The following is a 126,685-nucleotide window of genomic DNA, read 5'->3' on the forward strand; positions in this document are numbered from 1 at the left end:
AAAATTTTGAAATTCTCTGAAGGAAAATTCTGATAAAAATTTTGTTTCAGTCAATGAAACATTTTGTTTCAATTTTGACTTTTTAATTTTATAATACAAAATTAAAAAAAATCAAAACAAACAATTGAAATGTTTTGTTCTGAAAATGTCAAAATGGGATGTCTTAACATTGTTGGAGCTTTCCCCCATTTTTTTTCTCTGAAACAATTTTGGTGAAATCAATACAATTTTGCAAAACGTTTAGATTTGATAGAACTGCATTTGGTTCTATCAAAACTTTATTGACCATCTCTACTAAGAACTGGTCCTGTTTAAAGCAGGCATTTCTGGCCAATGACAAGAAAGCAGCTCTCCCTCTTCCTGCTGTGTTGAAAACCATATTTGTAATGGTTAATAATTATTTGTGATGAAAGAATCCTTTCTAATCTCCTAGAATAAGATAAAAGTAGAGGAGGTTCTGAGACTACTAATCTGGATGACTAAGCATGTACTTGTGTGCTTTATAGTAATAAATCTCTTACAGCACTGATAGGGGATGTACAAAGACTATTTGTTAAACTCCAGACTTCAAAAGGGAAATTAATATATGTAGTATGAGTAAAGCATTGTCACAAAACAGCTGAAGGGTCTTTGTGAATTGTTTATGGGATTCTTGAGTTAAAAGGCATGAACTTTAGTGTCTCCAGGGTTTCATAAAAAGAAAAAAAAAGTTCAGGGAAACAAACTATTCAACAAGCATACCTATAGAGCCACAACTCCATACGACCTTATGCCAAGATTATTTCCATTGAGAGTGTTAGGCCTAAAGTCAGTATGGTGCAATCCTTCCCTGAGCTTTCCAGCTCCACATCAACCCTTATTAGAAGGCTGATTCTTAAATGCATGATTTAGTTTAAGACAAATTGCATAGCTCTCAGTGTATCCTCTTTGGAATGGTTTTGTTGACACTGCTGGGATTGGAACCTATGATTCTACAGGATTTTGATGTTTTATGCCTGAAACTTAGGTCACTCAAGCACCTTAGTTAGTTATTTCCTTCTCCTGTTACCATTTCCTCACTTGTGAGCAGTAGGAGGAGTGCAAGACAGTCTCTCCATGTCCTGTCTGAGGGTGACAGTAGTAGTCTGATCCTGTTGTCTGGATGTTTTTGCTGTAACGTATGAGATTTTTATTAAAATGTTTGTCTGGAGAGAGAGAAGTTCTAAGATTGTGATTTGTACTTCTATATAGCCTCCTCCTTGTGGGCCAGTGGGAGGCGGGAGGAGAAGGCGGGGGAAGGAGTTGGGAGAGATGGGTTTCACTTCACTCCATTCCCATGTCAGGCATACAGAATGCAGCCATATCCAGCAGCTGCTTCTCGCTCCTTCTGGGCAGCTTGACAGCATGGTGGCCTGGCACTATGCTGATAGGGAAGCAGTGCACTTTGATCACCACACAAAACTTGATCTCTGTTAATTTTATTTTTTAATTGTTAGGAAGAGAAAAATTCAGGAAACGAATGTCCTGATCAAAGTGCACTGACTGTTTCCTCCACATAGGGGAAATTCCTCTTCACTTAAACTTATTCTTGTGACAGTCATTTAAATTTTTGAATGTACATATTTAGAATATTTCACATTAGCAGGCTATTTGGGTTCCTTATATATGATACCCCAGTTTTCTTGAAGAGACAAAGGGAAAATATCCTCACTAGAGAATAGTTTTTCTAATTACCTTTTCTACCTTTAAGAATGAGTGATATACATTTCATGATAACAAAAACAATTTTTTTCTTTGGTGTGGTGGTGTTACTCTACAATATCAGCTGATTTAGTGTTGCTACGCCAAAAGGAGATTTAATGTATGAGAAGAATAGAGAGAAGATGGGGGATTAGGCCTGGAGGACTAATGTGGGGGAAAAGGCAATATGGTATTGCTAAAGGATCTAACTGGTTTACTGATAGTTTGGGGTCACATGGGTTTGAAGTAAATATAGTTCATGTGGTTTCATACTCCTTGACTCTCCTGTATATGTTAAGTTTCTCTGAATCTAACATGGTGAAGGTGAAGCTTCATATTTAATGGATGAGTTTAGTTAATGCACTGTGCATAGGTCCCTGCAGTATTGCAAAGATTTACTAGGTTTACTCCAGCTGGCAGACCTATCATGTGACCAGCTGTCACAAGTTGCATTACAAAGTCAGAATGAAAGGCTAAAGTTGGTTTAGAAATGTTTGTACTTTTTCAGAAAAAGCAGAAAATTTCACATTGAATTTTTAAGGAATGATTCAAAGGACCCAAACAAGCTTCACATGAAATGGAGTTAGTTTAGTTTCATTGTTTTAAACCCAAACGAGCTGAGTTTTACATGGTTTTAAGGGTTTGTTATGAGATGTTCATACAGCTCTTGTGGTGTTTTATATTCAAGCCACCCACTAGTCTAAATAATAATTCATAAGCCTTTATTAGATACATATTTAACATAGACAGAGCATCTTAACACAGGTCAATCTCAGTCTAACCTAAAACCAACTGCCTTCTTCCACTGTCAGCTCCCACACCCTGGAGAGTCTCTTAAAGCCACAGTACCACCTACTCTCCCTTTTCCATTTTTTAGCACAAATATATTTGTGTGTGTGTATATATATAAAAAAAGAACATCAAAATTATCTCAGACGTCTTCTATAAGTCTTTTAACAGGTCACCTTTGATGCAATGACTGTCTAAATTCTATATTTGCTGTATTATTGAAGTTCTTATTACAGTAACGCCACAGCTCTGGTGGTGACAGTATCTTGGCTTCCGTTCTGAATTTTGTTCTAAATTTAGGATTCCTCTTCGCTGCTCTCCTGGAAATTGTTAGTTCTGCCCTGCTCTGCTCTGTCTCAATATCTCTGTCTCCCTCTCACATTAGTTCTACTTTCAATGCTCTCATGAATTCCTTGTGTCCACCATCATCAATCTCAAATATGTCCTGGACATGTTATTGCCAGTCTTGCAAACAGAAGCAAACTGCATTAGCTGTTGACAGTACGGAGCAGCTTGAAACAATTGTATTACAACAGGCTCAGCTTCTGAAGCAAGGAAAAGTCTTCTCTGCCTCTACCAACAACTCCAGGTCTATTATGGGCAGGTCATCCATACTTACCAACTCCTCAGGAGTAAAATAGCTGCCAAGTGGTGTCAGCATGAGGAGAGATGAGCATGTGCTGTTGTATGACATTTTAACATATTGGGAGCAACATTTAATTTTATTCTCATCAGACCTTTCATTAGCACGCTGCTAGAGAGAGATATTTAACTGCATCCGCAGTGCTACCAGTCATGTTGTGTGAAATGGCTTGTCTGCTACATTCAGTATCTCTGGTTCTCCAGGCTTCAGGAAATGTGATACAAAGGGCTTGTCTACGTTTAAAACACTGTAGTGATGCTATTGTATTGCTTCAATGAAGACACTACCTACACTGATGGGAGGGCTTATCCTGTTGGCATAGGCACTCTACCTTCTGGGGAGGTGGTAGCTAGGTAGACAGGAGAATTCTCCATTAATCTAGCACTGTCTACACCGCGGTTAGGTTGGTTTAACTGCATTGCTCAGGAGTATGGATTTTTCACACTCCTGAGTGATAGTTATACTGACCTAATTTCCTCATATAGACCAGGTCAGAATATACTTACTTTATGTAGAGGAAAAAATAATCTACACTGAAGAGTGGGTCATGGGGACTGCAATAGAACTTCAGAGTCTTTCTTGCTATTTGACTGATTTTAAAACTAGACCAGGTCTCTAGTGGCCAAATATCCTTATTTATTTTGGCCAAAATGTGAGCTCCTAAACTTTGTTTAGGTTCTTAAATTTTTAGAAGTATCCAGTCCCTGCAACTACACTAAAGTCAGGACACTTATTTGGAAGGCTAAATTTAAGGGTGCTTTATTTATTTAGACTTCTTTATAGTACCTATTCCTAAGATCCTTAAATATGTATACATATATTTAAACTAAACAATTGAAAAAAAATCCAAAAATAATCAAATCAGATCAAAAACTATGTTAATCCAAAACCAATAACCCTCTTACATATATCTAACTACTAAACATGCCTCAACCCCCCCCCATACTCCCCCCCCCAAAAAAATCAAGCACCAATTTGGCATCCTTCATCCACAAATCTCACCAATTTGAAATGGTGTCTGTGAGAAACACTATTTATTAAGCAGGAAGTCACATTTTGTGTCAATTTGTCTCTGAATTCTCCTAAGATTTAGAGCGACACATCGCACAGCAGGGCACATTGTAGTAATGTAACCTCAAGATGGCATAGACATAGGTAATACTGGTAGCAAGGTTTGCGTTTTCTCCCCCCCCCCCCCCCAAAATAAAAAAGAAATAAAAAGGGTTGCTTGCCCCAGAATAAGAGGTTTGAGATTCAGTGGTAATTAGCAAGATCATCTGTATTAAGCATTCATTTTTTGTGGACAGCCAGACGATTGTGCGCTCCCATGTGGTTTGGAGAGGACCTTCTTTACGGGAGCTGTTGACTGTCAGCTGTAGAGCAAGGCATTCCTTGCTATCTCAGCCAGCTAGGAGGAACATGAGGCCAGGTCAGAGGCACAGATGAAGAAAAGTTCTTGGTCACAGTCGCAACATAAGCATCTAAGAACAACTGAGGAAATGAAATTAATTAGTGGCCTAAGCCTGTAATTTAGTGGACAAATGTTCAAACACGGCACCACAACTGGCATTAACTGGAGCTGTTGCTGGCAGTCTCAGTAAATAAATTACCACGGACCTCAAAATTTTTATGGACACGTTGCTGACCCCCTGCCCTGTTGTCAGCTCAGATGCCTTATTTTCTGTATCACCATAATCTGGTGTAGTATTGTGACTTGTGTGGTGAAGATTCCTTTTTCTGTAAGGTTCTTCCAAACTCTTTCCCCATTTTGGGAAGCAGGAATTGCTCAGATGCACAGATCTCTTCCAGTACCTTTTAGCATAGGCAGAATCTTGGTGTCAATGAAAAGAGCAATCAGTCAGTGAGAATACAACATAAATCCTAGATGTCTAAAAGGAACTCAAACTCCATCAATAATAAACAGTCTTGAATGTATCTGCAGTTTCAGGCCTGGTCTACACTAGGAGGTTATGTCGAATTTAGCAGCGTTAAATCGAATGAACTCTGCACCCGTCCACACAACAAAGCTATTTAGTTCGACATAGAGGTCTCTTAAATTCGACTTCTGTACTCCTCCCCAACAAGGGGAGTAGCGCTAAATTCGACATGGCCATGTCGAATTAGGCTAGTTGTGGATGGAAATCGACGGTAATAGCTCCAGGAGCTATCCCACAGTGCACCACTCTGTTGATGCTCTGGACAGCAGTCCGAGCTCGGATGCTCTGACCAGCCACATAGGAAAAGCCCCGGGAAAATTTGAATTCCTTTTCCTGTCTGGGCAGTTTGAATCTCATTTCCTGTTTGGACATCGTGGCGAGCTCAGCAGCACTGGCAACGATGCAGAGCTCTCCAGCAGAGATGGCCATGCAATCTCAGAATAGAAAGAGGGCCCCAGCATGGACTGATCGGGAAGTCTTGGATCTGATCGCTGTGTGGAGCGATGAGTCTGTGCTTTCGGAGCTGCGATCGAAAAGACAGAACGCAAAGATCAACGAGAAGATCTCAAAAGCCATGACAGAGAGAGGATACAGCCGGGATGCAACGCAGTGCTGCGTGAAAATCAAGGAGCTGAGACAAGGCTACCAGAAGACCAAAGAGGCAAACGGACGCTCCGGATCCCAGCCCCAGACATGCCGTTTCTACGAGGCACTGCATTCCATCCTAGGTGTGGCCGCCACCACTACCCCACCAGTGACCGTGGACTCTGAGGATGGGATATTGTCGACGGCCGGTTCCTCGGAGATGTTAGCGGACGGGGAAGATGAGGAAGGAGATGAGGAGGACGACGCAGTTGACAGCGCTTACAACGCTGATTTCCCCGACAGCCAGGATCTCTTCTTCACCCTCACAGAGATCCCCTACCAACCATCCCCAGGCGTTAACTCGGACCCAGAATCAGGGGAAGGATCAGTCGGTAAGTGTTTTAAACATGTAAACATTTATTTTGAACAGAACATTAATATTAACAGTGTGTTTTTCATGATTTGTTTGCCCTAGGCGCTTAACGTTTCAGTCCTTGGCAGTGCAACTACTGCAAAAAAATCTAACAATGTCCGGTTTATCATGATTGGTTTGCCCTAGGCGCTCTACTGTTTAGTCCTTGCCAGTGCAGCTACAGTAAAATTCGGTCTATATGTCCGGGGATAGAGCTGAAATTCTCATGGGACATCTCCATGAAGCTCTCCTGGAGGTAATTGGAAAGCCTTTGCATGAGGTTCCTTGGGAGAGCGGCCTTATTGTGTCCTCCGTAGTAGGAAACGTTTCCGCGCCAGGCTATCAGCAAGTACTCTGGGATCATTGCCTTGCAGAGCATGGCGGCATACGGCCCTGGTCTTTGCAGGCTTTCACGAAGCATCCGTTCTTTCTCAGTCTCTGAAATCCTCATCAGAGTGATGTCGCTCATGGTCACCTGCTTTGAATTAGGTAGGGGAATGTTAGTATTGGGAGTGCTTGCCTGTTCCTTTACAGAACTGTAACTGGCGGTTTACAGCCACGCGGTGGAGGCGGGAGAGGGGCAGCATACAGGGATCTTTCCCTGGGACAGCCGCGAGGGGGTGGGACAGGGGCAGAGTTCATGCTTGCCGGATTGCTGGCAGCAGGAACTGGCCAACGCTAGGAGCATTGCTTTGAACGTGAAAGGAGGTCAGTGCTATTATTAAAGTTTTAAGCAGCCACAAGTCTACGGCTTACCATGTCAGCCTGCTACCCAAATTCCACTGTCCTGCCCCGCTTGTCAGATCTGCACTGCAAGACCCCAGGCACTGAATGCGAAGGCCGAAAATTCGACTTTGTCCTGAGTGCACATGTGATAGGTGCTGTGCATGGTCTTGTTCACAGAGAAAGACTATGTTCTTTGTTCACAACAAAATTTATCTTTCTGAGGAATTCACTCCCTTTTTCCCATCCCACAGCTGCGACTGTCTCCCGACCTACCCTGGCATCACACTCCCAGAGGCTAGCGCAGATTAGGCGTAGAAAGAAAAGGACACGGGACGACATGTTCTCGGAACTTATGGGCTGCTCCCGAGCCGAGGCAGCCCAGCAGACCCAGTGGAGGGAGAACATGTCCCAGATCCATCGATCACACATTGAACGGGAGGAGAGGTGGCGGCAGGAAGACCAGCAGGCGACTCAAACGCTGCTTGGACTAATGAGGGAGCAAACGGACACGCTCCGGCGCCTTGTGGATGTTCTGCAGGACCGGAGGCAGGAGGACAGAGCCCCGCTGCAGTCTATCTGTAACCGCCCTCCCCCGCCACAAAGGCCCATACCCCCCTCACCCAAAGTCCCAAGAAGGAGGGGCGGCAGAGTCTGTGAAAACTCTCACTCCACCCCTGCAGACTGCTCAAATACCAGAAGGCTGTCATTCCCCAAAATTTGATAAGTCCTTTCCTTCCCGCCTCACCCAAGCCCCCATCCCAGTTTCATCCCCTAAGTGTGTAGTTGCTAATAAAAAATACGTTTGTTAATTACTGTTTCCATCATGTTCTTTTAGAGGAGAGTCTGTTTGAAGTGGGGGAAGGGGGTTGGTAATTGGACAGGACAGTCACCTTTACCAGGGTACAGACGCGGGGGCAGGTTCAGCAGCAGGTCACACACACATTGCAGTCACTAGGCACCCTGGTCAGTCTGGGAGGTGGTTTTCATGTTCTGTGTGTGGGGGGGGGGGCTATGTGACTTTGTGGTGGGGGATGGCGGTTAGAGATCTTATGCAGCGGTCCTTAACCTGGATCACAGACCCACGCAGCAGGGGATCTGTTACCGTCCTCCCCCTGCCACAAAGTCACATAGCCCCCACACACAGAGTCCCGAACAGGAGGGGTGGCAGGCTCCGTTGAAACAACCAGTCCACCAGTGCGGACCACTCTAGGAGCAGGAGCCTGTCATTCCTCGAGTTTAGAAGCGTCCTTTGCATCACTACACTACACCCACTCCCCACCACAGTCTGCGTCCCAGTTTCAACACTTTACCGCGAAAACAGTAATAAAGAAAACTGTGTTCATTAACAAATTTCCAGTGATTTTATTTTTAAATGTGTGTTGGAAGGGGGGGAACGGGGTGAACGGGGTGTGTGACTGGAGAGGATAGTGAACATTCACTGGGTAAGGAAACGTGGGCAGGTTCAGCTTCTCTGTAAACAAACTTAATAGTCACAGGTTACCCTGCTCACTGTGGAACCTAGCTTTCAAAGCCTCCCGGATGCACAGTGCGTCCCGCTGGGCTCTTCTAATCGCACGGCTGTCTGGCTGGGCGTAATCAGCAGCCAGGCTATTTGCCTCAACCTCCCACCCCGCCATAAAGGTCTCCCCCTTGCCAGGGCCGGCTTTAGGAAGTGCGGGGCCCAATTTGAACATTTTCGGCGGAGCCCCGGCAGGGATGACTAACAAAACAAACAAAAAAATGTAAAAAAAAGCCTTTCATTTCTTTCATGTATTATTTACTTTCCATAACTATATAAATAATAAAATTATATATTATGTACATTGCATCATATATGCTGTTGATCGGTTATTAATGAGCTCCGTTTCACGTGTGTGGGTCCCTGCCACTCCCTGGGGGTGTGTGCACATGTGTGGGTCCCAGCTGCTCCCTGCCCCCCTCATTGAAGCAGGTGTGCAGGGTTACTGCCCTGGGAACTGCAGGGCACCAGTGGACATGGGGCTGGCTGGAGGCAGGGCAGGGGCTGACTGGAGGTAGGGTCTGGCTGCAGGCAGGGCAAGGGGTGTGGGGCTGGCTGGAGACAGCGGGGTGTGGGGTGGGCTGGCTGGCTTCAGGCAGGGCCGCAGGGGGGTGCGGCAGGGGTTGGCAGGGCTGGAAACAGAGGAGCGCGGGACTGGCTGGCTTCAGGCAGGGGCGTGTGGCAAGGGTTGGCTGGAGACAGGGCAGGGGGTGCAGGGCTGGTGCGGGCAGGGGTGTGTGTAGGGCTGGCTGGCTTCGGGCAGGGTTGCAGGGGGGTGCGGCAGTGGTTGGCTGTGGGCAGGGGGTGCGGCAGGGGCTGGCTGTGGGCAGGGGGTGCAGGGCTGGCTGAGGGCTGGTGCGGGCAGGGCAGGGGGTGCAGGGCTGGTGCGGGCAGGGGGTGCAGCAGGGGCTGGCTGGAGACAGGGGCTGGCTGCGAGCAGGGCAGGGGGTGCAGGGCTGGTGCAGGCAGGGGGTGTAGCAGAGGCAGCTGGAAAGTTCCAGGAAAGTCCCCTTCCGCATGCGAAAGTTTCGCAGCCACTGGGATTCATCCCAGACCTGCAGCACTATGCGGTCCCACCAGTCCGTGCTTGTTTCCCGGGCCCAGAATCGCCGTTCCACAGCATCAACATGACCCATTGCCACCATGATGTCCACGGCATGGGGTCCCGTGCTTTGTGACAGGTCTGTGCCACTCTCAGACTTCATGTCCTCACCGCACTGCCGTAGCCTCCTTGCCCGATTTCTCAGCATCTGCCTCTGGAAAAGGTGGATGATAAGGTGCGAGGTGTTGACAACGGCCATAACTGCAGCGATGGTCGCAGCGGGCTCCATGCTCGCAGTGCTGTGGCGTCCGCGCTGTCACTCACCAGAAAAGTGCGCGAACTGATTGCCCGCCGGCGCTTTCAGGGAGGGAGGGCGGGAGTGACGGTTGGATGACGACAGTTACCCAAAACCACCCTCGACACATTTTTTTCCCCAGAAGGCATTGGGGGCTCGACCCAGAATTCCAATGGGCAGCGGGGACTGCGGGAACTGTGGGATAGCTGCCCACAGTGCACCGCTTCCAATGTCGACGCTTTCCCCGTTAGTGTGGACTCACAAAGTCGAATTACTGTCCTTAGTGTGGACACACACGTTCGATTTTGTAATATCGATTCCACATATTCTATTTAAGTAAAATCGAACTACTCTCATAGTGTAGACATACCCTTAGTCCTGGATTAAGGCAGGGTTTACCCCTTTGGGCAGTAGTAGATTCTTAATTACAATGCTCCATTTGGGCTTGATGTGTCTCTGCAGTGGCAGCACATACCCTTTCCTGCAGCTTGCACAGTCCCTTCTCAAATGGCAAGTGTGTAGTGTGTAATATATATGTATGTATTTGAATTCTGATGAAAACTTATCTACTTAGAGTGTTATAGTTTAGGAATCCCTTGTCCAATTCACTTCAAATTTTGCAGAGTCCCAAATCTAACCTCCAGTCTTAAAATAAACATTATTTTTAGAGGATTTTTGAGGAGAGGGTGGTAATTGGGCCTATTATGGAAACACAATTGCAATCTTAACTATGAAGTGTCTACTGAGACTCCACAATATTTGTTACTTGTTTCTTTCTCTCTCTTTTGTCTTTGGCACAAGGTAGCTGTTAAAATGACTGCTTATCTCAACATACTGCTGTTTCCTAATACTGTGCTCATTTCATTGTCCTGCAAGACCAAATAAAGAAAAGAGTTTGTAATTCTCCCTGATGCTATATTAAATTTATCTGAGCTGAATATGCTTGAAACACCTAAATTGTTTTAAAACTAAACCAAGCTCAACAAATGACTTACTCTGGTTCATGCATGAGGGAAAACTATTCATATAATTATGAATCCCTTGTTGCTGTTCTGCTCAACAGCATGCTAAGATTTAAAGCTTTAATTCATTCTCTAAACTGAGTTCTCACTATAGAGAAAGGAAGCTGCATTCAAGAGTTGTGGAAAGTTACACACACTTTTGTAAATTATTTGCAAAAATATGCGGGCTGATCCAGCACAACTTATTGAGGCAAAATTCCCAGTGCCCAGATAAGAAGTGCAGGATCAGGCACTATGTTTTTGCAGCAAACTGTGTTTCATTATGAAGCCTTCATTAATTAAGCGATAATGTTTGTGGGTGAGGAATAAACAAGGCAATAAATGGTTTCTCAAACTACCTGGTCCCCTCCTCTTGGGACAGAGTTCAGAATAAACTGCGTAGGATGGTAAGTCTTCAGAAGCCTTGTCCAAACTAACCTTTTTACTTCTTAAAAAAGTCTGACTCTTGCTACCACTAGTTCAGCTCTAGCAGGGGTAGCAGTAGTGGGAGTACTGTGCAGATAACCTGATAATACTGTGCACCTATAGCCAGGGCCATCCCTAGATCAAATGGCGTCCCAGGTGAGGAGTGTCTTCAGTGCCCCCTCCTCCATTTGTTAAATTTTTGAATTCCTTATTTTTTATTGCATTTGTAGCCCATTTCACAACTTTGATGTGTTATTTGCATGTATGATTTATCCCTGTCATACAAGAAAATAAATTTGCACACTAGGATATGTAAATATGTATTTATTCATGCCATATATAAGCAAATAAAAATTAGTTTCCTCTAAGCTTATAGAAACTTTTTTCATTTTAAGAATAACTGAAATGTACTAACATCAGGAAATTGAACTGTGCACCAACATTGTGTGGACCAGTATTAAATAGTGTTACAGTAGGTGACAGCCTTGAAATGTTAACCCTAGTCCTTTAGTTCCAAAGGCTGTTTTTCTCGCCTTTGCCCTTGCAAATTGAAGCAGGCCGTCGGATCAAAGACTGGCCAATGGCATTTTCAAGCGATAAAATAGCAAGCAATGTCAGTCTCTCATTAGCCATCATCAATTGAAGATGTGTTTTAATGAGCCTGAGCTTCAAAAAGCTGCACTCGCCACTCATGACTGTGACCGTCAGTGTGAGCAGAATTCTCAAAGCTATCCACACATTAGGAAAAGTGTCCTTTAGCTCTGCATCATGAATGATTGGGAGAACATAGAGTGGAGAGTGCATCCTGTGTTGCAAAATGTGACTGATGATGTCCAATTTGATATAGAGGTCTTTATCACTGACGTCCGAACATTCCCCATGTGTCAGCTTCTGGTGAAGGTCCGTACAATTATTCAAGAGTGTTTTCCTGTTGGCAGTTTACTAAGTTCATGCAAAAAAACAAACAAAAAACCCCAACACAACAGGTCTTTTAGTGTTTCTTCATTTGTCCAAACCATTCTTCGATGGACACTGGGGCAGTGTCAATGACCAAGCAAAAAAACTCCCTCTTAGCATCAGCTAAATTATGCCAGTAATTGTACCCAGAAAGTGCAAGCAATGATTTTGTATTCTTGTAAAATATTTTGCAACAAAAACAGTACACTTTGTCAGTTGATTTTGAGGCCAATGCAGATTCAGTTTCTCACCATCTCGAGCACTCTTTCGCAGTGTGACTTTGAGAAGTGTCGCTTCTGCTCTTTCCTGGAAATGTCATATCCTCGGTTTTCCCTGGCCTGTTCAAAATTGTACGATCAATATCGGCAGAATTTAGGATCACCAGCCATAAAGCAGGATCTGATGTATCAATTTGTGGTGTGCAAATTTTCTCACAGTCATCATGTGAGGCTGATTCTTTTTTGTTTCTCTACTTTTCATGTAAACCAGATTTTTCTTTGTCATTATTCTCCTTTTCACATGAGCCACATTCTTCTTTATCCTCACTCTCCTTTACACTGCCAGGAAAACTGGATGATTCTCTCACTTTCCTCAGATTTCCATTCTTTACCTTCAGGTAAATCTGCTAATTCCTTAATAATAGGGCTTCCATCACTTATGCTTCGCTTCTCAATTTCTTCTGCACTGGGACAATTCCTCCTGCCTAAAGCCCAACCTATGTTGTTCTGTTTCAGATATTCTCCCATCAAATTTGCCCATTGCTGCAAACTAGATTACAACTGAGCTTTTCGCTTCCTATACTGAGCCCCTGAAGGCTTCTTCAGGAGCACCTGTTATTTTCTATGGGAGAAAACGGACAGTATTAGGGAGAGCAAAAGTTTGTTCTGCAGTCTTAGAAAGTCATCAAACATTACATGTTAAGCATGGCAAAAGAACTGTGTTCCATCTTGAGATTGGCTCTATGTGAACACTCCAACAACCTTTCTTATTTCACTTATTCAAAACTCCCATTGACTTCATAGGGAGTTTGCCTGACTAAGACTAGCAGGATTTGGATGTCCTGCGTACTCTCTTAGGGCGCAGGCCTTTTCCCATTAAAGACCATGGGAAAATTCTCTCATTGGCCTTACTGGGAGCAGAATCAGTGGGATGGACTAGATTGTCTTTTGAGGTCCCTTCCAGCCCTATATTTCTATGATTCACAAAACTCACTTTTCAGGATTTATTTGGGCATAAGCTTTTGAGGGACACCATCATAGGACCTAACCACATCAGCCACACCATCAGGGGCTCGTTCACCTGCACATCTACCAATGTGATACATGCCATCATGTGCCAGCAATGCCCCTCTGCCATGTACATTGGCGAAACCAGACAGTCTGTACGCAAAAGAATAAGGACACAAATCTGACATCAAAAATTATAACATTCAAAAGCCAGTAGGAGAACACTTCAATCTCCCTGGACACTCAATAACAGACTTAAAAATGGCAATTCTTCAACAAAAAAACTGCAGTTTCTCATTGGAGTCTGTTTTTGAAGAATTGGAATTAATTTGCAAACTGGACACAATCAAATTAGGCCTGAATAAAGACTGGGAGTAGATGGGTCACTACAAAAACTAATTTCCCCCTGCTGATACTCTCACCTTCTTGTCAACTGTTTGAAATGGGCCACCTTGATTACATAGAACTCATTAGCACTACAAAAGTGATTTTTCCTCCCTTCATGTCAACTGTTGAGAATTGCCCACTTCCACCTTAATTGAATTGGCTTGTTAGCACTGCCCCCCCCCCCACTTGGTAAAGCAACTCCCATCTTTTCATATGCTGTGTATTTATACCCTACTGTATTTTCCACTCCATGCATCTGATGAAGTGGGTTTTAGCCCACAAAAGCTTATGCCCAAATAAATTTGTTAGTCTCTAAGGTGCCACAAGGACTCCTCGTTATTTTTGCTGATACAGACTAACACAGCTACACTCTGTAACCTTTTCAGGATCTGATCATCTTGGTTGGTCTGTATTATAACAGGCCAAAGCATGGAGTTGCCAATGCCCATCTGAAATTTTTCATACCAAAAATGGTTTATTCTTAAAAGCTAGACCTCTGTACATCACAATTTAAGGAAAAATAATTCTACTTTTATCCTTAAAGCTAATTTGCTGGCAAATTCTAATCATGTTTCTAATCTGCTTTGATTGAATACTCTATTTTGTCAGCTTTCCAAAACTTTTAATGGAGTTTAAAAGCAGCTGACAGTTCTGGCAGTAGGTAACAGAGATTTTGACTTAGAGGATCCGTACTGTATTCTTTGCATTTTTAACGTGCTGATTTTCAGTCAGCATTTGACAAACTTCAGACTCAGATCTTTGAAATGAGTGAATTTCTCTAATGGCAGAATTTCTATGAGTTCAGACAGTTCATATATTCAGTTGACCTCCACCTAACAAGGTATGCAAAGCTCCCTCCCCACGTAATCCATATCCTCCATGCTGCCCTTAGCTATTCCTACTACTCTATCTCCATTTCTAATTATGCCATCACTGTGGTATATAGGCACCATTCTGAGATGTTGCTCTCTTGGGGGAGGCACAGTGGTTCACTATACCCTGCTGCGTTCGTCTCCTCTTTGGGGGCTGACGGCTTGGCCAAGATATTAATGAACAGAAGAATTAAACAAGCACTAAAATCATTGCTTGATTTTACTAGTGCTGCAAGCCCTCTAGCCCTAAGTCACCCTCTTCCACCCACACGGATCCACCATGCTTTTCAAATGACCTGTGATAGAAAAAGTGAGAAAACGCACGTAGAGTTGGTAGAAAATATGGTCTCATAAACAGACACAAGGAGTTGCTGCAAAGCTATGCTACTGCAATGAGGGTGGTAAAGAGATCCTACTTCTCTTTGGCCATGCCTCACAGAATATGGCTGGACTGTCGATTGCTTCCTAAACCCTAAGTGCCTCCACCTCAAAAACCAGTACCATTTGCTGTGAGGATTTATCTGCTTATTTGACAGAGAAGATCACCCACATATGAGATGCCCTGATAGGGCACCAAGAATAATAAAGCAAACACAAGGGAGGAAACGCAATGCCTTCCTTGCAAGAATTTGGCTTATTCACGTAAGAAAGCCATGGAAGCACTGATTGCAATATCACTATCTGTGACTTTGCCCTTTCTAGATGCTAAAAGAGTAGAGCAGAGCACACACAGACTAACAGATTAATGCCTTCTTTTGACTGGAGCATCTACCACACACCCTAAAGCAAGCAGTAGTCTGACCAATGAAGCCACTGTTGTTTGATGGAGCCTTCTGAACTACTGTCTGGTGTCCAATCTCCTTTTTTCTAAGCAAGCTAATCAAGAAGGTAGCAAAATAACGGTCTGCAGTGCTACTTGTCAGTTTACAAGTAGATCCTTGTAAAACAGGCTTCAGGCCTTGGCATATGTTGCTTTGGATGACCACTACTTGTCTGTGCACAAGGGAAGTACATCCATACCCAAGCATACTTTCATGGTGAAGAGATTTCTGATCTTAGAGGGCTCTTTAATCTAGCAGACAAAGGCATAAAAACAGCCAGTGCCTGGAAGTTGAAGCTAGACAAATTTGGGCTAGAAATAAATGAACATTTTAAAGTGAGAACAATTAATGATTGGAACAGTTCACCTAGGGATGTGGTGGATTCTCCTTCACTTGAAGTCTTTAAATCAAGATTGGTTGTATTTCTAAAAGATATGCTTTAGCTCAACCAGAAGTTATTGACTTGATGCATGAATCATGTGGTGAAATTCTAATGGCTGTGCTATGCAGGAGGTCAGACTAAATGATTTTAGTGGTCCTTTCTAGCTTTAAAGTCTGTGAATGCTGCTGGGCCTCTCTGAAGTACTTGATATAGTTGATCTTTGAATATTCCTTTCCCACCTCCAAGAGGCTGCAGGGATGGAGGGAATCATCCTGGACTTACCATAGAACTAAATGCAAAACTCCTCTAATTTATTCAGTTTGCGCTCTCATGCTCTCACATGCGCAAAGCACAAATCAAGCTATTTCTCCCACAGTCAGTGAATGAAAAAAGAGAGAAATACTATGATTACTATTTTTATTCTTAAATACTTGGGAAGTGCTCAGATACTGTATTAATGGGGACTCTATTAGAACCTAGCAAAATATTCCAAGCAGTCTTACATGTTTAGGAGGCCGGGTGAGAGGCCTGCTACCAAAGAGCATTTGGATTTTTAGTTCATTTTATATTTTGATGCAACTGGCCAGCCCACTCCCCTGTTTGGGAGCAACAGTATCCAGTAATTCCTCTCTGTGCTCTCAACCCCCTGACCCTTCATAGTTTATAAAGCACTTACACCCCACTGTCCACTGCATGATTGGGAAATCCCTAATAATGGGCTACATTTTGTTGTATATCTAGCCCTGTGTCAGAGGCACTGCACATCTGTGCCTCCACACAGGCAGCCCTTGGAAGTAAATGTCTCATCCCCTTGCTCTCGGGGAGGTAGTAATATATTACTGGCCTGACCAGAAGCACATTGCTACTATCTCATGTCTGGCTCAGCTGTCCTGGTGCATTGGGGGTTGGAGTGAAGATTTCACCCATTCCCTGGCTCTCTTGACTCATCTGCATGGCCTTTAGGGGAGAAATACCAAGTGCATAGTCCTTGTTCTCCCCTCATTGCTGTGTGCATGCAACAGAGATGCAGGGATGCGGGGCACAACAATATGTCCATGTGTGGAGGTCTTACTCTCCTGTGTGGCTGCGCAAGACCAGGTCACAATCTGGCCCTATGTCAGCTACCTCTGCGATGTTTTATTTGCCATCCAGGACTGAGAGTCACCTTGTTACCCTCCAGCAAGAGGGAGACTTGCTTGTGCTTAACTGAGTGTCGGCACCCTGACACCACAAGTCTGTTAGCCACTCAAACAATCTCCTCTGGGCTATGCCAGCCCTTACTTTGCCGTGCACTCAAGCCCTGTTGTAGTGGTCCCCTGCAGTGTCCAGCCCTTAACAATTGGACACTCACAGAAAATACCAGGTAAGCTGTCCCTTAAGGAACAGTACATATACCAACTTGTTTGGTTGAGCTGAGGATCAGCTCCAACATAACATCACAGCACTGAGATAAATTTATAATGAAAACAATTACAAGTTTATCACAGAATAAATTTTGAGAGAGTGAATAAGGATAATGATGGAAACAAATGTCTACATATAAAACAAAGCATGGGTGACGGGTATCAAAGGCTGGGGGAGGCTGAGCCGACCCAAACATCCCTGCGTGGCTCTGCACATGCTCTGCCCCGAGGTTCCCTCCTGTTCCCGCCAGCGTGCTGCGGTTCTTCTCCCGTGGCTGGGTCTAGTGGGCACCAGCCTGTGGCAGGGACTCCAGGTGGCTGGAGCCTGCCTCACAGAATTCAATAAGGATACTGGAGGCATTGGGGGCTGCGCTGCCCACCCCCGGTGCTCCAGGGCTGAGGGCTCTGGGGGCCTTGCCGCCTGCCTGGCGCTCCAGGGATGAGGGAGGTGCTGGCGGCTATGGTGTTGGGGGCCTCTAGGCTCCAGCACGGAAAGGGGCGAGGCGGGGTCTCAGACAGAAGGGCCAGGCCAGGGTCTAGCCTCCCTGAGCCCATGGTTCACCCACCACCGATGAAACACAGTATATCACCCTTCCTGGTGTCTAAACTTAACTTTAACAGGCTAAAATCCTTGTCTTAAATAGTTTATTTTACCTAAAGCAATCTTCCAGCATCTCCAAAAAAAGTAGCTGGGATCCCCTTTCATGAATGCAAAAATCACTGTCTTTTTTGCTTCCTCAGTGAAGGATGAAGGGGTGTCTTTTTGCCTTTATATTCCCCAAAGTAATTGTTTTAGCCTAGGAGTCAGGATGATCTTTGTGGTGTATCCCCTGGTGTGCTGGCTTCATGTTGACTTTGTATGCAAATGAGTTTCTATTGTGTTGTCTTACAATGCTTATTTTACATGTGAACCAAGGCAGATAGGTGACTATACATTCCTTTGTCTGGCAAAACCGGCTTGTCGACCCTGCCTGGGACACAGACCCAAAAACACCTTTTCAGTATGTACACACAACTCCTTAAATCTCATCTGTACATACATCTCACAATGACTATGAGGATCAGAATCTCATAAACCTATATTAGGGATGCCACATGACACTTTTTGGATAAATACCACGAAAGCAATATGTTTGGTGTAGTGAGTTTGTCTGGCCTGGTAAGAGTTAGTACAGTGAACCCTTTGCCAGTTGGCATTGAGGGCCTCTTACAGTAACAATGTCCCTCCTTCATTGTCTTGATAAAGATAATTGATTCTCTTTCATTAACAGTTCCTGCTCTCCAGACACTGACCTCTGGTTCAGTGCACTTGGCTTGTGACACCAGTAATCATCGCTGTAAGGATATGTGTGTCTCTGTCAGTGAAGATAAGGTAAGCATGCTTTTTTCAATTCTAATCCATATATTATGATAGAATAAAAATATTTATAATATATAGTTTAGTAATCAGGTCAAGGTTGAAGAAACAGAGTTACCTGCTCTTCACAAAGCAGACTTTCTTCGCCTAACAGTGTGAATCAAAGGTGATTCTGATGTCACCGGTCCACTGAATTCTGGAATGCCTTGAGCTACTGAAAAGGGAAATAATAATACAGTATCAAAGTGTGCTGTAGTGCCTGCTTAATCTGCTAATGGCAATGTCGGTTCATTGTCTTTAAAAAAAAAAAAAAAAGTATGTGTAGCATTACAGGAAATTGTGTGGATGCAGTAAAAGGAGACAATCTGCTAGATTTTGAAAAGTTACCTCTAATGCTGTGTCTGCAATTTTGTGCTGGAAATAATTGTGGGAGTATTTTATAGCACTTAGGCATCTAACTGCCTGGTTGCACCTGCAATAGTGATGTGCTGCCAATGTTTTAACAAAGGACTCTCTGAATAATTGTTTCCCTGGGAGAGAGTGGGGAATCTTTACATCTGAGTTCCCATATAAACAAAAACCCTTTGTTCTGACTGTATCCAAGTGAGAAGCCAAGAAAATTTGGCAAACAAACTTTTTTTTAAGTTGCCCACTGCTAGAAATGATTATATTTTATTCCTGAAATGTACAAAAAGCATATTAATAACACAGCCCAGTCTCTAGCTTTTGTAGTTTGAATTTGGGGGTTGCAGTGAAGACCTTGTAAGAGGGAGGGGCAGCAGAGGATCTTCTGGAAAATTTTTTTCAAAATATCTGCTACTGTATTTGGAACAATCCAGTTCATTCCAAAGACAAACATTATTTTTGTAAATTCCAGGATCTGCAGAAACTGTTTGGCCATCTCTGATCATGTCACTTTCTTCCTTAGATCCCTCTTCTGGCTCCCTGCTTTCTACCAGATCAAATTAAGGTTTCTCAAGTTTTCCTTTTCATAACTCTGCCCCTCCCTACTTGACTGCTCTTGTCTCTTATTATATAACTCCCTTTTCCTATGACACCTACAAGAAATTGGCGAGCTAATAAAAGCTAGAATGAAAAAAGTATTTTCAAAATATATCAATTCTATTCTAGAGAGGTTCTTATACTACACTCATCACCATAGTATCTGAGCACCTTCCTGTAGTACATTAAGTGACATGACTAACATCTGTCACGTTTATTCTCTTATCCTCCCCACCCAGGAGAAGACGTGTGCAGTGTAGTGTTTTTGTTTTGGAATTTTTTTTATATATTAAACATGTTGCTATTTATATGTTAGCGAAGGTGCAAAGTCAAAGGACGGTGCCTTACACTTAAAGTAGAAAATGGTGAGGTTTGTGATCGTCCTTAGTTCCTGTGGGAGTTCATTCCATAGACTTGGACCAGCTCTAGAGAAAGTTCAGTCTCCCACATAGATAAGTATAGATAAGTTTGTTAGGACTTATTGTAGAAAGTTCCATTATGCATGAGGAGCAAAGATGTCAACCGCAGTCTTTATTCAGGACCCTCAGGTGTTCGTTATCCTGGGCCTGGGCCATGGAGTTCTTTGAAGATAAGGAGAAAGACCTTGATCTTGATTCAGAATTCTATGGGAAGCCAGTGCATGGAGCAGAGGGCAGGTCTGATGTTGTGACAGGGTGGTCTGCTCCTTTAAGGTCCAGGGGGGAACCGCTGTTCACTTAGTCTCACATATTCCAGAATTAGCTGCCTTCCAGCCTAAGGGGGCAGGACTAATTGGGGTCAAATGCCAGCCTGAAACACATGGGCTTCATAAAAGGGCTGAGAAATCTTAGTTTGGGGAGGAACCACAAGAAACCAGTTGGGCTTCTATGGAAGGCCCTGAAGGAGGGTCTGGAAGGATGCTAGGGAAGGAGCCTGGAAGTCAGGGCCCTATTCCAGAGCAGGGATGGTATAAAGGTAACATAGTGGGGCTGAGACTATGAGACAGGCTCCAGGGAAGCAGGCTGGGAGTCAGGACTCTATCCCAGAGCCAGAGAGACTTAAAGGTACCCCAGAGGGACTGGGGGAACTGAGCCCAGAGGGTGGCCCGAAGAGGGCAGAAAAACCTTTTGTTTGTGACTTGTGTTACCCTGGAAGTGGTCTGAACTGAGACATGACTTAGCCCAGGGGTTCTCAAACTGGGGGTTGGGACCCCTCAGGGGGTCACGAGGTTATTGCATGGGGGGGTCGCAAGCTGTCAGCTTCCACCCCAAACCCTGCTTTGCCTCCAGCATTTATAATGGCGTTAAATATATAAAAAGTGTTTTTAATTTATAAGGGGGGTCACACTCAGAGGCTTGCTATGTGAAAGGGGTCACCAGTACAAAAGCTTGAGAACCACTGACTTAGCCAGAGGGCTGAGCCCCGTGAATTCCCAGGAGGTATAGAAAACCCCGGTGATGAAAAGCTGAGGCTGAGAGAACTTGAAGCACCATGCTCAGCCTGCAGGGGGCATGCTGGGGCAGACACCATTAACACAGGTGTGTTCATGGTAGCTAGTATTGCTGAGGAGATGTGCTGCAGTGTTCAGTACCAGTTGGAGTTTCGTAAGTGCTGAAGGCTTCATGCCCAGGTATATTGCACTGTTGTAGTCCATCCAGGAAGTGAGAAAGGCGGGAGTGACTGAGGCCAAGTCATCATTTGTCTGGATGGGAAGTCTCATAGTCCAGCAGAACCAACCTAAACCATCAAGCTGTGCAATAGCTAACCTATGTAACCATGTGGTCCTATATTCACCCTGTCTTCTCTTCCCCATCCTTTCTCATTGCCTGAAACATATTTTGCATCTTATTTTAAATTAGATTGTAAGCTGTTCGGAGTAGAGACTGCATCTTTCTGTTATATGTATAGCATTAGTACAATGGGGTATTGACCCTGACTGAAGCTAATGGTGCTACTATACTATAAATGAATAATAAATTTTAAATCGTTATGCCCACCATACAAGTATACCAATACGGATGCAATTGTCTAGAACATAAATATGTTTATCATTCTGTTTTGCTAATTCAGTTTAATTTCAGGGGGAAATTTTCAAAATACATCACCCCATATTCCTATTCAAAATTAAATAAAAAAAACTTTTAAAGAGGTAGATGCTAAAACTGTTGTTCATTTGGACAACTAACATACAAATATGTTTTTAATCCTCTAGCTACACACAGGGGTAATAGGATAAAAGCAAAGTAGGCTTCCCTGTGTTGCCTGCTCTATGCTGGAAACACCACCCATTAGCATGAGGAAATATCTCATTCCCCATGCCCATTCAGTCTTTAGCCAGTTGGAATAGTGACTTTCATGACATTTGCACACTAGGAATTAGACTAAGATCACCAGCGCAGTTCACATAGGCCATCAAACAAGTGTCAGAGGGTGAGAACATTTGGTCACTACTGTGGGATCACTTTCCCATATGCTGAGGACAGTGGAGGACTATGACCTTGAGAGGCTAGTACATTTCATTCCTTCTGTGTCTCATCCATACTACCAACTGCACTCCTAATGTCAGTGCTTCTTGACCACTACCCCTCTGCTTCCCTCCTCAGTCCCACATTGTGACTTGGCCCAACTTGCTGCAATTTGAGTGGCTGGACTGATGAATAATATCTCAGATGATCTCAGTGGCCTCAGTACTTGTGTCTGGATGCTCTAAGTACCTGTAAGGCATATGCTTCTAATCAGAATGCAGTTAGCTTGGACACTGCAACATCTTGGCTTCTGTGTAAATGTTACAATTGTACCAAAATGTGATTTTTATAAAATACATCTTAAATCTTTCCAGACGTTTAAAAATGAGCTATTATCTGTAATAGAGAAAAAACGGTTACTAACCTTTTGTAATTGTTGTTCTTTGAGATGTGTTGTACGTGTCCATTCCAATGTAGGTGTGTGCATGCCCCAAGTACAGTTGCCGGAATTTTTTCCCTTAGTGATATTCGTCGGGTCGGCTCTAGCACCTCCTGGTGCCGCACGCTCATACTGCTGGTATAAGGGGCCCTGCTGACCCCGCACCCTCTCAGTTTCTTCTTACCAACCACTCCGAGAGAGGGGATCGCAGGCAGGTCTTAAAATGGACATGTGTAACACATCTCCAAGAACAACAGTTACAAAAGGTCAATAACCATTTTTTCTTCAAGTGCTTGCACGTGTCCATTCTAATGGAGGTGACTTGCAAACAGTTGCACAGGAGGTGGGCTTGTAGTTTAAGGACAAGCTGACTGCAACACTGTGTGGCCAAAGTAGACGTCGTCCCTAGCTTGTAGGGTGATGGCATGTGCACTGAGGGCATGTGTACCGAGGACAAAGTTGCTGCCCTGCAGATATCTTGAATAGAAACTTGAGCTAGGAAAGCCACTGAAGAGGCCTGAGACCTTGTGGAATGGGCAGTCAGGTTCGGCGGAGAGGGGACCCCTGTGAGGTTATAACACGCCCAGATATACGATGTGATCCAAGACGAAATCCTCAGAGTGGATATGGGGAGCCCTTTCATTTTCTCAGCAATCGCATTGAACAGCTGCGGTGATCTGCAGAACGGCTTGGTCCTCTGAATGTAAAATTCCAGGGTCCATCTGACATCCAAGGAGGGTAGTCATCGTTGTTCTCTCCTGTCTGTGGCTTGGGATAGAATACTGATAAAAAACCCGATTGGTTGCAGTGGAATTGAGAAGCCACTTTTGGGAGGAACTTTGGATGCAGGCGTAGCTATGCTTTACCTTTTGAAGAAATTGTATAGGAGGGTTCTGAGGTAAGTGCCCAAATCACTAAAACTCTTCTCACTGACGTAATGGCCACCAAAAAGGCCACCTTCCCGGAGAGGTGCAATAGTGAGCATGTTTCTAGTGGCTCAAAGGGTGGACTCGTCAGTTTCAACAGGACAAGGTTTAGGTCCCGGGGGGGAATTGGTTCCTTTATCTGAGGGAATACCCTCTCCAAGCCTTTGAGAAAACGAATTATCATTTCATGTGAGAAAAGTGACTTATTGTCAACCTTGGGACGAAAAGCTGAAATGGCCGACAGATGGACCTTGATTGAAGAAAGGGCCGGGCCTGTCTGTTTCAAGAGTAGAAGATATTTCAAAACAAGATGCAATGAGGACTGCGTATGTGGAACTCTGCATTCAGAAGACCAGATGGAGAATTGTTTCCACTTCGCCAGGTTTGTTGCCCTAGTAGAGGGTTTTCTACTGCCCAGTAGGACTCTACAAACCTGCTCTGAGCAAGCTTGCTCTGCAGGGTTCAGCCATGAAGGTTCCAGGCCGTCATGTGAAGAGAGCTGAGCAGATGGCCGTGGTCCTATGTGATCAGGTCCATGTGCAGTGGGAGCCCAACTGGGGGATCCACCAAAAGGTTTACGAGGGTGGTGAACCGTTGCTGTCTGGGACACACTGGGGCTGTAAGGATGATCCTGGCATGGTCCTGCTTGATCTTCGACAGAACTTTGTGAATTAATGGGCTGGGGGGAAAAGGCATAGAAGAGGTAAGTCATCCATGCTAACAGGAAGGAGGAGCAGTGCTGAGGGTCTCTACTGGCGGGAGGCACGCTCTGTACTGAAGCCGAGATGCTCAGTGCCGAGTCCGATCACGGCTCCTATGCTGGTCTCAGGGCCACCTCCATCAGGAGGACCTTCAGCCTTGCTGTGGGCTTGAATACCTGTAAATCTGACAACGATCCTTCCTGTGAGATTCCCCTACTTGAGACAACTTGAATGTGAGTCGCTCAATGGTATTGACTTGCTACAGGAAGAGCAGAGCTTAAAATCCCAGTAACCAAAGCATACCCCCGTCAATAACTATAGAGATGTCTAAAATACACTCACTACAATATTTACCAAAACTACTTCCAAACGACGAGAACTATATATACAAAAATAAAGAAGGAAACCACCGGAAAAGATTGCCTGAGCAATGAGGGAAGTTCCACCAACTGTCAGAAGCAGTAAGAAGGAACTGAAAAGGTGCAGACTCGGCAGGGACCTTTATACCGGCGCTCTGAGCACGCGGCACCAGGGCATGTTTGAACCGACCTGACGGATATCACTAAGGGAAAAAATTCCAGCAACTGTGCAGGGCACGCACACACCTACATTGGAATGGACATGTGCAAGCACTCGAACAGGAACAAAATAGTGCATTGCATTACAGAACAGATGAACTTCACTTCTGCTGGTGGGGGTATTTTTAATTGCTGTTGACTCTGGCACAAAGATGATGCGTCATGAAGGAAGAGCTCTTTTTTTTTGCGTAGAGTTGCCAGTGCCTAACGTACTGATCTGGGTGAGGTAGGTTTGTAGGTTTTCACCCAACTCCTTGGCTGCCTTTCAAGGAATTTAGCAGTGGGCTTTGAAAACAGTTGTGTATAAAGCATGTCTAAAAATAATCTACTTTCCAGTGTTGGAATAGAGTAAGTGAAATGAGTGGCAATTGCTGTATTGTACATGACAGATTACAAGCAAGTCGTCCCACACTAGTTTATATGCAGGTCTATTCACATAGGCTTCATCTGCTTTGGTTAAAAATTGCAAGACATTTACCAGAGTACACGGTTGTTTTGTTTGTTTGTACTCTGGAGAGCTTGTATGTGTTTATGAAAGACCATTGTACATGTTCTATTTCCTGACAATCAAAGAAAGCTTTCCCCAATGAAACAAACAGCTGAGTTAAAGACTGTCACTGACACACGAGAGTCGCTGATGTGACAGTACCGCGGCTGCTAATGACAGGTTTACTGCTGTTCTTGCTGCCCTGAAGGATTTTTTGCTGAAGGTGGGAATATATTGCAGGCAGTGAGAACTAGAGTGCTGCTGGTTCAGATTGCTGGCTTTGCTTGTAATATTGGTTGGCATGGCTTGCAAGATCTTCTGTATAACCTGAAGTTTGTCACTGTCAGCTTAGCTGCAGACAGCTCCCTTATCTCCTACTGCTGTTCTGCGTTGTGTGTGAAGACTGTAGATTTGCGTCACCTGGAGTGTTTTTGTTTGGGCAGAACTTCACAGTGCTGGCAGCAAGGAATTCTATATCCTTGCTTAATAATTTGAAATAGTAGGATAAATGCTCACAGCACGACGTTATTTTCTAGCAAGAAAGTAACTTTGGCCCAAGATAATTTGGAACCCCCGGACAGGGGATGACCTTGCTTTCATGCTATTCTTAAACCTTGACTCTAGTGTTCATCTGCATTAGAATCTGAAATGTGGTTTTAGAGGTGACTCACATAAATAAATCCTTATCATTAAGCAGTGCCTTTTTGGGGCTCCAATTTTTTTTGAAAAGTAAATCACTGTGGGATTGCCAATGGGCCGCTTCTTCAAACTCCTTGAGCAGGAGCTTTAGATGAATTGTAGAAAGGAGGAAGCCTTTTGGTGCTGAAAGAAGTTTGTCAATGCATCAAATTTTCATATGAATCTCATGTTGCATGATCTTGTCATAACATAGAGCTACACGGTGCTGGCTTAGGACTTCATATAAACCTGCTCTCTGCCTTTCCTGGGATTTTCTTAATCCTGTCCTTTATATTATGTCAGGGGGGAGGGGGGAGAGAATTAATTCACATAAATATAATGTATTTGCACCCTTCCCCTCCCCCCTTCCCCCCCCCCCAAAAAAGAACTTGGATAACTCAGATCTTTTCAGGTTGATGCCAGGTCTTTGAACAGAATTGTCATATGAATAAACAGTGCATTAAAGGATAACTGAAAATACTTTTTTGTGGGGGGGTTAGAGGGGTGTGGTCTGATCTCTCAATTAGGGGTAATCCAAGATCCAAAATCGGTTGATGTAGCTATAGATAAATATGAAGCACCCTTTTTCACCACCCTCAAACAAAACCTTCCAAACCCTTCACACAGAATACATTATTGGTAAACTATGTAAAAGTTAATATAATGGACTAAATTGTCCAGCTATAGGAGTCTGAGATGCAGCTGCAAAATATGAGCATACAAATCCGACATTTGCAAGTGCAGTCACTTACACTCACAAATCTGACCCTTGTGTGTGCAGTTATCAAATTTGTGTGTACAAATACAGAATTTGTATGCATATACAACAAATGTATGTCCATATATTTTTTCAGGTGCTGATGTAAGTACAGGAAAATAAATATTAAGAAATGTAGATACTTCCTAGGGTTCCTTTCTACATTTCTTATTCCCTGCCCCCTCCTTCCCCCCACACACTGTTACCACCAACAACAACAACCAGGCCTGCAGCCTAGCTGTAATCTTTATGTCCAGCTGCTATTGCTTCTTTCAGAATGGGCCAGAACCTTTGGGAGTGGCAGTTTGGCACCCAGTGAAGTTTGAGGTGGGATGGGCTGTGAAGGTGGCTGTACTTGATCCTTGGGCTACTCAACATTTTGGCATCTGGGAAATATGTGAGGACTGTGTTCTTGAGGTACTTCTACTGCTATTGTGTGACTGACTAGTTTTAGCTGTTTTTGATTTGTTGTTGTTTTTAATTATTCAGTCTGTACTTTAAGTGGAAATCCCAATACAACCTTAACTATGGAGCTGCAAGGGGCCTCCGTAATGTAACTGCTTAGGGTCCAAAACCAGATCCAATAGGTATAAAGCTTCAAAAAAATGCTGAAATGTCTGTCACCTGAAGCTCAGTTGCTCCAATAAGAAGGCACAGAATGCTACAGAACTAAATTCATCTGCAGTTAGTGGCTGACAGATATTTTTTATAGTTAACATTATGCAGTGAAGTGTAACATCTTTTCTTTTGGTGGTTTAGTTCAGTAAGCAAATTTAGGTTAAATTCTCAGTCAATTGATCAAATGCTTGAAGTTTTTGCCACTTTGTTAAATACCCAGGTGAAATGGTCATTTAGCCAATTAATTATCAATTTAATTTCTTTGTCCAAATGATTAGTTTGACGGTAACATACAAACAGATCCTATGGAAGAAAACTGATCTTACACTGAGGTATTCTGAGGAAAATCCTTGTACACAAATGGAGCAATGCTGCTCTACACAGGCTGTGGGATCTGTCTACATTGTCATTTTGCAGACTTGAGCATAGTATAGCAACATGTTATATATTTAGGCTTACATGATATAATACAGTGTTTGCAGTGTTGTTGTAGCCATGTTGATCCCAGGATATTAGAGAGACAAGCTCTTCTGAGTAGCTCAAAAGCTTGTCTCTTTCACCAACAGAAGTTGATCCAATACAAGATATTACCTCACCCATCTTGTTTCTGGAATATCGTGTTCTACATACACTGCAAATGGCTATACTGTATGTCCTTCATAAAACTGATATAATTTCTGGGCTATGAAAGTAAAGTGAGTTAGAAATGTTTTTTTCTTCTTGTTTTGTACCTTTTTTTTTTTTTTTCAATTTCAAATTTCTATTCTCCCCTCCCCCTTTTCATTTGAAGATCTAATACTTTGCAGCAGATGGATGGAAAATCAAGGGACAGCTGTAGGGATGAGGAGTTATATAAGTAGACTATGAAATACATAGGTTAAAGATCTGGAACTTAACCTACACTCAGTAAAGCACACCCAAGGTATGAAGGCACCCAGCCAGATTTATTGTCGATGAAGCACGGGAATAGCACCTAGCAGACTCTATGAGGATACTAAGACATATATGCCCGTGACCATGGACGTAGCTCAGCCAGTGGCGGGACTTTCCACTGCCCCCTAGGTTGGTCAAAGATACCCCCTCTGAGATAAAACTTTATACCCTGATATAAACAAGTTTATGTACTGTCATCGTGACCTTATCTTTTAGGAGAGGTCAGTGTGTTTCTGTTATCCTTTGGGAATGTTTTTGTACCATCCTTGATATCGGGATGTTCTAATATCACTTGATATCGGGATGTGTTTGCATGAGTACTCTGTCTGATGGGTTTGGTCACGGAGACCCCCTTGGGACTGTCACCTGATGTGCTGAGATTACCTCTGAGCCCATTTTCCATGCCAGCCTGCGACTCCAGAACTCTGCCTTGTTGAGCCGGACAAGCTAGTCTGCTGCAACACAGACCCAGGGGTCTGGTCCATGCTCCCAAAGCTGCAGACTCAACCGAATAGGGCTCAGCAGGCTACCCAGCTCCCAATGGGATCCAAACCCCAAATAAATCCGTTTTACTCTATATAAAGCGTATACAGGTTAAACTCATAAATTATCCACCCTCTATAACACTGATAGAGAGATATGCACAGCTGTTTGCTCCCCCAGGTATTAATCACTTACTCTGGGTTCATTAATAAACAAAAGTGATTTTTTTAAGTGTAAAAAGTAGGATTTAAGTGGTTTCAAGTAATAACAGACAGAACAAAGTAAGTCACAAAGCAAAATAAAACAAAACACGCAAGTCTAAGCCTAATACATTAAGAAACTGATTATAGGTAATACCTCACTCTCAGAGGTGTTCCAATAAGCTTCTTTTACAGACTAGACTCCTTCCTAGTCTGGCCCAATCCTTTCTCCTGGTACAGTCCTTATTAGCTTCAGCAGATATCTCAGGTGGTAAGCAGGGGCTTTCTCATGACTGTCCTGCTCCACTCCCTTTTATAGCTTTGGCACAAGGCGGGAATCTTTTGTCTCTCTGGGTCCCCACTCCTCCTAAATGGAAAAGCACCAGTTTAAGATGGATTCCAGCATCATGTGACATGGTCACATGTCCTGTGAGACCCCAGCCTCCATTCTTCCGGGGCTGGCCCACAGGTAGGTTTGCAAGTAAAAAGAGTCATTTACAGTTCATTGATTCTGAAGCACCCTTAATGGCTTCCACTTAATATGTCTACATCAGTAATACAAGTTTATATCTTATCCTCCTAACTTCAGACATAGAAATAATACATGCAAACAAATAGGATGAACACACTCAGTAGATTAGAAGCTTTGTATTGATACCTTACAAGAGACCTTCTGCATAAAGCATATTCCAGTTACATCGTATTCACATTTATAAGCATATTTTCATAAAGCATATGAATGAAACATCACACTCTGTACTTAGCACTTCTTAGGAATGTGTATTTCTGCAATATTAGCCCTGTTCTTGCCAGATTCTGTGAGCAGGTCCTACCTCATACTAGGCCTCTGATACAAGGGTTTATGTCTCAGGCTCTCTTCCTACTACATATAGTGACACTCCCCAACCAGCACGACCTACTCTGTCATTCATATATATTTTGTACCCTGGTATTATGGAATTCTATTGATTATCATTCCATCAAGGTGCTATGATGCCTCTATACAGCACTTATAAAATTTGTCACTTTTTAGCTGTCTGCCATCATGTGATGTGATGAGTTCCTGCTTGGAAACGATTTTGCAGCTATCAGCACACAGGATTGGATCAGAATTCATGAGGGAGTCAAGAAGATGCTGTGTTATCTTTTACCTGGCTTAGAGTATTCTGACTTCATGCAAACACACAGAACTCCACAGTCATCCTGTTTACTCCCCTTCCTCACCAGTACATGTCTGGACAAAAATTCAAACCCCAGTTGAATTTGGGACAGATAATTTTGTCACCTATGTACAGCATGGACTACATTTAACTAAAATGGACTAGATTTGTAAATGGAAAACATTTCCACCTGCTCCCTCTGCTCACTGTTTCCATGTGGTTTGTTACACTGTTATGGGGTTACAGAGCAGTGTATTTACAGGCATGGCAATGTAGGATTGTTATTTTTAAGAAACAGAAATGCCCTAGCAAAAATCTGTGCCATTTCAGTAAAAATTCATTTTCAAGGCATTTTTACTGTTTGCATTTCCTGGTTGCCATTTTGAATTCCACGTGGTGGTGGTGGGGGAAGCCAAGCCACTGGCATGCATCTGTTACTAGCAGATGCATGCTGCTAGCTGGGGCTCCTTACATTCATTCATAGAACAGAAATCCCTCCCATTTCTATATTAATAAACATTAAAATGGAGCCAGAAGCTTACCAGGCTCTGTGATGGGCTGTTCCTCAGGGGGGCATCAAAAAGTTCCTCCATTTATGGCCCCAGGATATACTGCAGCTGCTTCTGCAGCAAGTCTCCTTTAGGACTGGTTTCAACAACAGAGTCACTTTACTGGCCTCACTCAGCACCTGTAGCTGGTTTCCATTTGTTTTCATGCTGGAGCTTGCCATCCCAGCTGACCAGGTCACCATGCCTCATTGTTAGCTCTGTGCTAGGCGCAATGCCTAGCAACCGGTCAAACGTCTCATAAAACAGGCATGATGGCAGTGAGTTGCCTGAGGTGCAGATCTGATCATTGGTTTTCCTGTACTCAGTCTTGAGCCACTTAATCTGCTCCCTGCACTGATCACTGGTCTGGTATATTTGCAACATTGCCAACTTCTTCTCTATTTGCTGGTAGACATGATCATTTCTGGTACTCTTACTAAAGTCCACTGTTTTGCTGGCCTTGCACCAGAGATTTACCAAAATCTGTCTGTGTTCCTGTGACCAAGAAGCAGCATGCTTTGCAAAAGACTTCTTCTGTTCAGTCTCCTTTGCCAACACAGAAGGGTCTCTGATAGTTTGTTTGTAGCTCAGCAGTCAAAAGACAATGGAATGGCTAATGCTAACTCACTGAGCTTCTGCACCACCCCAAGGAGGGTTGCTTCCATGGAGTTGATTGGGGACTCTTGAGATAGAGAGGACAAAGGAAGTTGGCCCATGGGATTGTAGGATACTTTTGGCAGACTCCCGGGACCCATGTCGGGAAGATTGCATCTGCACGGCAGAGTAATAGGACTCGAACCCAGGGTTCCAGCTTTACTTGGGCTCGAACCCTCCACCCCCATAGGGTCCTAGGACCCTGGTTCTGAGCCTGAGAGATTTGTGTGTAGATGGAAGGGGGTCTGGGTTCAACTTTGAGTCTGGGCTTACACTGCAGTGTAGACATACCTGTGTGTGTTTCCATTTCCTCTTCTCTCCTTCCCCTCCCCCAAATGCTTTCTTTCTGTCTGGAAGGTAAGTCATTCAGGATTCAACATTTAAAACTGTATTGGGAGGATGGTCAAAGCTGACATGTTAGGCTGGAAAATATTAATGGCTGCCATCAATGAATTCTTTAATCTATAGACAATTACAGATGTGTTTGAAGAGCTGTTGGGTCTGCAAACTAGATGCAAAGAGTCCATGTGTCCCCCATTTCCCTCTTCTCATTTTCCAATTTCCACCAAAATCAATAGGATTCTGCCCATTGATGGCCAGAATGTTCCCTGAACGTTTGGAATTGATTGTAAGCTCTATACCAAAGCTATTGTGTTACACGCAGAGAGGCACAAATAGAGAAATGCTGTTGTGTTGAGAATAAAGAATCTTTTTGCTTATCCAAAAAGAAATGTAATGTCTTCCAAGTGCAAGTCATGTTGAAAAGCAGATATCCAGTTTGGAGGAGTGAAGATCATCTGAAGTGACCAGTTCTTTTAATTGCATTTTAGTTAAGAAAACTTCCATAAAAATATTGCTCACTTAGAAGGTTAGAAAATGTACATTAATTGCAGACCAGCTGTATGCTGTCCTTGGGCATGTTTGATCATGATTGAGAAGTGTGTTTTATTGAGAAGAGATTGGAATAAGGAAAGTGACCTCATTCCACGCACTTCCAGTAGGGCACTTTTGCAACTTACACACGGGCACAAGCAACAATATGCTCTTATGATGCCAATATACCATGTCTGCCAATTTAACTGTGTTTCGAAATCTGGTAAAAGTACTTTTCTGTTTTTCTCATACATAAAAAATTGTAAACAGGTGAGTAGAAGGCTGAAAATCTGTGTATTTTAGAATGTGGGAGTGATGATTAAGATAAAAGCATCCTTTTATTTGACCACAGGATGTTCTCTTTGAGTGAAATAATAACTAAATAATGTTGCCACATTTAAGTCAGAAGTGCCTGAAAGAGAGGGAGTGTACCAATCATCACATCCTCCCAAAAGGCAAGGCGCTATTAGCTAATAGATTGCTATATATAAAATGTGAGAGAAATATGTTCATGTTAAGGGCATATACACTAATACACTAAGTTGGTATAATTTTATTTCCTGATGGTGTCTGACAAGTGAGCAGCTAATTCTGCCACAGTTTCAGTTTCTGGATAATGAAATGCTGATAGATTTAGGATTGAGCCCCATGCAGAGCACATTGTAGAAGTCTTGTCTGAGGTAACAAAGCTATGCATGACAATTGCCAGTTCCTCATCTGAAAGAAACAGTTGCACCTCCTGGCTATCAAGAAATGGGGAGAAAGCTGATCTGGCCATAGCTGGTGCCTTCTTTCCAAGTAGCAGATGGGAATCCAATCAGGCTTCTGCTTACCTGACTCCCTTTAATGAGAGGGAGTGGTAATATCTTTGCAATTTCTTCTGGTTGTTAGCCCCAGCTATCATCACCTCTCTCTTTTGTGGACTGAAGCTAAGACAGCTAGCTCTCATTTAAGTCCGTATTAGATGCTTAACTTTAGGCACTGAAGTTTTGACCTGTAGCCTTACTAAAAAGAAGACGCATACTGAAAATAATATAAATATTCTTTATACAGTATCTGTTCTGTAAAAACAATTGCTTTTATAACTATAGAGACATATGCTGGGTTCTAATCTTATACCATATGTGAGAAAACAAAATGCCTATATGCAAATCTAAGTTTCAGTATCTGTTACACAAGCTAGTAGTACAAAGAGCTGTGATGCAGTACAGAGGTGGAGATATTTCTCGCAATTTAAATTTGTCTAAATTCCAGGATTTGAAAAATCAGTGGAAATTAATTTATAGTGATTATTTCTCACAACAGGCAAGTAGTATTTTTCCCCAGCAAAGGCTGGCCAGCAGTGTGAAAATAATTCTAATTGAATATGTGGCCAGCTTTTTATGTTCTAAAATAAGCAGGTGCTAAAATAAACAGTTCTATTGTAAACACCATGTCTACAGTAAGTGTATTTACTCTTAACAGTTGAGATAGACTGGGAAAGAGCAAGTCATTTTATTGCTTTACAAGCAAACAATAAGAACATAAATCTGCTTTTAAAATGGTATGATTTCTTTTCTAGTGCCCAAGCAGATTTGCTCTGGGCCTAATCAGTTATCAGATCGTGTCTGCCATTGATGATAGCTGCAGTTTACATTCTGAGTGTGAGCATTACACTGGTGCAGGACAGACTTGTTTCAGTCAAACAGATGTCAATTTAGTCAGTAAACTTAAGGAGCTCCATTTTACAACTGGCAAAGGGACCTGAAGGAGTTCCCTTCTCTTTATGGTTTTTATATCCTTGACTAATAGAGGATACTTGATACTTTCATTCTAATTTTAGAATGCAAATATGGAGAAAAAATTGTGATGGAAAATATTTTCTTTGTTTACTACATTTTGAGATTTAACTCATGAATAAAAAGAGAGGAAACACACACACACACACACACACACCAGAAAAGAAATCATAATTTTCATTCTTCAGTCCATTTATGTGCAGTTTAGTATGTCCAGTTCATAAGAGAGCTGAGGGAGAAGACTTCACATATGGCTGAAGTTACAACATGTGCACATTTGTACATTCAGATACAGGCATCGGGACATCCCATTCTTGTTACCCTATATTTGATTCTGCATATTTTCTCAGGAGAGAGAGATTACACAATGTCTCTGTCAAAGGAAAACAGGCTCTTTGGCAGTAGGCATGAGATCTTTGCAGGGGAATGGCATGAGAAAAACCAGCTGTGACAATGGTTGACGTTGCAGTCTTTGTCTTCACTACTAAAAATGGTGAGTTTTTAGTGCAGGATAGTGAACATACATTAGCTATCCCTGCTGTAAAATCCTAGTGGAGTCAAAGCACCTATAGTTTTTACTGCGAAGTAGCAAGGTGAGGCCAGCCCTTATATCCACTTTGACCTCACCTAATTTACCTTGGGCTAGACCAGTCAGGACTATGCTATGACCATCTCTATGGTAGACACTGCCTCATTGTGGTAGGCAGAATGGGAACAAGCTGCTCCCTCTGTAAATAATTTCTTCTACATCACTGAGCCTGATGAGAGACTGCCTGGTTTTGAGTTGCCAAACTACGTCTAGTACAAGCTCAACCATTTCAGATGTGGGGTGGTGAGGCAAATGACCATGCCTCTGGAACAGCCTCTGCATAACAGGTGTGTGGTTGAGGATGCTGCATACCTACTGAATGGCTGCTCATCTTGTGATGGTCTATCAGGGGGATTTTACTGACTGCACACTGCTGACCCTGAGGCTATTGAATGGCTTAGACATGTGATACCTACCAAAGCTCTTTTGATATACTCTTTGACATTTTTATTATTGACTTATACATCTCTGTTTTATCTCCCTACTTTCTATAGTGTATTTCAAACTTTTCTTCCACCTTTATTGTACCACTTATGCATTCACTAATAATAACCCAGGCTAAAAATATAGTGCCTTGTCTCCACTACAGCAGGATAGCTAATATGCATTTATCATCTCACTGTAAAAAAAAAAACAAAAAAACCCACCACCACCCCTACCTTTTTTGGCAGTAACGGCAAAGCCATACTATTACAGTTAGTTATAGTAGCTGAAATCTGTGCAGGACAGTTACTTACTATATGCCCATTATAAAATAGATACAGTGCTTCCATAGCCAGGAGAGATCCATGTGCTTATAAAACTGTTATCCAGTTCTCCTGAAATCTTAAGACTAGTGAACAAAGTTCATTATGTTTATGAACATAAAAAGAAAATTTAAACTACCATACGTGAATTGCCAACAGGTGTCATGGTCCCACGGTAAATATATCATTAGGCTGCAAAATAGATAATTCTTGTGGTACTATGGCCTTGTGTTGAATTTACCATGAGAAGATAACACTTACTGGTGACCTTCACTGTATGTTGCTAAATATTGCCTCACTGTATCTGAATACAATGCCTATTTTCATGTAGTTAAATTCATAAAGGTAATACAAAATGCTTTACAGAGTGTCAAACAGAAGTGGAAGGTCTTAAGGAAAGATTTAAACCATATTCTATCTGCATATAAAGACATTGACATGCATGAACCAAATGAACCATCTAGAGGTCAGAATTTGGCCCTTAAAAAGGGGAAGTGACTCAATAGTGCAAAGAGAGTGGGGAAAATGTTCCAGATAAATGGGCCAACCCAGGTTTCTTTGTTTTTGTTTTTTAAAGATCTTCAACTGTGCTGTAGGAAATCTATCAGAAGAGATAAGGAGGAAGTCCAGTCTGCAGAAGAATGGGTGGAGATGAAGTCAGATGCAGAATGGAATGAAATGCAGGCAGTGTCTGGAAAACCCAGAAGTTAATTTAATTGAGATAGATATATATAGATATATATATATATAGATATATAGATATAGATATATATATATATATATATATATATAGAGAGAGAGTGTGTGTGTGTGTCTGACTTACTTACTTACTTACTTGCTGGTCTCATTCAGATCAATTGAAAAGACATCTTTAACTGAGCTGTGAGAGAGGGACAGTAACACTATGGCTAATCTATACGTGCTTTTCCATAAAGTTTTATAGGTTTAAATTCAGTTGTTGCCAAACTGAGCTCAAACAAAATTAGTGGCCAGTCTGGGTGCGTTAGGGCAATGTTCAAAAACTGTTCTTTAGAGTAGACATTGTCCTAGACTAAAACATGATTATTCTAACATGTTTTGTCCCTAGCCACAGTGGTCAACTAAAGCATCTTAGATGCCCTTATGACAGTAAAGATAGGGAGTTCCTGATTACAGCTACTACTGTATGGATGCATGAATACAATAAACTTTGTAAAAAGGGTTTTAGCCCTTGAAATACTAAGCAGCATTAATTAAAGGAGCCTGATTAATTAAAGGAGCATTAATTAATGGAGAAACTCCCAAGGGAACTGTAATGCCAGAAGGAAATGACCCTGGATATAGTTATAATATGGTAAAGAAACTGAAATTAAAGTGCACCTCTCACAAAGAAACAATTCTGTGTCCTGAGTTGCTGAATTGCAGCTCAGTGCATTATTTTCCCAAGTTTCTCAAATCTACGATTAGATCAGCAAGTGCTTTTGCAATTAAATTAAGGGCTTTCTCAGCTGAGCCATACACAAGAGCAAGAATGAATAATTTGGTCTTGGAAAGATTTGTACTTTGCAGGGAAATTCTTTGGGGATGCCCTCTCATTGCTCTTATTATAGAGCCTTGTGTTCTTTGAAGGCTTTTGTAGAGTTACATAGATGTGTATCTGGTGTAACTGTGTAAGCCATGCATTGAATGTGAGGACTTGTGGCTTCCGAAAGAAAAGGGAGTATTCACCTTGCCTAGCACTACAGTACTGGGAATCTAGAGTAGGTTTCATAGTCTTGAGGATTTGAAATGATTGTTTTTCATGATGTACCTTTTAAAAAAAAATTGAGTATAGTTTTTTTTCAAAAGGTGGCAGATTGACGTCAGAAATTTAAACCCTCTGTTTGTCCACAGAATAAGGACACACTCAACCTGGTCTAGATTCACATCAGTGACCTGAAGCCTAAAAGATCAGGAGCCCATTTTCAATCCTTTAAACCATCCAATCTTTTCTTCTAGATTAATCTTGTTTGCAAAAAGTGCCTTTCTCTTGTGCCATAGTTAAATATTCACAGAAGGGAATTGTTATAACTTGTGTGAGCTGTGTCATTTTTTGTAAGAATTTTATGTCACACTTTATGGCTGTTTTCATAATGAAGCAACTGCACAGCTGTTGGGATGTCATTTGTATTCAGTATAGTTTACTTTTCAAAGTTACAGGTGGAGTTGGGTTTTATTTCTTTCTCCTGAGTTTAGCACTTGCAGGTACTACTATACCACGCTACATCCAGCATTGTTTGTATCATTCATGATAAATAAGGCTAAGATTATGTCATGGAGGTCACGGAAGTCACGGAATCCTTGACTTCCAGAGACCTCTGTGACCTTTTCCGCTTTGGCCCCAGTGTGGCAGGGCTGGATCGATCTCCCAGCCACTGTGGGCCCCCTGCAGCTTCCAGCTGCCACAGGTGAATCCCAGAGCTCCCAGCCACAGACGCCATAGCTCTGAGCTGCCGCAGGTGATGGGGGCCCCGGAGCTGCAGCAGTGGTAGATGCTGGACACTCCTCCATCCCCATTTTGTCACAGTTATTTTAGTTAAAAGTCAGGGACAGGTCACGGGTTTCCGTGAATTTTGTTTATTGCCCATGACCTGTCCATGACTTTTCCTAAAAATAACCGTGACAAAATCTTAGACTTAATGATAAGCCTGCAGCCATATTCCCTAAGACTGTGATCTCGTTAATGTCTGTAAACTAATCAGGATTGGGTATGGTCACTACTCGGGTGGGAAACATCATAAGAAAAACCCAGGTTCTGCAGAAATGTTGTTTAGTGATTTGCTAAACAGTGCTCTTATGAGTTGGTATTCAATCAGTGGCCCAGTATAGTGTTATGAGGCACTGTCCTATTCGGGGTGATGCCTTCCAGATGTCAGACTGACCAACTATGGTAATTAAAGATACCCAGACAACTTCTGTGAGCAGAGGAGCAGTAGCATTGTTGTTCTGGCCAGATTCCTATTTGGGTAATAATGGGAGATGAGGAGAAGCTGTAATCTGGATCTAGCAATCCAGAGAAGTGAACTTTGAAAAGTTGTCTCTTGGGGAGTGGGGACAGCACCTGAACATGCTGGTTCCAACTGTGATAAACTCTGGGCTGACTTTACTAAGTGAAAAATTCTTTAGCTGTCTGTTTGCCTCTAAGCTTATAAACAATATCAAAGTGTTAAAGTAACACCAACAATTGGCAAAATGCCTAATTAGAAATAAACCCAGTAAATTAATGTTTCTTCCCATGTGGCAGCATGGCCTCTCAGACAGTATTGTGGAAACATGACTCCCACATCCTTTTGGCTGCAGAAAACTCCGTGGGGACTTTAGAAATGACGTTTACAATAGTCAGTGAAAACACTGATAAAGGTGTAGCTCTGCATTGTCACCCTTAGAAAACAAAATCATGGCAATGTCTGGAAGCTAAGCACTGTGGAAAACTAATGGCTGTTGGCAAAAGCAGAAAGTCAGAAATAGCTCTCTGGAGACTAAAATGGAGGATCAAATTGAGCTTTCTGGAAAGATGCTTAAGGGGAACTTTTCTGCTAAAAAGAGAATTGACTTCCAAGAGAATTGAATTAGGTTGAGAAATACCTGAGTATTCAGAATAGGTGAAAGTAAGGAAATTATAGGTCTGCTACCTTTTGTGAAAACCTCATGGCTTCTATCTGAATATTAAGGCCCAATTTTTCAAAAGTGACCTCTAAATCTGCGTCTGTAATTCTGCACCTGCTAACTATAGTGCCTGACTGGCAGAATTTTGTGCATGCAAACAACTGTGATTGCAAAATCTTAGGTACACTTTATTATACAGCGGGTGTGGGCTTTGCACAATCGTTTATTCCAGTAGCTAAAGAATAAATTAATTCTCAGGGTATCTACATATAAGCTGGTCTGAAATTCATGTGGACTACTATGTTCCTATTGGTTAGAAAAGCCTGATGTAAAAAAGTGAAAGTTATTTGCAATTTTTGGATGTCTACATGTGGGCCTAGATTGTGCCACCCTTGTGTATGTCTATACTGCACACTAAACCTGGGCTCTGACTCAGGTTTGAACCAAAACCCCACTTCTGTCCGCACACACATTAGTCTGATTCAGGTCAGCAAGGACCCAGGGGGTGGGGGGAGGTGGTGTGACTGGAATCCAAGGCCTGTCATTTTGCAGTGTGGACAAATGTCAAGCCACAGACCTAATTGAGAAGGTCTGTGTAGTGCAATATGGTTGTGTTAGCATGGCTGAGAGACCCGGGTCCAGCAACTGTAAAACCAAGGTTTACAATGCGGTGTGGATGCTCAAGCATGCGCTTGGAAACACCGACTCCTTAAGCCCAGGTCCCACAGACCTCGGCTTACTCTGCAATGTAAACAAACCCTTACTCAATTTAGTGAGCAGTTGTAATCCCACTCATAGGCACCAACTTCTTCTCTACCCGGGGTGGTGCTCAACCTCCCTGACCCGAGGCCTCACTCCCAACTCCACCCCTTCCTCCAAGCCCGACCCCGCCCCCACTCCACCCCTTCCCCTCAGCTCCACCCCCGCCCTGCCTCTTCCTGCCCCCGCCCCAACACTTTCCCACCTCTTTCTGCCTCCTTCCCCGAGTGTGCTTTGTCCCCGCTCCTCCCCCTCCTTTCCAGTGCCTCCTGCATGCCACAGAACAGCTGATTGTGGCGGGCGGGAGGCGCTGGGGCAGAGGAGGAGGAATTGATCAGCGGGGCTGCTGGAAGGTAGGTGACACTGGAGGAAGGGGGGCAGAGGGGCACGTGGCTGCCAGAGGATGCTTTGCATCTGCTAATTTTTTTCCGTGGGTGCTCCAGGGCTGGAGCACCCACAGAATTGGCACCTATAGCCCCACTGTCTTCTGGTGTAAATGATTTGAAATTTAGTCAAAAATCCTGTTGATGTACAAGAAGAAACAGAATCCAGCTCTCTCTCTCTCTCATAGCAGTGTTGACTCTGCTGAGGTAACAGGAGTAAAAAGCAGTCAAAAAACCCCAAACCCACCTTATTTTTGTCACTCGAGTGAGCAGGTAGGACTGTGTGTGTATTAAGAAAGCAGATCCTTGGAATACAGTGATGCTATTTTTTATATTTATGCAGGCCTGAACTGACTTGCCTTTCATCCATGGGTATCCTAGAAATTTTGAGATTTTTTTTTTTAAATGTTGACTTTTTTCCCCTCACTGTAAATTGTGAAGTTTAATAATTTAAAAGAAAATCAGGGATACTGCAGGCATCATTACTCTCCATTTGTTGGAACAACTCTGATCAGCCCGTCTACACTTTGATTGATTTTGATGCCCTTATAACTCAGGTATCTGAATTTTAATTCCTAAAAATAACCCCAAAACCATGTCTTTCTATGGTTGCCCATGTCTATGGTGGATGCTCCTCTACCCGCAGGCCCCTTCCCCCCCCGAACAAATATTGCGATAACTAACACAAATGCCAAGAAACTTTAATTGTATGTTTACAAAACCACCAGCCAGGGAAATTCACACTCTCACACTCTGAGTTGTTGGAGGTCCCATCCACCTCAAGATCTGTCCCCCAAAAGATCATCGAGCAAGAGGGCCAACCATTCCACCAACCATTCCACTGCCAGAGGCCACAGGAAAACCTTCTTGTCCTCATTGCTGCCAGAAGAAACCAAATGACACCTGCCTGTGTTGCTGTTGCTGCTGCTGCTCTGAGGAACAACATAGAAGAATCTCCATGAGATGTAATGGAGGAGAAAATAGCCCCATTTACTTCACTATAGTAGTAGTCCCTTAGACTTGCTATTGAGTATATGTTTGCAGGATCAGGCACTTCTTTGCCTTTTAAAATTCAGTTTGTCCCAAAAAGAAAAGATAATTGGACAGACTCCCGCTCTTGAGTTGAGAAGGGAATGAAGCAATGCAAGATGGCATATCCATTAATTGCCCCAGCAGTGTTCTATGCATCCTTCCATTTCATTTTTTAATGTACGTAAGTAATTCAATGAAAGTTTTATTAGAAACCATAAGAATCTTTGTGGGATGAATAATTATACTGGATTACTTCCATGTCACTGTATGGTTTAGTGACGAAGGGCCTGATCTGGGCTTAAATTCTCAGAGACTATTTCCTGGAACTCCTTACACTGCAACTTTAGCTGTGAGGCTGGGGTCTCGGGGCTTTAACCCCATGGGGGGGTGGGCACCAGTGCTCAGGGCTTCAGCCCCATGGGATGGAGGGATGGTGTGACGGGTTGGATCACAGAAACCCCCTTGGGAGCTGCCACCTAATGTACCAAGACTACCTCTGCTCCTGTTTTCCCTGCCAGCTCAGGACTCCAGCACCCTGTCTTGCTGAGCCAGACACTCCCATCTGCTCCAACACAGACTCCGGGTCTGAATTACTTGCCCCAAAGCTGCAGGTTTACCTGAAAACAGCTCACAGAAGTGTGCTTGTCTTTAGCACTCAGATGCCCAACTCCCAATGGGGTCTAAACCCAAATGAATCCGTTTTACCCTGTATAGAGCTTATGCAGAGTAAACTCATAAATTGTTCGCCCTCTATAACACTGAGAGAGAGATATGTACAGTTGTTTGCTCCCCCAGGTATTAATACATACTCTGAGTTAATTACTAAGTAAAAAGTGATTTTATTAAATACAGAAAGTAGGATTTAAGTGGTTCCAAGTAGTAACAGACAGAACAAAGTAAGTCACCAAGCAAAATAAAATAAAATGTGCAAATCTATGTCTAATCAAACTGAATACAGATAATCTCACCCTCAGAGATGCTTCAGTAAGTTTTTTCCTCAGACTGGACACCTTCCAAGCCTGGGCACAATTCTTTCCCCTGGTACAGCTCTTGTTCCAGCTTAGGTGGTAGCTAGGGGATTCTTCATGATGGCTCCTCTCTCCACCTTTGTTCTGTTCCACCCCTTTATATATCTTTTGCTTAAGGCGGAAACCCTTTGTCCCTCTGGGTTTCCACCCCCCCTCACTGGAAAAGTACCAGGTTAAAGATGGATTCCAGTTCAGGTGACATGATCACATGTCACTGCAAGACTTTGTTACCCGCTTGCCAGCACACACACATACAGGAAGACTCACAGGTAAAACAGAACCATCTGCAGACAATGGTCCTGGTTAATGGGAGTCATCAAGATTTCAAACCACCATTAATGGCCCACACTTTGCATAATTACAATAGGCCCTCAGAGTTATATTTTATATTTCTAGTTTTAGATACAAGAGTGGTACATTTATATAAATAGGATGATCACACTCAGTAGATTATAAGCTTTGTAATGATACCTTACAAGAGACCTTTTGCATGAAGCATATTCCAGTTACATTATATTCACTTATTATCATGTTTTTATATAACCATATAGACTGCACAACGTTACAGATGGCTTGGTGCTTCAGCCCCATGGGGCACCCCGGGGATCCCGCTGGACGGTTCCGGCTGACCTTAAGCCCTGGGCCTGATCCAGCAAGGTGTTAATACCTCCTATGACGTGCTAAGGGCTCTTAATGCCCATTGATTTCAATAGCTTGGAGCACAGCATCTCAGTGTTTTGCAATATCAAGCCAAAAAACCCACTGCTGTAGGAACTGTAGAGCAGATTTGGTGCAAGATGGATTTGGATATGGTTTTATAATCACAAATAGAGTTCTGATCATTCAAATGAATCCTCATGGGAAGACCTTTTTGTCTGTCAGTGGGGCTCCACCACAGGCACATAGTCCTGCCCATATGGATTCAGTTGCAATATTGAAGCTTAAGTCTTTTCCTTCTCCATATAACATTTCAGTAAGAGTAGTTTAGCAAAATTTCTTGTATACTCCTTGAATGACAGCAGCCTCAACTGATTGAACACATTTAAGCTACAATCTACCTTGCAATTACATAGGGCACGCTTTTCACAATGATTTATGGTAGTCAAGAGATAAACTTTTAAGTGTCCCCTAAGCCCCTCCAAACACTTGGGCATTTACTTAACTTTACTTATCTGAGTGGTCTCATTGAAGGCCATGGGACTATTCACATGAGAACAGTTAAACACATGTCTAAGAATTTTGCAGGAGCAGGGCCCATATTTGTCCCAACAATTTTGTGTTTGCAGCTTGAAAAGCTAGATGTCCAGCTATCCAATTTGCACATGTAAAGGCTGGATTTTGGATACACAACTTAAGTGCAAATTTAAGTGGGCTGAGGCCACTTTGAAAATTAGGCCTAAAGACTGAGAAGGCATTGCTGTGCAGCTTCCTAGTTGGTTTTCCTCAAACTATTTTAGAGTCAATTTCTCTGAAGTACAGGCAGCAGGGTTATTAGTGACATCTGTACTAGAGTGATAACAGTGCTGTGACTTAAGTCAAGAAAAATGAGAAACCTTACTAGCTGCTTGTGCAAATTTTCTTCCCGAGGAAATTCTTGTGGTTTGCAGTCCCTGTCAATCAGGGTATTTTCCTGTACATTTCACCTTTCAGAAAATATATTATCTTTTTCTACTAATGCCTGCAATATTTTGAACCCTATCCAAAAGCAAAATAATCCCTGTATCGGCAACACTACAAAATGACTGAACACTGGGAAAATGTAAGTCAAACACATTGGCACCACTCACCAGGGTTAAAAAATAAAAAGTGAAGACTTGACTTGGAAATGGCTTGTGCTGGTCCCATCCATGAAATGCCAGTGCTGTTCCCAGAAAAGGGAGTGAAGCATAAAGCTGCACTGAACATGTTGCTTTCCTGTTCTTATTTTTGCCCTTTTAAAAAGGTGAGATGTACACAAATTAAAATTGATAAGGCTTTGCTTTTCATGTAAATATGGTGATCTATAAAGGTCTAGTTCAGAGCTGGGAAAATGAACTAAATTCTTTATAAATATTCGACCAGGAAAAATTTGTATGTACCTGCAAATTATTCTCCCAGCTTACAGAGCTAGGCGAATTATGGGGAAAAAAATCAATAAGTGGAATTCATTAAATAAAGTAGCGGTTTTGACAAGGAAACTTTTAGCATCCTAGCTTGCCAGTCGGCTAGCACTCAAACTGATGTAAAGGCTAGGTGTAGAAGGTTATGTGACTCTTCAGTAATTCAATACCAGGAATTTCACTGCAAAATGTTGTTTTCTTTATTTTCTTCTCATGCATACAGAGTTGTTTCAGCTGCTTAGGTGGTAGCCTAATGTGTTCTGTAGTCACCTTTTAATTTACCCTCCTAAAAAGGTAAAGGAACATTTTTACAAATTCCTTCAGAAAATACAATTTAGTGTAGGAAAAAAGAATGTCCCAGGGCAAACATTCCTCCTGTATTCATACTTGGAAGTAAATACTTAAAAACACATGGGATGAAAAGCAAAGGCTTTTACATCAAGGTGCTATTGCTAATTAGGCTTCTTAGGGCTGGCTGGTAGACTCAAGCCAGTTCCTATTGCTTTCCCAAAGGCAAGATCACAAGGTCATATGGTTTATCTTGATACATAAAAACGAACTGCTTTGCAGAAGGTTGTTTTTCTTCTTTTATGTTGCCATGCAATGCACCTTGGGCTGCTGATTCCAGGATGTTTGCATAATATGACAGTCCTCCTCTTTATTTTCTGTCATACTTTGACTTTTTTTTTTACTTTGCTAGTGTCTTTCAGTGATAAAAGAATATAAAATACATTGTTAATTTTAATAGAAAAATATAAAATAAACCACATTTATGATTAGTTTATACATATGTTTATACAAAGGCTTGTATGAAAGCTATATTCTGAGTGATTGAACACGGTGAGGTGTAACAACCTCCAGTCAATACACAACCAGGACAATAAAGCTTCATCACTAACCAGAGTGTTAAAAGGGACCGTCTTTTCATTAATAGTTTTTAAAACAAGTTTTAAAAAAAATGTTGTTCAACTGCTTCTCAATGGGAGTATATGTGTTGAAAGAGATACATATCCTGAAGACTGTGCCTTGCTAAACTGGGGCCTCAGCGTTACCTTTTAATCCATAGCAATGCAGGAAAGGAGGCAGTAGAATAAAGGCCCAGTCTGCTAAATACACACAAGTAACTTTACTCCTTTAAATGTTTGCAGGATATGGACCTAAATTTGAACAGAAGTTAAATAAGTGTGGGTATACTTTCTGTTATGAGACTATAACTGGTGTAGTGTAGTATATCCCTTGTAAAGTATAATTTAAATTGTTACCGCTGTATATACTAAAGATGACTCACCTCTTTTTAAGCCCTCTGCTTACTCATTCCCTGTTTGCTCTTTCAGGCTAAAGTAGTCTATGATATTTAAAGAGAGAGAGAGTACAATATGTTGGGGATGTTACATCAATTTATTAAAAAATACAAATAGCATGTAATTTGAAGGGCAATAGCAGTATGTTACTGGCTATGGATTATAAAATGAGTGAAATCTGGGCCCTGCTGGAATCAGTGCCAAAACTCTCATTGACTTCAAGAAGGATAGGATTTCGGTCCCTGTTTTTATTTTAATGGACACTTACAACGTGTAGTTGAATCTAGGGAACTTTAAAAACAAGGAAAATATTAGTGCCTTTTACCTTGAAAACAACCATCATTTCTCTTAATAGGCTTGTGCATTTCCTAATCATCATTTTGTAGCTGGAGTGTGTTTATTTTAATTATTATTTGTTGTTTAGTACTTGATTTATGGCTTTCTTACTTGAACAATTGCACAATCTTTCCAGACAAAATGTAAAATGCTTTATACGAACATGTCTGCAACAACCATAAAAAGAATTTAAAATGTTAACTAGTTATGTAGCAGAACAGACAAGTTAAATGATCACATTATGGAACGAATGTGGTTGGTTATTGGGATTCTTTAGTGGGACAATATTTCTGGGTGCATCTGTCTGCATACTCCAGAAACCAACATTTGTTCACACAGAATGACTAAGGGAGTGTGCAATTGCGAATTTGGTTTCTGGGCCTCATTGTGCAAGTTGCTAACTGCCTCCTGCAAAAGTTTGGGTGGCCTCAATTCCCGCTTACTTCTATGGCTGAAATCAGGGATGCCTGCTGGCAATCTAATGCCTGGTGCAGGGCCGGCTCCAGGCACCAGCCAAGCAAGCTCTTGCTTGGGGATGCAGATTCTACGGGGCGGCATTCCACCCAATCCTAGGGCGGCACGGCCGCTTTTTTTTGTTTTTTATTTTGTTTTGTTCGCCGATCCGGCCGCCCTGTAGGGGGCAGCGGCACGGAGGAGGGGAGCGCCCTGCTGGGAGCGGGCTGTGTGCTCCGTCTGCCCCAGCCGGTGCCGGTGCAAGCCCGGCAGGGCAGCCCGCGTCCTTCCCTCCCCGCCGACCAGAGTGGCGCGGAGCCCTCCCGGCAGGCGGTGCGGCGGTTGGGGCCGCGTGGCAAGCGCCCCGCTGAAGCCCTGGATGCCCCCCTTCTCTCTCTCCCCCCGCTCCCTCCCCCCACTCCTCCCGCTAGCTGGGGCACGTCTGCAGCGCAGGGAGTCCCCCTGCACCCTGGCTCTGGCCGCCCCGCCGGTTCTTTTTTTTTTTTTTTTTTCCCCTGCTTTGCCGTTCCGGCCGCCCCGATTTTTTTTTTCGCTTGGGGCGGCAAAAAAGCCAGAGCCAGCCCTGGCCTGGTGGTCAAGACTGTGTGTCAGCTATTGCTGAACACAAACAAATTGCAGTAGTTTTCAAGACAGTCATTCGAAATATCAGTATTACTTTGTAAAGCACTTTGAAATACACGGTCTTTGAAATGTATGGAATAAAATTAAATTATATACAGATAGAGCCAAATCCTTGGCTCAAGGTACAGCTTCAGGAGATGTGCAGGAAGTGGGGTTGAAGAATACTTCCCCTCGAGCCATGGAATGGCTGAATAGCCATTGTCAGGATAATTTATGTATAGATGCCAGAATCCAGGAAGAGTCGACATTGGGTTCAAAACAACCTGCTGATGCTGCTGTTAGTTGTAGTGCATGCATGCATGCCTCCTGGGAGATCTGGGCTTTTAAAGGCTGCCCTGAAAGCATCTCCTGGAGGCTCCTCCTCTACATGTGGCATGAGTGTGTTCAGGATGAGAGCCACTGGGGCCTAGTGCCCTGAGAAAGCTGGAGTATGGTCCAATGGGGAAGAGTTGGCAGACTCTGTACTTATGCCTAGCTCCCTGCTGGTGCTGCTTCTGGTGGGGCTGAATATTTTAGAAGCATAGCAGCGTTGAACTGTCCCCTGGATATTTACTGAAGGACACACATCCTCAATGCAGAATTTGTTCCACTCATGGCCTCCTCTTTGCATTCCTTTGAAGCAGCAGCAAAATTTCCCCTTTGGAGACATTGGGGAGAGTTACAAATATCAATATAAAGTGACAAAAAGTCTTGTGGCACCTTATAGACTAACAGACGTATTGGAACATAAGCTTTCAGAGCATAAATTTCCACTACATACATCCGATGAAGTGGGTATTCACCCATGAAAGCTTATGCTCCAATACGTCTGTCAGTCTATAAGGTGCCACAGGACTCTTTGTCGCTTTTTACAGATCCAGACTAACACGGCTACCCCTCTGGTACTAAATACCAATATAGTTGGCACATTTAAAAATCAATTACCGTGCACCAGTGCTCACCTTTATTGTGGCACTTGTAATATCTCCTATACTTAGAATAGGGCCTGCCTCGGATACCCCAGAAAATGTACCTACTTCAGATGGAAAATATCCAAGGTTTAAAGATGTTCACCATAGGAAGCAAAAGGTAGGTACTTTTGTAATTGTGAGGCTTTAGGCATTTCAGCTGAAGAAACAGATGTTTACCCAGTGCCAAAATCTGTCAGCACAGGCAGAGCAGATTTTTCATTTTTTGCCTACTTGAATCAAAGTTCACAGGAGCCAGAGTAAAAATTTAATTTCCAAGTCTTCTTCATTCCTTATGTACATTATTAAATATATCTTTTGAAGCCCTGGGTTTGGAACAACAGCAGAGAAGTTGCACCTTCTAATAAGTAATCAGCTCCTTTGTTTGATGTTTCTGTGATATAATTTCAGAATTACTGTTATGAATGGTATGAAATGACTCCAAGGCCATCTACATCTTGAACATTTCCTTCATCTGCACTGAGAATTTACCAGGCAGCTGTTTGAGTTTCTTCCTTTGAATAGATTTAAATGCAAAGACCATGTCACCTCTGAAACTCTCACTGCAATATTCTCTTAAATGAAACATTTGAAGAAACCATCCCAAGGTCTGCTTGAGTGCAGGTGACCATCGGTTTATGAAAAGCTCTCGTTTTCCTGAAACTGCAACACAGATTCCGTTTTAGGCATGCAGTACAGAATTACATTGTTAACAACAGTTTGGTAACTGCATGCATAGTTTGTTGTTGCTGTTGTTTTAATAGCATAGAAGGAAAAGGATATGCAATTTTGTGGCTAGAGATTAGGACTGGGAGTTAAGGTATCTGGGGTCTCATCTTTGCCTTATTAAATCCCTTAATATTGGTGCCTCAATTTCTCCATTTGTGAAATGGGTAGAATACTAGTCTCCAATCTGACAAGGATATTGGGAGGCTTGCTTACTTAATGTCTGTAAATTGATTTAAGATATTCAGATGAAAAGTGCTATATAAGTGGACATTATTAATTGATTATTTTTATTTTATTTGCTGTTGCATGAAAATCCTTAAGCATCTTTCTTTTAAAAATATGTATTATCTTCATCATAAAGGACAAAAAAAATTCAAAAACACATACTGTATTATTCCAGACATCAACAATACGTCACATATTTGACATATACGGCTAATTATTCTGGTTATTACATACAACCATTGGGTCAAATCCTAAAATTCTCATTCAGACCTCAGTCACACTGGATTTTTGCCTGAGAAAGAACTGAATACGGTCTTCAGGACTTGGCAAAATGTTAGTAAAATACCATTGACCTGAATTGTAATGTCAAATGGTTGTGTTCAGTTACACAGTCTAATTAAGCTTCTTTTTTAATAGCATTTTACTTTTCTTTTTTTGAGGGCTGAATTTTCATGCTTTGGATTTCACTTGTGCTAGTACAAACTTTCATGCACACATATACTTGTGCCTGCACTTTGCAGGACCAAATATCTGCAAGAAAAGAGAAAAGACAGGACAACAGGCATTGCAAACACAAAGGTGATTTATTCTTGAGCTGCTGGGCACACACACAACCTGTAATTCCTGGTCTCACTGGCTTGCGGATTGAGAAGACAACTTGTGCTTCATGGTGTTACCACACAGGGGCTGTGTAAAGTCCCAATCTTGGAGTTAAATGTGGACGTAAATTTTTGCAGTATTTGGCCTTAATCCTGGCCAGATTAAGCAATGGAATGGATTGGTGACTACATTACATGTGCTAATACTTGTCCTTATCTCTTAAACAGTCCAACACCTAAGCACAAGTGTTAGAACTTGCACCCACAAAACTGGAGCCAGTTTGTTTTAATCGGCCATTTGTACACATGCAGGTGTTAGACTACTTAAAGAGTGCATGTGTGCGTTAGGACTATTAGCAAAGTGTAGGCATAAGTATATGAACATAGTTTTGTGGGAGCATGAGTTCAGGCCAGGTAGAGGCCTGACTGAAATGATAAACCTCTGAATGCCTTACTAAATAGCAAGATTTAAGTTTATAGGACAGTTTGATTACCCTTTTACTTTTTATGAGGCTGATTAAAACTTCTTAACCTGATAATTTGTGTAATGAAACCCACTGCATGTTCTAGAGCTAACCAATGTTCTTGTTGCACTATTTGGAGCTCGAGATTTGTTTCCTCAGCTATTTCTGCTTTGTGTAAACAGTCAACAATTGAAAATAATTGTGTAGCAGAGAGCTATTGTTTGTTTATACACCAACACTTACTCCTCTGTAAAGAGAGAGCTGCTTCTGACCCCAGTTACCTAGCATCTGGGTAAGATGGAGTTGGAATTCATGAATATTGATCTAGAACAGCTGCTAAACTAGATTTATTGAAGTTAATGGGAGTTTGTTATCGTTTTCTATGGGAGCAAGAGAGGACCTTTTGAATATTCAGGCAGATTTCCCCCCCTTTATTAACGAATCATTAACATCCCCACAAGAGGATTAGAGTATTGATAGCTGATGATATACAAGCTGAAGTGGGGAATATTTCTTTTTTGAGTGAAATTTCTCCTTTGTCCTTCTCTCTATTTACTGCCTAATTGTTCCCCTGTGATGTTATGTACTGTATCTTTTTTCCAATTGTCATAATCTGGTTTCAAGTGTTATTTATTACTAGTATCATGAGTGGACTTTACCTGTCATGCACAATCCTTGCTGGAGTTGTGGTAACGCACAGTAAGAATTGGTTGTGGGTCTGTATACTCAGGACTCTTACCGCGTCTGTACTATTTGGCTAATACAGATTATTTCCTGTGCACCTTTCTGTGACATAGGCAGTGCTGGCATAAGTGCAGAAAGGATAGCTGTACTCAGCCCATTGGGAAACTCAGTTTTAATAGCATGAACTCCCCAGAATTTTCTAACTCAAAATGAAAGACTTGTGATCTTTTAGACACTGTCGGAGACATCACTTTTCCTGGTCTGGCCTCAGCTTAAACTTCACTGAACTTTGAGTGAATTGTGGGATTTGGAAGAGGCTGTAAGGAGAGATCACAAGTAGAACTAGCTCAAGGACAGTTCCATAAAACACCCAGTGGAACTTAAAGAAGGACAACATGGGATGCTCCTTCCAAGATTTCTGGTCTTTCCAGAAAAATTCCCAAAATTGCTGGAGCAGCCTAACAGCCAGTCTTACTTCTTCAGTTTGATCTTTCTAACTCTTAGTCTTAAACATCCCAAGTTGAAATTGATAGATTTGTAAAAGTTAAATGACTTCAACACTGGATTTTTATTGACTCGATTCCTTCCTATCTGATTGGTACCACCACTGTACTATATTTAGCAAGGTTATCATGATAACCCATTTTTGCTGCCATTTGTAATTGGAAGAGTGGCTTTAGATTCTTTTGAACAATTATATTGATCTTGTTGTAACACATATCTTTCACTGCAAGATTGCCATCTGCACGAACACAGTTTAATACTGCAGTTGAAGTTAAGCTAGACTAGATAGCTTAATGTGTTGCTTGATGAGCTTCCAGATAGGAGCATGTATTTACTTTGACTAGGACTGAATCTTGTGGCTGAAGAATTCTCATTTGTGTGAGGTTCTCATAGCCCATCCTACCTATGCTTGGGGCACAGCCTTACTTGCCAGTCAAATCTTTCATCGTGTATAAAAGCATATTGTTGACTTTAAAAGTGATGCATCAATTTCATCCAGCCTACCTCAGAGACCTACAATTTAACTCCCTGCTTAGTAGCTCCCTTGAGGTTCTTGTTCTGCTCGTTTCCTGTCAGCTCCTACTTTTAAATTGAAATCATTTGGCAATTTGTGTTTCTCGTAGCTGTGATTCTAGATTTTGGAATTCATTACCTTTGGATATTTGCCTAGCCTTTTCCCTGTCAACTTAAAATTAAGATGAATATATACCCATTTTCCTTAGTGACTAAATTTTATTTGTAAAAGCAGCTTAAGATGTTTGCATGAAAGGTGCCATAGAGGAATAAATTGCATTACATTGTGTAGTATATAACAGGATAAGAGAGGGAGTGTAGTTTAGTGGTTAAAGCTCTGGACTGATAGGCATGACTTCTGGTTTTACCAATAGCTCAGTGGTTTGAGCATTGGCCTGCTAAACCCAGGGTTGTGCGTTCAATCCTTGACAGGGCCGTTTAGGAATCTGGGGCAAAAATCTGTGTGGGGATTGGTCCTGCTTTGAGCAGGGGGTTGGACTAGATGACCTCCTCAGGTCCCTTCCAACCCTGATATTGTATGATTCTATGATTTACTGTGTGACTTGTGCAAGTGACTTCACTTCTATATGACTCTGCTTACCGGTATGTAAAATTAATATTATAATCCCTACCTCACAGGGCTGTCATGATACATGTGTCTGCTCCACAGTATAGGCCACTGAGAGCAAACTACCTCAGTCCTCTATTCTCTGTCATGCGCTGTGAGATAATGACCTCCCATGTAGGGTGACCACCTTTTCAAAAGGCAAAAGCGGGACACATGCAGGAGGCTCCCCTGTGGCCCTATCTCTTGCCCCTCCTCTTCCCCTGATCCCTCGGCCCCTGCTGCTCCTCATTCCCCCCCAAGGCCCTGACCCTTGGCCAGGCTGGAAGCTGGAGCTGGGCTGTGATAAGAGCCGCCAAGGAAGCCTGGGCCACTGTGGGAAGCCCCAGATCCTCCAGCTGCCATGGGCAAGGTGCTGGGGTGCCAGAGAGCAGCCCCCGGCCTGTGTCCCCACTCCCCCGGAGCACCCACTTCAGCCCTGCCCCACTGGGAAGAGGCTGGCACCGCCCCTGAGCCTCGAGTGGCGCACCAGGGAATCTGGGACAAATGCTGTTCTGGAGTCATTTAGCCTGCGACCGGGACTTGAATGCTGCATTTCGGGACTGTCCTGCCCCATTTGGGACAGGTGGTCACCCTACTCCCATGACAGCTACATTCTATTAGAATAAAGGAACTGTTAACCACAAGAATGAGACTCCTGAGTGCAACAGAAAGAGCTTTCTCTGAGACTGACCCATGAATCTGGGACTCACTCTCCGAAGACCTCAGCTGCAGAGCAAAATGCAAAATCCCACTTCTTCAATCCAGTCTTCTCATGACAGCATCCCACCCCTTGCCTGAAATTGAGTCCCTAAACCTAGGGACAGAGTGGAAAAGAGAGGGAACCATATGTGCACTCTTTATAATTTTGTGAGATGCTCGGATACCACACTGTGTTCAGTAAAAGAAACCAGACAGATAGATAGGATTAGACATAGTTATGGCTAGATGGTGCCTTTAAGGTCCATACCTATTTTAGAAGTGTGTGAAGGAGCCACGTGGCTGAAGGAGATCCAGAACAAATTCTAGCTGAGTCATCCAGAATTCTTCCATGGGCTCCAGGGAAACAAATGCTGCAGCAGGAGATTTACTATCCATTTGCAGAAGTATTTGTGACAGTTGCATGAGAGGCGGTAAGGAAGCTCTGCTCTCTTTCTTGGTTCAGGACAAGAGAACAGATGAGAAAATGTTTTGCTTTGCCATATTTAGAAGTATTAAAATATAACAATATACAGTTTATAAGTACAATATATTTATATCTATATATGGCAAAATCTTATTCATCGTGCTTATGTAGTAGTTGAATTGAAGTCAAAAGGACTGTTCATGTTAGGCAAACAGGCTTTGGCCCAATTGTGTATCTTATCTATATACCCTATACATATCCCATCTCTTACATAGCAGATGCGAGAGCTCTGCTGGAATTCTTACTCCTGAAGATCAGATGCTGGGTCAGCATTTTGTTCTTGCCTCAGGTTTCTAATCTTAGTGAGAAAGGAATGGGAAGGGGGAAATGGTCTTTATAAATTGGGGCTAAAAGAGCAAAAGGATGGATTAGAGTTGTAAGTGATACTGTGACTGAGTTAAACAGTGGGGGGAACTCAAGTTCATTAGCTCTGCTTTCACTTTCATAGGACAAGACTTCTGCAGGGACTAACATAAAGGATGTCAAGCATAAAAGGAGTAACTGGTGTTATCAAATAAAGAATGAAACACAATAGGAAGAATAGACAGTGAAAAGGTTTTAGCAGATGCTGCTGCAGCATTACATCTCCCCTTAAAATTGTAACAGAGATATAGCGAAAAGCCATATTTCTTCCTCCTGGCCTTGTTTCAGCTCAGAAACAACAGTACGTGGTATGAAGTGGGATGAATGAAGCAACTATATAAAATACTCATAGATTTGAATAGTTTAGATGCAATTTTAATAAGCATTGAATACACTCGATGTGCAGTTTGGGGCAGGGGCCATGTCTTCTTATTTGTTTGTATAGAGCCTAGCAAAATGGAGCCCCGATGCTAACTGTATTATCTGGGTACTACTTGGATAGAAATAAATAATAGTAATGATACATTATTATTTCACAGAAGGAAGAGAGAGGCCTTGAGTGTTGTTGTGCCTGAGAAATTTTATTAAAACCAGATATTAAGTAATCTCCTGATTGGGGAGATGTCCTATAAAAGAGAGAGGGTGAAATCCTGTTCCCATTGAAGTCAATGACAACATTGCTATTGACTTCAGTAGGAGTAGGACTTTACCTATAACCTGGAGAGCTGCTCAATAGTGGAGTAAAAGATAATAGAGGGCTCTATTAGATCTGTCTCTTATTTTGTCACTTCTTAACCTCTCTTTGATAAGTTAAGTAGATTTTGTATCAGCATAATTATTTTTGCGAGGGTGTGATATTTTTTTTTAATGTTTTTTACCAAAAATAGTTATACTGGTACAACCCCAAGTGTGGCTTACGCTGGCATAGCTGTACTGGTATAGTTGAAACACCTTTACACTGGTATAGTTGAAGTGGTACAGCTTGTGTATAGACAAGTCCTAAATCCATCACTGTAATGTTTTCCACACCACAAGTCATGCTTGTAACTTCTTAAAAATCTTTCTCTAATTTTTCAACATACTTCTTAAAGTGTGGACACTAGTACTGTCTCACCAATGCCATATATTTCTACTTACTATTCCCCTGTTTATATATCCAAGGATTGTGTTAATCCTTTTTGCCACAGCATCATACTGGGAACTCATGTTCAGTTGGGTTTCTACAATGACTTCTAAGTTCTTTTCAGTCACTGCTTTCCAGGATACAGTCCATGATCCTTTAAGCACTGCCTACACTCTTTGTTCCTAGACATATGACCTTGTACAACACCAAGGTAAGTGCTAATGACTCCTAATATGCAAGTCAGAATTTAAATATTCATGGTTATATTTTTGTTTTACATAAAAAGGCAATGAACTAAGAAAGAGGGTACAAAGCAACCAGAAATCCAAGGAGAATGAGGCAGGATGGTTCTAGTCTTCATCAACAGAAGGGAGAATACTTGCTCAGTGTTATCACGAAGTAAAATTTTCCACTCCTTTTTTGAAAGGGGTCAGGAAGATGGGAACTGGTGGCTGAAAGTTATGATAGGATCAAGTGAATTTAAAATAATGTTGTTATAGTTTGTCTATTGATTGATCAATCGTAGGGTTTTATACTACTGCCCATCACCATAGTATCTGAGCACCTTTCATATAATATAGATTGGCAGTAACAAAGTCCCTAGTGAACTTAATGAGTTCTTTCTTATTGGGTTATGAAAAGCTATGTTGTATGGTTTCTGTTTGTGTGTTTGTTTTGGGTCAGAGAGAGTGGTTGATGTGGTAATGGGGGAAGAGTTTATCAAACAGGAAAGTATTACATTTCCTACAGGCAATCATCCTTGTGTGAGGGTGCCACCACATGAGTGTTTCCAGGCACTGATCCTGGAAAACTCTCAGGAGAGTAACTTTATGCATGCAGGTAGCCTAAATTATATCAATGGGATACTGGTGCAGTTATGACATTATTCTCCTGAGTAAATGTTGGCAGAATTGGGCCTTAAGCCCCTTGGATAATAAAGTTAGATAATAGATTTACATTGGTATGTGAATGAAGCTAAACAACACATGTAAATAAAAAGCTGGGGAAGACAGCCCCATTCTAGGCTCCCAAACCTGAAGACTGCTAATGCTGCTTTTTTGGGGAGGAAATAAATATACAAATACAAACTTTATTTTTTGTTTTCTTTTGTTTTCACAGTGAAAACATATTAACAAAAAAGAGGATATTTTTGTAGTTCTGTTTTATATATTTCAGAAAGTATAACAATGAGTCCAGTTCTGCAGGTGGATGGATGGGTAGATGTATGATGTGCCTGGATAAATTGTTGATGAATAGCAGAGCAATTCCTTTGCTGAACTAAGGTGTGACTTTCTGGCACACAGGGTAAAAGTATCGCCCTGGGGAGCTGCATTAACATGTAATTATGTATTTACTGTCTTTGGAATTATTTTCTACAGACAGCTTTATTTCTGTATTTGAGATGATAATACCTGTTCTCTGTATCATTATTCTTTCCTGGCTATACCCAGGAACTCTGTGTAAATGAAGAGATTCCATTGTTTTCCCAGGGAAAATGAACTAATGGACTGAGGAAAAGCATTTTATACTAAAAATTATTTTCAGTTCTGCATTTAAATGCCCTCTTTTTCATAATGAAAACTTTGGCAAATAATTTGATACTGATTCATAATACATTTTTTCTAAATTGTATTTTAAAAGAACTAAATTTGAGCTTCAAGACATTTTGGCCTAATTTTCACCCTTCTCTCCCCAGTCTCCTATGGCAAAGTTTGAGAAGCAGAAGGGTTAGAGTGGGGGACTGAGAATCAGAAGTCAATTCTAATCCTTGCTGTGACTATTACTTACTGTATGAATTTGGGCAAGTTATTTAATCGCTCTGTGCCTCAGTTTCCCTTTAAAAAATAGATCCCTGGCCATGGGGCTGGGATGGTGTGAGGCATTAATAAATTAACAGTTGTGAAATATTTTGAGATATTTGGAAAAAAGTGTTCATTAGTACATATTAAAAATAACAGTAGCAATACTTTGTGCAAACATGTATAAATAATTACCAGATGCAAATCTTCTATTGTTTTTAATATATATGAGAGTAAGAGTGGAATACAGGGGTGATCTCAAGCAGTGAGTAACAATTTTGAATGAGTAAGACTTCAAGCAACGGGTGAGTTCGACTGGAAACGTCTCAGTGCAAAATATTCTTCATCACAAGAGGGAGATACTTCAGTAAAATCCATTCAGAAATGAAGGCACCTCCCTGCAATTGTAAATGGAGCACGACCTCTCCAGTGAGGGCTGTGAAGAGTTAAATCAGACAGTTCCTAAGTGTTGTAGTCTCTCCTCTTCCCCACCCTGTTTCCCCCCCTCTCTGTTTTCTCTCTCTCTCTCTCTCCTTCTAGTTTTGGCAGGGGATTAAAGTAGCTCCCCCCTGTGGCAGCAGTGACCCAGAAATGAGTTTGATTCACAGAGTCCTTCCTCCATAACAAGTAAAAACGTCAGTCAGTGTGTGTGTGTGTGTGTATGTATGTGTGTGAAGGGAGCCACAATCTGCTCCCACTCTCCAGTGCTTGTCTGAACTCATGAGGCAGCACAGACCCCTTCGCGCAGAGAAACTCCAACCTCACTGGCAACCATCGCGGCAGCAGCAGCAGGTAACTGTGTCCAGATTCTGACTCTCCTCCTCGCCGCCGCCGCAGAGTGAGCCGGGGGAGCAGCCAGCACAGCCATATTTGATGGGGTTTTGTTGCTTTGCTTTGGAGTTCTCCAGAAGCAGCTAGAGAGCAATTTAATGCCGAAGGTCGCTGCCTAGTGGAAATAATATAGTACGTCATTAATATGGCGCCAAAAGATTTGCTTCTTGATATGGAGCGAGGGGAGGCAGTTGAGTTGCAGCTTCACTATCCCACAAGCAACTTGTGCATTGCTGGGGAGGGAGGGAGTGGTGGGAGGAGGAAATAGATGATTATTTTGCAGCTTTGAGAAACGATGTGATGTAGGGAGTGTTCTGCTAGCTGGTTTTCATTTTGCTGCAGACTTTGCAATGGCAAATAAGGCTCTTGCAGCTTTCAAGGTGCACCAGCTAAATTAACACAGTTCTCCACTTAGGTTTTTTATTTGATATGTATTTGACTTTGCTGTAGGTTTTTTTTTTTAATGAGAGTGGTAAGGGGAGTATCCTGAATTAATTAATGCTGCATCAGCCTGGTTGAAAAGTAAAAAGCATTGTATCAACTTGGTAGACAGATGGCAATGGCAGAGCGCAGGTCCTTTTAGATATAGACCTATAGACAGGGGGGAGGGGGGTATGGCCATGGCCAGTATCTGTCACTGTCACCCACATGTCCAAAATATCCATTGCATCAATTCAAGGGCGGCGAGGGTGTTAGTTTGTGTGCAGGCAGCTTTGCAATTACATTCATCCAAATCGTGTTTGGATTTTACTTGCAGTAGTTTTAAAAAAAAATGCTTGGAAAGTATAAAAACCGTTGACCGGTGAAATTAGGCAGAATTTTCCTTTTGGAGTAGGAGAGCGTTGGCCAATTAGTCGTGAACTTGATGCGATTATGATTTTAGTCACTAATGGGCATTTGTGGACGAGGTGTAGGGTTTAGCATATTGCCACATCCATTTATTTTCAGCCGAGTCCGAGTGTACAGTAGCTCCTGCTGGAGAGCAAGTTGTAACAGCCTTGAAGTGCACGTGTTGGGAGAGTGTGAGTGTATGGAGGGAAGGGGTGTGTGTGTGTGTCTGAGTAGGGAGGAGGTGGGGGTGGTGGTTTGGCTGCTCGGGCTCTGCAGGGTGGCAGCAGATTCTCTCGGTGCCCAGCGCTGCTGCTGCTGAGAATGATGGATGCGGGCAGGGGCTGGAATGTTGTTGACCCGAGATTCAATCCCGTCGGAACAGTCTCGTTTGCTGCAGAGATTCGACACCCCGCTAGCCTCCCCCGGCGGGAAGGAGGCGGGGTTTGCCTCATCGGGCTCCTCCGTGCTGGGTCTGGGAGGGGGTAGGGGCCACAAGCAGGTGCACGGCGGCAGTAAGAGCGGCCAAGAGGCTTCTGAACTTCTCCATTCAATGCGATCCTTCCCAGTTCCACCACCCCACTCCCGCGGGGGGCTGGCGAGTTCAAATCCACGCGGGGTTCCATTGCACAAGCAAACACGTGCGGGTGCTTGATATAAACTTCTGCAAGCCATTTTCGTTCATTCAGGGAGAAATCGGGCGCTAGATTCGGCCCACAACTACCCCGTGCAGTCGCATTCAGACAAGGGTGCCACTTGCGTTTAGTGGGGGTGGCACTTGAATAACCCCGATCCTATTAAGTGCACTGTAGAATTAATCATTGGGGTGCCACATTAATTTCCCCAATAGTACGGTGATGGGTACAATTATTATGCATTAAAATAAATAGTACAAGTCATAATTAGTATAACCATAATAAATACAGTGAATTGCAATGGCTATTGCCGATGAAGCTCTTAAATCTCCCAGATGATATTGAAATGCATATGTAGTTATAAGGATATACTAATGAAATCAAGAGGTGGTGCAAAATGTCTGTGAGATTGTACAGGTGTAAGGGAACACTTTGGCTCTTAATAGCTCTCCCTCTTCCTTTACTAAGGCCTTGACAAGGAAAATGGGTGTAGGTTATGGTGTTTTCAAATAACTGCATGATTTCGATCTAACGGGCCATCCTTGGCGTCCCCAGAGTGCAGCGCAGGCGATTATTCCAGTTGCTGAAATTAGACAAAGCCGCCCTGCTGCTACTCCTCGTATCCCTGGACTCTGTTCGTTGCATGCTCAGATTTTGCAGATTTTCAAGCTTTGGGTCTTGATTTTTTTTCTTCGCTATTCATTAGCAGTTTATGGTGCGGATTTTAATTATTTTGGGGAGGGTGGTGGTAGAGGGTGGTGTGTGTTTGTTTGCACCGCCTGGTGGATGGTTTCCTATGACAAGAGGTGATACACAGTTTCCAGAACTGTCTGGCAGTGGGAGGAGAGACCGACAGAAAACGAGCTCAAGTCTCAGTGCTGCTGCGAGTCAATCCCAGTCTAAACCGTCCCCCACCTCACCCTCCCCAGACATTGCAACATGGAGAGCGGGGGGTGGAGATGGGGAGGGTTGCATGGCCGTAGCAATGATATGGATTTGGGAAACAGGGAGCTGAGCTGGGGGCATCAAGTTTGATTTGCAGCTGAGCGGATTGGTGCATCTGGTGGGAGGGGAGGAGCAGAGGGAGAGGGACAGGAGGAGGCGGGGGAGATCTGGTCAGTTTCATATGGAGACAAACAGCAGAGGTGCAGATGAGATGGGATTTTTGCCTGCCGTGCACGAAGGTGCTATCATCGCTAGAAGGATTTAGTCCGGCGACAGCAGTGCTGCTGGGGGGAGGGGGGTAATACTTTCTTCCCGGCTTCTCCACCTCCCTTCCCAGTCTTTGTTTGTGTCTGATGCCTCCGTCCGGACCTCACAGTACAAGCAGCCTCCACGGCGGCGCTGCGAGCCCACGGCACCGGTATTGGCTGGCGATAAATGAGCTCTGTGTTGTGTGGATCGGGAAAGCTGGGTGGGTTTAGGAGACAGGACTCTATGTCTTAGCAGCTGCCGCCCCAGCATGCTAGGAGCTCCGGGTGGGAACGTATATTTGAACCAGAAAGAGCTGAAAAATAAAGGGTGATGTTTTAAGAATACAAGCAGCAGAATTGCTTCATTACCAGAAAAGCAGACTTTAAACATGGCCTCAGAATGAGGCTCCCAAAATAAGGAAGCCTTCCTAAAACCAAGGCAGTTCTAGATTTGCATTCCATACGGCTAGATTTGCAGTCCACTATCCCAGCAGTGAATATTTGTTTTGATAACATATGCAAATTATTAACGTTATTAAACGATTTTTTTGGACAATTATTTAGCTTTCAAGAGCTCTGTTCTTGGGAACTAAAGTATCAGTATGGGAGGTTTTGGAACAAATTGATAAACAAGTAATAACTCACCAGAGCAGATGGTATTCACCTAAGAGTGCTGAAGAAACTTGAATATGAAATTGCAGAACTATTAACTGTGGGATGTAACCTATTGCTTAAATCAGCCTCTGTATTGTTGATTTTTTAAAAAAAGATTCCAGAAGTGATCCTGGCAATTACAGTCCAGTAAGCCTAACTTCCGTACCAGGCAAATTGGTTGAAATTATAGTAAAGAATAGAATTATCAAACACATCGATGAACACAGTATATTGGTTAGGAGTCAACACAGCTTTTGTAAATGGTGAGGCACGATTTCTCATCTATTAGAATTTTTTGAGGGTATGAACAAGCATTATGTGGACAAGGGTGATCCAGTTGATGTACCTGGACTTTTAGAAATACTGACAAGGTCACACACCAGTACACCAAAGGTTCTTATGCAAACTAAGCAGTCATGGGATAAGAGGGAAGGTCTTCTCATGGATCAGTATCTGGTTTAAAAAATAGGAAACAAAAAAGGGTGGGAATATTAATGGTCAGTTTTCACAATACAGAGAGGTAAATAGTGGGGTCCCCCCAAGATTTGTATTTGGACCTGTGCTGTTCAACATATTCATTAATGAATTGGAAAAAAGGGAATGAATAGCGAGCTGTCAAAATTTGCAGATGATACAAAATTACTCAAGATAGTTAAGTTCAAAGCTAACTGCAAAGAGTTGCAAAGGGATTTTACTAAACTGGGTGGCTGGGCAATAAAATGGTAGACTTATATGCAGCTCTGTGTAGCTTGAATGCTTGTATGTCTCACCAACAGAAGGTCCAATAAAAGATTTTACCTCACCCGCCTTATCTCTTGGAAAATTGCAGATGAAATTCACTGTTGATAAATGCAAAGTAATGCACACTGGAAAAAATAATCCCAATGAGAGATACAAAATGATTGGGTGGTAACACTCAAGATCGTGGAGTCGTGGATAGCTTTCTGAAAACATCTGATCAGTGTGCAGCAGCTGCCAAAACCACACAAAAATGTAAGGAATCATTAGGAAAGGGATAGATAATAAAACAGAAAACATTGTAATGCCACTGTATAAATCTATGGTACACTCACACATTGAATACTGTGTGAAGTTCTGGTCACCCCTTCTCAAAAGAGATTTATTGGAAATGATAACGATACAGAGAAGAGCAACAAAAATGATTAGGGGGATTGCAACCGCTTCCATATGAGGAGACATGAATAAGGGCTGAGACTGTTCATCTTAGAAAAGAGATGACTGAGTGGGGAATATGAATGGTGTGGAGAAAGTGAATAGGGAAGTGTTGTTTACCCCTTCATGTAACACACAAACCAGGGATCACCCGATGAAATAAATAGGCTGCAAGTTTAAAACAAACATAAGAAAGTACTTCTTCACACAATGCACTATCAACCTGTGGAACTCATTGCCAGGGAATGGTGTAAAGGCCAAAACTGTAATGGGGTTCAAAAAGGAATTAAATAAGTTCATGGAGTATAGTCCCATCAGTGCTTGTTAGCCAAGATGGTCAGGGATGCAGTCCCATGCTCTGGGTGTTCCTGATTCTCCAACTGCCAGAAGCTGAGCCTGGACGACAGGATGGATTAATTGATAATTGCCCAGTTTTGTTCATTCTCTCTGAAGCATCTGGCATTGGCCACTCTCAGAAGACAGTGTACTGGGGTAGATGGACCGTTGGTCTGACCTAGTATGGCCTTTCTTATGGAAATTAACATACCTATGATTAATTTTCCGCTGCAGGCCCTTTCCTTTTTAAGTAATAATTTTTATTCAAATGAAATTAATCTGATGCCAGCAAGCAGAGACTATGCTGGATTTTCAGACCTGTCACTCATCAAATAATAATGGGCCATGCCTTGACACAAATGACTAGTTTATGTAGCTACATGGAAGTTTTAAACATAGATATCTGCCCTTTGGATAGTTGTTACATTAGAAGTTATGGTAGTCGAATAGCAACTTACCAACAGTTGTTTTCCTTTTATTTTCAATTTTAACTTTTATTTTAAATAAAAGATGATTAGTATCACACCCATTCCCAAAGAAAGAGATTTAACTGTGATTTGGATTAACACTTTTGGAGGTAATCATTCTCTTTTAAATAAACATGCTTGCAAGCCCTAAGACCTTAATAAATATTACACTAAAATATGTTTGGTATGATTCTGTTTCTAGAGGTTCTCACACTCAGTGGGATATTCTGTTCAGACAGTAAGGGGTGTGCATTTTAGTGACAGGATTCTCCCTCCAGAGGCAGATTTCTCCCCATTGCCTGTTTTAAGCTATGGTTCATACATACGTCTACAATGAAACAATAAAAAACACTTTCCCTCATAGCTGCAAATTTCCCTTTTAGCTTCTCCTGTTTCATTTTTAGATCACAGAAATATTATATTAAAAAAATATATCATCTGCCCAATGCTTTTTCCATATGCTCAGTGCTACCTCTTTACACTGCTGCTACCTGCTAGAATTGGCCCAGTTGACAGCTCACTCTAGATTGAAGCAATCAATAAATCTAATGGGTGAGGGTTGGGTAGAATTAATAGGTGGGGTCCAATTTCTCATTCCTCTATACCCTGAGTAGTCATTTACACCAGTGCAAAGGCAATGTAAAATGCTACCAAAACCAGAAGGGTAGCATATTGCACTCACTTTGCAGTGTAAATGAGTACATAAGTGGTAAGGCAATGATAATTGACCTGATAGAGCCAAATTCTGCTTTAATTTATCCTGGTGTAGATTTTGAATAGCTCTACTGAAGTCAATGGAAATATTCCAGATTCATATGGCAAACATATTTGTCCCACATATTTCCCATGCAAGTTTGTGAGGGCTTGTTCTCCACATATCAAGTCTCTGTGGCCTTTGTACTGTAGAAATGCCCAATATCCCTTTAAAGATAGAATGCTAGCTCAAGTTATATTTCTTGTGTGCATGAAAAAGTGGGATAGCAGAGTATTTTAAACTTGATCAAGATGAGTTCTAAAGTATCAGCATGGATTTTATTTGGATAATATTACTTTTGATTTGGGTTTATACCTCTTTTCACATATCTGTCTAATATATAAAGCACAGTGTTTTCTGGGTGGTATCTGTTGGTGAAGGGAACTAGAAAAGCTGTTTAAGGGATATAGTAATTGGAGACTAATGTCTTCATCTACCATTCAGTTGATTAAGACTAGATTATTCTTTGCTTCCCATTTGTACAAAAGTGTTTGAAGTGATCTCTTGTGTGCTGATGATAATTAGGTCTTCGTGTAGTCAGTATCATTGCAATTAGTCTGTTACTTTCAAGAAAAGCTAATTTTTGAGTCTGTGTTCAGGGTGTACATCTGTCATAATTCTGCTTTCTTTCCTTACTGTCTCTGCAGCTGTTCAATGCAGTTTATTATAGTGACACACATTAACGCTGTTATAGTTAATGGTCTATCAGAGTTTGAATTATAAACTCTGTTTACGCAGAGGTTCATAAAATCATTAAAAAATTCTCTGGTGGGAAATATGATATATAAAAGCTTTGACCTGAGGATGCACATTACTTTTTTTTATAATTATTATAAAAATCTTTCTGTTTAGTCATTAAAATAATAGCAATTTGCCACTTTTAAATGACACCTTCTTCCCCAACCTACCCTTCACTTAGAAAGAACTTCAGGTCAGATTCAACAACCAAAAAAGAAAAAATTCATGGAGTTTTGTTACCAGGCAATTGAAGCATGAAAAATTCTATTTAGAGTGGGTGTACATTTTGTGCCATTGTTTACGTGACATTGTTTGGGCTTCTCTTCTGAGGAAACTAGATTGCCTACTTGAAAAAAAAAAACGGGGGTCAGATTTTGCACTCAGTTCTATATCTGTGCAATCCTACTGATTTCTGTGTGGATGAACAAGTGTAGCAAGAAATGTGATATCGGCCTTTAGTTTAATTTTTATGTCCCTTCTTTCCTTTTTAAAATTAGCCTCTTACAACGCTAAGAAAAGCAAAGCCCATCAGCGTATATTGATAAGAACAGAGGATTTGCCATACTGTATCTCACTGTAGGTTTAGATCCAGTGTTTTGCTTCTGGCAATGGATCACTCAGAGGCAGGCCAGAAATTCCATGTCTTTACTGCACCTAGCCAGTTGTGTAGAGATGTACGGGGGATGGATATTATTACCGGACACCTGCAAAGATTTGAAAGTATGAGATGATTCTGAAGTAGGACATTGTATTTGATTACCAATTAGTCATTTATTTGCATCATATTTTACAAATATTTCTGTTAAATAGGGATTGTCACTATGTCATATACACTAATGGCTCAGAAGCCGCCTCCCAGACTTTAAATATTATTCATTTTAAAATGGTCTGAATAGTATTCAGCACTTGCCCAGTGCTTTACATCTTCAAAGCAGTGTACATAACTAATGAATTAAAGACAGATTATAGTTCGTAGAGCCAGTGCAGTGAAAGAGGAAGAACAGAGCAACTTTAGTAGCCGAGTGATGTGACAGGTGGTGGTATGTCTTGGTAGGGAATAATGCCTCCTGGGCTCTGGGGAAGAGCAGAGAGCAGCAGCACTTGTTGCACCCTGTGCAAGTATAGTGTCTGCCATCCAGCTCCCAGTGCTGCCCTGAAGTGGATAGTCAGTTTGCACGTGATGGGGAGTCATAGGGTCATGACCTCCACCCCATCCAGACATGCCCTCACTGCTGTGTGCAGCACTTAGAGCAACACTGATTGTCCCAACACCCCTTGTGATCCAGGAGCACAAGCAGCAGGGTCATGGCTGCCTCCAGTAAAACTGTGCTTTTAGGGCTTCCCAATCTCCACTTCCTTCTACACCAGGGGTAGGCAACCTATGGCACGTGTGCCAAAGGCGGCATGCTAACTGATTTTCAGTGGCACTCACACTGCCCGGGTCCTGGTCACCAGTCCGGGGGGCTCTGCATTTTAATTTAATTTTAAATGAAGCTTCTTAAACATTTTAAAAACCTTATTTACTTTACATACAACAATGGTTTAGTTATATATTATAGACTTATAGAAAGAGACCTTCTAAAAACGTTAAAATGTATTACTGGCACGCAAAACCTTAAATTAGAGTGAATAAATGAAGACTCGGCACAGCACTTCTGAAAGTCTGCCGAACCCTGTTCTACACCATACTTGTGAACGGGCAGCTCTCATAAAGCCGTTAGTAGACATAGGTATTGGCATACTGTATATTGGTAGGTCTGTCTCACTTCCAGGAAAGATGGTTGATCTTTAATGTTAAAAGTATGTCACTGGAAATTAAGCCACAACCTACATTGTTAAAGGAATGCTAAAGGTTTGACTTAAAGATACAAAAGTTAGGACAGTTCTGAAGTTCTAGACTGACATATGAATCAAGCCTTTGTGCTTATTTATCATGCATGATACCCACTTTGTCAGACGTGAAACCTTTAAATTTAATGGAAATTTTCATTACATGCATCTGATGAAGTGGGTATTCACCCATGAAAGCTTATGCTCCAATACATCTGTCTATAAGGTGCCACAGGACTCTTTGTTGCTTTTTATTATCACTGGAATTCCTGCTATTTACACCCGCATAACTGAGGACAAATTTGTCTTACAGGGAACATCTATTGTAGAGTGATTACTGACTTTATTCCATTAGTGCCAAGTAGATTTTTGCTTTGGTTTTTCAATAGCTGGGATCGTGCTGGGGTTGAATACTGTGTGTCCAAATGCTCATTCATAGATGGGCAAGAACTCGGGAAAAGGAGGAGTAGAATGGTTGTAAGACTGAAATTATATTTGCTACCTTATACAAAGTTCTTGGTTAGTCTCCTTGCTCTTGGCCAGAGATTGTCTAGTATTTCAGTCCAAGCTGGACAGAAATATTATTCTCATTTCTTGTCTGAAAGAAATCTAAACAGTAGTTGTACTATGTATGCTTGGAATCGGCTCTGATTGGCACCTGAGCATCACAATGTACATAAAATGTTATTTGCAATTTCTGTGTATATAATAATTGTGGACCAAATGCGAAAACGTCAGAGATGGGCCAACAGGGATGTCTAGGGCTATAGGTATGCAGCTTAGATATTTGTATTTTATTTTTTCACTGTTTCTCTCAGTGCCCTCTTTGCTTGAATCATAGGAAATATTTTCACTGTAAGAAAATTTTACGTTGGTATTGTTAATATTTCTTTAAATTGCAGGTAGAGTTTGTGGCTTGGGAGTTGGTGTAAATTGGGGCACAGGTGTATTTCATCCTCGTGAGTAGGCTTAGTCCTGAAGCGCATAGATCTGGGGTATGTTTCCCAAGCCTTTTTTGGGGATTTGAATCTGAATTTTGCAAATGAACTTTCTTTATAATGGGTCATACCAAATCCTGGATCTGAAACCTTTAAACTTAATCCAAATCTATATCCAAACTTTATGGCTGCTGCCTGACTCATGTATTTTGAGCTTGATATTGAATCTGTCTATTAAATGCATAAAGTTCTAGTTTATTCTAAAATTGTTGATTCAGAAAGAGTTTAATAATATAATTGTGGGAGATTGTGTAACTGATTATTATTCTTTCACCTCTGAAATTACCTGGGGGAAGATTGTATAATTGATTATTATTCTTTCGCCTCTGAATATATGTTGCCCTCTGAAATAGTTATGAAAAGTCATGATGAAATTAGCGACACCTCTACCCCGATATAACGTGACCCAATATAACACGAATTCGGATATAACGTGGTAAAGCAGTGCGGATCAAAGCAAGTTCGATATAACGCGGTTTCACCTATAATGCAGTAAGATTTTTTGACTCCCAAGGACAGCGTTATATAGGGGTAGAGGTGTATATGATTTCATATTAACTTTTAGTGGACAAACATTTGCAACATAAAACCACTGTGCATCTCAAAGACAGCCATATTCACTCTAATTTCTGATACAGTAAGTCACTTTAGGTTAGATAAATCAATCTTATTGATTTTACATAGTGCCACAAAGGAGGAAAATCCTCCAGTGCATCAACCCTTATTATTATACCAGGTTCCCTGGAGAAGTAAAAGATAATTGTGGCTTTCATTACTCAAGATCTTTCAATTATGATAAAATGGGAGTTAATTAAGCAAAAAACCCGTACCCCTTTCTGTATATGAGTCATTTTGTTTGAGAAGGTATTTGTACATTTTTACTGGGACTATCAGCAAGTTTTGGTCAAGACTTCCCTCTTTTCAAGTGGGAATTGTTCTTACAAAAGTTGAAAGTACTAACAGCAATTTTACTGCAATGAGATATATTTGTCTCTCTGAACCTGGTTATGTATTGAAGCTATTTCTTCCACTGGCCCCTACAGCATGGAGCTGTTTTGCTGAAAGGTTCTTAGGAAATCCCAATTTATATGAGAATACCAGGTTTAGATTTTCTGCACCAAGTAAGAATCAAAAATCTTAGGCAGTTGATTTCTGAATCTGCCCCTGGGAGGTGTGCATTGGCATTTTGCTGCTAATGCATCACCCAGTTCTCATTGTCACTACAGTTGATACATGCCAAATGAAGACTCATGGAATTTGATGTACACCCTAGAGTACTTGTCACTTTAACTCATGGTGAACATGCTTTGCTACACTTGTCATGTCATGTTGTTTCCGCTTTTTAACTTCAATTTTTATGGGCTTTTACATTTCGATGCTCACCAGCTATTGAAGACTTTAAAGAAAATTAAATTTAGAATTATTCCACATCATAAAGCATTAGAACATATCACCTCTGCTTGGGGTGTTGGTGTTAGAGGTGAAAGGTTGTGTATCTTAAGTCAGTGGGTTCAAAGGCAGTTCAGCTTGATAGTTACTGAAAGTCATTGCCATCCGGCAGTTTCCTAGCAGCCTCTTTATTACGAGTTGGGGGGGTCTGTCTAGCCCCTACAGAACAGGCACGCTGCATCAAAGAAGCCAGCATAACATTTGGCATTAGGCCAGAGAGGGTAATATAAAAGCATGCTTGGGAGGAGGGAACTATTCTGTCATCACAGAGGTGGTTTCTTCTAGAGCAGTGCTTCTCAAAGTCGGGCCACCACTTGTGCAGGGAAAGCCCCTGGCGGTCTGGGCTGGTTTGTTTACCTACCGCATCCGCAGGTTTGGCCAATTGCGGCTCCCACTGGCTGCGGTTCGCCGCTCCAGGCCAATGGGGGCAGCGGGAAGGGCGGCCAGCACATCCCTCGGCCCGCGCTGCTTCCTGCAGCCCCCATTGGCCTGGAGCGGCGAACCGTGGCAGGTAAACAAACCGGCCCGGACCGCCGGGGGCTTTCCCTGAAAAAGTGGTGGACCGGCTTTGAGAAGCACTATTCTAGAGCAGTGGTTCTCAAACTTTTTTTTTCGCAGACCACTTGAAAATGGCTGAGTGTCTCGTTGGACCACTTAATGATCTTTCCAAATGTTGTTTGTACCATTAGCTAACTATTGTAAAGCGCTTTGGATAAAAGCGCTATATAAAAAAAGTAATAATAAACTTTTTTGTTCTACAAATAAAAGCATACAACTCATTTTAATATCAGTAGTCTTACCTTTCTAACGCAATGGATGTGCCCTCTCTCCCCTGCCGCGGCAGCCCCCAAGCTGGGGCTGGGAAGAAGGGGGATCTCTCCCTCTTTCCCCCACTGCAGCAGCCCCTGAGCTGGGGCTGGGAAGTAGCGGGGTTTCTCCCCCACCGCAGCAGCCACAGTGCTGAGGCTGGGAAGGAGGGCCGTCTGTCCCCCGCAGCCGCAGTCCTGGAGCTGGGGAAAGTCGCTTTTTTCTCTGGCTGCCGCAGTCCTGCACATCTCAAATTCTCCCCACCCCCTCTTCTCAACCCACTGTCCCCTCCCACCTATCCCCCATTTCCCCCAAGGCAACCACCTCACCTTACATGTGCATCATCTCCAGGGTCCAGGCAGCTAATTAGTGGAGCCATGCCTGCGCCCCCACTAATTAGATGGGTGGCCCTTCATTCTCCTGTGTGCGGCCGCCCAGGCGCTCACCTTAGAGGGAACTATCCACGGACCACCAGAATGGAGCTTGGGTACGAGGACCATAGTTTGAGAATCTCTGTTCTAGAGCATGGTTGATGCACATTAGCTGGTTAGAGAGGGGAAGCCTGCATTGCTGCTCCCTGCTCTGTGGATAAATGGATGACTTTTTTCGCCAGTGCTGTTAGGCTGGCACCTTCCACCAGGACTAAAATTGCTTCAAAAACATATCAGCCAATCTACATATTTACAGAGGCAATAATACTACAATTTTATTGCTAAACTAGAGCCACAATGGGGTGGAGGAAAATCTAATCAGTGTGAGTACTTTTACTGTAGGTCTTCACCTACTGTAGACTTCTGAAAACACAAAAATATGCTTTTGCTTCTGGAGATGAATGTGACCACAGAACTGTCATCAGACCTCCTTAAATCACATTTTCACCTACCCATATGATATATGTCTAATTACTCATCTTTTGGATGTTTACTATTTATATTTTAAATGCTATTTAAAGCTGTTTGTTTTCATTTGTATGCTGTAAATCCTGGAATGCCATCTGAAACACAACTTGCTGGTTGTGTATTATCTTGGGTTAAGTGCTGTCTCATTGCTTTACAGGCCACCAGCTGTTTCCCGTGGAGATCATGAAACGAGGTCGGCTTCCTAGCAGCAGTGAGGATTCTGATGACAATGGCAGTAAGTGCTCCTTTGTTGTGCTCGGAGAGCACTAGGTTATGAGTTTGTTGAAACCATACTTTAATGTAATATTTTACATAACGGAGGTATTTTGCATAGCAGCTGGGTCACAGAAAGTTGGGGGAGAACACAAATATTAGGAAACTGTTCTAAAATAAAATATTTTCAGAATAGGTGAGCTTTATATAACAGCATGCCCCAAGACTTGCTGTTGATTATAGAGTGTTTGATAATAAGGTGAAACAAAGAATTTTTTTAAAGGTCCTTTGTGGTGCAAGCAATACAGCTTATCATTACAAGAACAGAATTAGCACATCATCAGTTATTAACATTGTTGACTTGCTTAACTTTTAATAGAGGGACAGAAGTTTGCTCTAAAATTGTAATTTTTTTGACCATTTCATACTCTCCTTGTACAATGGTTGCATATAATTCTTCTGCCTCAGACTTTTATAAGAATAATTATTTGTGACAATCTTTTTTTAATGAATATTAAAGGTTTCCTATGTTTATTTTGGTGTTATTAACATTAGTGGATGACATACATTCAGGAAAAAAAGAATTTGATTTGTTCAGTAGTATGGGTGTCTCTTGGCATAATTAATATGAGCTACTTAAAATATCTCACTTGTTCAGATAATGGAGAATTGGTATTCTTTCATTTTAAAAGAAATTGTGACATAGTGGTGGGGTGGGAATTGTGCTAAGATTCTTGTTCGGGCAAGTCAAACAAGTTACTTGTATTCTCCAGCTTTGTAATTTATATAGTTGTCAAAGGCATTATCCTGGTTCTAATCTGGTCTACATTGGTACATGTCGTCTTGGACAAAGGGCGCTATATATGTGCAAAGCGTTATTAGGCAAGATCCTGAGGTCTTTAATTAAAGCTTAAACCAAAACTCAACAGAAAGTTATTGGGAGACTTTCCACTGACTTCAGTGGACTTTGAATCAGGCTTTTAGGCCCTGATCCTGCAGCAGGAGCTATGTAGGTGGACTCCTACACCCATGTGGAATCTCACTGACAATAGTGGGGACTGGCCTATGTAGACCTAATATCAGGACCTACAACTTAACCCTTACATAGGCAAACTGCTATGGAAATCAATGTGTGAAAAAAGGAGTGGAGAAGGTGAAAAAAGAAAAACTGACTTTACTAGGAGTTTGCCTGAGTAAGGAGTAGATTAAAAAAAACCAGTAAGGGCTTTTGGGATTTGGCCCCTTAATAAAGCTGGGAGAACCTCATAGAGTTGGAGATTTTGAAAAATCTATTAAACTATTTTTGGATTTGGGAACAAAATGTTTTGGTATTATGGTAAAACAATTTAAATCCTTCCAAAGAAGAATAGATGAAAAAGAAGCAAACGTCTTTCTATAGAGAATAGAGAGTAACCCTCAAAATTCTATATACAGTGTATTTTCATTAGAATTTTTCTTCTCCCTCTGTCCACCCCCGAACTCCCTTTTTTACAGTCTCCTTGTATTTCACTTTGATCATTATTTGTGCCATTTTCACCATACATCTTAATCTAGTTTTTACTCTGACCCCTTTCTGCTCTTTGTATCATGGACTTTTTAAAGTAGAACCTGAACTAGATAATCTTTGAGTTGAAGTTTCAAACTGTGACAGTTGACTGGTCTGAAATTCAGTAGAACAAGTTCACTCATCTGTTGTTGTTATTTATCTAACTATATCACTGCTTTGTATATTGGAATATCCATCTCTTCAAAAGTGAAGTTGTGTTTTTCTAATAATTATACTCATTTTTCAAAAAATGAGTGATACATGCTAGTCAGAGGTCTAAGACAGCTAGCTAGGATAAAAAATACCTGTGTTTTTATGCTCACTGTGATTTAAAGGAAAAAAGTAGTAGTGTACTATTTATTACGCAGTGTTAACTAACAAATTGATAAAGTATAACTTAGTAGTAAGTCTTGTCAAATAGTTCAAAATGTATTTGTTAAATTATTTGATAAATACCTGTCAGATTTTATTAATGTTTTCTCCAAATATTATTTCAAGTATATACCACTTCCTTCCTCTCTCTTGCTTTTGTTGCACTTTCTTTCCAGGCTTCACTTGGCTTCACTCGGCTTCACGCTAGCATTTCTTTACTATTGTCTAAAATTACTTTGTAGTTTGAGACACAAATCCAACATATGCATTATGCTAATCTGTAGACCTCAAATCAAGAATTTCCCATAAAATCTGAGATGATGTGTGACATAATGATAAAATCTCTGACTTGTCATCCTGAGAGGCTTCAGCATCCACAAGGACATTCCCTCTGATGCAGTGGCCCCAAACCAGCTCACTGCACCTTCCACATTTGTTTTTTCGTAGGTAATCTCTGTATGTATACACACACAGCTCTTCACAGCTGGGCTTCATTTTCTGACTGTCTATAAGAAACATCCTTTTATTCTGGACATATACCCATGTCCTAAGCGAAGTCAGGATCCTCCTTGTTTCCAGGCAAGAAGCAACCATAATGGTCCAACTCTGGAAGTTCATAGACCTAGTTAATTTCCAAAACATTCTTGCAAGTAGCTCCACCCACCAGAAAGCCATGGAATAGAGGATCTAGTGAGTTACTAGGAACACATACTAAGCACAATGATTGACATTCTGGCACTGATTGACATTCAATGATGCATCCACTCTTTCCCCATTGGCTACTCTCTTAATTAATATAATAAGCATCACAAGCAGTAGTAGATGTTTGAAGAATCATAGTTTTAGGCCTTGTTCTCCAAGTTGTAAATTTGCCAGTGAGTGGGATAAGAGATTTTACTCTCTCTGCTTCACCTTCTCCTCAGGCTTTCTCCTCGTTGGTCAGATTATTAATCTCTATTGCTGTTATCTTAATTTCCAGAGTCAGACACACAATTATCTTATCAGCAGTCTTTGATTCGCTTCACTAGTAGTACTTGCGACAAGCATTTATTCTGCAGTTTAGTTAGAGCCTCCCTGTGTGATAAAGCACTAGATAGAGAATTCTCTGAACTTTTGGCCTCTACTTTTTTGTTGAAAGATGTCAAGCTTTTTACAAACCATTTTTCTCCTCAAAGACTCCAGAAGCACAAGACAATTAAATCTACTATTCCAAGCACTTCAAACAGCTGTCTTCTAATTGAAAAATTAAAATTTTAATCAACACTTAGTTGGAATCCTCTTGCCTAACATCTGCTGCTCATCAGAGTTACTAGTGCCTCTTGACCTCCAGTGAGCTTCGTGCACTCATGCCACATTGCTTGGTGCAGTACTACAGCTTTAGAGTTTGCCATTGCTGTCACTTAACTAATTGGCAAAATTCCCATTGGGATTAATGGGTAGGATCGGGCACCCGACTGTTAGACTATTCATCCTTTGGTTGTGGGTTTTTCAAGAGACAACTCAATGGGAAAGTGTGGCCAGGCATCTTGGCTTCAGTTTGAGGCAGAGTGTGTATCATTTGGGGCTAACTTGTCCACTGATGACCCCTTAGTGCTGTCCCTAACTTGTCCACTAATGCCCACCCTAATAGCTTTTACCTTAAAGGGAATCGGTGCTTTATTTTCCTGAGCGCAGAAGCCTACATATTCACAAGGCAATAATAATAATAATTAATGAAAAACAAGCATTTGTCACTCATTCAAACTTAAATGTGAAGGTAGAGTTTGTGTTTTAATATTTTTCTTATTTTAAAAATCAACAGACTCTGGTGTGATTATTTGCGTTTAGCTTAATACATAGAAGCAAGGCTATGAGTTCAGATTTTGTATAAATACATTCTCAGAGAATGGGAAACATAATACCAGATACTGTTTGAGTGACAGGGAAACTATAACCCTATGACTAGGGCCCTGCCAAATTCACAGCCATTAAAAATGCATCACGGACTGTGAAATCTGGTCTTTTGGGTGCTTTTACCCTATACTATACAGATTTCATGTGGGAGACCAGTGTTTCTCAAATTGGGCATCCTGACCCAAAAGGGAATTGCAGGAGGGTCGCAAGGTTATTTTAGGGGGTTGAGGTATTGCCACCCTTACTTCTGCACTGCATTCAGAGCTGGGTGGCCGGGGAGGAACGGTTGTTGGCTGAGCGCCCAGCTCTACAGGCAGCAGCACAGAAGTAAGGGTAGCAATACCATACCATGCCATCCTTACTTCTGCGCTGCTGCTGGTGGCAGCTCTGCCTTCAGAGCTGGGCTCCTGGCCAGCAACCACCGCTCTTTAGCTGCTCAGCACCGCTGCCAGCAACATTAGCAGCGTAGAAGTAAGGGTAGCAGTACTGCAACCCTCCCCCTACAATAACTTTTTAACCCCCCTCACAACTCCTTTTTTGGGTCAGGACCCCTACAATTACAACACCATGAAATTTCAGATTTAAATAGCTGAAATAATGAAATTTACAATTTTAAAAATCCTGTGTTTATGAAATTGTCCAAAATGGACCATGAATTTGGTAGGCCCCTACCTATATAAAAGGCCTGGATGCAAATACAACCCGAGACACATTTCCACAAATCCAAGTCCCCTTTCTCATGCTTCTTCTGCTGGAGGATTTGCTAATCCATCAACCTCATCTCAATTGGCACATCATTACAATAATAATAATTGTAGTGGCATATTATGATCTGATAATCCTTGCGATGAAAAAACACACATCATCAAAACATAAAAAGCAACAGCCTCCCCTCTCTAATCAATGTTTATGTTGCACAAAAATAAAATGTCATCAATAACTGTCCAATTACTGCTCTTGAACCGTATGATCCCTGTGGTGTCTTTACAGCAATTTCACACAATTACAGTACGTGTGGCGCTAAAATGGTGAATGTACACTATCCACAGTAAGTTAACGCAGGTCCCCTCCTGTTCTTTCCTCTCTCAGCAGTATACATCTGAATATTTTATTATCTTTGACAATGCACATGTGACCTTGCATATGCACATATCTCATTTTGTGCCACTCCTCTAAAAGTATGGAGAACTCATGGATCCCATGGGACATTCATACTCACAGGGCCCACTTTAGTTCTTTCCTATTGTGACGTCATTCCACTGCAGTAATTTCTGACATTTGATTTGCAATGTTGTTGTAGACATGCTGGTTGCAGGATATGAGGAGACAAGGTAGGTGAGGTGACACATCTTATTGGACCAACCTCTGTGAAGCTCAAAAGCTTGTCCCTTCCACCAAAAGAAGTTGGTCCAATGAAAGATATTACCTCACCTACCTTGTGTCTCTGAAGTTTTATTGTTAATTTAATTGCAGATTTCAATGTCTATTTGAGTACCATCTGTATTTGCATCCATATCGCTATGTGATCTTGTCAGATCTTACAACCTAAACAAAATTGGGTATGCTCAGTATTTGAATAGGAGTCTTGTAAAGAAAACTCACAAGAGGCGGCATTGATGATTAAGGATACGATTATGTCACGGCAGTTACCATTGCCATGAAACTATGAATGTTGCCATTTATATGGACCCTGCTGCCATGCATTAACAGTCTGTTTGCTTTGATCAGTTGTGGTGCATTAACAATTCATTAATTTGCTGTGATCTAGTCCTCTTTGAAACAGGAGCAGATCAAAATTGAACTTACAAACTGTTAATGTGCAGCAGCAGGGTCCACAGTAACAGTCTATTCATTTGCTTTGATCAACTACCATGCATTAAAAGTTCCTTCATTTTGATCAGCTACTGCACATTAACAGTTTGTTCATTTAATTTGTTCTAGTCCCGTTTCAAAGAGGAATATTAGACCAGAGTGAACTAACCAGCAGTGTCCACAAGGTTGCTGTGACCACCATGTGAATTATCTATTTTTTGCCATGATTGTGCCATGAATTTTGTTTATTTTTACCATGACAAAGTTGTATCCATAGTGATGGCTGATTCATTATATGGTGCTTGTCCTTCTCAATAGTACTGAGCTGATGTCCAAGCACACTACGTAAAGGCAGTATGCTCCTGAAGGTGCAGTCTTACAGTATTGTTTATTATGTTATAGTGCCCAAAAACATATTAGGCACTTCTAAGAAGGCATATTCCCTGCCCTATACATCTTCAGATAAGATGTGAAACTCTGTGGAAGATGTACATATTGAAGCTGTTAATGGCGAGCACTCTACAATATACATTATCTAATGTGGAAGAAAATCAGAGACACATTCAGCACAGGTTGTCATTGCAGAAAGACAGGCCATTAAAGCCGAAAGTTAGGTAGAAATAGAAAAGATTCAAAGGATTTAGAGATAATACCCTAATTAACACCAGACCTGGGATCTCAATGAGAAGTTCTTTTGCTTTGGAGATGCAAGCTAAAATGCAATGTAATCAGAATTGCACTCTAATATCAAAGTCCTGGTCGTCCCTAAAGGTAACCAGGACATAGCAGAATCCAAGGTAAAAAATACTGATTTACTTAATATAGGTTCTGATGAAGAGTTGATGTGTATCCTAACTTCCCTATGAAGAATCCATCTGAAGAATGTGGCTACTACTAATGGATATTTGGTCATTGTAATAAATGATCTGGAAAGGAACCGAAACAAATATGTTGTCAAATGACAAAAGGGGATTTTGTTTGAGATGCAGAGAATCCTTTCCCCCTATATGGAGGGCCTATTACTCAGGCAAAGTGAAGAGATTTCCAACTCTAAAGGTGTGCTTACAGCCATTTTATACCCAACCAAACTGTATGGATACAATGTCCAAAATTGACCCATAATTACAGGTATCTTAATTTCTGAGGGCACAATCGGAGACATCCAAGGCTTGATTTTCAGAACTGTGCACAACTTCCATTGACATCCCATGATCATCACCTCAAAAATGAGGTCTTTTTAGTTTAGTGTTTAAATATGGATTTAGATGCTTGATTTTAGGCTCTCACAGTTGAAAGTTTTGGCCTAGGTGACTTGCAGTACAGAAGATGATCTATGTTTTCTGGGACAAAAAGTCTGCAAAGTAGCTTCTGGAGAGAACTAAGTCTAATGGTGATGAAAGATGAGAAAAATGAGGCACCTGTCTTCAAACTGCATGTAAAATACCTTTTATATTGTTCATTTTCAATCTTTTTTTTTAATTAGACCACTTCTTTAGTAGTCATAGATAGAGAAGGCCCTACCAAATTCATGGTCCATTTTGGTCAATTTCACGGTCATAGGATTAAAAAAATCGTAAATTTCATGATTTCGGCTATTTAAATCTGAAATTTCACGGTGTTGTAATTGTAGGGGTCCTGACCCAAAAAGGAGTTGTGGGGCGGTTTGCAAAATTATTGTAGGGGGATTGCGGTATTTCTACCCTTACTTCTGCACTGCTGTTGCTGGCGGCAGTGCTGGGCAGCTGAAGAACGGTGGCTGCTGGCTGGGAGCCCAGCTTTGAAGGCAGAGCCACCGCCAGCAGCGGCACAGAAGTAAGGATGAAATGGTATGGTGTTGCTACCCTTACTTCTGCGCTGCTGCCTGTACAGCTGGGCCTTCAGTCAGCAGCCGCTAGTGTCCGGCCACCCAGCTCTGAAGGCGGCAGCGCAGAAGTAATGGTGGCATGGTATGGTATTGCCACCCTTATTTCTGCGCTGTTGCTGACAGGATGCTGCCTTCAGAGCTGGGTGCCCATCCAACAGCCGCTGCTCTCTAACCACCCAGCTCTGAAGGTAGCGCAGAAGTAAGGGTAGCAATACCTCAACCCCCTAAAATAACCTTGTGACCCTGTGCTACTCCCTATGGGGTCAGGACACCCACTTTGAGAAACACTGGTCTCCCCCTCTGAACTCTCTATAGTATAAGGTAAAAGCACACAAAAGACAAGATTTCATGGGGGGAGACCAGATTTCACAGTCCGTGATGCGTTTTTCATGACTGTGAATTTGGTAGGGCCCTATATATAGGAAATGATATGTGGACTTATACATGTGCAGCTATGTCTTTACTAAGTAGAATGGGGGAAATTAGCCTTAGAAACTCTTCTGCTGTTTACTTTTTGCCCCTCATGTTGGATCTTTATCCTGTAGTTTGACCATTGGCCAGTTGAGGTATTCCTGAAACAAGGCTTTACTGTGAAGAGTGGCAGCTCAGGCAGCAGACAGGGAGACTAAGCATTTCCTTTTACTTCTCAGGCTGCAGATCTTTCTGACAGAGTGTGGTGTTGGCAGCAGTGTCTACTCTACCTCAAAGCAAGTCTGGAAAAAGTGTAGGCAGCTGGAAATGCCAGCACTTAGAAAAAACAGCAGCCAGGCGAGCATCCATGTCAGAAATGTTTTGCACTGTTGTGCTGCTTGGTTTAGTGATGTAGCAGAGTTGTATTTACGGTAGGAAAAGTGTGTTCAGACTCCCAGTGTTCTCAAGCTTTGAAGTGTTCAGAGGCTGTAGCAGCCTCTAGCTCTCTTGGGACACTGCTGGATGCCTTACAGGTGGTTTTACAACAGTGTTATGCATGATATACAGTATAACTGAATATCTTCATGCTGAGTGGAATATTGGATGATGGGGAGAATTTGCTAAGATTTTGGATGTGCTTTGGTAGCGCTAAGGACTTCTCTGTTTTAGTGGGCTTTCTAAAATCAAAACATATTTTTGAGTGGTCATTTCACAAAGTGATATAGTTAGAGACGATCGTTTTTTCTTTCCTTTTAAAAATTCTATTTTTTTCATAAGTGTGAAACATATGTCTCCTCTAATTTCTTGATCACAGTTTTCTTCTAATACTGAAGGAGCTGTATTTTTGTAATTTCATTAATAGTGTACAAGTGAAAAAAAGATATGGCTTTGGCTAATGTCAGGCACGTAGTCTCTGAAGATAATATAGGAAAGTTGCTCTACTTATATCTTCCTATCAGCTTTGTTCCTTGTCTCTCCAGTGCTGTGGTCTGCCAAAGCCTTGCTTCTCTTAACCAGAGACTGTCCATTTATTTTTAATTATGCCTAGTTAAATAAATTTTCTGATGGAGGGAAAACAAAATGCAGACTTGAAGTAAGGGGCTGATTTGCCTCTCATTGAAATCAGTGGGATTTTTGCATTGACATCAGTGGGAGTTGTTGGATCAGGCCCAAACAGACTGATATAACCCACTCTGGCACCCATGAGGAATTTTTTTTGGTTTAAGAAAGGAGTTTCCTAGGGGTCTCTGTTCCCAGTAATACCTGGATGCTTTGTATGCTTAACTCCCAGTAGGTGTTAATGTTAGCTGCTTGAATACATACATTGCCTGTTAATAGGAAGTATATAGGTCCCTTAAGAATATATATTTATATCTGATTTTCTAATGCTGATTGGATCGTGTATTTTGGGTAATGCTTTGTTAGTTCTGAAGACTTAAAGTGTATCACTGTGATTTTATTTGTAGGTTAAATACAGCACTTTGATCAGACCATCCTCTCCCTGCCCATAATAAAGTGTCATGGTCATCCATTAGTTAAAAAGATTTCCCATTAACTTGTAAACCAGGCTTATGAAGATGTATTTTAGGGTCAAGCTGCCCACAGAACGATTTGGCCCACTCGTAGAAGGAAAGAGATGTTAGGATGAAGGATTCCAATTTTCATTACTTCTCCATTGTTTCTATACTCAGGTTGATGCGCTGCAATGGCTGCTAAACTCTATGCTTTGGAATTGTGTATTTCATATTCACTATAGAACGTGGATTTTGGCATGTACAACAACTGTGATGGAGTTACCGTTTGTCATTAATCTTCCATCTGTTATAGAATTAATTCATGTAGTATACAAGAAAGATTTCCCCAAGGTAAATTGGTTAGTTAGGAATGTTTTATTTGTAAAACCCCCAGTGGTGCAGACTTTTGATATCTCCATTTGATTGATTGATATATATATATATTTTTTTTTACAAAGACTGGAGTTTAACTGTAAAACATTGTCTTGATCTTTGATGGCTTGCCAGTCTCGATCACTGTCTTGTGCTTTTTTCTCTGAAACTGGGGAAACGTGTGAATTACTGGTGGGAGAAGACTATTTTTTAGAAATACATTGGTTACATAGAAGTTGTGCAACTTTAATACTGAGGATTTGTTTTGTCTGAAAAATACCAAGAATCTCTCTAAAATACAGATTCATGTGTTCTTAAGTTTATCTACAGCGCATATAATACAAAAGCACCACATTGTTTCTAGACCTGCTCCACAACTTTTATTTTAGCAATGACAGGTAACCACTTTCCTGTAATCCAGGAATGTCCTTCAGTACATGTAATTGGACATAAAAATCAGGTAATTTATCAGTGAAATATCTGTAATTGCCTATGAACTTTTTCTTTCAGTGATTATTCAGAGATCACTCTGCTACCAAATTTCGACTAAAGGGTGGAAATGAAAAGTGATTTGCTTTTCATGCTTCCTTTCTTTTCCCTCTTGTGGTTTTCTTGCTTATTTCAATATTATTGTTCCCGGGTTACCCAAGGAATGGACAGATTTAACTAGTCAAACCCCCTTTGTTGAAATGCTGTGGCTTGATCCTTGTTCCATTGAATCCAGTGATATCTTGCCATTGATTTCATTGGAAGTAGAATCAGATCTTTCCTTTCACATATTATGAGGAGTAGTTATATTTAGTCCTGTTGTGTCACTTCTTTTGCTCTTTTAATTTGTTGCATTTGTGTTTCTAAATGATGTTATCTAAAACTGTTGATGTTTGCATCTGTTATACTACATGCTTAATAATTATTTATTATGTGTTTGTTTATTCATTAATTGGATGTTTTTCCCTATTAAAATGAAACCTGTGCCAGTGGTCACTTGTTAACTACAGTTGCCTGTCCTAATGGTCAGTAAAATCTTAATTCAGCCAGAAGTTCCCCCACATTTGTTGCATGGTATTATAAACAGCCTGTTCTATTGGCCAGAAAAAAAAATCAGAAGCCCCATTGGTACCTGTTATTAAAAGGTTACACTATATATTCATCAGCTAAAATGTAGGGTTGGGAGGAAACAGTCATTCTTGAATTATGTTAGAAACTTTGTACTGTCCTTCATTTTAGGAAGTGATTAGATTTTTGGGAGAAAATATCAGCCACAAATATACTCCGTAGTGGTCTGGTCTAATTTGAATTATTCCTCCCAGAATGGGGAATCTAGTGTAAAGTTTCTATATTAACATAATCATGTCAGAGCAATTTAGGAAGTAGTATTAAGATTTAGGAAATGGTGATAGGATTTGAGTCTCCATGCAGCACTAAGAGGTCAGGTCAGTGGCCTAGCTGTAATGTTCTTCACTATTGAGATTAACAGAATTATATTTAGGAAGATGTTTTGTTTTGTAGCATCTGCTAGTAACAGAGCTGAGAAATATTTTGAATTAACCAAAAGGATATTAATGAAACAAATGGAGACAGAAGATATGCCAATTATTATTTTTGCTACCCACCTCCAATAGCATCCCAAGGACACACACATGATCTGAAAAATCTATCCATTAGCAGCTTGTTTAGAAAAAGCCATATGCTTGGTTACTGTCAATCTCCAATTGATGTAAACTTATCACTAGAGCTGAATTAAAGCACACAGTTAAAAATTCAGAAGTATATCACATTGCTGCTGTTCTAATTTTGCCAGATGCATGCATCACTTGTGAACAACTGTAACAAACTTCCAGAGTTACTAGCTGTGTTACTGGCAGAAGCTACAGAATAAAACAACATCTTGTTAATGGAGTTTGTCATTCAGTACCCTGAATGCAAAAAACAAACAAAAAAACCCCCCAATATATAAGCAAATCCAGCAGTCATATCCACCTATGGATTGCTGCTGCAACAACCTAATTAGCCAAATATTTCAATAGCTCTCACTGTAGTCGATCAGACATGAATGTTTTTGAGATTGGAAAAATTATTAGGATCTGGACAACTAGGTGCAAAAGTGTGTGTGGCTGTGTACCTTAAAGGGGCACAGTCAATTGGAAAATCATACTTCTCTGAATTATTTTTACTTATATTTTTAATAATAACATTTAAATACTATAACTGAAAGGGACTAAAGAGAAAAATAGTTTAATGTGTTTTTTTTCCATTCATTTGCTATGTGCATTTGTCAGTTCTTTATGGTTGGTTTCACTGTTTACCTTGGATAGCCAGTCAGAGTGAAATTCTCCCCTGTGCTAAGGTCCAGCAGAAGACCAGTGCACCACTTAAGTTTCACTTCAGGTCTCAAAATAGGTTTTAAAGGAGACTTAAGTGGTACATAAACCTTGTGTTGACTTTCTGCACGTAAATGAATCACTCTTAGTTACTTTCCTCTGTTTTGTGTGGATCTTTCATGCAGCACAAGGAAGAGAAAAACATTTTACTGTATCAAAATGTGTCTATTAGACAAGACAAAACAAAACAACAATGGCAAGGAGGACTCAGGGTCATGTGAAGTACCTGCAACAACTTCAAGTATATGTCTCTGTGGGTGCTCCACTGTATGAGTGTATGCACCTGTGCTCTCTTGACCGGAAATTATAAATAGCAGCGTTGGCAGTTCCATATCTGTGCAAAGCAGTGCCTGTGCTCCCAAGTGAGGGCATATAAAGAGTCGCGGACCCCAAAATTATTAGTTTTTACATTGAATGTGTCCCTTTATATCACTATTTTCTAATGGGTTTATCCTAAAGGATATGATTTCTATCCAGTTGCTACACACATTGACTTAACTTGTGCCACTGTGAACATTCCATGTACCATCCATTGTTTACCACTCTGTAACAGAGCATTTTTTTAACCAAACTTACAAATGTGTTACTACCTGAAGACCGTGGAAGGCCAAATGTTGTAAAATTATAGCTTAGTGGATGCTTCTGTCCAGCAGCTATGTAGTATCTCTTTCGAGTGACAGTCTTGTGAAGTCAATTTACATAGAAAATAATTTTTTGTGTTCCCAGTAGAGGGAGGATTGAAGACCTGTTCTTATTCAGCTTTCATTGCCATATTACTTGCATACTACTGCAGGTTTCTGTTGAGTGATGTGAGGCAATACTGCTCTCATGGGCTGCAGCTGAAGCCTACACATTGCTCCCAGCACTTACTGGCCGAGACAGCAAAGAACTGAGTATTAACCTTAAGGCCATTGTGCCAACCCCGCTTTGTTTGTTAATGTTTAAGGCTCAGAGCTGTGGAATCTTTGCAGTGCTGTCTCTGGTTATGTGGACACTCTGATCTCCCCATTACATCCTCTGTGTCAACTTCTGTGCTTCATTTTCCAGTCCTCCCTCCTCTTTTGTTAACCACTATCATGCTAATCTATTGTCTCTTCCTTTCATCATTGTCATATAGTGTGACTTGAGTAACATTTGTGTACCTTGTCATGCCAATAAAGTGTCATTTGATTAAATTAAATTGATCAGCACAGGCTCACCATAAGCAGGTTTTGGTCACAGGTTTTGTGCTGGTCCTGTGGTGTCATAGCATTTCTAGTGGGATACATTCTCCCCCATCTCCCTGACTTCAGATAGAATAATCTTCCTTAAAGCAGGTAAAGGCATCCACTCCGTATTGAAGAATGCTGGGACCAGGGGAAATAGTTGGTCCTGAGTATAGTGACTGAAGAATTCTACATATAAAAACCCCATGACACTGCTCAGTAATTTCCTCATGCCAGAAGACAGACAGACATCATATAGTCTTAGGGTTCCTGGGTGTAGAATGGCTTTCTGTTTCACCTTGAAAAGAACTCCATCCTAAGAGAAATCATGGGGACAGAGTATGTTCTGCATGGATGTGCTGGGACATCAGTACATTAGCTTTGAAGATTTCATCTCAGGCTATCCACAGACGTCCCAGCTAGTTTTTAATCCCAAGGAAGTGATTTGTGTTTGGATCAGTATTGCTCAAATAAAGAACTGTTGTGCCATAGATTTTCTAATATGATGCCTATAAAAGTGTCATTTTTTGCGAAGCCAATAAATATAGCTGTCGGGATAAAAAAAAATACATGGAAGTGATCGCAGAAGTGCTAGACTGAGCCAGCAGTTTTCCCCTGCTTGTTCATTATGAAACAGTCTTTTTGAGGTGTGTGATAAAAGGCTGAATCTTGCTCTACTTACTCAAGTTGTATCATTGAAGTCAACTGGCCTACTTGTGTGAACAGTGTGAGCAAAGTCTTTTTCTGACTGATGAAAGCACTCTTTTCAGTTGATCATTTTTATACCGTAGGCTTGTCCACCTGGTCCCAGCATTCCAGATCTCGACACCGGAGGAATTCATGCTCCAGACATGAAGACCGAAAACCTTCTGAGGTATTTCTGGAATTGTACTTGCATTTTGCTACCTCTATCTAGTAAAACACACACATGCCTTATTAAAGAATAGATTTCTTCCTAATCATATTTTCTTTCCTTTTCTGCTCCATCTCAGCTGGCACCCAGCAACCTTTCCTCTGGCCAGGAGATCAGGGAGTTCAGCTGCTACCACAGTCACTGCCAGCACCAAGTTAGTTTTTAGCCATGAATATTGGGCTAGTTTGGCACCAGCCCAACATAGCTCTGAAACTTTCTTTCTTTCTTTCTTTTAGTGGTTTGGGTTATTTGTTCTTGATTTATGGTGAACAGTAAAAGTTTATTTTTAGTAGTTTCATAGCCTTTATTTGGCCTTAATTAATAGTTTTTATTTGTTAACAGATTTGTCAAACCAGACATCTGTCTCTTTTAAGCTTCATATGCAGTGCTTTGAGGAATTCAAATCAAGGAAGGAAATGTAAATCAATTTGAACTTTTTGGGTGGGTCATTTGTAGGCACCAAATGTATATGACCCATTGCATAAAAGTTTGCAGATGCCCTTGCCTGAACTGGTCTGAGACAATCATTAGACCTCAGACTGCATTGTGGCTGAAAACAAGGTATTTGCTTCAGAAGGTGAAATTTCTTGGGTTAAGTCATTTTCACTGTGTCAAAGTACTTTAAATGCTTCAGTGGCTGATGTTGGGGGAGAGGCATATTTAGCTAGATTTCATGATGACAGTGTACTTCCTTCGCCCCAGGGATAATCAATTTTTCATGGGGGAATTATGTACACTATTCAGTGTATTAAAAACACAACAAGAGAGCCACTTGACCATCAAGTAAATGACCAGAGATAACTTTTCAAACCCTGATCTTGTCTTTCTTGGCCTAGTCCTATTTTTGTGGTGTTTCTTTCTCTCCTCATGCACACATACTAACCTGTGGCTCTTCGAATATTCTATTTTTTTCCTCCCTTTGCCTTTCTTCCCAGTCTGAGAGGTCTTTCTTCCGCTTCCCCCAAGCTCCTGTTTGTTCTTATTTCTTGGATTGTCCCTGTCTGCGACAGCATGCTATGCTGATTCCAGTGTGCCAGCAGATAAGTGACACTCACTAAACTCCCAGGGTGAAATCCTTGCCTCATTTGAAGTCAGTGGCAGAACTCCCATTGACTTCAGCAAGGCCAGGATTTCACCCTCTCTCTGTCTCTGAAGTGCTGTGTGCCAGTTCTTCAGAGATAATTTTGTAAACTTCTTTTGGCTCCAGGCACATTGATTGCATCAGAGATTAGCAGAGCAGCAAGGATAGTGACACAAGGCAGAGAGTCTTGGAAAGGATTTTCTTGATGGTCAAGTATTCCATTAACAACTTCTTGTGTAGTAGCCAAAATAACTAGCCACAAGCTATCAGACTGAAAAATTTTCATATCTTGTTTTTTACTCAAATCACTAGAAGTCCAAAACCTTATGGCTGGCTCTGCTAGTTTACTGGGAGAGTGAGTTTGTTTTGTGGATTCTGTTTCATTTCTTGATTGCAACCTCACAGGACTGATAGTTTAGATTTTTTAAAAAACATTTTATTGTATTACATTACCTATATTCATCCTTTTCTTCTTTTCTTGAGAAACTTACAAATTAATACTTAATTGTAGTGGGATTTATTCTTACAAAAATGCAGACTTGCACCTGAAATTCAAAAAATGTCATCACTGGGTGTAAACAGTTTTGAAAAATAAAAATAAGTAACACTTGGGTGTTCCCCAATGAGAAATCCAGGGCATAACAGAGAGAATGAGAGAGTGGGGGAAAAAACATTTGGGCATATCATGTGGCCAGGCTTTTTATACTGTACTTCACTGTAGAGATTTTTTTCCCCTAATGATCAGACTAATGATCGGTTCCCAAAAACATGTAAGAAAATCATAGATGACTTATTGTAATTTGAAGTGTTTTAATGGCATATGAAAGAAGCCACTATCCCCAGGGAAGGCAGCCTTTATTATTTGTGTAACCACAGTGGACGCACATACCTTACAGATTTGTGCTTTATCCACAGCCAAACACAACTGTTGTCAGATACTAACACAAAACAGCCAATATGGAAGTTGGATTAGGGATTCAGCACAAGAGTAGCAAGTGTGAAGTAAATTTGCATCATTAGCAATGTTTGGAGAATCTAGGATCAGTGTCTTGCCTTCCTGAAAATCTGCCTGAAACTTCATAACTATACAGTACGGAGCTGGATATGTGCCTTGCTGACTATACCTGCCATAAACTGATGAGTTTGCATATGAACTTTTCTTGTGGTTTTCCTGGCTGGTGCTGGATGGGCTGATTCCCTTGTTCTGTTTGGCAAAGGGCTTGGTTTACAATCTTACATTCTTGTTTTCGTTGCTTGTTTGCTTTAAAACCTGTTGCACATCTGTTCCTTTGCATGTGGCATTAATTAGTTAATGTATGTAAAGTGCTATTGAGATAAAAAGGGTGAAGTATTAGTTATTACTGTTACTTAGCAGTTTTGGTTGGGGGCATAAGGGACAGGGAGCGCTGGAAGATGTCTAGGCAACTGCTGTCTTGCTATTCTTATGCCTGCGATATCACCCTTCAGTTTCTGCTTCACTGAGAGGCAGTGGCAAACCAGGCAGAATGGAGCTGCCACAGCAGCAGCGCAGCATACTCCTCACAAGGGTGAATCCATTTTTATTTCCTCCTATGGCTTGTTAAAGACCGCATCCCTGCTTGTTTATGGCTGATAACCCACAACTCGCCAGACATCCTGCAGGTTTTAGAGGCTGATGCCTTAAAAAGGCAAAATGGAAATGTATGCGTTACAATGCAGATGGTAGATGAGCGAACACTAGTGCTGAATGTGGAGATGCCCCAAGAGATCTAGTCTGAAGCTCGATTTAGTTGATCTTTAGGGTAATTTAAAAAAAAACAATAATTCAAGACAAGCTGCCTTGCTTAGAATTTGCTATTGCAGCTGGTCACGTTACAGTCATATCTTGTTTTCTACCATCGACGATTTTTAGAATTCTTTTGTATTAGTCAGGGATCTCGTAATTTGAAAAGCACAGGGCTCAGTCCTGGTCCTATTTAAGTCAGTGGGAGTGTTGGTACAGTGCTCACATGGAACCGGATTGGGTCCATTGTTATTGACAGGTAATGCTACAATTTTGGTGCCTGATCGTGAGAGGCTTTGAGCACCTGCAATTCTCATTAAATTTAGAGGGAGTTAGAGGCATGGGGCACCACTCAGGCTTATGCCTCCTTCACAGTGTGAACATTAGGAGTCATAGAGCTGTCAGCCTTATGTCCGTTGTATCTATGTCCCCTTCTCTCTGCCCCCTGATGTGAAGGTAAATGGCTGTCCTGTAATAGGCTTTTGTGTTGGTACAGTGACCTTGTTATGCACTGCTCCCTGGTTACCCTGGAGCTGTGAATCATAGAGTGTAAATATCAAATGTCAGTGTCTCTGTTCTTTCTCTTGGTTGGTTTCTTTGCAGGTGTTCAGAACGGACTTGATCACTGCCATGAAGCTACCCGACTCCTACCAACTGAACCCTGATGAGTACTATGTGCTGGCAGACCCCTGGAGGCAGGAGTGGGAAAAGGGAGTTCAGGTGCCAGTTAGCCCGGGGGCCATCCCCGAACCAGTAGCCAGGTATAGTTTGGAGAAATATAAACAAACATATATATGCTTAGGCCATCAGTTATACATCTGGATGCCTAGGTTCTAAATTAATATTTAAGCATGTAGTTAGAAATGGCCTGATTTTCAGAGGTTGTGAACAAATCCTTTGCCTCCTATTGAAATCAGTGGGCATTGCAGCTGCTCAGCATTATTGAAAATCTTGTCACTTCTTTTTAGGTAGCTGAATATGAATGTAGGAGCCACATTTAAATTACAGACCTTGGAGAAAACTGCTGGTTTTAATTTTGGTTTTATGACGTTTTCTAACCTTTTTCTGTTTACTTATAACTTAAATTATCTTGCTGTACAACACTGCAACTAGATTTAAAAAACTCTCAAATTATTTGGAGCCGTCAGGTTGGGCACATAGTTAAGCTACATAAATGTGAGTGCTCACATTTGTTACTGTAATTACCGTAAGCTTCCCTCTCTTTGTTATACTTGCATGTTGTGTCTTGTTTCAAATGAGACTGTATGCTCCTTGGGGCAGGGACCTGTTGCAAACATCTTTATTATATAAGGTAACTTCTTTGTACTCAGTTATAACGATTCATTAATGCATGTAAATGTTGTTTGTTTGTTTGTATTGTGGCAGTGCCTACAGGCCCCAGTCATGGAACGGGAGCCATTGTGCTAGGCATGGTACACACTCACAACAAAAATATGATCCTTACCCAGAAGAGCTTTTACTGTTCAATAGCTTAATTGGCTGAATTCTGTGAGAAGATAAAATGGGGATGGGGGTGGGAAAAAGCAAGAACTGTCACATATCATTGTTTTTTTTAAGGAGAATACATTCTGAACCAAACTCAAAATTTCAGAATTTTTGGTCATGACTGTGTATGTATATACATTTATTTAGTAGTCAAAGTTGATACATGTGCCTTCTTGAGTAGCAAGCTATGCAAACCTGTTCATCATTAGCCTATTGTAATAACCCACATTGGAGTGTGCATTAGCAGTCTGTTTGTCATGCCTTGGGTGTGTTGTGAGGCATGAGGCTGTAGGCCAAGTGTCTGTAACCACATAAAAAGTGCACCAGTAGCTTACTAATGAAGGGCTTATTGCAGTTAGAGCCTGGCTGCTCAATGTAAAAAAAAAAAAAAAATTTTTTTAAACAGTTTTGAGAGGGTTTATGTAATGTGTCCTTCCACTGTGAAAAGTAGTTGATAGTAAAAGAATTGGAGAACTTACCGTTAGATATTTATACGAACAACAAGAATATCCACGGTTACTTTAGATAGGATAAAATGTTTATAAGGGTCATAAACCCTTATGTTTCAGGACATAAACTAACCACTAACTGCCTGACTCAGGAAGAAACTTTCCCCCTGGGTAGGTTAGTGCATAATTGTCTATACTGGGTTTTTATACTAACATCTGATGCTGGCCATTGTTGGAGACAGGATACTGGGCCATTGATCTGAGTTGCCGCTCTTCTGACTCCTTGGGTTGTTTCTCACTCTTCTTGCTTCCCAGGAGCCCGGCTTCCCTTTCAGTAGCAAGTTGTGGCCCAGCTCACTGTGTTATAAAAACTAAATAGGAAATAGCGGATAGCTCCCTCTTTAGTTTTTATAATAGGAAGTGAGACTTGGCAGTTGCTGCTTAAAGCACAACTGGGCTTCTAGGAGAAAGGGGATACGGGGCAGTTAAAAATTCCACTGTTTCACTGTGCCAGCCCCTCTGTCCATCTTTCCCTTTCTGTGGGGATGGTGATGTTTTACTACAGAATTTGATTTCCCTGCTGTGTGTTGCTATGCCCTATTTTTATATTTTTCAGATCAAAATACTGTATAACCTCACAAGAGGTGGAAAATACTAACACCATGTAAAGATCCCTCTGCCCTGCCTACCTTCTCTCACCTCTTCCTCTTACAGGAAGGAGTGGAGTCGTTTGATTCTCTCCACCCCTGCTCCTCATGAGGATTGTGGAAGCATCTTTTTTTCTCTCTTCCTGCTGCCCTTCACGTGTGTAGGGGACAGACTAGTGTTGGTTGGGGTTGGAGGAAGGGAGCAAAATGGTCATTATTGCTCATTAATCCATCCCCTAGTTAATACCAAAATGCTATAATGATCTTGGGCATAATTTTAGGAAGAGGGAAGCATGACTGTAAAGTGAACTAATGACATTCACTGGCAGTTGATGTAGAGTAGGAGGAAATACAGTACATTTCACAGAGAAATGATTCTTGTTGTTATTACAGTGCTCAGAAGTGAGCAAGGTGCTTTGTAGGAGGAAACCAAGAGAGAGAGGCACTGCGCTGATGCAACCAATTAGTGTAACAAACAGTAGGGATGGGGTGAGGAAGGACCGGGGTTACAACAATATGTCCATGTGGTGACTCACTGCTAGTACGTGCTCATACTGATGACTCAATTAAATGTTTGTGTATACAGTAATTATTATTTTACTTCTTTACATCATGAAGATAAAAAATTTGACTTTTGCAGGTCCTATGAAAATGACCTGTTGAAAGCCAAACTACCTGTTCTAGTCCGTTCATACAGTTCTGGTTCTTGTGCTGTGCCATCACCATGGTATCCAAGCTTGGCACTATTTTGGGCAGCATGAGCAGGATGCTGCCTAGATAGCTATAATTTCCCCACAGTAGGGGATTTAGTGTGTAGAAGATTTGGAGAGCAGTGGTCAGGCTAAAACAGTTTCCCTGTGAGATGTAGTATATAATATTGCAGTACAGTATTATTCAGTATAGTACAGCCAGGACTGGCTCAAGATATCGGGGGCCATTCATATACCGACTGATATCTCCCCTGCTGAAAAGCCCAAGATTCAGTGAATGACTTTTCCATGCATTCTGCTTCAGATTCCTATGATATACCAGAACTGGTTTGGTACCATGATGGAGGCTGGACTAGATAAATGTGTCCAGAACTGGATGTGTACAAATATAGGGATAGTGGATCAAGGGTTCTTGTTGAACAGGAGAGAACATGCATTATGTGCCAGCTAGGCCACAGTAGAGTGAAGGACATGTTACTTCCCCATGGAGCTCTCTCATGAAGTAGCTCATTCTCCACACCATGAGGCACTGGAGCATGGCTGCAGTAACCCTCACACTCGCACTGGTGAGGCTGCCGTGATCTGGGGACCCAGCTAGAGGTTGGGTGCATTGCCTGAACTTGATCCAGATATAAGTTTTATTTTCTGTAGCACCTTTCATACAAACCAAATCTCAGAATGCTTAGAGTTAAATAATAAAGGAGAGACTGTGGAACCTCCTTTGTGAACTTCCAGAGAACATGGATGTGGATGGGGCATATGGAACCTGCTACCTGAAGGCAAGGTGTTAGCAGTGCAGCCGCTCCATGGCTGCTATTCCAGCCTATGCACTGGAATACACCTCTGCCCCTGTGCACTGCATATGCATTTTTTCTTAGTTACTGGATTTGTATAGTCACAGAAATCCAGGCAACTCAAGTGTAGAGCAAGTTACACTGTTTTAAGTGTTTTGCTCTGTCTCCAAAGTCCTTACAATTAACTTTTAACAACTGTGCTTATGCACAGTTTAAACATGGTTGCAACCAAAATATGTTTTAATTAGGTCTGGCTTGCCACTATGGTGACCCCACCAAACCATATTAGGACAAACTACTGCTGCAGCTGAATTTAAAAACAGTGGATGGATTTTGTTCTAAAGTCTGACTCAGTCCAGTTTTAGTGATTTTGCAGGGGGAATGCAAATTCCTGAGAGCCTGGACTTAGAGCTGAGCAGGTAAGTGATGGAGGGACTGATTATAAACAACTTTATGAATTGTCATTATTATTTCCTTGTGGAAAGGTATTTAGGATGTTACAGAAATGAAAATTACAGCTATCTATACAAATTACTGTAAAAACAATAGAATTTAATAGAGAATGTTAGCCTGTGTATGGAATTTTTAAACCATCCTATAGAATTTAATTGAGAATTGTATCCCTATTGTAGTGTTCAGAAAGTTGGTTTATATCTATTATTATTAATTTAATTCCCCTGCACATAGTACCTATCATCACATTAACAGAGTATGGCCTATGTGGCTTTAAAGCGTGTCAGTAACAATTCCATTTAAAAGTAGCAAGTACCATGTCCTCTTGCAGGAGATCATTTGTAATCTCTCCTCTTAAATCCACCTGTAAGTCTTTTAATGAACTGGGATTTAAAAAATGTGAATTATTTTATGTAGCATTGCCGCTCACTTTAAAATGATATCTGAATGACTCCTTCTCTGTTTTATGTACCCATCCTTACTTCCTGCAGCTCTGCGGCACTTTGATGCTACAAAATTGCTGGGGATTTTTAGTTGCATAGAATAAGGAAGTGCAATTTAACCCCCAGGCATTAATCACACAGCAGGATTAAGCATTTCCCAGTCTGTGCTAAGGGATTTAAAACCTGGTATAAGTAACATCTGTATTTACTATTTCTTCAGGGTTGTGTCTGAGACAAAAGCAGTCACATTTACAAGACCCAGGAAGTACATCCTTTCTTCAGGTTCTGAGCCTCCTGAGCTGGGATACGTTGACATTCGAACCTTGGCGGACAGTGTGTGTCGCTATGACCTCAATGATGTGGATGCAGCGTGGTTAGAACTGGCCAATGAAGAATTTAAAGAGATGGGTGAGAGAAGCCTCTAGTAAAATTACGCGTGCTGCTGAAGTACGCTGGCAGTTCTGTGCAGGGTTTGTGGGTGAGAAAACTGGAAAGGGAGAGAGGGTGTAAATCATGTAAATTAGGATGTAGTTTATTTGTGATCTTATTTTTAAAAACCACTAGCCTTTAAACTCTTATCCCCAGAAGCCCTCAAGGAAGGGTGGCATTGCTGCTATGGGCTAGATCTGTGGAGAATATCAGCCTTATGCATAGCTCCATTAATGTCAGTAGAGTTGCGCTTGCTTACACCAGATCAGAATTTGCCCCCTTCCCCCCCCACCCAGAAGAATTCCCTCAAATAACCTTTTTTTGCCATTGTTTACTTCCTTGGAGATGATATCAAAATAGACAATTTAAGTCATCTGACTATCTGTCCATCCATCCTTTTTTGCTTGCTTGCTTTTCCATGCATCTCTTTCCTAAAATGGAATGAGAAAACCCTCAGCCCCTCTATAGCTAGTTATTTTTTCTGTTTGGACAGAAGCAGTGTAGTAGACAGAAGTGTTTGGGAGGTTTAAAAACAGAAGCCAGACTGTTTGGGGAGTGAGACTGTTTGGAGTGTGAGACAGCAAAGAATTGGCTCAGTGATTCCTTTTGAAAATGTCCCAAACTCTATTACTGTGTCCCTGGTTTTCAAACAGGAAAAGAGATTTGTCTTGGTGGGGCTGAGGGTTCCCCCCAAGAAGAGGTTGCGTATGGGGGAAGGGAAGAGAACAAACCACTTCTTTATTATGATGTGTGCTCCAAAAGTGGGAGCACACCATGGATTTTACTAGGATTACACAGGATGTAAGTCAACGCAGAATTTTGACCATAATGTCTAGGTATGTAAGAATATATTGTGCCAGCTAGAAGGGTTTTGGATATTTTGGTGAGCACAGATAATACTATTGAGTTTTACGCTGTGGCAATTCCCTCATTTGGGTTATGGTTACCGTTTTATGGGTTTACCATTGACGAAACAGTTACAGGACCTGGCAAGCCAGGGTCAGCTGGTTATAAACTTGAAAAAAAATTATCCTGAAGAAAACCCACACAGAACAAACAAAACTACCAACTCTGACCTGGTCTCATGTTCAGGCTTTTTACCCAAATCTCAGGTCAGGCCTATTTACATACACAAGGTGGATTACATGATGTCAGTCTTAGGTTACACTTCTGGCTGCTTTTAAAATATTCAGCTTTATTTAAACAAGCACTAAAAGTGAGCAGACAGTTTGAGATACTCATGCATTCTCTTCATCTCTCTCTTTCCCCTTCTCTTCCTGGAGAGAAGGGGGCTGTTGATCCTGAAGGGAACCAGAGGGAAGGCTAGCACAGCATCAATTACAGGACAGATGTACATGAAAGTGATATAGGGTGTCTCTGTAGGGAAGGAAGAAGGAGGCATGGGGTTTACCCTGCAGCCAGCGGCAGATACAGTGACCATAGAGGCATCCTCTGCAGGCTCATTCCATTGTACAAACTGATCAGAGGGCAGGGGAGAAGAAAGTTCAGAACAGAGTAAGGTGAAAGTTCCCGCTTGTGGGAGACCATGTCAGGTGATAGGAGAAAATAATTCCCTATGCTGGGAGAACTGTGTCTTTAGAAGCCTGGCACCCCATTAATCCCAGCTTCTTCTTTCTTTAAAAATTCTGGGACAGATCCAGCTCTTGGTTATACCATTGTAACTTTAGAGGAGTTGATTTATGCTGGTGAAATTCAGGTTGGTCTCCTGTGAGCTACAGCAATATAGTCTAGGGATAGCCATGATTTGACAGTTTTTACTATGATCTTTAACATGCTCTTACGGTAGATTTTTGTGACTGATATGCCAGTGCACAGTGGTTTGTTTGCTATAATCCTTTACACATGTAGTTATTCTGTAAAAAGTGGGAAAGAAATTCCTTCTTGGCCCCAGCAGGCCTGAAACATGACATTTGAATTACTCTTATAAAAAATTTTGCATAGCAAAAGATATTATTAATGGTCACTAACATGAGTAATTACTTGTTAATCTCCAGCTGTAGCATTTGCCTGATCTCCTGTGGTTGTGAATTCCAGAGGTTGACCTGACACACTCTGCAGTGCTCTTTTTGATATTTAAAATGTGTATTATTTTTCCAAAAGACCAGATATAAAAATATAAAACTTTTTTATAAAAACTCTCAGTATCATTTCTAAATTTATAGCCATTAAATTACAGTGAAGTCCAATTGTGAGGCAAATTCCAGATAACTAAATCTATAAGGTGGTAGAGGCTACTGCATTGGGACTTAGTGCTGTTGTAAACTCCTTTCAAACTATCTACTGTACTAACTCATCAGCTTTCAATCCATCATCACCCGCTTTCCAGAATCGCACTTGTCTGCCATTAGGGACAAATTCTGCTCTCTCTTCCACCGTGGAAGTGCTACGGGAGGGCAGAACTTTGTATGCTGCTTGTTCAGCTGCCCTGCAGCTGTGGGGCCAAAAGGGTGAGGGCTGGGCTGGAGCAAAGCAGAGTATTCACTGCTCTGCAGATTCTCCAGACTATTTCCCCATGATGAAGGAGGTACCTTTAAGTTGGCAGACCCATTAGAATGTTTCTTCTCCAGCTCTGTGATTTGGGGGAGCGAGGGATTCCTTCTCCATCTTCCTGTGGAATTCCTCAGAACCCACCTGAATTAGTTGCTCTGAGAGCAAAGGAGAGGATTTGCCCTTATAATACACATGACAAGAGTTTTCTATCTTCAGTATGTCTTAGTAAACAGTAATTATTGGGAGCAGGATTAAAACCACAGGATCTTTGTTTTTCAAAGCCTGTACCCTTTTGCAAACTTCCATAAGGATCTCAGCTTGGAAGTGCCGGGGGTAAACTGGCCTTGGTGGAGGAGAGCGCTTGCTTTGAAGTAATACTTCTTTTTCAGACATACAGGTGACTGTGTGAAAGGGGTTGTATAGGGCTTGCTGCAACACCAATTATGAAGCTTTACTGGTTCTTGTTGGGCCATTAAAAGTTGAGAAATGGGATACTTTGTCAGGTAGTTCTATCCAGATAGAAAGCTGGACTTCATTTGGTACCTTTCTTGCTGAGTTTATTGCAGGTTTTTTCAGGTCCGCAATGAACATTTAACATTATGGGTCCAGTTTTATTATTACTACTACCGTGATTTAGGTGATGATCACTGTGGTGGTGTCTGGGTGTAACCATAGAATCATAGAATATCAGGGTTGGAAGGGACCTCAGGAGGTCATCTAGTCCAACCCCTGCTCAAAGCAGGACCAATCCCCAACTAAATCATCCCATCCAGGGCTTTGTCAAGCCTGACCTTAAAAACCTCTAAGGAAGAAGATTCCACCACCTCCCTAGATAACCAATTCCCATGCTTCACCACCCTCCTAGTGAAAAAGTTTTTCCTAATATCCAACCTAAACCTCCCCCACTGCAACTTGAGACCATTACTCCTTGTTCTGTCATCTGGTACCACTGAGAACAGTCTAGATCCATCCTCTTTGGAACCCCCTTTCAGGTAATTGAAAGCAGCTATCAAATCCCCCCTCATTCTTCTCTTCTGCAGACTAAACAATCCCAGTTCCCTCAGCCTCTCCTCATAAGTCGTGAGCTTCAGCCCCCTACTCATTTTTGTTGCCCTCCGCTGGACTCTTTCCAATTTTTCCACATCCTCCTTGTAGTGTGGGGCCCAAAACTGAACACAGTATTCCAGATGAGGCCTCACCAATGCCGAATAGAGGGGAATGATCATGTCGCTCGATCTGCTGGCAATGCTACTTATACAGCCCAAAATGCCGTTAGCCGTCTTGGCAACAAGGGTACACTGTCGACTCATATCCAGCTTCTCGTCCACTGTACCATAAGGTCCTTTTCTGCAGAACTGCTGCCTAGCCATTCAGTCCCTAGTCTGTAGCAGTGCATGGGATTCTTCCGTCCTAAGTGCAGGACTCTGCACTTGTCCTTGTTGAACCTCATCAGATTTCTTTTGGCCCAATCCTCTAATTTGTCTAGGTCCCTCTGTATCCTATCCCTACCCTCCAAGCACTGTGATTAAAATGGACAAGTCCCACAATTAGATATTCTATCTAGTACAATTGGGTTCCCCATATATTTGAATAATTATTTATTTCTAGGTACTACAATAGATCCTAGCCAAGATCAGGACCTGATTGTACCAGGTGCTGTGAAAATGCACTACATCAAATAAATGATTGCCTTATCTGGGTTGCTGATTGTAACATATCAAAATGTACCTGATAGATTGTGCATTGGACTGTATTCCATCATTTTGATGGACAGTTTGTTGCTCACTTGGGGAGTGCTTTGATCCTAGAATCACTCTCAAAAGAGTCACCATTTCCTAAAATGATTGAGGTCACAAAGTTGAAACAAGCAACTGTAGATAGTGTTGAAGGAGAGTGAGATCAACAGTGACAACCCAGAGAGGTGGGACTTGCTTGTGAAAACTTTGAGGATTTCAAATATTGATTGAAATGAGTAAATGTCCATTATTTCAACACAGATCTAGGGCTTTTGACATTTTTGCCTTAACTACTCTACACTTCCCCTCTAACGTTTGCCATGGTAACCCTACAGCCATAAATTAATCCTCTTCACTGCAGGTGGGCTGGCATGTTGTGCCATTTGAAGCTTATGGCTCAACCTGGGAGGAAAAGCTCAACCTTTAATACACTGCTGGAAGGAACTGGGGCTCCAGATGTTGTTATCATTTTAAAAACAATCCATTGTGTTGGATTAATTTCCCAGGAATGCCCGAACTGGATGAGTACACGATGGAGAGAGTCATGGAGGAATTTGAACAGCGATGCTATGACAGTATGAACCATGCTATTGAGACTGAAGAAGGGCTGGGGATCGAGTATGATGAGGACGTTGTCTGCGACGTTTGCCAGTCCCCAGATGGGGAGGATGGCAACGAAATGGTGTTCTGTGACAAATGCAATATCTGTGTACACCAGGTATGGCATCCAGACGTAGAGGTGGGAGCCTTTTGGGCAGCTTATGTGCTGGAGGTAAAGGCAGGCGATGGGTGGTTACAGAAATATCTCAGAACTATTACTGTTAAAGACAGGTTTAAACATAACAGGCCAGATTCCTCTCTAGTGTAACTCATTGATTTTAACTGAGTTACACCAGTAGTGAAATTGCCCATGGGACAAACTCACAAGTGATGTAAATGTAGGTTATACATTAGTAAATGTGTACATTTACTACATTACATGCTGAGAGGGCAAAAGGGGGGAGTGTAGCAGGAAAAGCAGCCAATTGTAGGATGTAAGAAGATATAAGATTAAAATGGGGGTGGTGTTGCTTTATCTAACAGCATCTTGTACCCTCTTGCTGGTTGCTTTTGTTGCTATAATCATGCCCTTTTTGCTACTAAGTTTGTACATTACACTAGGTTACACTAACACTACCATCTGCATTCCCAATGAATTTGGCCCAGTTGGTTTTGTTCTACAGATATGTCTGCAATTTTTTGGTTTGGTCCCTCACTTTCCACACACGAGCCATGTGATGCACCGAAGTCCTCTTCTTTGGCAATATATTTGCAGTACCAATAAATTTGATTGAAGGGAAGAGGAAGTCTGAAAAATGATGACCTCCATCCAACCAGTAGGAAACCAGGGAGGATTTATATAGTAGTTTAAACTTAATTTGTCATCAGGCTTCTTGTTAACAGTTGGTTTTGTTCCATGTTGGGGTGACTGAATGAGGCACCAGGGATTTGAACCTGCATCTCTCACATGCTAGAGGAGCGCCCGAACAACTAGATTATTCTGGGGACAAGACAGCACAACATGTCTTTCTGTGGAAATTAAACAAGCCTTTCTTTGCATGGAAGAAGGAACAGATATGTTTGTAACACATCTGCTTCCTTGACTTCCTTCCATTGTTAAAGAGACCTTGCTGTGGGTCTTCTTTCTCTCCATCCCTTAAAATGTTTGCTTTGTCATTAAGCGGTGGGGCAGCTGTGATGTTTGATAAGCAAGGAACATTTATTTTTCTTGCTCCTCGGGCTAAAGTTACATAAATGTATTTGCATGTATGGTGGGGAAATGTATCTTTGAGCGTGGCACTATGGTCTAAGAGTTTAAAATTGGCACATTGATAAATCTGTAGCCATTCTGTCTTGAACTGTGATCACATCAAATCTTACAAGCTAGAAAGGGTCAGAACTGACAATAGTTTGGTTGTAGGTCTCCATAGACACTGCCAGTCTACTACAGGACACGATGTTAATCATTCAATAGATGCCACTTTACCCAATGAGTAAGAATTGAACTATGCCTTGGGTGCATCTTTTATGTCATCATCTCATTTTTCAGGTGAGATGCAAAACTATTGTCCTATCACCTGTGGTCTTTAAAGATCTCATGGGACTTTATAGCTCTAGTGTCCTGGTCAACGTCCAGCTCAGATATCTAACCACTCACACAGCTATCTAAATTTCCCTTTCTGTTTAAGTTAGTTAATATATTCTTCTTCACTTCCTGTACTAAACTGTTGTGTAGTGTTGTTTGCATTGTTAAAACACCTGAAGGTGGCTCCCTTTCAGTGGTGGGAAAAGTGTGTATAATGTGTATATGGAGTTGCTACATTTGTAAAAGCACCTTGGGATCCTTCAGAACAAAATTGGCTACATAAATGTAAGCTAATATTATTATGTAGCATGCAGTCCCATAAAGGGCTTTGAGGTTAGCAAAAGGCTAAATGTAAATCAGTTAATACTAACAGGAACATGCTGTTGTTGTTTCCTTTTCTTCCTCTCCTTTATAAACATGAGTACAGGCATGTTACGGAATTTTAAAGGTGCCAGAAGGCAGTTGGCTATGCCGGACCTGTGCGCTTGGTGTTCAGCCAAAGTGTTTATTGTGTCCCAAGAAAGGTGGAGCTATGAAGCCAACTCGTAGTGGGACGAAGTGGGTCCATGTTAGCTGTGCACTCTGGATTCCAGAGGTAGGTGTTGATCCAACTGAAGTACCTATATTCAGATTCAGAGCAATCTTGGCAAAGGACAAATCTGCTCATAACAACATACATTCATTATAGCAACAGACATCAGATTGTAACATCCATGCAGCATTTATTGTTAGGGAGTAGAAAAAAATAAAAGATAAAAACAGGGAAACATTCATTTTCAATTAAACATAGAGGACATAGAGTCTGACAGGATAATACACGATCTATAAGAAAAAGGTAATTACATTAGCTCAGTGAACTACAATACAAATGGCTCATAGGTCTAAAAAAAGGACAACTGCTGGGAAAGCTAATTTAGTGAGAGCACAAAGTAAGCACTGTTTGTATTTGTGGATGGAAACTCAGAACCTGGGTAAGCGAGTATTTGGATTAACAGTGGTAATTCTTGAGAGTTCTGGCATTCAAAATATTCATCCTTTAAAATCACTTAAATTGATGGGATTTGCATCAGAGTTTTTTCATTTTTATCAGGGAAGAAGTGGTTTTGAAACTGGATTTTTCTCTCTTTGTAAACTGAAAAACTTGGAACATATGAATTTGGCATGTTTCAAGCAATGAAACAGATTCCTCATGGAAAGCTGTACTTTTATTTTTGCTTGGGGTGGGACCTACAAAGGGACATAAGCATTGCAATGATTTTATGTGCCTAGAAAATCCTGGAACAACACCATGATCCACAAAGCCTGGACGTAGGTGCCTAGTCTCCCTGTACAATGAATAGGGATCCACAGACGCCAACATGCTAGGTGGGGAGACACCTAAGCTAGCCAGTGGGAGATGCTGATCAGAGGAGTGTATGCTAAGCATGCTTACCGGATTGGACCCTACATGCAAATGCCCATCTTCCCCTGGTTCATGGATCACTCTGCGGCTTCGGCGTGAGATAGGCATCCAGACGCCTAGAGCAAGGCAGCACTGTGCATGCTCAGAGGCATAAATACAGAGAACTCTTACCCTGAAAAACTTGGGTGCTGAGTGAGTGTAGGTGCTGCATGGTTCAGTGGCAGTTCTGTGGATTGCAGTGGAGCCAAAGCTGGGACTTAGGTGCCTAAGTCTGGGGTTTAGGCACCTAAATACTTTCATGGTTCCCACCCCTTCTGCTTATCTTTCACTGTATGTTTTTCATTCTGATGCTTAGGTGAGTATTGGCAGCCCAGAAAAGATGGAGCCCATAACCAAGGTCTCTCACATTCCCAGCAGTAGATGGGCATTAGTGTGCAGCCTTTGCAATGAGAAGATTGGGGCATCCATACAGGTAATAAATGAACATAAGTGTGTTTGTTATAGATGTAAATGTGCATTCTATAGAACCTCCCTGATTCCCTTCCCATAGTTTGCACAGAAAAATGTTGGTCTCTTCCCACATCTCAGCAGAGTTTCAATAGCAGATAATGTAGGGAGGTTATAGTTTAAGGATTCCTAACTTTTATAAAATATACTTAGGTGTGTTTATCAGAACACCGAAATATAAATAATGAAACTTGAATGACCATACTTGTTAAATGAACAAAATGCATTTTGTGGTGCATTCTCCTTGCTTTTTAAATAGCACTTGTTCATTTGCTCGTTAATTTGCAAAAGTGAGTAATTTTCTGTGGCCAAAATATTTAAACTTGGATGCCAAAAACTGTGTGCTAAAATTTACCTGCATGTACGTTCAAGATGATTGTCAAAGGCTCAAAGAGAAGTTAGACTCCCAGTTCCCCTTGAAAATCTCTGATGAGCAGCTTGATTTTCAGAGATGGTGAACACTTGCAGCTAACACTGAAGTCAATTAGAATGTGAATGCTCAGCACCCTTCATGATAAGGCTGTGAATCAGGTGACTAAATATGGATTTAGGCACCTAACTTTAGATACCACCCAACATTAAACATTTTGGCCTATGTGTCTACCAGGGATTAAAGTGAATTGGTAATGTCTGCTGTTGTTGGTAAGGAAGGAGTTATACTACCATAGTCTTTTTGATTTGATAAATAATCAGATGTTCTCATTTGTTGGTCTTTTTAGTTCAGTTATGAGAATTTCTGCCGTTGAGCTCCAGAGTACGTAGGAAAGGAACAGTTTGCATGCTTAGAATCTGCTACAAAGTGCAAATGAATCATGAGCCACAAGCAGAGGAAATACAAGCACCTTCTTCAGCTGGTGATGAAAAGCCACAAGTTTGGCAGGTTTAGGGGGTGGCTGGCTTTGCAGATATTTTGTATTCTCTAGAATCAAAGCTTCTGGCCCTGATTTTCCCATTGCCTTGCACCTTACAGAATCATTTACACATCTGTAACGTAGCTGTCAAACACTAACATTTTGATGTTTATTCTCACTTAGCACAGGTGTAAATGACTGCACAAGGTGCAAGGCAATGGGAGAATCAGGCCCAGCGTGTTCAAGGAAATAACTATCTCCATGTACAGTAAAGAATTAATCTTTGGCTGTGTATCCAGCACTAAAGCAAGAGCACCAATATCCTGCTTCCTATCACCAATTCACATTCTTGGCAAAATTCCAATATGGGTCATATACTTTCTAATTAATTTCTCTCTAAAATTTCAATGGGATGTGGATTCTTCACTTATTGTAAAATGTTCTGTGATGTTGCAGTATGATGTTAAACAGGATTGATCTGCCCCACAGTTATCTGCATTTCACAAGTGAGTGAAGAGGTTCCTTGTGTATAGATTACATCAGCTTGTGAAATTTATAAGCCACTTTGGGATCCTTCAGGATACAAGAAAATATATAGATGTTATGTTAAGGGGTGTTAACTCTGAAAGCAGTTTTAGAATATGTAGAGATCTGCACTACATATTGCTTAGATCTGAATCTTAGTTCTATTGGTATCACTGTGAGAAGGATCACAGGTGTGTTTGAACGCATTTTAGAGCATGTGGTGTCCTGCTTTTGCTGGGGAAAGTAAGGCGAGATGACCTAATTGTAGGCAGAGTTGTGCTATCAAATAAAAAAAAAAAAGTACATAGCAAAGCACTTTGAAGATGAAAAGTAAAGCTCAGCGTTCTGAGTTTAGATCACTGGATCGTCCCACTCTCTCCCTTGTTCCTCTATTGTTGAGCCATTGATGGCGTATACTGGGAAAAGTTATAAAATAGTTGTTCAGCAGACGTTCCAGTGAAACCTTTCAATCTGTTTGTCAGAAGCCTTGTTTGCTGTTCCCACTTCAATTAAGGTATGAAATAATATACATACAAAGTAAAGAAAGTTAATCTGTCCACTGTATTTTAATAAATAAAACATTCCTGTCGTCTGCCTCTTGGAAACTCTTACATAATGGAGAGATTAGACTATTTTGTCCCCCAATACTTGTTTGAGGTAACTCTGCAGTTTCATACTGAATACAGATTTTTTTTGGTGTGGGTTTTTTACATTCTTGCTCTGAAAACCTCTGTCTTCTGGAATAACAGAATAGGATGATATGTATGCTGTATAGCTGCTACTTTAGACAGTTACACATTTAAAAAAATCATTTGGGGAAATACTCTTGGTTCCATTTTTCTGTGACATCGTCAAAGAGTATTAGGGGGGCTTTGTGACACAAGAAACATGAATGCGAGAGTATTCTCATGGCCTCTAAATACTTAAAATTTGTGTTGTGAAACTTGTAGATAGCAGGAAAAAACCAGAATTTATGAAGTGTGTAATAAAAAAGGTAATAATCAACTGAATAAGTGGAGGGAGAAGAGGCAGTTTCTCCAGATACGTTTTATATTATGAGATGTTCACACTAATTTAAAAAGCGAGCTGCTTGATGTGTGCATAGGGATGGGCAGAAAGCAGTTGCTGCAAGCTGGGAAAAGCAAGACTGCATTTTCTTCCCAGTTCAGATTTCCCTCAGATGAGACAAGCTTTCCTCTCTACTCAACAGAACTTTATTTTTGATACAAGCAAATTATTAAGAAATCATAGTAGCATGGAATTTGCTGCAAAAAGCACTTCTTTTATGTTGTTTATTATCCCAACCATGCTGCTGTTGCCCTGTTTGTTCACAAAGCATTTATTTGGAGGAGGCGAAAGGGCAAAGAGGGTTTCACCATTTTTCATATCCCTTCTAAGTATTGATTTTATTAAAGAACATTTATCTGAAACCTCTGCAGTTTAAACTCTGTAGTATACATTTATCTGACATCTGGCTGCTGAGTCAACCTGAGGAGGAAAACCCAGAGGAGACAGATACTTGGCTTTGTTACAAAGCACTGTATAAATATCTTGCCGCAGTGCATTTCTCTTTAAGGTTAGATCACTTGGGTTAAGTATAGTTTAGTCCTGTCATAGTTAATGTCTGTGACAGTCCTTTCCACTTTTATTTCTCTATGTTGGGGACAAGGGTCCAAGTCAAGGGGGGATTTTTAAGATTTTTATTTTTCATTTTGCAAAAGAAAGTTAGTTTATAGTTAAAATCAAGTGCTAAAGCAGTTTAGCTCCATGATGGCTGCATTCAGTGGGAGATAGGGGAGAGCTTGGGAGATGACAAAAGAAGCAAATTGTAGTTTTTTCTCATGTGAAGTAGAGGAACAGTACGTGACTGAAGTAGTGAATGTCAGTGATTTAATAGGGGGGAGGGATAGCTCAGTGGTTTGAGCATTGGCCTGCTAAACCCAGGGTTGTGAGTTCAATCCTTGAGGGGGCCACTTAGGGATCTGGGGCAAAAATCAGTACTTGGTCCTGCTAGTGAAGGCAGGGGGCTGGACTCGATGACCTTTCAAGGTCCCTTCCAGTTCTAGGAGATAGGATATCTCCATTAAATTTAATTTAATACGTGACATTCTAAATTGATGATAAAAGAAAAAATCCCACCCGGCCCTTGCTTTTTAAGTAGCACTTGTTCATTTGTTCGTTAATTTGCAAAAGTGGCCAGTTCCAGGTGCTCTGAGAGATTTTAATTAAAGTATCAGACTGGCTGGGAGCCACAGGGTATTTTCCTCTCTGGAGTGCTAGCACAGCCAAAGGGGATCATTTTGCCTGTCATGATATTGCTTTAAGTGACTGGCTTCAGTGACCATGAGAAACCTCCTTTTGTGGAGTTGCTCATATTGAATAGTATGATAAGCCCATGGAGAAGTTAATCGCTCATGTCTGCTAGATCACTACATTGTTGCTTGAACTGACAGCATTAAATTGCAAACCTAATAGTGAGAAAGTACTTAGCTTAGATGCAAAACCCAGTACTGTGGTGTATTGTACCGCAGTTGCACTGGTGTAAGCATTGATCTCAAAGGTGTCATGGCTGTGCAGGTATTTTGTGCATAGTGTGAGACTTTTTATTTAAAACATGTTTATTTTTTAAAATTTTCTGCAGTGCTCGGTGAAAAACTGCCGAACAGCTTTTCATGTCACATGCGCATTTGACCGTGGCTTGGAGATGAAGACCATCCTGGCGGAGAACGACGAGGTCAAGTTCAAGTCATACTGCCCCAAGCACAGCTCCACCAAAAAACTGGATGACGAAAACCTCTGTGAAAACACCAGCCAGGAGAATGAGAATGGGACACAGGACAGCTCCCCTTGTGCCCACATAGAGCCCTTCCATAGCCTTGATCAAAACCAGGAGGAGGCCCACAGGGTCAGTGTCCGCAAGCAGAAGCTCCAGCAGCTGGAAGACGAGTTCTATACATTTGTCAATGTCTTGGAAGTGGCTAAGGCCCTGCGGCTGCCTGAAGAGCTGGTGGAGTTCCTGTACCAGTACTGGAAGCTCAAGAGGAAAGGCAATTTCAACAAGCCCTTGATCACCCCAAAGAAAGACGAAGAGGACAATCTGGCCAAGCGGGAGCAGGATGTTTTGTTCAGGAGACTGCAGCTCTTCACACACCTCCGGCAGGATTTGGAGAGGGTAAACCAATGCAAGCTTATGCTTGTGAGGAGAAGGTGCTGTGTTTAGTTAGCTGAGTTCACAACCTAAATCAGTGATAATATATTCCCTTGGTTATTGCCACAGGATGTGGGCAACCAAATTTTGTTCCAACCCAGGGCTCTGAAAATTGCATTGAATTTGTATAGAGCACAAGAAGTTGCAGCTATCTTCTTTTGAATAGAGTGTGTCAGCCCGCAGAGGTGACAGGTCCTGGCAGTTAGTGCCCAGTCTCAATCTGAACAGCTTTGGATATGTTAGACTAGATGACCCTTGCGGTCCCTTCTAACCTTAAGATTCTATGTCTGCACTGTAGCTGGGAGTGAGCCTCAGAGCACAGGTAGATAGACTCTCACTAGCTCAGCTTGATCTAGCGTGCTAAAAAATAGCAGCGTGGATGTTGTGGCTTGGGTGGCAGCTCAGGCTTTCAAGCCCACCTGACTCTCTGGGTCTGAGCTCGGGTGGCTAGCCCGAGTCTCCATTAGTCACAACATCCACACTGCTCTCTTTAGCACACTACCTCACAAGTCTATCTACTTGAGCTGGGAGGCTTGCTCCCAGCTGCTGTGTAGGTGTACGCTTTGTGGACTGCAAGTCAGTATTGGTGACATTGTGAGCTCTACTGCAGCCACCTCTGGGTAATATGTTTTCAGTATCACAAGCAGTTAGCTTGTGATACTTTCTCCCAGTGGTACCTGCTGCTGATGCACATTTTTCAAACAAATGAAAAACCAAATCACAGTCTTTCCTTGTGTCTTTGATGTGGAGCTGGCTTATTTTTACTTTGCTAATAGAACAATGTGAGGTCAGCCTTTCACCAGAAATATGTGCATAATATTTTGAGTAGACAGTGGCATACCATTGGGTTGGGTTTTGAATGTTAAAAAGTGTAATTGAATGGTATCAGCTTGGTGTTTTATCCTTAGTACATCTGCCTTAACAAGGATCTGAAACGGAACCTTTGCTCTTAGATTGACTGGCAAAGAGAGTTTTTTTTTTTTTAAGGCCAGAAGGGACCATTATGATTATATAGCTGGGGCGGCCAAACTTTTTAGCCTGAGGGCCGCATCGGGTTTCAGAAATTGTATGGAGGGCTGGTTAGGGGAGGCTGTGCCTCCCCAAACAGGCAGGCATGGCTTGGCCCCTACCCCCGTCTGACCCCCCCCCTGCTTCTGGCCCCTGACGGCCCCCCGGGACTCCTGCCCCATCCAACCCCCCCTGTTCCCTGACGGTCCCCCCCAACTCCCCACCCCATCCAGCCCTCTGCTCCCTGACAGCCCCCGGATCCCCTGCCCCTAACTGCCCCCCTATCCAACCCTCCCCTCCTTCCTGACTGCCCCACCTCGGGATCCCTGCCCATCCAACCATCCCTTCTCCCGGTGGCGCAGTGAGCTGAGGCTGCGGGGGAGGGGGAACAGCAGGGGAGGGCTAGCCTTCTGGGCCAGGACCTCAGGGGCCGGGGAGAACGGTCCCATGGGCCGTAGTTTGCCCACCTCTGTTATATAGTATGGCCTCCTGTATAACACAGGCCATACAACCTGACCCAGCAGTTCCTTTATTAGGTCAAAAAAACCTTGTGGTTGAACTAGAGCACACATTTTAGAAAGACATCCAGTCTTGATTTAAAGAGTTCAGGTGATGGAATCTACCCCATCCATTCATAAAACTGTTCCAAGGCTAATTACTCTTGTTAGTAAACATTTATACCTTATTTCAGTTAGAATTTTTCTAGCTTCAATTTCCAGTTAGTGTCTCTCATGCATTTTGTAGTATCAGAAATCTTCTGTCTCCATAAGCACTTAAAAGGTGTTCAAGTCTCCTCTTAATCTTCTCTTTGAAGAGCTAAATAAGTGTAACTTCTTAAGTCTGTGTGTTCTCCAGACGTCACAAGTTATTCTTGTGTCATATTTTGCACCCTCTCCAGCTTTACAACATTCTTTTAGAAGTCTGGACACATTATTCCAGCAATGGTCACGCAAGTAATAATGCCTCTCTCCTCCAACTTGACATTCCTGTTTATACATCCAAAGGTTACATTAGCTCATGTTCAGTTGATTATCTTCTCGTCTGACTCCAAAGTCCTTTTCAGAATTGGCACTTTTCAGGATACAGTCTCTCATACTGTACATGTGATCTATGTTCTTTGTTCCTAGATGTGTGACCTTGCTTAACTTGCTCACCCAGCTTACCAAGCAAACTAGCTCTGCATAGGTGACTTGTCTTCATTATTATTTACAACTCTGCCAGTTTCTCAGTCATCTGCAAATGGGACTCAATACAGGGGTAACTGGATGAAATTCTGTGGCCTTTGTTATACAGGAGGGCAAACTAGATGATCTAATAATGGTCCTTTCTGGTCTTAAAATCTATTAACATGATTTTAAATTTTCTTGGAGATTATTGATAAAGTATGATTAGCACTGGACTGAGAACCTATCTCTGTAGAACCCTACTAGAAACAACTACTCTTGGATGTTTCCCCATTAACAATTATGTTTTGAGAGCAGTTAGCCAGTTTTTAATTAATTTAACATGCCATATTGAGTTTGTTCAGTGTTAACCTTTTAGTCAGCATGTCATGCTGTAGTGAGTCAAAAGCCTCAGAGAAATCCATATCTATTTCATCAACTGAATTTGTAATCTCAGAGAAGTTTGAGTTCCACAGGAAGATAACTCAACTGTGATGATGGGGCATATAGCTCTGCAACCTGCTGGGACCTGATTACAAGTGTTGGGCCCAGGTTGGGTGGGATAGGAAAACAACTAGCCCCTCTTAGGCTCAGGTTGTGTTGGTTTGCCTCACATCAACCTTCCTGTGGGATCAGCATAGTGGCAGTAGCATGCTTGCTTCTGCTGGCTGAAACCATCTCTTTGTGCTGTGCACTGTGGAGTGTGTGCCTCTTGTTTTGCAGCATGGGATGGTGGACAGTAGGCAGCTGCTATCATGCCAACCTCATGGCAGGAAGAGGAGAGCCAATCCCACAGTTTGGTGACAATGGCACAGACTCAGGTTCAGGGTCATGTGGGTTTGGGTCTACATCAGGCCTAAAAATTAGGCTAGAGCCTAATGGGGAGTTTCTCTATTGTGATATTTTTGTGTGACTGTCCCAATCAGCAACAAAATCAAGAAAAAACCCTCTACCACAGAAATAATTTTTTTTTTAATATTTCAGAAAACATTCTTCAAATATGTGTCTGTGTGGATCCCACTGTAGGCACTCATGCATGCGTGATCAAATTTTCTTTTGACTAGCAGTGTCTTTCGGTGCAGTGCGTGCCACCTTATGCTCTCTCAGCCTCCCTCAGATCCCTTTTACTGTCCATGGCAGTGAGATCAAACCTAGCAAGCGTCTGATCCACTAGTACTTAGCTTGGACTAAACTTCTGCAAAACCTTCTGCGAATCATTAGAACCACATCTGATCTTCTGTTTTGACCAACATGAACTGACCACCAATTGTCTGCACTGAACTTCTCTGGTCAGACCCTTTTATCAAGGGTTTTTCTAATGGCAGACTCAAGACACGGGGGCTTCAAGTCTTGTCCATTCTGTGATAGACTATTTCCCCCTGAAGGAAGAATACAATAGGCATGCCTTCTGTCTGGACAAATCACACATTTCAAGCACATGACAATATGTTTATCCCCTCCTCTGTGAGGACTCAAAAGTCACAAGTTGGAAGGCTAAAACTCCACCTTCTGCAACAGTCCATGGAATATCTAATCAAACCCAAGGGAGAAAAGCTCCAGAATCTAATTAATGGACAATCCAGCATCATCTGCTACTCCATTGAGTAGACAAGCAATGCCTAAGACCACTGTGGAGAACACAATGCCAAGTCAAAACCTGGCACCGACATTGGCACCAAAACTGACCTGCTTTAATATGGAAGCTGGTACCACCATCTCAGTAGTTGAGCACTGAAAGGGAATGCTCTGGACACGCAGGCAGAAGCTCAAGAAGAAGCGTAGCGTCCTCCGATAAGGACAAACACAGCAAACCCACCAGAGAAAGTCTTTCAAGTCCTCACAGCATCAAGGATTAAGAGGATGAACAGACTGTGATGCAAAAGATTCTGCCAGTACTAACATTGACCCCGAACTTGGGATGAAACTCAAGCAGAACCAGGTCCATGCCAAGACATACACCAGCACCAACACAGATTCTGATACTGAAAGCACCTTACACACTGGTGCTGCCCCTACAGGAAATCTACTCCTCTTCACCATCACCGGAGCATACATTCTGCCTGTCATCGAGCAGGGAACCTTCCCCTCTAAGGTCTGCAGTTGATACTGCCGAGAGACCTATGGGCTAATCCTACAGGCCTCAGCTTGTCAAGACTCCCTTTCAAAGATTTCCTTTTGAACCACTGTCTGAGTGCTCAATATACCACCTTACTATCAGTCAGTCCTGTGGCCATTATATCAGCACAGAGAGTCAGTGAGTTCCAAGCTTTTGTGCTTGGGCGATCTTATACTTCTTTCCAAGGGGACAAAGTGGTGATGAAACCACACTTCAATTTCATCCCTCAGGTGGTCTTGCAATTCCGCCTGAATTAATCCAACACCTTACCAGTTATCTTCTCAAAACTGCACTCTACAACCATCTCATTGTGGCAATATCTGGCGCAAGCCATCTCATCACAGAGACTCACTAACTGGATATCACAGTGCATTTCCACCTGCTATCAGATAGCTGGTTAGTGTCTCCCTCCGAAAGTCAGTGAAAATTTCACTAGGTCACAGGCTATATCGTCTGTCTGCTTCAATCTCAGATCTGCTAGGTAGCTATATAGAGTGATCTACTCTCTTGTAAAACATTGCACTTGACATGGCAGCCAGATCAGATGCCAAGTTCAGGAGAGCAGTACTACAGTCTCTGTTTGATTGACTGCAGCTGAAGTTCCTCACTCACACCATCCTTGGAGGATACTGCTTGCCAGTAATCCATAGTGGGATCCACACTGACTACAACAGCTCAAAGAACAATAGCTATTTACTCTACAGTAATTGTGGTTCTTTGAGCTGTTGTAGTCAGTGTGGATCCTACACTCTGTCCTCCATCCTCACTTTTCTGAGTCCCCAGCTATCACAGGCTTTGAATTGTGAGGGAAATGAGGGAGGGTCATAGGCAACTTCATTCTATGTTCTTGCATGGGCAAACACACAAGGAAGTACAGAGTGCATGCACAGCCCTGTTGGACAGTGCTAGTGGGGGAAAAAATTCACTCTCACGTGCATGAAGTACATGTGCTCTTATAGTGGGATCCACACTGACCATAACATCTTGAAGAATCAGTTACTGTAGGGTAAGTAACTGTTCTATACAGAGCCTAGTGAAAAATTAATAATTTGGTTTCACTTCCAGTTCTTTCAACAGTCATGCTGTCTGTCATACAGTGGCATACATAGGAGCTCTACTGCATGTATTAATTGACCCAAATGAGACTAAAATGGAAGGTTCATGAAGGACACTCTTACAACAACCCAAATTTTGACCCTATAAGCTATTAAGCATAATTAAAAAGGTGTGTGTATGTATATGTATCCAATAGCAGAGAGATGTGGGTATGGTCCTCAAAGATCCCTCCTTATTTCTCCTTTTACTTCCACCTCCAACTTCAAAGACCTCATGTTGTGGCTACCTTCTCTCTATGCAGCGAGGGTTCAATGATTCTCTGAGCATCAGATATGATAGAGGAGGACACTTAGGAGTGTTACATTGCCTCTACAACTTGGTAGCTAAGGAGCAAAAGACAGACTGGGTTCTGGATTCTGATCAGTTTATAGCTTTACTATCATGAAGCTCAGTGACAATATTATTTGCATTTTCTAGGTTCGGAATCTGACTTACATGGTGACCCGAAGGGAGAAGATTAAGAGATCTGTTTGCAAAGTCCAGGAACAGATATTCAATCTCTACACAAAATTTATGGATCAAGAACGAGTTTCAGGTATGTTTCACAGACTTCATTATCACATACAAGCAGAGGATGGCAAGCAGAGGAACAGAATGGTTTAGCTAAGGCAAGGGTCTCAAACTCAATTTACTTTAGGGCCAGTGCCAGTCCTCAAATCCTCCCAGTGGGCCAATAATGTCACTGAAGATGGTGTTCAGAAAAGAAAACATTTATCTTGTATTTTTTATTTTGAATTTCTTAGAAATAATAAAACTGTCATACAACTTTATACAATTCTTTGCCTGCCAGAGAGTTTTTAGTGTTGGCCAGACATCTGGCAATGCTTCAGTTCTGTCAGTTTCTTGATGTTTGGCCTCAGTGACTGAGCAGTTGAAACCTTCAGGATTGCAGCAAGGTGTGCATCAGATAGTTGTGTTCGGTATTTTGACTTTTTTATATTCATTGTGGAAAAAAGTGATGCTGCCTCCATGGCTGACTTTGCCAGGCAACTAATCATGCTGCCTCATGGTTGACTCTGCTCGGCAACTAGTGATAGTATCTCCGTCCCTCTCCCCCAGCCAATGGGAGCTGTGGGGGGCGGCACCTGCAGAGGACAGAGCCGGCCGCGTGGCTGCATGGGTCTTTCCTCTGTGGGCCACAGTGGGGAGGTTCTCGGGCCACAGATGGCCGGGACTTTGAGACCCCAGGGCTAAGGTCTACTTACTGTTTTGAAGCTCACCCTTCCTTATATTCTTGTTTAGTTCACTTTGCAACAGGAAGTTGGAGGAAAAAACCCCTAATGAACCAAGAGCCAGTATATTTTAAATTTTCAGCTACAACATATTAAGGACAGTCACATGAGGAGCCATAGAAATAGATAAGTAAGTGGGCCTGAGTTAACCAGCCAACCCTGTGGGACTCAGTGGCTCAAGGGATTGGAAATGGGATGAAGAGACTTCCGCTTTAGCTCACTGCTTCAAAACCTTCCTAAATTCAATTTTTTCCCCACTATTGGTAGTTTTGTGGGCAGGGACTGTCACCGATTATATGTTTGTTTAGCACCCAACACAATGAGGCCCAACCTGGTTGTGGCATTTAGGAGCTGCTGCCTTATATACATTTAATAGTAATAATAGCTGTTTGGTGGTCTCAGTCCATTTCATAGTGGATGGGTGTCCCCAGAGCTGACAGGCACACTTATCAGAAAGGCCCAGCACTGAATGCGCATGAAGAAAGAACTCCCCTTGTTCCTAGAGGAGTTCTTTTCAGGTCATGGTTGAAGCCCATTGGCTTGGGTGTGTGCAGAACCTTTATGCACTTATAGTTAATGCTGAAATCACACTTCTCTGAAAATGTTTGACTGATTATAGCTACAAATAAGATCTAAGATCACTGTAACTTGGATCTATGGTTTTGTCCCAGTTTGCTGTCAAAAATACAAAGAAAACACTTTCTGTGGAGTCAGCTTCACTTTTTCCCCCACTCCATTTGTAGGTTTAGTATTTTCTCATGTTGTTTATACTAGTCTGAAACAGGGGAGAGAAAACATTTTTAAAAACAGAAGAAAAGTGTGTGGATAAACCCACAAATATTGGCAATATGGATCCAGCAGTAGCTGTAGTCAGTTTCTTTAAAATCAATTAAATTTCAGGTTGACAGAGTCCCTTTAAAGATGTTATAGAGTTATTGGTAAAAATCAGTTCTTAAACAGATTTTCATTTGATTTAATCTTGGTTTTCCTTGGATATTATGGATTATTTTCTGCATTGCCAAATTTAGATTAAGAAAGGACAGTTATAACTCTGCTTGTCATGGTGTTTTCCAAATGTACTTGTATTCCTTCTTCAACAAAAAAAATAATGCATAAATAAGAAAAAAAATCACATCCCTGTTCATTTGCCTGTCAAATGTTTGACTTTCTATCCTTCCCGGATTAAACCCTTTGTAAAACACCATGAAGATGAACTCATCTTTTGGACCCAATCTGGAAGCATTGTGAATCTGTTGTTTTCTATTAAAATCAATTGAAAGGTCTACATTTCAGCACATTCTGCTTAAAACCAAGCATGTTGCTGTGATCTGTCAAATGAAAGGCACATTTCTACTCCAAAAGTGACTCAGAGAGAGATTCAATTTAATTTTTGACTAACAGTCCTTCTGAATGAGTCTGTGGTTTTAAAGGCATGAATTCTGATGGGTCAGCAAACTGATGTTAAAAAATCATTCCCACCGATTTACTGCTCACTGAAAATAGTTGCTTCTCCAGCAGGAAAATGCTACATTGAAAAGGTTAACTAGATTATCCTTAAGGATTTAAATAATTAGTCAGCTGCACAATCAGCTAGTAGAATCATGCATGATGACATATGTGGTAGTTTGTCCATTTAAGTGAAGATGCTTTTTTCCAAAGAGTTTAATCAAGATTGGATATTTGTCTAGAAGATGTGTTCTAGTGCAAACACAGCTATTGGACTTCCTGTGTTATGCAGGAGATCAGACTAGACAATCACAATGGCCCCTTCTGGCCTTAAAATCTGAGATACACATTAGCTATAATATCTATAGCAATATGGAAATTGCATCTAAATATAATTAGATCTACAGTAATTAAGAGTTACTGAAGGCTGATCAGTGTCAGATGTCGGACGTTATGAAAGCCATTAAATGCTGGTCACGCTCCAGCATAATTAAAACAAGTTGGAGGCAGGAAAGAAAAATCCCAAAGAGGAAATTTAGGAGGTAAAAAGCAGCAGTTGTTATATCAGGGAAGTGATTTGCTTTGCCTGAACTGTGAAGTAATTTCTCTGTGTTGCTTTTAGGTGTGCCTTCCTCCTCCTCTCCAGTAGAAAACATGGTGTTGTTCAACAGTCCACCTTTGGGTCCCGATGCTCCCAAAATAGAGGATTTGAAGTGGCATTCTGCTTTCTTCAGGAAGCAAATGGGCACTTCTCTGACACACACATTGAAAAAATCACACAAGGGAGACAGAGTAAGGAACAGCTCTGGGAGTGACAGAAAATCCCTGCTCAAACAGCCCAGCCGAAGGGAAGGTGTTGTGACTCCACGTAGCTTTTTAAATTTTGAAAAGGCTTTTGCAGAAGCACGCATTGTATCAGCACAACAGAGAAACGGGATAGTTATGCCAGACCACAGGAAAAGAAGAGACAATCGTTCCCCTTACGAGGTAATCAAGGCAGAACTGAAGGAAAAGCCTTCCAAGCACAGCCACAAGCCACTGACATCCACAGAAGTCTCTCAGAGGCAATCAGAAAACAAAAGGTCTGTGAACCATCCAGGTGGTAGGTCAGCACCTGGCACACGGAGGGATATAGTGCCTAAATGCAATGGATCCCTCATCAAAATAAACTATAACCGGCCTGCGGTTAAAGTGCCTACTACACCCACAAGCCCAGTGAAAAACTGGGGCGGATTCCGAATTCCAAAGAAGGGGGAGAGACAACACCAGGGAGAGATCCAGGAGGAGACCTGCCACCAGAACTCTAACTATCCATACTTGGGCATGGGCAGAGTTTTGCCTAAAGACAGGGCAAAAAGCAAACTAAAGACAGACAGGGAGAATGATGGGTATGCTCCTGATGCTGAAATGAGTGACTCAGAAACTGAGGTGGCCGAGAAAAAATGCAGACAGCAAAGGCTTAGTCCAAACAGCACTATCAACAGGAGGACAGACATTATTAGGAGAAGTATCCTCGCTTCCTGACTGGACAGTAAGACACATCTTCAAGCACCATGGTCAATAGAGGCACTGCCTGCAAACCCACTCTGCTTTATTTATCAGTGTGAGGAGGGGAGGATGGGGTTTTAGACATGGCTACAGATTGACAAAGAGAGAACCAGTTACCCCTGAGCTGTATAAACATGTTTACGTGCACTTAAGACTAGGATTTTGCCCCCGTCCCTGAGTCCTTATAATCTATTTCTGTGAGAAGTTTGAACCTTTTTTATTTGCAACTTTCTTGAGGAAACAAGATGACATCACTATTAAAATAGAATCTTTGTGGAACACTAAAAGAATTCATTAAACACGTGGGGGGAAGGGGAGGTTGCATCTGTCTCCCTTTAGCAAAACAGCACTGACAAGAATTTTTCCCTCTCCCCAAAAGCACAAGCTGTTAAATTAACTAGTGTGTACTATATTAAATATGGTCATTTAACCATCCAGCATTACTAAACCCATTACAAATACTCACTTTCCTTGGACTGTGGCAGGTCTTCAAGTCATATTTGCCTGCAGAATGTTTTTGTTGTATTAGAGTTCAGTATACATGGCAGCTCTAAATCTTCCATAACTCCAGAGAGTTTACATGTAAATACATCCAACAGGTAGTCAGTTTTAACCACAATTATTGGAGAAAAATGAAGGGGACAGGTTAGAGCTGCAGCTGCCTAGTGATATAACAGTAACAACATGAAAAGACCCAGTCTCAGCACAGAGCCATACTCCTAAGCTCTTCAGTTCTGGGGAAAGAAGATAGTTCATCCAGTTCTGAGAAAGGGACAAATTTAGGGTCTACTGCATTCTGTGGAACAATCCACAAAGCAGCTTTAGCATTATCCAATCACCTGCCCTCCAGGAATATGATGACAATTCAAGTGGGTATGACTAACTTGAAGGCACTAGTCAGTAGGATTTCCCAACGCCAGCCACTTATGCACTAATGGTATGTACTGGGAAATCCAAGCATCTGACACTAAAGCGTTACTTTAAAGAAGGACAAATATATATACACACATGCATATATATTTTTAAATAGAATAAAAAGGAAAGGCAATAAGTTGTGAATAGCTCTTTACATTCAGACCAAGATAAAGTGATTTCATTCTGTTCTGGACTAGAATTGATGAGAGAGGGAGCTCACAGTGTGATTACATAACTTTTAAAAATAACTGCGAATGGCAATAACTAGTGAGTAAGCTATCAGCAATAACATTAACAGTACATAGAGAGACTATTTTGTTTGTGCACTGAATAGAGTGCATATGTATCATAACAATGGATGTTAGAGCCTGAAATTTTTGGAATTCTGCATCAATGTAAGGCAGGCACAAAATAGTTGAAAGAAAGTTTAAGCAGCAATGAGTTTAGAAATATGGGCAGATGGAAGAATCCCTTTTTCTTTCCCCCAACCTACTGCTATCAGTATTCAGTTATATAATACATTTTAACATTTAACCCCTTCTCATTGGGGCAGGGAAAGAATAAAGAAACATTAGAACTTTGCTCTTAACTTTAAGTCTTCCAGAGGATTCAGTTGACAAAATAGGCTTATTGACATTCCATCTTGCTATGCAAGTTATCAAATAATTAAAAATTTCAAACAAATGCTTCCCTATCATTAGTTTTACTTTTTAAACTAAATTGAGACAACCTTTTGACACTTAATGGAATAATCTTGGGAAGGGGAAATGTTTGTATTGAAACAATACTTTGTTGAACCTTGCTGCTCCTGAGAAACCAGATTCATCTCATGACTTCGCTGGTCAGATTAACTGGTTGTTGCACATAACAAAGAAGGAATGGTGGATCTGAGTCATACAGAGATTCACTCTTGACATGACTTTAAAGTTCTTGTTTGATTAAAAAGAAGAAAATTTTTATTGGCTATGGGAAAAGAGGGAAGTACAGTTGATTTCACTTTTAACTTCAGCAACATTTCTAGATGAGGGCTAAGTTTATTACTGTAAGGAGGTTGTGATATAGGGAATTGTTTGTCAAGCCATAGAAGGAAAAAAAATTAAATTTGATTCTAAGCAAACATTTAACCTCACATCAGTTTGAAAGAGGTACCTGATTCATTTGCACTATTATGAATGCTAGCATTGTGCAGAAATAATGCCTTATCTATTTTCCTCCCCACACATTTAGGTTAATAAGCTTTCTAATGTTCCACGTTATGCTGAACCAAATAAAACGCTTTTCCCAAACCCCTAATTACAAAAAAGCTACAAGGCAAGCTAATTGCAGTATGACCAGCTGTAAAAGTTAGTTTCATGCCAGGCTTAGCGCTCAGCAACAGAGGAGTCATACGTATAGCAGTAACAACCCAAACCCACCCCTTGTGTTTTATTGGTATGGAATCATTCATTCATTATTTTTTTTAAAGCTTTACCTTTCCTTGTGCAGATTGACCAAGCAATCTCTTTGATTATGATTGGTGTATTATGTCAAAATGTAGGCTAGTTAAACTTTTGTAAAGTTGCCTGGAATGCCATTTGTTAGGGTATAAACACACACAAATCTAAATGAAGGGTTTATTCGTGTCATGTGTGCAAGTCTTAATTATTTTAAAAATTTGAAAAAAAATTGTCATTACATTTGTAAAATCTTGTACAGAAGATTTTTCACTATGTGCCTAGCTTTGGTGTTCATTCAGCTAAAATTAAAAAAAAAAAAAGGTGCATGAAGAGAAACCGATAGAATCAGAGATAAAAAGTATATGTAGAGATGACTATTTTATATTACTTGGCCCAATCCTGTATTTATTTCCCCCCTTTTCTGACGTATTTATAAAGATCTAGTTGAAGACAGCTGTATTTTTTTGTTAAAATATTTAGTAGAATTGTGCCTTTTTGTCTGTATGTGAATAAATGCTGTACATTTTGCAATAGACTGGCAGTGTTCAATTTTAAAATCTCCACTTCTGTCCATTCTGTCCAGGTTTATATGCCGCATTCATTGCCATGATATCTAAGCAAAGTTAAAATAAACATCCTGCACATACGCACATGCTTAACTTCAAGTATATAGGCTGTCTCATTGTACTTAAAGTTAAGCATCATGTGTTTGCAGGATTGGGACCACTGTGACCAACAATTGTCACGTTTGGTGCCCAGTCATATATATAGCTTACCAGTAACAAAATGCTATTACATATGTCTAGAGTGATATGACTGTAATACTTACTCAGTGCTTGTCATATTTTCTTTCTTACTCGTAGCATTAGTAGTCGAAGTTTTTGAAACTGGAAGGCGGCTGAGGTGCACACAAAACCAAGATCTAGTTCATTCTTCCCTGTATTGGTTCTGGAGTGCCAACAGTAGTAAAACATTATTTTAATTATTAAAGGTCAGAGTATGACCCCGCCTTTATTCATATTGGTGAACAATTTCTTGAATCAGTGGATCTACCTGTGATTATTTGTTCAGCAGTGTTAGTAAAGGGCTCACATACTGCCCTATAGTAAGTCGCTAAGACGAAGTATAAACTTAGAAGAGAATCTGGTAAGTATTTTTTTTTAAGTCACTTTGCTATTCTTGCTGACCAAAACTGCACTTTGAACTTTAAATCATCTTAGTTTGTCTTACGGAACAAGTGAAAGGCAAATAGAAGTTTGGCAGTTTGGTTAAAATAGCCAAAAATTGACAGAATGCAGAAACGTAGGTTTGTTATAAACAGAAAGAGGCCTAGTTCTTTACATTTTACAAGTGTACCTCTGAATGTTTCTATGTGGAATGTTACATATCCACAATCTCTTACTGGTACAGTGGCAAGTTCACCAAATCATTTATGCAACCCAACAGCATCATACGTACTGTATGTGGAAATGGGCTTCCACATTTCAGGTTTGTTACAGGCTGTTCATTGCAATAGTAACTGCCCACCATCCAAGGGTAAGACATGGCCACAACAGTCTATATTGTTTAAACAAGTGCAGCCACAACAGTCTATATTGTTTAAACAAGTGCAGCAGTTTAAAAGGAACTACATAGTCTCCGAGCTGTAGGTGAGGCACCACTTTAACCAAAAAATTCCAAGGATGAATGTGCAGAAAAACCCTTATCGTCTAATACATTAAGGCAACATTAAGTTTGAATCTTAGTAGATTGTAAACTCAGGGACCTCATCATTGTCTTATACAAGACCAGTCAGAGTGGCTGTTTAATATTGTGCAACCTTAACTCTACCTGCGTATGTGTATGCATTGTAAAAAATGGTTTCAATTTGGATAACATTACAGGAATCAAAGATTCACAAAACAGACTAAGATTGTAGGGAAAATCACTTTTATTCTATTGCATTATTTGGGAAATAGTAAGTGGTCACATAAATAAAGGCTGTATTTTAAGACCTATGTTCATAGGACAGAGAAAATTGCACATTCACCTTTACTTTGCATCGCCAACTGGAATGTTTCACAGTGCCACCTTAATGGTTACAATAACGCTTGTTTACACTCTAATGGAGATGAGGGCTGCTATATTAGAGAGACTAGGTCAGCACTTCAAAATATTCATTTGGCTCAGTATCTGCAAAAAGACATTAAAAAAGAGTAGGTGGTACTAGCCCTTTATTATTATTATATACAAAATGATGTTAAAAGCACATTAAGGTTGCAAAATCAAGCATTCAGAGGTTAAGAAATGCCAGAATTAAGGTTGCCTGTGCAATTTTAGAGCGCCACAGGTCTGAGTCAGCTGAGACAGGCTAGCCATGGGTGTTTAATTGCAGTGTAGACATACCCTTTGTAACCATCTGTCTGGTTTAAGTGATTTGCCCAGCACCACACAAGAACTCTGTGGCACAGGCAGGCATAGGACTTAAGTTCCCCAGCGCAGCTTTCGACACAACCATGAGACCATCCTTTCTCTTCTTGCAATGCGCTGCCCAATTCACTATATACCTGATTGTTCTACAGCCTCCTCTAGAAGGCAACTGTTTAATCCCCAGAGCAGGTTGCATGTACAACCTTAATTCACCCTCCTTCTGAATAAGAATCAGTCTTTAACTACAGGGTTACGTACTATTTCCCCGCCCAGAACCTCTGCTTCATTCAGTGCACAGACTGGATGTTGTTTACTTTATGAGCAGCTATTCAATATTTTATTCTATTCATTGTTCAATGTGTGGTCCCGTGCCTTATTTACTGCACACTATTCAAACTCTTAATTTCCTCCTGGGCCTTCCCATGGTGCTCATTGCGAACAGTATCTGTGTTTCACATACAGTGATGAATACATGCCTGACTGCCTTAATTGCCTTCTATGATGAGATAACTGGCTCTGTGGATGAGGGGAAAGCAGTGGACGTGTTATTCCTTGACTTTAGGAAAGCTTTTGATACCGTCTCCCACAGTATTCTTGCCGGCAAGTTTAAGAAGTATGGGCTGGATGAATGGACTATAAGGTGACTAGAAAGCTGGCTAGATCGTTGGGCTCAATGGGTAGTGATCAATGGCTCCATGTCTAGTTGGCAGCCAGGATCAAGGGTCGGTCCTGGGGCCGGTTTTGTTCAATATCTTCATTAATGATCTGGAGGATGGCGTGGACTGCACCCTCAGCAAGTTTGCAGATGACACTAAACTGGGAGGAGTGGTAGATACGCTGGAGGGTAGGGATAGGATACAGAGGGCCCTAGACAAATTAGAGGATTGGGCCAAAAGAAATCTGATGAGGTTCAACAAGGACAAGTGCAGAGTCCTGCACTTAGGACGGAAGAATCCCATGCACTGCTTTAGACTAGGGACCGAATGGCTAGGCAGCAGTTCTGCAGAAAAGGACCTAGTGGTTACAGTGGACGAGAAGCTGGATATGCATCAACAGTTGCATAGGTTGCCCTTGTTGCCAAGAAGGCTAACAGCATTTTGGGCTGTATAAGTAGGGGCACTGCCAGTAGATCGAGGGACGTGATCATTCCCCTCTATTCGGCATTGGTGAGGCCTCATCTGGAATACTGTGTCCAGTTTTGGGCCCCACACTACAAGAAGGATGTGGAAAAATTGGAAAGAGTCCAGCGGAGGGCAACAAAAATGATTAGGGGGCTGGAGCACATGACTTATGAGGAGAGGCTGATGGAACTGGGATTGTTTAGTCTGCAGAAGAGAAGAATGAGGGGGGATTTGATAACTGCTTTCAACTACCTGAAAGGGGGTGCCAAAGAGGCTGGATCTAGACTGTTCTCAGTGGTACCAGATGACAGAACAAGGAGTTATGATCTCAAGTTGCAGTGAGGGAGGTTTAGGTTGGATATTAGGAAAAACTTTTTCACTAGGAGGGTGGTGAAGCACTGGAATGGGTTACCTAGGGAGTTGGTGGAATCTCCTTCCTTAGAGGTTTTTAAGGTCAGGCTTGACAAAGCCCTGTCTGGGATGATTTAGTTGGGGATTGGTCCTGCTTTGAGCAGGGGGTTGGACTAGATGACCTCCTGAGGTCCCTTCCAATCCTGATATTCTATGATTTATTATTTTCACAGCATCCCTGTGAGATGGAGGTGTTATCCTCATTTTGTAAATGGAGAACTAAGGCAGAGAGAAATTAAGGTAAAAAGTATCCACTAATTTTGGGTACCCTATGAGAGACCTCATTTTTCAGAGTACTTAGTGTTATTATACAGCACTTTATATGTTCAAAGAAGAAGCTCCCATTGACTTCAGTAGCAATTCAGTGCTCAGCACTAATAAGCTCCCGAGGTCTGATTTTTTTTCAGTCAGGCATCCAGAAAACAAGGGACACACAATTAGGGTATGTCTACATAGCAGTTAAACAGCCATGGCTGGCCTGAGTCAGTTGGCTGGGGCTCAGGCTTTGGGGCTGTAAAATTGTGATGTAGACATTTGAACAGTCCCACAGCTCTGGGCTCCAGCCCAAGCCTGAAAGTTTAACTGCAATTTTACAGCCCCACAAGTCTGAGTCTATTTACCTTCTGACTGTTCAACAGCCTCCTCTAGAACACAACCATTTAATCGCTAGAGCAGGTCCATTCTGTGCATTTAGTACCTTCTCTCAACTCCAATGCCTGGACCCACTACAGCCCAGGGCATCCAGAAATTGCAATTGCAGGGAAAATCATGCTTAGGGAAGATGGAATTTTCAGAAAATTGAACTGTTTTAGCAAGTCTCTACTGAGCATGTATGAATTGAGGGTTTTTTCGGTCTTATGTCTTGGTCAAATTTGGACAGATTTTTAAGGGCCAGGCAGAAGGCACATGCCTGACAAAAAGGCTACCCTCTACTAAATTTCAACTTCCTGCATGGGGGTGCTAAAGCTTCTGAAAGACAACAAATCCTGACAATCTTAATATCAGCAAAATATACCCTGCCCCAGCCTTGTTTTTGGAAATGGCTTAATTGTTTTGGCTGAAATTTTCCAAAAAGTTTAGCAGGGTTATAAAGCAACTGAAAATAGGGTCTTATAAAGCTTGTTTGACAATTCCCTTTATAAGGCAGTACAGCCTATAATTATGATGTCAATATATGTGTTAATTTCCTTCAGTAATAAAAGATCTATAATCAACACGTCATTTTGAACTGAAAGCTGGGGATGCTTGCAGTTTGAACAGCACTATCAACCCAGACCTTTTTGGTTTGTATTAGTTGCCTCTATTATTTTATAGCTTCATACCTCAACTGCATATTCCCTAAATGTAAGCTATTTTATAAGTTCCAATATATCACCAGTACACAACCTCACGCAAAATGTGCACAGAAGGGGCAATTGTACCTCTCTGATTCATGATGTACAGCCTGTAGTCTGAGCGTTAGAAATCACCCCTTCTTGACCCACGCCAGCCTCTGCTCTGATGAGAAATGGCTCAAGTAGTGTGAGTCATTCTCTAGCTTGGATTTATTGATCATCTGTGGAAATTGTAAACATTTCAATAAGCCATCTTTAATTTACTAGAACCAGAGAGTGCTTGTTTCTGCTTAAATAAATTATTCCTTTGATTTTAGGACATTCTTTCAATTATACTCCCATCTATTGCTGATTGTGCTAATAAAATCAAAGTGCAAATAAAATATGAGAAAACAGACAGCTTTTCTCTTGTAGGAAGATGGGCTTTTAGGAAGTCAGTATATGAATTGCAGCACTGTGACGTGACAAGGGCAGAGCTGTTAAAAGATTAAGAGAAGATACTGTAAAATTTGCATATTTAGTAAAAACTAGCTCTGTATGAGATCAGCTGAGGTGCTCATGCTCCCTGTTTAAATGCAAAGAGACGGACAGCAAGTGAGGTGCTCTCAGTGAGGGACCACAGGTTTTCAAATGCACTCTCTCTTTTGGCTTAGTGTCTAGGTTTTTAGTGATCTTTCTGGCATGCTGCAAGCCTCGCCTATTTTTTGGGAACAAAGATTAATTGGAATAATGTGGTGGCTAATAGGGTATAAGGAGAAACAGGAAAGTGGATCCATGCTTACTTGAAAACCAACTTTGAGTAACAGGTTCACAGAGCCAGCCTGCCCTTGGCAGAGTTTTCTGTTATAAATAGGGCTTGGCACTGGGATACATCAAACTGAGGAAGTGATTGTTTAAAAGTATGCTCCGCGGTAGGAGACAGCAGTAGTTATTCTTTCTTAAGTACAGTTTTTTTCTTAGATTATTAAATGAGATTTATCCTTGGCTATGGAAGTTGTCTTAACTGACAGACTCTTTGCGGGCAGGAGAGACCCCTACCTGCCAGCGACTGACTGTCTGGTTCTGCCCCTAAAGATGCAAGCAGGCTGAAGATCCACTGTAAAAATCTATGCATCTTATTCAAAGAAAGGAAATTTTCAGGTAAGCATGGGTGAATTATCAGTCCAAATAAATTTAAGTTGCATTGTCCTTTATATTGTAAATATATTGCAAGGGAGAAGGAAATATACAGTGTTGTGAAAACCTTCAAATAAACACACAAGAAATTAAAATCACTTACTTCAGACAATGATGGACTTTCAAGATCTGCCAGATGAATTTTCAAATGTTATATATGCTTAAAGAGAAAACAGTTAAGAGTCTAATATGCTAATTTTCCTTCAAACGCCTTTTTTATAATAATTGCATAGAATTTGCCATCCTCAAAGCAAAAAGGACAAAATGTAATCTCAGGAGAGTCCTTGAACCCTTATTCTGTGGAATTAAAATGAATATTTTGATCTGAAAGAGTCAAGGGGGGTGCATAATTACTACAGATTCTTCTGTGTGACTTCACCTAGGATGTTGTATAGTGTGCTGCTAGGAATAACAGTTGCCACAGGTTCCCATACACGTGCATACCAGGGAAAGGAGCTGATCACAGAGGTAAGGCACAACTGTGAAGTAGCAATTACAGTAAGAGTACAATTGGAAGAGCCTGAGTGTACCAGAGACCAGTTTAGTGTCTACATTTTACTCTTTTCAATGGACATCACAGAGGAAACAAACTGAAAAAAACCACAAATAGTGTTCTCAAAACAGTGAAAGGCAGGGCAGCCATGTGCAAAATTACCATACACACCCACTATTTGAAACTTAGGACATAACTAATTTCTCAGTTTCATTCACCAAAGAGGATGCAGTCCATTCTTTCCCATGCACACAATCTGTTTAGAAAGTACATAATTTATTAAATTGCACTTGTACATTAAGAAAATGTCATACAAAATGTAATTAAACAAATCATTTGTACATATAGAGTAAAGGTGTTTATAATTGCCAGTACATTGGTATATATTTCTTTAATACTACTTTGTCATGATTGCCATTAAGTAAAACAAAAACAAAAACCATACTATGCACAGTACATTTGTGTAATTTTACATTGATGAAGGTAGGCTTCATTCTACATTTGAAATCATATTATTTTGCAGACTCTCACTGTATTTACTGTGAAGGAGCCACAATTCAGCTTTTTTTCCCTCTTGTACAAATAGAATGGAAAATGTTTATGCAAATTACACAAGTCTAGCTGTGCGCTATAGACTTTAATGCTCCAATACCGTGTTCCTCTGACAGATTTTCCAATTCTTAAGTGATGTGAATGAACAAAGTATATTTTTTAAATATTTTCTAGATCCACCAGGGAGGCAGCTTTTTTCCTCTGCACAGTAATCACATTGAGCTGCAATTAAAAACAAACAGTCAATAGTTTCACTATTCCATGGAAATCTCAATAAGCAAAATGCCAGGGAGGAGATGGAATAAACACAGATAACTGAGATTTTGCATACTTGAAAGAATTCTCAATACATACCCATGGCTGTGACCCTATTTCACATACAAAAGAGTTTTGAATGATTGAGGTTTGGGTAATAGAGGTTGTGCTGGACTAAAATAAAATGCATGAAACATGTAGAATTCAAATTATTTTAAAATAATGCAATGTCTGTCTAAAGGACTGCATTTTAGTGGTGATTTTTCAGTGTTGCACTCCTCTTGTATAGGTATTAGACTATTAAGTAAAAGCCAATCACTAGCTATTTAATAGAAATATTACATTTTATAGATAGTATCTTTCATCCCGAAACTGCTACACATGCTACTTCTTATACATACTGCATCACTGAAATGCAAACCTTTGAGGTAGAGGGCAACAGCTAAGGGAACAAGTGGCACATAGCAAATTGCACAACCATAGACAGATGAAATTTGGGTCACAGTTACACAGGCAAATGCCTACTCCAAACTCCTATCTTAAGAAAAGGTATGTGGGATCTTTAATGTTGAAACAGGGTGGACAGGACATATTAAACATTTGCAACATTTGTATGCAGGACATAATTTGCAGTGGGGCTGTTTGAGTTTCAAGTTTTGAGTTTTCTTTCTTCCTGACACTCACTGCAAAGGTGAAACAAGCAAAACTACGTATTTTCCATGTTGTTCATTTCTGCTTATTATCCCTGTCTGTCAGACTGCACTTCTCCTAATATCCTTAGACCTAACAAATCTAGCTATTTTCCATCCACTGCTTTCCCACTAATAAGCACTAATGCACTCCAGAGGGTTGCACTCCAGACAATCTTAGAGGGAGTAACATTCAAGACTACAGAAGTGTAGTAAACAGTTCAATTTGGGAGCACAATGCTAATGAGGAAGGGATAGTATAACTGTTCCATGTGCAGGATTGTTTTCCTGCTAACTGTTTACAGCTCTGTAATTTTTGCCTTGTGATTCTAATGTAGTTAATGTTATTACTGGAAGGGAGGTGTGTGTATGGAGGGCATTCTGGTGCTGGATCAACATCAAACTCTTAAGCTGTAAAATTGCCCTCCTGACTTTGTAATTTATGTCCAAAATGTATCATGATTGCTTCTTGGAGCAGCTTGTCCTGGACCCAGCAAGGACAGAGGCAATTCTTGATTTAGTCCTAAGTGGAGCACAGAATCTAGTCC

The 126,685-nt window shown here is 41.4% G+C and overlaps 2 protein-coding genes across 5 annotated transcripts in view; one reads left to right on the forward strand and one right to left on the reverse strand.

Moving 5' to 3' along the window:
* Positions 1–57,170: 57,170 nt before the first annotated feature.
* On the forward strand, positions 57,171–118,230 carry JADE1 (jade family PHD finger 1). 3 transcript variants are annotated; one of them, XM_024211434.2, is made up of 12 exons: positions 57,171–57,282; positions 70,240–70,317; positions 84,457–84,539; positions 84,658–84,732; positions 88,025–88,182; positions 92,644–92,831; positions 97,606–97,817; positions 99,652–99,819; positions 100,982–101,098; positions 105,151–105,681; positions 111,538–111,655; positions 114,421–118,230. In XM_024211434.2, the coding sequence occupies exons 2-12, from the start codon at positions 70,266–70,268 to the stop codon at positions 115,320–115,322; spliced, it is 2,604 nt and encodes an 867-aa protein (XP_024067202.1). In that variant the 5' UTR covers positions 57,171–57,282; positions 70,240–70,265; the 3' UTR covers positions 115,323–118,230. The 3 variants fall into 3 exon arrangements, with proteins under 3 accessions (XP_024067202.1, XP_024067204.1, XP_024067203.1); XM_024211435.2 differs by lacking the exon at positions 57,171–57,282 and adding an exon at positions 60,032–60,147; XM_024211436.2 differs by lacking the exon at positions 84,658–84,732.
* Positions 118,231–125,070: 6,840 nt separating this feature from the next.
* SCLT1 (sodium channel and clathrin linker 1) overlaps positions 125,071–126,685 on the reverse strand; it is a 107,678-nt gene continuing 106,063 nt past the window's right edge. Inside the window, exon 18 of one of the 2 annotated variants that reach the window (XM_026647823.2) lies at positions 125,071–125,415. In XM_026647823.2, the coding sequence (XP_026503608.1) occupies positions 125,353–125,415 (63 nt within the window). In that variant the 3' untranslated portion in view covers positions 125,071–125,352. The remainder of the gene's footprint in view (positions 125,416–126,685) is intronic. The other variant, XM_026647822.1, reaches the window with a different exon arrangement.

The sequence above is a fragment of the Terrapene carolina genome, unplaced genomic scaffold (assembly GCF_002925995.2).
Source record: "Terrapene carolina triunguis isolate 2854851 unplaced genomic scaffold, T_m_triunguis-2.0 Scaffold66, whole genome shotgun sequence".
Lineage (NCBI taxonomy): Eukaryota > Metazoa > Chordata > Testudines > Emydidae > Terrapene > Terrapene triunguis.

Excerpts from the sequence above, each read along its gene's own strand:
- JADE1 (XM_024211434.2), top strand. The coding sequence starts at position 70,266 with ATGAAACGAGGTCGGCTTCCTAGCAGCAGTGAGGATTCTGATGACAAT. Across the intron at positions 92,832-97,605 it reads TGAAGAATTTAAAGAGATGG|GAATGCCCGAACTGGATGAG; the intron begins GTGAGAGAAGCC and ends TTAATTTCCCAG. Across the intron at positions 97,818-99,651 it reads GCAATATCTGTGTACACCAG|GCATGTTACGGAATTTTAAA; the intron begins GTATGGCATCCA and ends ACATGAGTACAG.